Source organism: Carcharhinus amblyrhynchos, chromosome 1 (genome assembly GCF_965287045.1).
Source record: "Carcharhinus amblyrhynchos chromosome 1, sCarAmb.v2.hapA, whole genome shotgun sequence".
Lineage (NCBI taxonomy): Eukaryota > Metazoa > Chordata > Chondrichthyes > Carcharhiniformes > Carcharhinidae > Carcharhinus > Carcharhinus amblyrhynchos.
In genome coordinates this window covers 96,556,721-96,681,197 of record NC_137324.1, presented here as the reverse complement: position 1 = coordinate 96,681,197, position 124,477 = coordinate 96,556,721, and the positions used below count along the sequence as shown (strand labels likewise).

Sequence of the window (124,477 nt, the reverse complement as noted above, 5' to 3'; positions counted from 1 at the left end):
ATTCAGCATTGCAAGTAGCCTCAATCAATATGTGAATTCGGCCCTTGAGGTTGCTTTGTCATTTGATAAGATAAAATCATAGAATCCCTACAGTGCAGAAGCAAGCCATTTGGCCCATCAGGTCTGTACTGCCAACAATCCTACCCAGGCCTTATCCCCTTAAGCCCACATATTTACCCTACTAATCCCCCGACACAGGGACAATTTAGCATGGCCAATCAACCTGACCCACACACTTCTTTCCTACTCTCGTTGCACCCTCTTGGTGCTGCTTACAGCTCTGAACCATATTGTACAGAAGGCCATCTGGCCCATCACGCTTATGTCAGCTGAGTCAATTCCACACTCTGTGCTCTTTCCCCATAGCCCTGCAATTTCCTGTTCTTCAACTCCCTTTTCAGATGGTGCATTCCATATCAAAGTAACTCACTGCACTAAATAAATTTTCATCTTTCCTCTACTTTTTACAATCCATTCTGTCCAGTGGAATCAATTTCTCTTTACTAACTCCATCAAAGTCCTTCATCATTTGAACACATCAACTAAGCTATGGAAAAAAGATCTTTGAACTGTTGTGTTGCTTTTAAATGCGTTTTACACCTCACAAATAAGTCATTACCTTGCTTACATTGTGGGATCTCTGATACTGAGGTTGGCAATGAGGGGCAATGGTAGCCCTAATGGTAATGTCACTGGACTAATAATCCAGCTAACGTGCAGGGGCCATGGGTTCAAATCCTACCATGGTGTCTGGTTATTAATTAATTGTTATTAATTAATTTAATATTAAACATTAATTTATTAATGTTATTAATTGAATTTAAATTCAATTAATAAAACCTAGAATTGAAAACCTGTTTCTGTAATGGTGACAACTGTGATCAACCATCATATAAATCTATCAGGTTCACCAATGCCTTTAGAGAAGGAAGTCTGTTATCCTTTCCTGGTCTGGCTTACGTGTGACTCTGATAAGGGGGTTAAATCTTTAAAAAAAATGTCCTGTACTTTCAGATCTGCTTTCCCGTCTACCTTCTATAGACTTTGTGGCTTCCTTGTCAATCAACAATCTAACTCAACCTTAAAAAGATTCATTAATCCTGCCCCCACCACTGTCTGGGGAAGAGAATTCCACAGACTAATAACCTGAGAAAACAGAAATTCTCCATCTTATATGGGAGACTCCATAGGGACAATTCTCCCAGCCCACTGCACCGCTCGAATAGTGCTGGAAGACATTAGTAGCAGTCGTTTCACAGGTTTTCCGCTAGACATCACAGATTTCATGTGTCTCCATTTCTGGAAATCCATGGAAATCATCCATTTCCATATGATTAATGGGCCCAGGACAGAATTCTCCAGGCCCGCTACCAAGTCCCCCCTACCACCCCTACACACACGTCCCTGAGTGGTTCCCTCTGTTGGGGTTTACTACTACTCCCCCCTAAAGGGAAACAGGTGGCATGACTCCACTGGAGGGAAAAGAGGCCATTAAGGCCCCCTCAGGATGCCCCTTGGGCTGTGCTTGCCTGGCACCGCCCAAGGGGAAAAACTAGTACTGCCCACCGTGCACCTTGGCTTTGCCCACTGGGCAATAGGCAGTGCCAAGGGAGTGGGGCCTACTGGGGGGTGGTTTTTGCCAGGGGGAGGGGGGGGCACCTGCTGCCACTCTGCAATTGGGGTCGGTGGAGAGGGAGTGAGGAAGATCACAACTGGCCATCCAGGTGGATGGGGGTCAGGGCTGCCAGGAGCAGGTGGCAGAGGGGCAAAGGGCTGATCATCAGGATTGGGAGGGGTCAGGACAGTCCAGTGGGGGTGTCATGTAGATCAGGGCTGGCTGGGGCAAGGTGGGGGGGCAGGGGAGACATAGGGGCTCGCCTAGGAGACCAGTGATCAGCAGTTGGAGGTGTCAGAACACCAATGATGGGGGGTTGTGGGGCTGGCCAGTGATTTGGAGGCTGGCAATGTGGGGGGGGTGGGGGGGGCACTGCGCATGCACCGATCTCCACGCCAACAGATCGGCGCATGCACAGTGGCCTGCTCGGCGCTATTCTGCCAACCTGTCCAGCTGAAATAGGCCCCACCCCCAAATTTCCAGGGTGAATTCCACTAGGGCACTCTGTGATGCACAGAGTGTTGAAGATCCATTCTGGAAATCACACTAAAAAAACCGATGGGATTTACTTCCATTTTCTCACATGTTGGGGGCTTAAAGAGTTATTATGGGAGAATCCTGGCTCATATTTTTAAAACTGCATCTGTTAATTCTTGTCTGTCCCACAAGGGGAAACTTTCATTCACCACCACCCTGCCAAAACCTTTCAGGATTTTAAAAGATTCAACAAGATCACCTCTTATTCTTCTAAACGTTAGTGGATGCAGGCATGGCCTATCCAACCTTTCTTCGTAAGATAACTCTTTCATTCCTGGAATCAATCAGGTGAACCTTCTCTCAATTGCGTTGAATATATCTTTTCTTACATAAGAGACCAAAACTGTACACAATACTCCCTCACCAAAGCCCTGTACCTATAGCAAAATGTCCCTATTTTTATATTTCATTGCCCCTGCAAAATTAACAATTTCCATTTGTCTTCTTAATCATTTGCTGTACCTGCATACTAACTTTTTACGATGCCTGCACCAGGATGCTGAGATCCCTCTGTACCTCAAGAGTTCTGCAATCTCTCTCCATTTAAATAAAATGCTGCTTTGGTATTCTTCCTGCCAAAGTGGATAAGTTCGTATTTTTCTGCAATATATTCCCTCTGCCAAATTTTTGCCCACTGATTCAACTTGTTTAGATCCCTTTACAGATTCCCTATGTCCTCTTCACAACTTACTCTCCTACTTATCTGTGTCATCAGTAAATTTAACTTACAGTCAGTCCCTTCACCCAAGTAATTGATGTAAATTGTAAATAGTTAAGGCCCCAGCACTGATCCCTGTAGCACTCTACCAGCTACATCTTACCAACCCATTTATTCCTGTTTTGCTTCCTGTGAGCTATCCAATCCTCAATCCTTGCTAATATTCTTTTGCAGCAATGTGGCATCTTATCAAATGCCTTTTGGAAACCCAAGTAAACTAGATCTACTGATTCTCCTTTAAAGAATTTAGTCAAACACAATTTCTCTTTTTACAAAACCATGTTGACTCTGCCAGAATGCATTAAGATTTTAAGTGCCTTGCCTTAACCTCCTTAATAATGGTTTCTCACATTTTCCGTATAACAAATGTTAGGCTAACTGGCCTGTCATTTGCTGCTTTCTGTTTTCCTCCCTTCTTGAATACATAAATTACTTTTGCTATTTTCCAATCTGATGGAATTTTCCCCAAATCTTAAGAATTTTGAGAAAATTATAACCAATGCTTCTGCTATCTTAGCAGTCACTTCTTTCAAGACCCCAAGATAAAGTTGAAGTCCAGCCTGTCTGCCTTTAGTTCTAATAATTCTCAGTACCCTTTGCCTGGTGACTGTAATTGTTTTAAGCTCCTCTCTCCCCTTTGCCCCTTGATTTACAAGTATTTCTGGGACGTTGTGTCTTCCACAGTGGAGACATAAGACACAAACTGTTCAATGCATCCAGCATTTCCTACTTCACTATTAATTAGAACCACAGAAAAGTTACCATTTGGCCCATGTTGGCCATGCCAATCCCAGATTCAGTCTCCAGAAGCTCAATGCTGACATAAGATATGCTTTTCATTTAAAACATTTGTAGAAGGTTTTATAATGATTTATGTCTCTAACTAGATTTCTTGCATAATTTGTCCCTCCTTTTTATTTAATTTTTTTTGCTGTTTTTTATTCGTATTTTCTGACCTACCACTAATGTGTAGAATTGTTTTTTCTTACAATTTGATGTTATCTTTAACTTCCTTAGTTAGTCACAAATGACGCATCCCTTTCCTTGAGACTTTCTCACAGGAATACTTTGCTGTGTGCTATGAAGTATATGTGGGTGGCGTGGTGGCACAGTGGCTAGCACTGCTGCCTCAGAGCCAGGGATGCAAGGGGAGAATCTGCACGTTCTCCCCTTGTCTGCGTGGATTTCTTTTGGGGTGCTCCTATTTCATCCCACAGTCCAAAATATGTAGTTGGGTGTATTGGCTACGCTAAATTCTCCTGCAGTGTACCCAGACAGGCACTGGAGTATGGCAACTAGGCAATTTTCACAGTAATTTCATTGTAGTGTTAATGTAAGCCTACTTGTAAAAATAAATAAACTTTGATCTCTTTAAATGTCTGGTATTGCATCTCTACAGTTTTACCTTTTAACATAACTTCTCAGTTCACATCAATCAGCTCTGTCTTCAAACCCCTGTAATTGACTTTATAAATGTTTAAAACTAATCTTAGAACCACACTTCTCATTCTCAAACTGAATGTGAAACTCAATCATGTTATGATCACTGCTATCATGAGGTTCCTTTACCTTGAGACCATTAATTAATCCTGTCTCATTACACATTATTAGGCCTAGAATTTAATAAATATTTGTAGGGATATGGGGAAGGAACAGAGTGTGATTAACTGGAGGAATAGGATGGACTGGATTGATACATATTTATTGGGCTGAATTGCCTTTTCCTGTGTTGTACTATTCTGTAATTCCTAGAACATTGGCATTAAATATATGCTAAATGTCTAATAGGTCTAACTGGGACAAGCCCATTGACATCTAAATTTTCATTCCCACGTTTTTTTCAAACTTAAATTTGCACAGAATAGTGGTTATAAGAAACACCAATCCAAACTGGAATGTAATTATGTAAAGTGGAAGAGATCAGATATAACCAATTGCCACCAAAAGTTTCAGTGACTGCTACAAAATAAACCTACCAAGCAAAACCACAGGAAATTCAGGGAGGGCAGGGAATAGCTGTACTTGCCTACTTTAACTGCAGGACCTGATCTGCCCTTTGGGAGAAAACACATCAATTTATCAGCAAGGCAAGCAAGTTACAGCAAGCTTATGGCAATGAAGGGGTTGCATGGCATCTTCTTTTACACCAACATTTATTACTGAGACATCAATATGTGAAGGGTGAAATTAGATGCATTGATGTGCTTTCTGGGGATCACAGCTGTGGTACTGGCAAGCTGCAGCATCCTATTTTGTCAGACAATGAAAGCAGCAGAGATTTTAGCAAGGTCATCTGGAGTTCTTCTTGAAACAAATTGGATACTGGAATGGTTATGGTTAAATTACAAGGCCAAAGCTTGGAAAATGAGGCCAGCTTTTGCTCATCTTTGCAGTTAGGTGCTTCACTGCTGCTGGGGTTATGCAATTAGCATTCTGGCACCTGGGCAGAATCAGGGTATCTGCTCTTTTGACTTGACACAGCAGAGATGCCTGCAGCAACATCATACATCACTCAGCATCCAATTGCCTATTATGCTCAAGAGAAATTCAGCCAGCCAACATCAAAAAGAACAAAGAGGCACAGGAAGCTCAGACTTTACATTTTTCCTCAAAAACACATATTTTATGTTCTAAACAGTCTGTGAAAGTAAGTTATTCCAACTTCTCCTTTTGTTCACTCAATTATAGTTTGTATTACAAGCCCCCTTGTCATCAATCTGTTAAGTAGCAGGAAAAATATTTCATTACTCCTAGTCTTTTAAAATCACTAATTCCTGACACTGTTGAAAGTTTTACTTACGTGCACAGGAAAGAAGGCAGTGAAGTTATCAAAACAAAGACATGAGTTAGAAGCTTCCAAAATGAACTAATTAAAAAAACTCCGTGTCGGGGCTCGTTTGATTTACATCTCTAAAATGTTTTGAATTTGAGCATTGGGGAAGTCAGAGAGATACACTTGTACCTCAACTCTATGTGCAAGCTCATACAATTATTAATATACAATTATTCCCACCCCCCCACCACTCCCAGAAACTCCTTGAAACCCAATAGAATCCTTGTCACTGTTGAAGAGGATAGTCGGTGGTCCAAAAGAGGTGGGGCTGGGTCCTTTATTACTTGGATGAGAAATGAAGGGATGCAAGGGACAATTCAGATCTAGAGATTTCCAGGAACGTATTGATGGAAGAGCAAAGTCACACTTATCTAGCTCTGTTCAAATCAGGTTCAAACAGTAATATCTTTAAACAAATTAATCTGTATTTTGCTTCTTGCTCTCTGTTTCTGGAGCTTCATGAGCATTTTTTTGATTTGCATTCCAAGCTTACCTTGTCCATGGCCCCTTCTAATTCCAATTACATCGTGAATCTCTCTAAACATTATCCACACCGTTCTCCAGATTTTTAAAGAATTAGCAAACCAATTCCCTAATTCAACCAGGCGGAGATTGCTATGGTGTCACTGACTTGTAATGTACCTATACATGTGCAGGAAATGCTACTCCTCATGTTAAGGTGTAAATTGACAGAGCCCTTTTATATATCTAACAGATTCTCCCTTAATCTTTCCCATCAATGAAAAATTCCTCAACTTTTCAGCTTTTTTTTGGAATCTATACTTGCCATGCCTGATGAATTCTAGTGAATTAGGATTGTACATTTCCTGAGGCTCTTGTATTATTTTAATCATGGGATGTCCAGAATTACATGACTCCAACTGTAGCCCAGTGCTGAACAAGTTCAAGATCACACCCCCATTCTTTGGTATATAACCCAGAATTCCATTTACCTTTTCACTTGCACTGTCAAATTCAAAGAAATGCAAAACTTATAAATGTGATATCAATTCTAAATTTTATCAATGAAACACATTGTCAAAATCTCAATGTGAATCAGCTTGCTGTAATAAGGAAATAAAAATAAGATCAGGTAAAGGATCTTGCATGTTGTCACTGAAGACACATTTGCAGTTACATACAAGTGATCACAAGTAAATGAGGTCAAGTCTGGAGAATATTCATGTAGTACAAAATAAAATGCTTCACTTAAAAACCAATGCAATGTAATATTACAAAACATTTCCTGTACTGCACAGTTATATTTAATGATGTACACAAGTCAACACAATTCTGATAGCAGACAGGATTGTTTTTACACTCCATTTTAATTAAAGATCTTTACAATATCGTATAGAAAATAGTATACATTCATTGGCAATGTCAACATTTCAGTAACACAAATGGGTTTTCTGTGTGTTTTTTTCAGAATTAGATTAAGCTCCCTTATATTTTGTGTTCATTAAAATATTACTGAAGTGCAAGCACCCAATGTTAGCACCTTGCACTCCCAATTCACGTACAACACAGGTAACTGCACAATACGTCTCCTTCTATTCTCTCTGATGATGGAGGAAAGTTTCCCCTCTGTGTCAGCTTTTGTGAAATTGTCAGTTCATTTACAAAGAACACTACAATTAGTACAGAGATGAAAACTTACCTTGTGTGCTTTTCTCCAAAACCTGAAAGGTAACCTCTCCTGTACCATTCCGATTACCTCAGCTCCTCATTTTGACCCCTTGAAAATTGATCAATTTACTAACAGCTGCAAACTTGGGGTGGGTTTATGGACTAGGGTTACAGCCTGTAGGAACAAGGTTCAATCAGTGCAAAATTATCAGGTGCAGTGGATTCAAGTAAGGCCTTGAGATGAGGTGATGATTCCACTGTTGCACCAGAGTTCTATTTAAAGTACCAAACCTCAGTACGTTTAATGAGATGTAATGTGTGAAATTGCACCAGCCAGTACTGACTCTGCATATATTCAGTCCAATGTGTACAAAATAAACTGGATCAGTTCTGGGCAGACCCAGGCTGTATTTTTCATGACAACATCTTATATGTAACTAACTCCAGGTTCCAGGTACAGACTCCAGGCTAGAAGCATCATCCTCAAGCAACACAGGGTTCTCAATACCAGCAGCATCATTGACATCAGAATCATCTTGAGTATTCACTAACTCTTCCTTTATCCCACTAACATCTCGAGACTCTGGCTCTTCTTCCTCTTCATCCACTTCTCCATCATCTTCTACATCCATTTCAAAAACGCGCACATGTCGTAGGTTTGAACTGAGCTGTGGAATTATGTTAAGTAAGTTAATGCACATTGTAGTTCCATTTACCTAGTTCAGAAAACCATGGAAATTTGATGAGGTTTTATATATACGCTTAGTTTTTTTGAATAAATGTTAAGGTACATTATACAGTGAGTATCGTTAATGAGTGTTCATCATAAACTGGAGGGGGGGGTAGAAAAAATAGGTCAGTTGAGTTCTTATCAAACAGAATGTGCTATCACAATAATAGTGAGTCTAATGGCATGCAAGTATAACAATTTCAGGCAAGCAGCCGATATCCAAAGTTGCTGCGTGAGCTTTGCAAAAATGGTATTTTGCTGTCTGCCTCACAACTGAAATACACTGAATGTCATAACAGTATTCATGCAGTCTATTTGAAATGCCAATATTTAGGAATAGTAGCATATGTACCCTTTCAATGACACGATAATTCTTAATTATCGCCACCTCTGGCAACATAAATTAACTCTTACTCAAAAGGCAGACTTCAAGGAACATCTTAGGAAGGGAATTACAGAGCAAAGGGCCAAGGCAGCTGAAGGAATGGTTAGTCAACAACATGTAGGCTAGACTAGGCAGATGGCAGATATCCTTTCCTAAAGGACATTAGCTATTCGGATGGGTTTTTATGACATTCCTCATTAGACTTTTAATTTCAAATATATTCAGATTCAAATTTCCCCATCTGTCATGGTGGGATTCAAACCCAGCTTCCCAAATCTTGGCCTGGGTCGGTGGATTGCCAGTCCAGTGACAATATGCTAACACCTCCCAATTGGGGTGTTTGTATCTGCAGCAAAGGCACTGATGAGGGCTTCAGCAGTGGATAAGCTGAGTCAGGGACAGAGTTAAGTGATATTACAGAAGTGAAAATAGGTAGTTTCAGTGACAGTGATCGTGTACTTGCAAGTTTGTCTTGAGGAAAGAGGTTTAGTAATACTTGTATATAACACTGGTTTGGCCTCAGTTGGAGTACTGCATCCAGTTTTGAGTGCTGCACTTTAGGAAAGATTTGAAGGCGTCTTGGACAGAGTGCAGTCAAGATTCATGAGAATGGTTCCAGGGAAGAGGAACTTCAGATGTGAAGATATATTGGAGAAGTTAAAGGAGTGTGAAATAGTAGGCATAATAATAGTGAAGGAAGCAGTACTGGTAGGACTGACAACTTTGAAGATGGATAACTCAGCAGGGCCAGCTGGATTGTATCCCAGGCTGTTGAAGAAAGCCAAGGAGGAACCAGCAGATGCTCTGAGGATCTTTTTCCAATCCTGACTAGATATAGGTGAGGTCCCAGAGGGCTGGAGGTCTATGGACATTGTATCATTATTTTTTAAAAATGCAAGGGTTATAGACCTGTCAGTCTAATTTCGGTGGTGGGTAAGTAACTGGAAATAGTTCTGAGAGACAGGATAAACTGTCACTTAAAAAATCATGCATTACGTCCTCTTGGTTTTAATGAGGAAAGTTCGTGTCTCACCAAACTAATTGCATTTTTTGAGAAGTGACAAGGAGAATTGATGAAAGTTAATGGATGTTGTCTACACAATGATTTCAGTACAGCACTTGACAAGGTCCCACATGGCAGACTGAAACAGAAAAGGTGAGATCTCATGAAGTATAGGGGAATGTAGCAGCGTTGGATTGAAAATTGACTCTGACAGAAAACAAAGGGTAATGGTCAATGGATGTTTTCTGTGAATGGAAAACAGTTTCCAGTGGTGTTCCGTAGGGTTCAATATTGGAGACCTTGCTGTTTCTTAATATATATCAACCTCACCATACCAGACATTTAAAGCTATGGGATAGAGTTAAAGTATACGCATTGGTTTATTTAAAACACTTACCACACAAGATACTTTACGAATACCATTTACAGCAATATACTGTGCTTTCATATTCTCTAATGTCCGGGACTGATTTTCAACAGTTACAGTCTGAACAGGAATTTGATTGGTCTGCTCATCTAGCCTGTAAATAAAACAAAAATTCACTTTGGAACACTGAACTGAAATTCACAAAGAACAACATATAGGGCAAAAGAACTCTTTTTTTAAAGAAATGTTAAAGTAAGATTAAGATCTGAGTGAAAGTGGGAGAGGTGAAAATACTTTACAGTTCACAGAAGCAAAAGCTTGCATGTAAAAATATACGTTTAACAACTGTAAATCTTCTTTTTAACATCTAAATTTTGAAAGGAAATATTATTTCAATTACTAAATAGCTAAAGTGTTTGATAAAGAATAGAAGTGGCAATAGAGAATACAACCCATCGAACATGATCTACCATTCTACAAAATCATGGCTTTATCTTCTGCCTCAATTCCACTTTCCTGCCCACACTGCTTAATAGGAAAAACTTTAAATAGATGGGAATTGAAAGCATTGTTGGTTATATTACATTCACACAGACACGCACGCATCTTTAGACTATGGGAGGAAACCAGACCGTCCGGTGAAAATCCACGTACACATGAGGAGAATGTACAAATGCCACACAGATACTCACGGCCAGAATTACATCTGGGTCCTAGAAGCTGTGAGGCAGCAGTGCTAACCACTTCACCCCCATATAAAATCAGTAATTTTAAAATTAAGGAAACTCACATGGACTGTGGCTCTTTAAAAACTTCCATATTGCATGGACTACACTATAATCAGTTGTGAAAATTTGAAAAATATTGTAATATCCAATACTTGAAATTAGTGAAATACATTAATTACAATGATGCTCCACCTATAAAGTGATTTGCGGGAAATTCTGCTTTAAGACTATTTCCCAGTTATTCTGTCAGGATAAAAATACTTGTTTCAAAATGGCATGAGAAGTATTTGCAAAATGCTTACACACACAATTGCACATTTCAGTGGACAATTTTATGCATAATATTAAAAAGCACAACAGTAACATTTACATGACAGAAACCACCCCCACTCACCCACCCACCCCTTCCTAAATTAGAAGGCAGCTTTCATTCCCTTTCCATGGGAAAGGACATTAAGACTTTTGTTTTTGCATTTCCAATGGCCTCCAAGAATGCACACATCTCAATTTGGCAAAGAGAAAACCTTTTAGTTCAGATAATTTCTGACAGCATTTTGTGGATATAACAATAGTTTTGACAATAGATGGTCTCCTTTATTCTATATTCTTGTATACAGATTAGAACAAACATACAGAACTTGAATGTCATGTCTGCTAATATAGGTCAAGCACTCTGTTACCTTTTACCAGTATCCAAACTGAATTCTTCCTCTGTTTCGTCATTGATGTAAATTGATGATAGTGGTAGCTGTGCCAAGATTCGACCTTTCTCTTCTTTATCAACGTATCCCTTCAATAGGACTGTCAGCATTTCATCATCGTAAAAACCAACGTCCAAAAAGCTGAATTGACTAAAACAAAAGCCAAATAATCCATATTTTCTAAATTGAGAAGTCATTCAAATTATCATCATAAACCTAATCTGTACTGTCCGCCTTTACCTTTCGGCCTCTACAATGGTTAACATGGGATTCCTTTGGAAAATATGCTACTGGATCAATTTTTAAACCTGGTGTTATAAAGTAGAACTACAAAATACTGAGAAGCCATAGAACCTAATTTGCAGCATATTCAGAAGAAATGTTTAAAAGCCATTAGGTAATATATATGAGGGAATAAAAACAAATACTAACTAAGCAACAAACTGAATTCAATCGAAAGACTAATTGAAAAGCAAATATTGTGGTTGCTGGAAATATGAAATAAAAACAGACAAGGCGGTATTTGCGGAGTTCAACAATTTCAGACATTAATTTTTGCCCCATTTTGTTTTTTCTTCTTGTTTTGGTTTTTCTCTTAGTTTGCTTTTAGTTAACACTGCACGTATTCTCGGCACATCTTTAGGTTTCTTGTTTCTTTTTTCCCCTCATCACCATTCCCTTTGGCCCTGGAAGATTAACTTGTCTGTCATTCAACCTCTCCTGCTTTTCACCTTAACAGGCCTTCCTTTTGTCCTTGTGTTTGTCCTGCTGACTCCTTGCTCCAAATTTACAGTACTGATGAAAGGTTAACATTAACTTTATTTCTTTCTCTACAGATACTGCCTTATCTGATGGGAATTTCCAGCATTTTCTGTCATATTAACGCTAATACTCTGTTGGACAAGCCCCCAGTAAGAGGCCACTGTACAAGACTTTAGTCATGCAAATTCTTGAAATTTTAGTTTCATTTACTAGCCATTTTTACTATGCTTATAGATTGTCTAAGTGGATTTTGTATAGGCATTTATGTAGAAGGCAGATCCGTAACAACACTGTGGATAATTAAGTCAGATAATGTCATTGTGATTGTCTTAAAAAAGACCGCATAAGACCTCTGGATGCACCAAGACCCCAAAACCAACCAAATACTTCAGTACACAGGCGTAGCCACCGCTGCAATGTGACAGTCAGCTTTCAGACAGTAAAATCCATCAGGCAGCAATGAGACAGATAACCAGATTGTTTTTTTTAGTGATGTTAGATGATAGATAAATTTTGGCCAGATAACCAGCAGACCCACCTTGGCTTTTTCAATTTGTACCATGAAATCTTTTACATTCACCTGATCAGGTAGGAGTATAGGAATAGCCTTGATTTAATATCTTAATTAAAGATGTAGTATAAGCATGTTCATGCAGAACAAGGGTTAATGTGGGACAGCAAAAACAGTACAGCCCATGGTATGATGTAGAGTGTCACATGATGGTAGATAATGTATAATAGAATCTAGGAGGATCCAGCACCCAAGCAGTGCTGTACCTCGGTGATGTATATGGTTTATGGGTTACCAGTAAACAGTTAATTTTCAACCATACAAGCCTCCAGACCACTTAGTGAGACACCAAACAAGTTAGTAACAAAAGACAGAATTGGGAACAGTGCAGTAGCATTGTACTGTAATGTCAGCCTAGTTTATATGCTCAAGCATCTGGAATGTGGCTTGAACCCACGCTGTTCTGATTCAGAGACAAGAGTTCTACCGCTAAGTTGAGGCGGACACTGCCAAAAAAAGCAACAGTAGCACGTGTTTGTGTTGACATACTGATTAGAAGTTTTTTAAAATTTTCTTAGAAAAAGACAAATGGCAGCCTAAATCAAAAGGATTAGCAAATTTTCATTGCTTTGGACTGTCGTACATAGTAACACATAGCAAAACTGGAGAAAGGTTTACGAGAAATAAATATAGCAATAATAAAAGACAAACACGTAGAAAGCAAAGATGATGAGAAAAACAAACAAAAAACAAAAGGACAATATACAGGAATAAATAGCCTGGACTGAAATCAGACAAGAGAAAATATTTGAAAACAGATTTAAAATTAATAGGAACAGTAAATATGATTTGCACTCACTGGTTTCAGATGGATTAGAAGTAAACTTACTCAAAGACAACATTAATAAAAGATGTGGGCCTGATGGTAGTTATCTTCATGAGTTTATCATTCTGTGTGACTGCATATTATGGATATAGTATCAAACCTATATAGCAACTCAAAATGTTCTAAAAGCAGCAATTATACTTTAGTCAGGCATGTATTTATTCCGATTTGATTTTAATTTAAAAGGATGATCAGAAGCTTATAAAAAAAACACAAGACTTGAGGTTTGAAAATATTTTTTGGATTACAATGTAGACTTTCTTCTTAAAAACTTGCTCCTATGTGTTCAACAACCAGACACTGATAAGATATGTGCACAGGTACAATTCAACAGAAAAGGCATTACTTGTACCAGTTGAGAAGTTTAAATTCCAGTATCATATTGAAACCACATTATGATTTGTAGATGACCGCTTATTTTGATTTGAAATGTCCATCAACAAAGAACTCCCAGCAATTCTTTTGTGTAAAATTACATGGCCTGGGAAATTCAGTTCTATAAAATGCTGTTACTCCTAACTGATTTGTCAAGAAGTGTCACGCTTATCCAGATCTCAAATTTGAAATTAATAGATTAAAACTGGTTCATTTGGTAGAGACAGTAATATCTTATTTTATGCAAAACGGAACTATGCAAAAAAAATACTTTTTTGGAAGGGAAGCTGGCAAACTTTTTTCAGACGGTTATAATAACTCTATATGAATATACAAATCAACTTACATTTGCACTTATATATATGTGCTCAGTTTGCATTTGGGCAAATGATTTTTTTCTTCAGTAAACCAAGTGAAGCTCATAATTCAATGTTTGCCATGAACTTCCCAACATAGATAAATGGTTTTACTTTATTTCAACATCAGAATAAATAAAATTGCATCATTTATTTGTACTTAATATCCCAAGCCACATGCATTTTCTTAAACTGAGTAACTCAAATATATAATTTGCAAATGTCACAAAACAAATTAAAAATATTTCATGGTATTTCCTCAATGCATCCTGCATTGTTACATTCATGCACTGTGAATTCTTTAGTATATTGAATAAGTACAGAATGCAATGCTAAAGTCAACAATGGTGCATCACTGAAGGATTTGTAGGTACTTGGTCAGATAAATAAGCTGTTCATATGGCCACAAATGAATATTTGATCTCCTCTGAACAATGAACTATCTTTTTCAAATACTATTTCTCATCTGGGTTTATTGTACTAGTAATATCACCCTCTTGCGCCCATTTATGTATGCATATTAGGTCAAACCAGAATAAACTCTGTAAAAACGAATTACTGTAGATGCTGAAATCTGAAACCAAAAGAGAAAATGCTGGAAAATCTCAGATGACCCTTTGTCATCTGGACTCGAAATGTCAGGTCTTTTCTCTCCTTACAGTTGCTGCCAGACCTGCTGAGATTTTCCAGCATTTTCTCTTTTGGTTTCAGAATAAACTCTATGTGCATACAGACACTTTTCTAACGTGCAAAGATATCACAGTTGGGCAACAAGGTGGCACCGATTCCCTAGCCAAGTAAATTTGGATTGGAGAAACTTCCAAGAAACCATTAGAGGAATTAGCGGGGTTTGATAGCCCATTCACTGGATCACCCACCCACCATGCATCCAGTCACCCCAGCAGGATCTGTACCGGATGGGCTTTGTTGTTGGTCATCATCGAAGTGGATATGGTGTTGTTTCCCTGTGGGTCCAGCGGACCACCACCAACCAGAGGGGCATTCTCCCCCTTACCACTGAAATCACAGGTCACCCTTCCCACCCGCCTCCACCCCTTCTCTCAGACTCCCACAGGTTCCCCTCACCCCTCAGAACATGCCCACTCAGCCCCCTTCTCCCCTTAGACTCACACAGCACTCAACCCCTCCTCTTCCTTCAGACCCTCACTCAGGCCCACCTTCAGGTCATGCATCCTGGCATTGCCAACTGTGCATTGCCCCCTGGCCTGGCACATTGGGCTCCTTAGGGAGGGTCAAGGAGATGTATGCAGTAGTCATCTGCCTCCCCCCTGCCGCTGCTGGCAGGCTGCAAAAGGAGGATCTGCGTCTGGGGAGTTGCGTGGGCTTGGGCTGGGGGCTAGAGGTTGACCTTACCACTCTCCCCCTGGGATCGGGTCTTGTGGCTGGACAACCCCTGCCAAACCTGCAAATCGCATCTGGCATGGTGATTTCAGACAAACCTGTAATCAATACCTGCATTCCTGTCCGTCAGCTGTGCAAATTTTGAGCTGGCCAAGTCATTTTAATCACCACATCCCCTGGTCACTTGGCAAGAATTTAAATCCTTGCACCTCTCCATCCTACAGAAGAGATTTTTCTTTCTCCCAGAAAGCTGCAGGTGAGAGCAAACCTATTTGAAGTCCTCTGATTGAGAGGAGATATCAACGTAATGCATAGGGTCTGCACAGCTGCGCACTCAGCCCAATGCATTCACAGCTTTGATTTGAAATCTGAGGCTTCCTAGCAAGCTGAAACTTTTGAAACCCTCTCTATTCCATTGGAAAGCTTTGATCTCTATCAATTTCAAGGTGCAGTGGCTTCTATGGACAGGCTCCAGTCAGCTGTGTTTATTTACATTTCCCCCTTCACGTAATGCATCTCAAGTACCTCCATTATTCTTAACCACAACTGACTCTAAGTCTGATTGACAGCTTTGGTTTCTTCAAAGGGAAGGAGTGGTTTAATTTCCTCTTTTGCAGACTGCTTGTCCAGTAATAGTTTAATTCCAGCTGATCATAAGTCACTGATGGTTAGTTTGAATCCAAAGTCTTCAGTACTCACTTTAGCTGCAGCTTGAATGCAGAGATGGGCTTTAATTTTAGCTGCTTATCGGGACAACATTAAGTACAGATGACTGGAAGATCACCATAATGTCGATCATTCTAGGTAAAGCCCAACAGGGAAGAAATATTTTTCTTTTTACATGAAGATGAGATACCAGTCACAACAGGTGACACTGCAGAACAGCGTACAGGGCCTCTGTATTTGCAAAGGTGTTATGACTATATCACAAATGTGCGATACAGATACATATAATAAATGGCCTGATTTCCAAACCAGTAACTATGGGTTGTCCATTGATAAGGTTTCTGCTATATGGGGAACCAGAGTTGTAATTCCTGGAAAGATCAAAACTTAGAGATGAGCTTGACGAAGTGTCTAGCAAAAAGCTACCTCTGGTGGCCAGGGTTAGACAGAAGACACAGTGAAACTATGTAGAGCACATCAAAAGGAAAGCATTATCGGCACCTTTGCAATCATGGAAATGGCCAGCTAGAGTGTGGCAGAATCTGCATATAGGTTTTGCAGAAGGCATCAGGTATTCATCATGATACAAAGTCATTAAAAGCAGGTTGAGGGGTTTCTAATGAACCAAATAGCTAGCAAAATTCCAGATATTTTGCATAGTTTGTTTGCTGCTTATGGGTTCCCAGAGGCAACTGCGTCCAACAACGGACTTCACAGTTTTGTTCAGAAGAATTTGAAAAATTCATGAGAATGGAATATAACACATCACAGTTTGTGGAGAGGAACATCGGAAAAAGGCCATTCAGTTTATTAAGCCTAATCTGTCATTCAATCCAATCGTGGCTGACCATCCACTTCAATGCCTTTTTCGCAAACTATCCCAATATCCCTTTATATCATTAGTTTTAGAAATCTGTCAATCTCTGCTTTAAACCTACAGAGCTTTACAGATTCATAACCCTCTGAATAAAAACAAATTCTCCTTGTATTGGTCCCAAGTGGCTTCTCCCTCATTTTGAAATTGTCTCCCTTGGCTCTGGACTCCCCAACCAGGGAAAACATCTTGCCTGAATCTACCCTGCCTATCCCTTTAAGTATTTTGTAGGTTTCACTGCGATCACTTCTGATTTGTTGAAACTTCAGAAAACACAGACCCAGTCTCCCCAAATGCTCTTCAAAGGGCAGTTCTGCCACCTCAGTAACAAGTCTGGTGAACTTTTGTTGCACTCCGTCTATGGTAATAATATTCTTCCTCAGGTAAAGGATACTAAAACTGTACAAAGCACTCCCGGTATGATCTAAGCCAAGGTTCTATACTACTAAAGCAAGACTTTACTACTCCTATAGTCAAATCCTCATGCGATAAAGGCTAACATACAATTAGCTTCCTAATGGATAAGAGGGGTGTGGAGGGGTATGGTCCAAGTGCAGGCCAGTGGGACTAGGCAAAAAATGGTTCAGCACAGACAAGAAGGGCCAAAAGGCCTGTTTCTGAGCTGTAATTTTCCATGGTTCTATTTTCTAATTGCTTACTGCACAAGAATATTAGTTTTCAGGTTTGCTAATGGAGCAGAGAACACAGTACAAGTTTTTAAACGTACCCTTATTCAGCAAATGCTAGGTATAAATTAGAATAAACATCAATCTTGAGAGTTGTGGGAATTTTTTTTTGTTTATTTACTGTAACAGACCTCACACAACTGCCAGCATTATTCCAGCAGGTTGTTATTTGGAAGACAACTTAGAATAAAGTTTTCATCACTGAAGCCACATCCAGCAGTTAGCAGGAGAAAAACAATCCAGGGAGAAAGAATATTATAACAGGGATAGAATGAGAATATGGTTAAAGCTGAAAAGACATCATAGATGGGTGAAGTATGTACAAGGAAGAGTCATGAAAACATGCAGCATTCACACATATTTGGTCACAATATTGGCTAGTGAAAAGGTTAGGTTTGTACATATAAATGATGCTTTTACCTTCAGAGTTTCACAAAAAAGGTGGTTGGGAGGAATCAAAATGAAATAACTGAGATAGTAGAGTTCCAATAATTACTCCAACATTAATGGTGCCTGAAAAGTTTCAGACCGAGATAGGTCAACAGCAAAATCAATCTTCATTGGAGAAAAGAATCTCCTCAGATTCATGCCCAGGTCCTTCTGAAAATTTGGGTCAAAAGAGTAATCTTCTTAAGTATAGGAAGCCTGTTAGGCTTGTAAAGAAACAAAAAGCAAGAAACATATGCAAGTTGTATGGAATTTGAAGATTGTGTACTTGTTCTTGCAGAACAGAATTCTCTATTAGACAGGATTTTACTAGCCTTGCCCGAATGGCCCATGGGTCTATTTCCCGTCCTGCAATCATATTACAGTACTCCCTACTTGATTTGCTCTGATAAAATGTACACACTGAAAAAAACACAATGCGCCTTTCTAGATGTGTACTGACCTACTCTACATTTCCAAGATTTAAGTATTTATTTCAGATTTCCTGCATTTGATATTCCTCTATCCACCATATTAGCTTACTCAATTCACAACATAAATATTCAGCAAATGACACCACGTAGAACAAGAGGTTCTATAGCTACCTTTCAAAGTATTTGTACACAATCCTTCATTTGCTAAATTATTTGCTAAATAATTTAGTTTGAGACTAAATACTTGCAACCAAAATTCTTGGAGGGCTCATGCTAGAAACAAGGAACAAGCTGAACATATCATTAATAATTAGAATCTCACCTTTCTTTATTATTTTCATTTCTGGTGTTACATAAAAGATCTCCAAACTCTACAGCAAGCAGCCAGTTAGGAATAGACCTGTATAAAACCATTACAAATAGGAATATTTAAAATTGAGCTGTGGTCCTTAAGATTTTACCTGAGACATTTAATTAAAAAGCCAATTTTGTCAGATCTGTATTCAACACAATTTTCACCTTTCTGAAGTTAAAAATCACAACCCGTGCCCGGCCAGACCAATCTCCCAGACATGCACCCTCACCCACACAGATGGCCAGCCCTGATCAACCCCTTCCCTCTCTTTCCCAGCAATCCTCTGGCAGAGTGGCAGGACCCTCCTCCAATGCAACCAATCTCACCTCCCCAAAAGGCCCTGCTTCCCAACGACCAATCTCCTGGAGGCACCTCCATTGCCGCTGGAAGGGCGGGGTTGGGCTGACTGTTCCGTGTTCATGGGGAGCTGTGGAGGGAACCACTTCCAGCCAAGGGAATAGGGAGATGCTAGTAGGTCTGGAGGCCTCAGTCCTGGGCTTGCTAACTGGATGCTAATGCTCATATAAACATTGAAGTCAGCTCCACGCCAATTTCCGGCACCAAAAGTCTTTGCTGTGGAGGCTGTGGCACCCAGTGGGGAACCTGCAAAACTGTCTCCGCAGGTGTCTCCTGGCCCACTGCACTGCTAGAACAGAGCAGCGGGCTGGGAGAGTCGCCCCCAAGATGTTTAGATCTACAAAGGATATTGTCTAATGAAACTAAATGTATTCTCTCTATATATCTGCTTCTGGAAATTAGTGTTAACATTAGGTGGTGCCAAGCCAGATGTACCACATACAAATGTAGTCCTTTCTTAGGGCCCTTAAACCAAAATCTGTTTCATTTCACAGGGTCCAGGAGAACATAAGAACATAAGAAATAGGAGCAGGAGTAGGCCATCTAGCCCTTCGAGCCTGCCCCGCCATTCAATAAGATCATGGCTGATCTGTTGTGGCTCAGTTCCACTTTCCCGCCCTCTCCCCATAACCCTTAATCCCCTCTCTTATCAAAAACCCATCAACCCGCTTCTTAAAAATATTTAGCGAGGCAGCCTCCACCACTTCAACGGGCAGAGAATTCCAGAGATTCACCACCCTTTGAGTGAAGAAGTTCCTCCTCAACTCCGTTCTAAACCGCCTCCCCTTTATCTTGAGGCTGTGCCCCCTAGTCCTACTGTCCTTTTTGAGCGGGAAGAGTCTCTCCACCTCTATCCTATCCATCCCATTCATCATCTTATACGTCTCAATGAGATCTCCCCTCATTCTTCTAAACTCTAGCGAGTACAAGCCTAGTTTATTCAGCCTCTCCTCATAGCTCAACCCCCTCAACTCCGGTATCAGCCTAGTAAACCTCCTCTGCACTCCCTCCAGGGCCAAAATATCCTTGCGCAGGTGCGGCGCCCAAAACTGCACACAGTACTCCAGCTGCGGCCTCACCAATGCCCTATACAGCTGCAGCAAGACCTCGCTACTTTTATATTCAATCCCCCTCGCTATGAAGGCCAGCATCCCATTCGCCTTCCTGACCACCTGCTGCACCTGCAAGCTGGGTTTTTGCGACTCATGCACAAGGACCCCGAGGTCCCTCTGCACCGTCGCCTGCTGCAGTTTTTCGCCCCGTAAGTAATAGTCCTTCCTACCATTCTTCCTACCAAAGTGGACCACCTCACACTTGCCAACATTAAATTCCATTTGCCATTTCCTGGCCCATTCGCCCAGCCTATCTAGATCCTTCTGCAGACTCTCCACACCCTCCGCACAATTTGCCTTTCCCCCAATCTTGGAGTAACCACCGAATCACCAATACCCAACTTAGCTTTCCTTGTCGTTAGTCAACATTTTAGCAACTGAATTTTTATTTCCAAAAATAAGCATATACCACTGCACCAACACCAAGCACCAAGCACACTCCAATTCCATTTGTTCTGCCAGTCCTAGAAACCCTGCAGGAATTGAGCTTGATTGTGCTGTTCCTGCGGTTAAATAATTTGTCAGCACTGAAAACTCACACGAAGAGCGACACTGCACTGGGGGTGGTTTGTGCTAATCAAATTATGTATCTGCTTCAGTAGAGTTTCTAGAACTGCCAGAAAAAAATGAAACAGGAGATGGTTAGGTGGACTGAGCAATTTTTAAAAACAGTATTCTGACAATAGATATTTAGTAAACAGTGATTTAACAAGTGAACAGCTGGTACCTTAATGGAGCAAAATTGTTATACAATAAGTGGCACATTGATTTTTAAAGTTATTTTAAATCACCACACAGAATGACAAACCAACCTTGGGATGCTCAAGAGCTAAAGCCAAGCATTTTCTACTTTTTTTTTAAATACATACATCTACAGAAATCAACCACGTTTCTCCTGATCTGTAGCAATTTAAGCACATGCTATAAGGATCTGCAGAATGTGACTTATAAATAAGTGATCTGCATATTTTGTAAGTGGAAAATTAATTAAATTTGTACATGCAAATTTAATCTTGGACACTGTTTCATGTTTTAGTTTGAAAATATATAACACCTGCAAGTAATTTTCATAATCAGAAAAATAATTTACAAATATCACAAAACCATGAGTTGTAAATTCCAATTTGCATCAGTTCTCACCTTGAAAGATCAGTGGGCCTTCGCATAATGTAGATTCTGGAAGATTCAATGTTGTGCATTTTGAAGACTACATACTGTAGATTTGAAGACTTATCATTCCAGCTGTTAAGAAAACATACAGCAGGTTTCCGTTTTATTACCAGAAAATTGGGGGGGAAAGCAAAGTTATAGAACAAAACTTGTTATATCAATTTCATAAATGACTGATTGTACATGCTAACAATTAAAAGTACCAGTGAACTTACAATGATGGCAATGAAAATCTGGGCATGATACCCTCACTGAAATTAAAAAGAAGCAAGCATATTAACAAATAAGCTTGAACATTAATTTCAGTAAATATCAGAAACTAGTCCAGTAAAGTAGCATCTGGTTATGCTGAGAATCAAAATTAATATACAAAAAATTCTTTCAATTTAATTAATTATAATTAACAAAATCATTTTTAATTAATAGTTAAAAATCTGCTAATTTTCTTGTAGTAAACAAAAAATAAAATTTTACGTTGGCTGCAGCTTGTATAGAGGCATGTAGACAACCTGATGGACAGAATTTCCAATCACTTCCTATGAAAGAAACCAAAAACACCAAGAAAATGGTGAAACTACTTTTATGATGGTTCATTGTAACAAGTGTTTGTGTGATAGAATACTTACTGCCGGTTTTTGTAGGCAACTATCAATTTGTGCTTCCACTAGCCTTTTAACGTAATGTAGTGATTTCTTGGGAAAATATGGAAAAAGCAAGGGGCTTTCTGCAAAGAAATGTGTAGAATCATAATAATTATCCTGGTATTGTAATAAAAATGAGTACATTTTGATGCAAAATCCTTCATTATGAAGATACATAAAAATATCTGTATTGGAAGTTAAACTCAGTACATTAGATTTTGAAAAATTGAATGCAAAGCAACTGAAAGTGAATCAGAGGAAAAGAAAGAGGTTGAAAACCAGTGAATACAAACTTAATGACTCAAATCATCTAATATGGGGGAGGAAGCCTCTGATAAATTTACATAATGATTTCTGTTGGGGCCACGGACCATGAGGAAGTCTCGACCTGCGCATATCTGCTGTACTTACATGGGAAGTGATTTTATCCTACCTGGAATTTTCTATGATTTCAATAACAGTGGCATAAAAGTGGCCAGAACCATGGAAACATAGGCTATTAGTACTAAACTTACCCTGGTTTTTGCACAGATCTATTTGAGACTCCTCCCTTCCACCCCTGCAATGTTCATTTCCCTTAGCCCTTACATACCCAGCAATGTTCACTCCTCCCATTTCATAAGAACATAAGAAATAGGAGCAGAAGTAGGCCATCTAGCCCTTCGAGCCTGCCCCGCCATTCAATAAGATCATGGCTGATCTGTTGTGGCTCAGTTCCACATTTCCGCCCTCTCCCCATAACCCTTAATCCTCTCTCTTATCAAAAACCCATCAACCCGCTTCTTAAAGATATTTAGCGAGGCAGCCTCCACCACTTCAACAGGCAGAGAATTCCAGAGATTCACCACCCTTTGAGTGAAGAAGTTCCTCCTCAACTCCATTCTAAACCGCCCCCCCTTTATCTTGAGGCTGTGCCCCCTAGTCCTACTGTCTTTTTTGAGCGGGAAGAGTCTCTCCACCTCTATCCTATCCATCCCATTCATCATCTTATACGTCTCAATGAGATCTCCCCTCATTCTAAACTCTAACGAGTACAAGCCTAGTTTATTCAGCCTCTCCTCATAGCTCAACCCCCTCAACTCCGGCATCAGCCTAGTAAACCTCTTCTGCACTCCCTCCAAGGCCAAAATATCTTTGTGCAGGTGCAGCGCCCAAAACTGCACACAGTACTCCAGCTGCGGCCTCACCAATGCCCTATACAGCTGCAGCAAGACCTCCCTACTTTTATATTCAATCCCCCTTGCTATGAAGGCCAGCATCCCATTCGCCTTCCTGACCACCTGCTGCACCTGCAAGCTGGGTTTTTGCGACTCATGCACAAGGACCCCGAGGTCCCTCTGCACCGTCGCCTGCTGCAGTTTTTCGCCACGTAAGTAATAGTCCTTCCTACCAAAGTGGACCACCTCACACTTGCCAACATTAAATTCCATTTGCCATTTCCTGGCCCATTCGCCCAGCCTATCTAGATCCTTCTGCAGACTCTCCACACCCTCCTCACAATTTGCCGTTCCCCCAATCTTGGTGTCATCAGCAAATTTTGGCACCCTACACTCGGTTCCCTCCTCCAGATCATCTATATAAATGGTAAAAAGCTGAGGCCCCAGCACCGACCCCTGGGGCACTCCACTAGTCACCATCCGCCAATCCGAATAGCACCCGTTGACCCCCACTCTCTGCCTCCTATTTGACAGCCAATCCTCTATCCACGCTAACACCCTACCCCCAACTCCATGTCCCCCGACCTTCTGCAATAACCTCTTGTGAGGTACTTTGTCAAACGCCTTCTGAAAATCCAGAAAGACCACATCCATCGGCTCTCCTCTATCCACTGCCCTAGACACATCCTCATAGAACTCCAGTAAATTTGTCAGACACGACTTCCCTTTAATGAAACCGTGCTGCGTCTGCTCTATCAAGCAATTCCCTTCAAGATGCCTCGCAATTTCCTCCTTAATGACGGATTCTAACATTTTACCTACCACAGACGTTAAACTAACCGGCCTATAATTCCCCGCCTTTTGCCTGGCACCCTTCTTAAACAACGGCGTAACATTAGCCGTTTTCCAATCTTCCGGCACTTCCCCGGAATCCAGCGACGTCTGGAAAATAACCACCAAGGCATCCACTATCATCTCCGCCATTTCTTTCAGAACCCTGGGATGCATTCCATCCGGTCCTGGGGACTTGTCCACAATCAGCCCCTCCAGTCTGTCGAGCACCGCCTTTCTAGTAACAGTAATGTCATTAAGACCCTCCAGTCCTACCACCTTTCCATCGCTAACACCCGGCAAATTATTCACGTCCTCCTCCGTGAAGACAGAAACAAAAAAGTTATTCAATACCTTAGCCATATCCCCATCCCCTACCACTAGGTCCCCTTTCTCATCCTCTAAAGGACCAACGTTCACCCTAGCCAGCCTCTTCCTTTTTATATATTTATAAAAACTCTTGCTATCCTTTTTTATATTAAGCGCTAGCCCAGCTTCATAGTTTCTCCTACCCTTCTTTATCAACTTCTTTGTCAATCTTTGTTGACATTTAAACCTCTCCCAATCCTCTTCTCGCCTACCCTTAGCTACTCTAAATTCCTCCGCTTTTAATTTAACACTTTCCTTCACCTCCTTCGTTATCCACGGCTGATTACCTCTCCTCCTACTATCCTTTTTGACCATCGGAATAAATTTCTGCTGAGCACCAAGGAAGATCTCCTTAAAGATCCTCCACTGCTCCTCAGTAGACCCTCCCTCCAACGCGCTCCCCCAGTCAACATTCGCCAATTCTTCTCTCATCCTACCGTACTCCCCTCTATTCAAACAAAGTACGCGTGTCCGGGAACCCACTTTCTCCTCCTCCATCTGCACCAGAAACTCCACCATACAATGATCACTCTCCCCAAGAGGATCCTTCACCGCAAGGTCCCTTATTCTACCTGCCTCATTACATAGCACCAGATCCAAGATAGCTCGCTCCCTCGTCGGCTCCAACACACACTGTTCAAGGAAATTATCCCGGCAGCATTCCAAGAACTCCTCCTTGAGCCCACCGCGTCCAACATGGGTCGACCAATCAATATGCAGATTGAAATCCCCCATAACTACGGCCGTCCCATTCCTGCACGCCGCACTTATTTGCGCGTTAACAGCCCGCCCCACCTCCAGATCATTATTCGGGGGCCTATAGACGACACCCACCAGCGTCTTCCTCCCTTTGCTGTTCCTAATCTCCACCCACAACGATTCCACTTTCTGCTCTTTGGCTCCAATATCATCCCTTGCTACCACCTTGATGCTATCCTTAATCAGCAGAGCTACACCACCTCCTCTTTCCTCCTGCCTATCCTTCCTAAACACTTGATAGCCCTGTACATTCTGCTCCCAGTCCCTGCCACCTTGCAGCCACGTCTCTGTAATGGCCACCAGATTGTATCCATTTGTGTTGATCTGCGCCACCAGCTCATCCACTTTATTCCGAATGCTTCCCACAACCCCACCAATTTTCAACACCACAACTGCTAATGTTGATCTCACCCTTCTCTACAACTGCGCGTGGCCATTCCTGCACCCTTTCTTCCAACTCACCTTCTAGATTCTCTGGTTTCTAGCTGGTTGGAAGAGTAAGCATTGGCAGTTTGTGGGTGGAAGGGGGAGGGGTGAAGACATTCGGGGGTTGAAGGCACTGTCAGTGAGGAGAGGTTGTGTAGGTCAGGCAGATTACAGTTCAATTTTGAACAATGTCAGTCAATGAGCTGAAGGCAGACTGTAAGTACCATATCTTTAGTTCATGGCAAGTAAAGGGGCGTAGCTGCATTGGAACGATGCTCAACAATTTGCCTCCAGACTTCTTGTCCCTGCATCCCTGCTGGAGCCAACATGAGTAGGTGCAAAGTCTCCAATTTAAAATGGTAAGTGGGCAGATTAAATCGCAGTAAATGTCAGAGGCACCCTCTCGACACTGATTGGAAGAGCTAGGACAATTAATTTTGTTTTCATTAAGATGAAGGATCCACCTCACTGTTCTCCGGAGCAGTATACTTGGTGGCTGGTGAGTTTTGAATTTGCAATTTAGATTTTTTCTTCTCTCTACTGCCGGTTTGCAGGGTTTTTGTTTGTTTTCGCTTTCCGTAGCGGGAGCAGTCGGGAAGGGAGCGTGGGAGAACAAAAAGAAGGCCGCAGTAGACAGCGGGCAGCGGAGTGAGGTGGGTGCAGAGTGAGTGCTGTAAGGGCTTTGGCTCACAGGGCTTAGGCACAGTGAGTTACTGGTCCATTTTTTCCTGTTTTCCATTTCTGTGTCCATAACTCTAAGGGTGGTCAGGTAAATGGCAGGGTCCTTGGGGAGATGCGTCAGCTGTGTTAGGTGCAATATGTGGGAGTTCCTGGAGACAACACATCTCCCAAAAGTCCACATCTGCACCAAATGTCTGGAGTTGCAGCGTTTGAGGGCCCGAGTTAGGCGAACAGAGCTACGTCTGGAAGATTTATGTTCTTATTTATTTTTAGTCAGGGAGAATGAGGCAATAATGGATAGGAACCACGGTCACGTGGAGATCCCAGAGCCTGGGGGGGGGGGGAGAGAGAGAGAGAGAGAGAGAGAGAGAGAGAGAGAGAGAGAGAGAGAGAGGGGAAAGAAGGAGGAGGATGGGTGGGTTACTGTTAGGAAGGGGAAAAAGAAGAGGAGTCATGGTCCAAAGACTACCCCAGAGGCAGAGGCAGTCTCCCAAAATATCTGGGGTAAGGCGACAACTGGAGTAGAAAGAACAGGAGAGGAAGACCAGAGTGCCTCAGAGGGAAGGAAGGGGGCTGGATGTGAGAGTGGTGGGGGATGGGAGGGTTAAAGGAATTGATAGGCGGTTCTGTGGGCATTAGCAGGACTCCAGGATGGTAGTATGCCTCCCTGGAGCAGGGGTACAGGATGTTTCGGAGAGGGTAGAGGGAATTTTGAAGGGCGAAGGGACCCAGGCGGATGTAATTATACACATAGGAGAGAAGGATGTAGGAAGGAAGAGCAGGGGGCGGGAAGAGAGATATACATAGGCAGTTCAGGCAGGCTGAAGTGCAAGGCCTCCAGGGTGGCATTCTCTGGGCTGCTGCCAGTGCCCAGTAATAGCAGGGCTAAGAATAATGAGATCCTACAGCTGAATGTGTGGCTGAAGGATTGGTGCAGGACAGAGGGTTTTACTTTTGTAGACCATTGGGAAGACTTTGTGAGGGAAGGTCACCTGTACAAGTGGGATGGGGAACGTTTAAATGGGAAGGGCACAAATATTTTAGCTGGGAGGTTAGCTGGAGTGTTTCGGCAGGGTTTAAACTAATATGGGGGGGGTGGTGGGGAGGAGACAAATAGCTCAGTAGGCACTGGGATTGGGAGTGAGTTGGGTGACAGGGTAAGTCTAGATGATAGGAAAATCTCCCAGGAGAAGGACGATCCAAGTGGGCCTGTAGGTCTTCAGTGCATCTGTTTTAATGCGAGGAGTGTGGCAGGTAAAGCGGATGAACTTAAGGCCTTAATGTTCGCAAGGAATTTAGATGTGGTGGCAGTGATGGAGACGTGGTTAAAGGAAGGGCAGGACTGGCAGCTAAATATTCCTGAGTATGTGTTTTAGGCACGACAGAGGAGAGTTGAAAAGAGGAGGGGGTGTGGCGCTGTTAGTTAGGGAGCACATCACAGCGGTGCAGAGGGAGGATAATATAGAGGGGTTAGGAATTGAGTCTCTGTGGGTGGAGTTGAGGAATAGGAAGGGAGCCATTACTATGCTAGGGGTGAACTACAGACCGCCTGACAGCCCGTGGGCAGTGGAAGAGGATATATGTAGAGACATTTTGGATAAGTGTAGGAAGAACAGGGTTGTTGTAGTGGGAGATTTTAATCTCCCTGGGGTGGATTGGAAGGTGCCTAGAGCTGGGGGTTCGGACAGGGAGGAATTCGTAGATGTGTATTGGAAGGGTCCTTGGAGCAGTACGTAGATATCCCGACTAGAGAGAGGGCTATACTGGATTTAGTTCTGGGCAATGAGCCGGGTCAAGTGGTTGAGGTTGCAGTAGGTGAACATGTGGCTAATAGTGACCACAACTCTGTCTACTTTAGGATACTAAAGGAAAAAGATGAGTGCTGTCCTAAGCGGAGGGTGCTAAATTGGGGGAAGGCTAGATACAGCTGGATTAGGCAGGAGCTTAGGGATACAGACAGGGATTGGCTGTTGGAGGGCAAGTCCACATTAGGCATGGGAGTCTTTCAAGGGAAAACTGAAACAGTTGCAGGAAAGACATGTGCCGGTTAAGAGGAAGGATGGGAAAGGTAGGATTAGAACGCTGTGGATTACTAGAGATATTGAGGACTTGGTCAGGAAGAAACAAGAGGCATATGTTAGGTCTAAGCAACTGGGAAAGGAGGGACCGGTAGAGGAATACAGAGAGAGTAGGAGGGATCTCAAAAGGGAGTTAGGAGGGCAAAAAGGGGGCATGAAATGGCTTTGGCAGGTAGGATTAAGGAAAATCCAAAGGCGTTTTACTCCTATGTTAGGAACAAAAGGGTGGCTAGGGGAAAAATCGGTTCTCTCAGGGACAGAGGAGGGGAATTGTGCTTAGAGTCCAAGGGAATGGGGGAGATCCTGAATGATCTGAAAATACTTTGCGTCGGTATTCACGAAGGAGAGGGGCTTGATGTCTGGTACAGTCTTCGAGGGAGCTGCAGACCAATTGAAGGAACTATCCATTACGAGGGGAGAAGCGTTAGGGCTTTTAGGTAGCATTAAAACTGATAAATGCCTGATGGCATTTATCCTAGGCTGCTTAGGGAGGCGAGAGATGAAATTGCTGGGCCTCTGACGCAAACCTTTGTCTCTTCTTTGGACACAGGTGAGGTTTCAGAGGACTGGAGGATAGTGAACGTGGTACCGTTGTTTAAAAAGGGTAGGAGGGATAACCCTGGTAATTATAGGCCGGTGAGTTTGACGTCAGTGGTAGGCAAGTTGATGGAGAGGATTCTGAGGGATAGGATGTATGAGCACTTAGAGCGTTGTGATCTGATTAGGGATACGCAGCATGGCTTTGTAAAGGGGAAGTCTTGCCTTACGAATCAGGTAGAATTTTTTGAGGAGGTGACAAAAATGGCCGACGAAGGACGAGCCGTTGATGTTGTCTATATGGATTTCAGTAAGGCATTTGACAAAGTCCCTCATGGTAGGTTGGTTGAAAAGATTAAGGCTCATGGGATACAAGGCCAGGTATCTAGATGGATTGAGAACTGGCTTGGTAAGAGGAGACAGAGTAGTAGTGGAAGGGTCCTTTTCTAGCTGGAGGTCTGTCACTGGTGGTGTGCCGCAGGGCTCAGTACTGGGACCTCTTCTTTTTGTAGTATATATAGGTGACTTGGAAGAGGGAGTAAGTGGTGTGATCAGCAAATTTGCAGATGACACTAAAATGGCTGGATTGGCGAGCAGTGAGGAGCAGTGTCTGGCAATACAACAGGATATAGATAGGCTGGTATATTGGGCAGATATACGGCAAATGGAGTTTAATCCGGATAAATGTGAGGTGATGCATTTTGGCCAGAATAATGTAGGGGGGAGTTAAATGATAAAGGATAAACCTATAAAGAGTACAGAAACACAGCGGGACCTGGGGGTGCAAGTGCACAAGTCTTTGAAGGCGGCAGTACAAGTGGAGAAGGCTGTGAAGAAAGCTTATGTAAGTTAGCCTTTATAGGAAGGGGTATAGAGTATAAGAGCTGGAGTCTAATGTTGCAGTTGTATAGAACATTGGTTAGGCCGCATTTGGAGTACTGCGTCCAGTTCTGGTCGCCTTACTACCGGAAGGACATGGAGACCCTGGAGAGAGCACAAAGGAGGTTTACTAGGATGTTGCCTGGTATGGAAGGACTGGGTTATGAGGAAAGATTGAGCAAATTGGGGCTGGTTTCCCTTGAAAGACGGCGACTGAAGGGGGATCTAATAGAGGTATAAGATTATGAAGGGTATAGATAGAATAAACAGTGGTAAGCTATTTCCTATGTTAGAAATGCACAGTACGAGGGGCCACGGGCTTAGGGTGAGGGGGGAGAGGTATAACACGGATATTAGAGGGAGGTTTTTCACACAGAGGGTAGTGGAGGTATGGAATGCTCTGCCAAGCAAGGTGGAGGAGGCAGGCACGCTGGAGTTGTTTAAGAGTTACTTAGACAGGCACATGAGTGGGTTGGAGATGGAAGGATATAGGAGATTGTTTTAAATAAAGTTCATTAGCATTGGGATATCCCTGGTAATGTATAAGGATGTGGAATGATACTAATGTTTTTTTCTTTTAATTCACAGGTTTTAAGTTGGTCCGCCTTGTTGTCCAACGAGGGGCATACACGCGATGGGTCATACAAGGGCTGCTCTTGGATGTTCGAGAAAAGCCTAGTACTTCATGTCGATAGCTTACGCTTAAACTGGACCAGATGCTGGGCAACACGACAGCTCAGTGACTATCACTGTTTGCTGTGCAGACACATGGATTTGGGCCAGTGTCTGTGGGAGTTTGCGCATTCTCCCCGTGCTTGCATGGGTTTTCTCCAGGTGCTCCGGTTTCCTCCCAGACCCCAAAGATGTGCTATTAGGCTGATTGGAGGTAATAAATTGTCCCTAAATTAGTTTTCCCTCAATGTGGAATGCCATAAGCATAGATAAGGGTCATGGGTGGAGGGGGGACTGGTAATGTTAAAATGGTGGCGCAGGCTCGTTGGGCCGAAGGGCCTGTTTCCTGGGCTGTTTTCGTTCTTTGTAATGCTGGCTTATGGAACATTTTCCACTTCAACCAAGTAAGAGTGGCAACAAATCCTGCAAGAAGTGCAACACAATTAAATAAGGACAGCTCCCTTTCCTCTGTCCAATGCCCTGTGTCAGAACTAGGCAAAAGTAGATTACCTCCCAGTTAGAATTCATCTTAATAGAATTGTCAACCTGTGCAAATTAGGAAATTATTTGAGGCTTCTGAAAGTACTATCAGAGAACGCAATCAACAAATAGTACAGTCTGGTCTCGATTTGAGTCCTTTTAACCTAGACCCCCTTTTCCCACTAACTTTGAATTCAAAGTTCAAAGTGTTCAGTATTATTTGTACCTTTAAGATGGACACTGTTCTGTAAGAAGGAAAACCAAGGATTTCCTTCAGTCTCTGGAGGAGTTACAAGATCATCATCCTCATCTTTTAAATACTGTAAAACAAGTTGCAATTGTACAGAATTAACCAACTTTGTTACGATTGCAGTTGATGTTTTAAATAAACAAAATTTCCTAAAATTTCTTTGACTTGATTTCATTTATTATTGTCACATGCATTAGCATAGTGAAAAGTATTGTTTCTCGCGGGCTTTACAGACAAAGCGTACCGTTCACAGAGAATGAAATGAGAGAATGCAAAATGTAGTGTTACAATACATTGTAAAATGATTATGGGAAATGCCATCCTCCAATTGCCTTGTAAACTTGAGTTAATCATTCTCAAATTGTAAATGGAAAGATGATGCTTGAGACACACTATTCATGTAAAGTAAAGCACGTCAGTGTTTTAAAGATCAGTATCATCAAGTATTAAGTTGACCAAGCTTAACAATACGAAATGGCATACCTGACCAACTCTTTCCACGTTAAAATATTGACCCTTTTGATCATAAAGCTCTGGTGCCTTTGCAAAACAAGAGACAAGAAAATCAACACATTGGGTGACATTTTCTGAATAAAGTATAAGCATAATTGTGGTACAGATTATATTCCAAATTGTACTGTTATCCAACATAAGAAAGTAACATTCTTTAGGTTTGGTGCACATACAGTCAGAGGTTTACAGCATTGAAACAGGTCCTTCAGCCCAACTTGTCAATGCTATCCAGTTTTTACCGTTAAGCTAGTCCCAATCGTCCACGTTTGGCCCACATCCCTCTATATCCATCTTACGCACGTAACTGTCTAAATTCTTTAAGATGAAACTCTACTACCAACTCCGGCAGCTCATTCCAGACAGTCCCCACCCTCTGTGTGGAAAACAACTGCCCCTCTGCACCCTTTTGTATCTCTCCCCTCTCACCTTAAACTTTGGGAAAGGATGTTGACTATCTATCTTGTCTGTTTCCCTCATTACTTTATAGACCTCTATAAGATCACCCCTAAACCTCTACACCCTCATAAATATGTCCTAGTTAATCCAGTCTCTCCTCATCACTCAATCCATCAAGTCCTGGTAGCATCCTAGTAAATCTTTTCTGCACTCTTTCCAGTTTAATAATATATTTTCTATAATAGGGTGACCAGAACAGTACACAGTATTCCAAGTGTGGCCACAGCAATGTCTTATAGAACTTTAACTAGACGTCCCATCTCCTGTATTCAATATTCTGACCAATGAAACCAAGCATGTCAAATGCCTTCTTCATCATCCTGTCCATCTGTGACTCTACTTTCATGGAGCTATTAAACTGTACCCCTAGAATGCTTTGTTCTGTAACTCTCCCCAACGCTCTACCATTAACTGAGTAAATCCTGTCCTGGCTCCATCTACCAAAATGCATCATCTTAAATTTATCTAAATTAAACTTCATCTGCCATTCATCAGCCTTCTGGCCCAATTGATCAAGACCCCATTGACCTCCTAGATAACCTTCTTCAATGTCCACTATGCCAACAATCTTGCTGTCATGTGCAAACTTACTAACCATGCCTCCTAAAGTCTCATCCAAATCATTAATATAAATGACAAATAACAGTGGACCCAGCACTGATCCCTGAGGCACACCGCTGGTCACAGGCCTCCAGTTTGAAAAACAATTCTCTACAACCATCCTCAGTCTTCTATCATCAAGCTAATTTTGTATCTAATTGGCTACTTCATCCTGGATCCTGTGAAATTTAACCTTATGCAACAACCTACCATGTGGTACCTTGTCAAAGGCCTTGCTAAAACCCATGTGGACAACGTTTACTGCATTGCCCTCATCCACATAATTACATAAGTATATGTATACTGAAAATCACTAGCATTATTTATCAAAAAGTTTAATTCAGGTTATTTAGATAATCACTGATTACTTAACTTCTTCATTCCTTGTTTAATCACGCATAATAATTAAAGTTTACTCACTCAGAGGAAACAATAAATCAATGATATTTCAGAAATTCATGTTGTTTTGTTAATAAAGTTAACTTTCTCTACTCCATTATGTAGTGCCTCATTCTGAACTGAGCATTTCAGTTTCTGGATGCTAGACATTAAGAGACAGTGCAAGTAATGTTATACCAAACGTAACCATTCCAAACTGTCCTGCACTAACAAAAAAACTAAGGTAGTTTTGGGTGATGAGAGTGACCATCTTTCAAATGAAAGGTGACCAAACCTATCCAGAATTAATCCAGAACTTTGTTTCTTCAGTATTTGATGGTAGTCATGATGTAGAGATGCTGGCGTTGGACTGAGGTAAACACAGTAAGAAGTCTCACAACACCAGGTTAGAGTCCAACCAGTTTATTTGATAGTAATCTCACAAATTTTCAGAAACTATGGTCCTTCATCAGGTATGTGGAAGATTCTGATCAGAGAAGGGCATATAAAGTCACACACATGCCCTTCTCTGATCAGAACCTTCCACACACCTGACAAAGGAACACCATTTCTGAAAGCTTCTGAGATTACTATCAAATAAACTGGTTGGACTCTAACCTGGTGTTGTGAGACTTCTTACTGTCTTCAGTATTCGCACAGTTATGACCAGAGAAGGTTAGAATCCAGTAACGAAACTAAACATTACAGGCAGTTTCAAATGACATACTGCTTTGATGTTTCAATACCTTCAATTGTCAAATTAAGTCAGTAATGCTTGTTGAGTCCATGTCTGTCTTACAGATAATACTGAGAAAAAAACTTCAATAAATTGGCCAATGGGATATGACCCAAATAAACTTGGTTTTCCTGCCGGCTTCTGTCTCACCAGGGAGTGACACAACAAGATAAAAGGATAATTTGAATGCTGTTAGTCTGAAAGCATTGATGACTTTCCTAAAGATAATGAGGAGAATGCTGTGCTGAAATGGATATGCTCTATATATTTGAGAAGCCATAGTTTGACTGAAGGATTTAGAAGCCCTCCAAAGTAGTTTTAATCTGCCTATTGAAGTCTCTTATCCCTAGGAGTGACAATAAGGATGTAATGGTGCAGGTACAGCAAGCAATTGAGAAAGCAAATTAGTATTTATTACAAAAAGGTTGTTGTACAAGGGTAAGAACGTCTTGCTGCACTTGTACAATACTTTGATGAGACTACATCTAGAGGTCCTTGTGCAGTTTTGGTCTCTGGACACAAGTAGGCTGTACTTGACTTAGAAGGGGTGCAACAAAAGTTCACTAGATCCATTCTTGAAATGAGAGGTGTTCCTATGACGAGAGACCAAGTAGTATGGACACACACTTTGTAATTTAGAAGAATAAAATGTAATCTCACTGAAATAAACAAGATTCTAAAGACATTGATTGGGATGGGTTCCTTGCTGGTGAGTCTCATCCAGGCGACAAAGTCTCAGGATAAGGGGACTGTGATTGCAAATTGAAAAAAAGAGGAATTTGTTCAGAGCATTGTGAATCTTTGGAATGCTTAGCTCTCAGAATTGCTTGGTCACTGTATATATTAAAGACTGAGATGGTTACATTTTTTGATTCTAAGGGAATTAAGGGACATGGGGATTAGGTAAGAAAGCGTATGATCAATTGTGATCTTACTAAACAATGATTGGACTTGATTTATTATTGGCACATGCATTAGTATACAAAAAAAAGTATTGTTTCTTGCGTGCTACACAGACAAAGCATATCGTTCATAGAGAAGCAAACAAGAGAGTCATATCTAGGGTATAGAGAAAGATCAACTTAATGCAAGGTAGGTCCATTCAAAAGTCGGATGGCAGCAGGTAAGAAGCTGTTCTTGAGTTTGTTGGTATGTGACCTCAGACTTTTGTATCTTTTTCCCAGAGGAAAAAGATGGAAGAGAAAATGTCTGGGGTGCGTGGGGTCCTTAATTATGCTGGCTGCTTTGCCGAAGCAGCTGAAAGTGTTGGCAGGGTCAATGGATGGGAGGCTGGTTTGCGTGATGGATTGGGCTACATTCACAACCTTTTGTAGCTTCTTGCGGTCTTGGGCAGAGCAGCAGCCAAACCAAGCTGTGATACAGCCAGAAAGATTGCTTTCTATGGTACATCTGTAAACGTTGGCGAGTGTCGTGCTGACATGCCAAATTTCTTAGTCTTTTGAGAAAGTAGAGGCATTGGTAGGCTTTCTTAACTATAGTGTCGGCATAAGGGGACCAAGACAGGTTGGTGGTGATCTGGACAATTAAAAACTGGAAGCTCCCGACCTTTTCTATTTCGTCCCCATTAATGTAGACAGGGGCATGTTCTCCTCCATGCTTCTTGAAATTGATGACAATCTCCTTTGTTTTGTTGACATTGAGGGAGAGATTATTGTCGCCGCACTAGTTCACCAGATTCTCCCATTCCTGTATTCTGTCTTGTCATTGTTTGAGATCTGTCCCACTATGGTGGTGTCATTAGCAAACTTGAAAATCAAATTGGTGGGGAATTTGTCACACAGTTATAGGTGTATAAGGAGTATAGTAGGGGACTGAGAACACCGGCATTGAGGATGATTGTGGAGGAAGAGTAGTTGCTTATCCTAACTGATTGTGTTCTGTGAGGTGGGAAGCTCAGGATCCAGTTGCAGACTGAGAACCCGAGGCCCAGGCCATGGAGTTCGGAGATGAATTTCGTGGGAATAATAGTGTTGAAGGCTGATCTGTAGTCAATAAATAGGAGTCTGACATAAGTGTATTTGTTATCTAGGTGTTCCAAGGTTGAGTGCAGGGACAGGGAGATGGTAAAGTGCAAGTTGCCTTATAAGGTTCCAGAATCTGTTGCAAGGTAGAATTACAAGAATTCATTGTACAATAACACAGGTTTGTAGCATGAGTCAGGAAAATCATTTATTTCCGAAAGGAACAGAATTCCTTGGTGCTTCCTTCTTTCCTCCAATTAATAGGTGATTTGATTTATTATTGTCACGTACATTAGTAGAAAGTGAAAAGTACCGTTTCTTGTGAGCTATACGGACAAAGGTAGTATACATAGAAAAGAGAATTAGCGAGAAGAATGTAGTGCCACAGTCATAGCTAGTGTATACAAAAAGATCAACTTAATACAAGGTAAATCCATTCAAAAGTTTGATGGCAGCAGGGAAGATGATGTTTTTAGAGTTGGCCGATGTGTCCTCAGACTTTTGCATCTTTTTCCTGACATACTCGCTTCTACCTTCTTCCGTTGGGAAAAAGATGATTTTCCTGACTCATGCTACAAACTTGTGTTATTGTACAATGAATTCTTGTAATTCCACCTTGCAACAGATTCTGGACCCTTATAAGGCACATTGTTCCTGCACCATCTCCCTGGCCCTGCACTCAATCCTGGAATACCTAGATAACAAAGACACTTACATCTGAATAGCTCACAAGAAACAATACTTTTCAACATATATTAATATACATGACAATAACAAATCAAATCATCTATTATTTGGAGGAAAGAGGGAGGCACCAAGGAACTCAATTCCTTTACGTGCGAGTATAATAAGGGGCTAAGGACACAGTCTTGTGAGGCACTGGTGTTGAGGATGAGCATGGAGGATGTGTTGTCCCCTATCGTTACTAATTGTGATCTGTAGATCCTGGTTATATGTGAAAACTGATTGAATGAAAAATAATTATAATTGAAAGCTTACCTCTTTGAAGTGCTCAGATAGAAAGTCAGCAACAAAGGATACATCTCTATGTGTCATCTGTATTTAAAATAAAATGAAAATAAATGGCTGTGTAATTATGAAGCATGAGTTTCAATTTGATTTAATAAGCCTGAATGGTTCCAACATGGCAACCAACAGATTTACATTGTTGACTTGTTCAAAACGGCATGGTTCCAAAACAGATTAGTTTACAAAAATATTCTTATAAAGGGGAAGACCATAGGAACATTTGATACAGGAGTAGGTTATTTAACCCAATGGACCAACTCTGTCACATAATTAGGTCAGGCTAATCTGCACCTTAATTCCATTTTCTTGCCTTTGCTCCATATTTCTTGCTACTCTTACCCAACCAAATAAAAAGCTATGACGGAGGTGGAATGTTAGTTCTGATCGTATTTGATTTCAATTATAAATTGCAATGTCTACAAATATAGATACTGATTGTTCACAATACCTACTGCTGATCAATGCCCTCAGCTGGTGAACTTTTATGAAATAAAATGCAATTCAACAGTCATTTTCTTCCAAAAGCAAAGCTGATAATAGTTTAATACAGTTGAGTAGATGTTGCAAACAACAGTGCATTTTTTGGTCACATCAAATTGTACTTTAGTTCCTTTCCGATAAAGGGTTACACTCCTGAAATGTTAACCTGACTTTCCCTTTATAGATACACTGGCCTACTGTGCATTGCTAGCATTTTGTTTTTGTTTCATATTTTCAGTTTTATTCTTTTTGTTACATAACAACTTAGCTTGTTATAAGATGTAGTTGGCCAATTACAGGCAGTGTTTTATTTTTGATTATTTTGCCCATTTCTGGAATGATGTGTCCATAACACTGATTGCAAATGACAAAGAATTTTATTTGCAATTGTTTCATGAAAAGGCTAAGTAATAGAAAATGTGATGACTTAACCAATTGAAATATAAATGAACAAGTCCTAAAATTGAAATAACACTGAAAAGTGGAAGTGTGTTTTTTTTTTAAATTCCAGGTAGTCACTTGTTTTATAACACAATAGCATAACATAGAACATAGAACATTACAGCGCAGAACAGGCCCTTTGGCCCACGACGTTGCGCCGACCAATTAAAAAAGCAATGACCCTCTAACCTAAACCAATCCCTTTCCATCCATAAACCTAACCACGGATCTCTTAAACGCCCCCAAACTAGGCGCATCTACAACTGCAGCAGGCAGGGCATTCCAATCCCTCACCACCCTCTGGGTAAAGAACCTACCTCTGACATCCGTCCTATAACTACCACCCCTTAATTTAAAGCTATGCCCCCTCGTGCTACCTTTCTCCATCCGAGGAAAAAGGCTATCACTGTCCACCCTATCTAAACCTCTAATCATCTTATATGTTTCAATAAGGTCCCCTCTTAGCCGCCTTCTTTCTAACGAAAACAACCCCAAATCCCTCAGTCTCTCCTCATAGGACCTTCCCTCCATACCAGGCAACATCCTGGTAAACCTCCTCTGCACCCTCTCCAATGCCTCCACATCCTTCCTATAATGTGGGGACCAGAAATGCACACAATACTCTAAGTGCGGCCGCACCAGAGTTTTGTACAGTTGCAACATGACGTTGCGGCTCCTAAATTCAATCCCCCTACCAATAAACGCCAAGACACCGTATGCCTTCCTAACTACCTTATCTACTTGATTCCCAACTTTCAGGGATCTATGTACATATACACCTAGATCCCTCTGTTCATCAACACTATTCAGAGTCCTACCGTTAGCCCTATACTCTACACATCTGTTATTCCTGCCAAAGTGAATTACCTCACACTTTTCCGCATTAAACTCCATCTGCCACCTCTCGGCCCAGCTCTGCAACTTGTCCAAGTCTCTCTGTAAACTATGACACCCCTCTTCGCTATCTACCACTCCTCCGACTTTGGTGTCATCAGCAAATTTACTGATCCACCCAACTATACCCTCATCCAGATCGTTTATAAAAATTACAAACAGCAGTGGCCCCAAAACAGATCCCTGAGGCACACCACTTGTAACCGAACTCCATGACGAATACTTTCCATCAACCACCACCCTCTGTCTCCTATCTGCTAGCCAATTCCTGATCCAATTAACTAAATCACCCCCAATCCCATACATCTGCATTTTCTGCAGAAGCCTTCCATGGTGAATCTTATCAAATGCCTTACTAAAGTCCATATATACCACGTCAACTGCCTTACCCCCATCCACCTCTTTGGTCGCTTTCTCAAAAAACTCAATAAGGTTAGTAAGGCACGACCTACCCTTCACAAAACCGTGCTGACTATCTCCAATCAATACATTACTCTCTAAATAACTATAAATCCTATCCCTAATAATTTTTTCTAAAACTTTGCCCACAACAGAAGTAAGACTCACCGGTCTATAATTCCCGGGGAAGTCTCTGTTCCCCTTCTTAAACAATGGGACAACATTCGCTATCCTCCAATCCTCTGGCACTATACCTGTGACCAACGACGACCTGAAGATCAGAGCCAGAGACTCTGCAATCGCCTCTCTTGCCTCCCAGAGAATCCTAGGGTAAATCCCGTCCGGCCCAGGGGACTTATCTATTTTCAAACCCTCAAGAATATCTAGCACATCCTCCTTATCAACTGCAATACTATCCAGTTTACAACCCTGTAACCCAGTGTTCTCCACAGCTACATTTATGTCTCCCTGCGTGAATACCGAAGAGAAATATTGGTTCAATGCCTCTCCAATCTCTTCCGGTTCCACACATAACTTCCCACTGCTGTCTCTAACTAGCCCTAATCTTGCCCTAACCAATCTTCTGTTCTTAACATATCTATAGAATGCCTTAGGATTCTCCTTAATCCTATCAGCCAAAGTCTTCTCGTGTCCTCTTTTAGCTCTTCTTAACTCACTCTTTAACTCCCTCCTCACCAATCTAAAGCTTTCCAGTGCACTACCTGAGCCCTCAAGTCTCATCCTGACATAAGCCTCCTTTTCCCTTTTAACCAGCAAAACAACTTTTTTAGTGCACCACGGTTCCCTTGCTCGACCATTTCCTCCTTGACTGACATATATATCAATGACTCGCAGTAGCTGCTCCTTGAAAAAACTCCACATTTCGGACGTTCCCAGCCCCTGAAGTCTCCTAGTCCAACCTATGCTTCCTAATTCCTAATAGCCTCATAATTACCCTTCCCCCAGCTAAAACTACTGTCCCAAGGTTCCAGTCTATCCCTTTCCATCACTAAGGTGAACGTAACCGAATTGTGGTCACTATCACCAAAATGCACACCAACTTCCAAGTCTAACACCTGGTCTGGCTCATTTCCCAGCACCAAATCCAATATAGCCTCACCTCTAGTTGGTCTATCTACATACTGAGTCAAAAAACCTTCCTGCACGCTTTACGCAAAAACTGACCCCTCTAATGAGCTAGAGCTATAGCTATTCCAATCAATATTAGTAAAGTTAAAGTCCCCCATAACAATTACCCTATTACTTTCACTCCTATCCAGGATTGTCTCCGCAATCCTTTCCTCAAACCTCTCTAGAACTTTTAAGAGGTCTATAAAAGACTCCCATCAGGGTGACCTCTCCTCTCCTATATCTAATCTCAGCCCATACTACCTCAACAGACAAGTCCTCATCAAACTTCTTCTCTGACACTGTGATACAATCCTTGACTAATAATGCTACCCCTCCCCCCCTTCTCTACTCCGACTGAAGCATTTGAACCCCAGAACCTGCAACAATCATTCCTGCCCCTGCTCTATCCATGTCTCTGAAATGGCCACAACATCAAAGTTCCAGGTACTGATCCACGCTGCAAGTTCATCCACCTTATTGCGAATACTCCTCGCATTAAAGTATACGCATTTCAAACCATGCTCTGCTCCACCCCCACAATGCCATGCACTGCAGTCCCCATCTATGCCCCCCTCACTTTCATCCCTGCTACTCAGGATCCCACCCGCCCCCCCGAATCAGTTTAAACCCCCCTGCATAGCCTTTGCAAATTTTCCCCCCAGGATATTGGTTCCCCTCTGATTCAGGTGTAGACCATCACTCTTGTAGAGGTCCCACCTTCCCCAGAATGAGCCCCAATTGCTCAAGAACCTGAACCTCTCCCTCCTGCACCATCCCCTCAGCCACGAGTTCAAACTTTCCCTCTCTCTGTTCCGCTCTAAACTATCCCGTGACACAGGCAAGAGTCCCGAGTTAACCACTCTGTCTGACTTGGCCTTAAGTTTCCACCCCAACTCCATAAATTTCTGCTTAATATCCCCTTCCCTTATCCTCCTTATGTCATGCGTCCCCACATGAACTATGACTTGGGGTTGACTCCCCTCTCCCCTAAGAGTCCTGAACACCCTCTCTGAAACATCCCGGACCCCAGCCCCTGGGAGGCAACACACCAGCCCTGAGTCCCTACCATTACTGCTGACTCTCCTATCTGTCCCCCTAACTATGGAGTCCCCAATCACCAGGCCCAATCTTTTACTTCCCCTATCCACCTGAGCCTTCACAACAGGCTCACCTCCAGAGACCTGCTCCCTTTGGCTATCTCCAGTTGATTCCTCCTCAACTGTAGCCTCCAGGACAGAAAACTTATTTTGGAGGGGAACAGCCCTAGGGGATTGTTTCCCCAATTGTTTCTTACCCCTCTTCCTAGCAGTTACCCAAGGCTCATTTTTAGGAGTGACTATCTCCTTGTAACTCCTATCAATGTCTGCCTCAACCTCCTGAATTATCCGGAGTTCCTCCAATTCCAGCTCCAGCTCTTTAACACGCTCCTCCAGAAGCTGCAAGCATACACACTTCCTGCAGGTAAAATCAGCAGAAACACTACTGGTGTCCCTCACCACGTACATACCGCAGGAGGTGCAGCTTACTGCCTGAACTGCCATCTCTGAAACAATTTCCAGGAGAAAAAAAAACTTCCCACACACTTATTATTAGGTTAGAGGAGGGGAGAGGGTGGGATTCTCTACCCGTGTAGAGGATCTGGTATCCTCTCTGTACCAATTTATAGGGTCAGAGAGACGCAAAAAAAGAAAACTACAAATACCGGTAAACCTCCTAGTGACGACTTCCGGTTTCTAACTAATTTAAAAAAAAGAAAAAAAAACCCACCGCGGCTCGCAACTTTAACTAGAAACGAAAAGTTAAAATTTAAAAAAGAAAATTTACCTCAATCGCGACCTCCACACACGCCCAAAAATCGCTGCCTCTCCGTGCTGCTCCACAGGAACATAAAAATAACCTTCTTACCTGTACTGAGACCTGTCATGTTAGGGTTTCCTTATTTCTGAGCCGCAATGCAGCATCATGTTTATATTCATGCCCTTGCTTCTTTCTATCTTTGTAACCTGCACCAGCCCAATAATTTTCATCTCTGCACTCTATTCCTGGCTCTGGCACTTGTACATCTCTGCCACCCCTTCAACCCACAACTGGCAATTGTGCCTTCAGCTCCCAAAGCCCTATGTTTTCAATTTCCTTCATGAAAGGCCTCTGTCTCTTCACTTGTTGGTCCTCCTTAAAAATCCATTTGTTTGGTTACTCTTCCAAGTAGTATCCCATTCAATTTAGGCACCCATTTTGTTTCTCCACCTACCCCAATGTGCAGCACTCAAAAAGATTCTTCTATTTTAAATATGCTATATAAATGCAGCTGTTTTCGTTTTTGGTCATGTTAAAAATAACGTTCTAACTCTAATTTTGAGTGAAGTTTGACATTTACCTTGTTTAACTCTGGCAAAACATGATCATCAGACATCCTCAACATTGCTGAAAAAACAAAATGAGCCTGATTACACCATGAACATTTTTTTATAACAACATTGCATACATTCAATGAAATATTTAGCTCACACAACTATAAACGGCAATATTGTAAATACTGCCATTTGAAAGAAACACCATCTTAGCAAGCTGCCAGTTAACACTAGCTAGATGAAAGGTCAAGACAGATAGAAGTTAAATGTCAGTTATCGTAAAAACCTGAAGCTACTCACTGAAGTATGGAAAATGCCTTAGTTTAAAATAATTGTTTCCTTAACTAAAATAATTTAATAAATGTATTTTTTTTAAATTAAAAGGTGGCATTATAAAAATATTTATTATGTTTGTTTGCAGTACACTTTACATTCTCATGCAAAGTTTGATGAAAGTGGCCTTGAAGTGCTCAATATCTAGTATTTCTAAGAGCGGAATTCCACTTGTGAGGTGAGGGTGACATGAAGACAGCACTTGACCAAGTATGACACCAAGGAGCTGAGTTCATATGTGGGTCAAACAGAAAACCCTTCGGTGTTTCAACTGATGTATGACAACAAAGGAAGATGGTTGAGGTCGTGCAAGGATTGCAGATGTGCAAGACACCCAAGACAACTTAGTGCAACCAACAATGGCTAATTAATATGGTCGTTAGTGTCCCCAATTCAAATGTTAAATTTAGAAAGTATATCAGGAACACATAACAGAATACAGATATGAAGTATAATTTCTTCATTCCTTTAGAAATAGCTAAAGATCAGTTTTTTCCTGGAATACAATTGATCTAAAGTTTGCTTACTATATATGTTCATTTTTAGGAACATGAGCCAGTGTGTTCTCTCACGAAAATTAGATCATGATTGATTCACATCTTAAATACATTTACCTGTCTTAGCTCCATTTTCATTGAAGCCCATGTTACCAGTATCATCTTTTAAATCTTCAATTAATCAAGCCATTTTAAAGGACAGAGTTTTAGACTTCCACTTCTGTGTGAAGAAAACCTGATGTCTCCCCCTTAAAAGATTGCTAAATTTCTCTACCCTTCCATGAATCCTTGCTCCCACTGTTTAGAAATGTTCTGGTTTATTTTTCTGAGATATAAAATGGATCACCATGCACTTTCCACACTGAATTCCACCTGCCACAGTTTTGTTCACTTACCTCATCTATCAACGTCCCTTTGCAACTGTCTGCTTCCATCGACACTACTTATTGTGTCACCTAACTTAGCAAATTAGCCAGTGTCAGCAAATGACTATTTCATAATCTAATTATTTTTAAATGGACAGAAAAGGTAAAGCCCCAGTTCAGACCCTTAGGGGAGACGTCACACCCTTTCAATTGGGGTGCATACTCATTGTCCCTACTCAATGTTTCCTACCTCCTAAACCATTCACTATCCATCTCAAAAGATTGCTTCCGCTACCATCGGCTTCCACTTTTCTTAACTGTCTCTTACATGGAACGTCACTGAATGTCTTCTGGAAGCCCAAATAAATAACATCCATAATGTTTTAGCCAGTGATGACCCATAATCAAGTTTTTCATGAGATAACTGATGGCTTAGTAGATATTTAACGAGACAGAGCAGAATTCCACAAAATCAGTTTTAAAAATAAATCTTATCAACTTCTGACAATGTTCTACTTCTGTTGACAATTTCTATCAGCGTAAAGGGTAATACAGTGAACTTATTTTCAACTCTGCATTAAGCAACATTAGATATATCTATGGTTGGTACCCCTCTTAAATCGCCCTGACAACGTGCATGATCTGCTTAATTTTGTTCAATAATGCCGAATTAGACTCTTCTGCTCAACAGCTCATTGTTCATTCCATATTTTGTCTGGATTTACATCATGGACCCATAGATGAAGCAACATTTGAAATTACAATAACATAAAAAAGGTTTTAAATAAATAGGAAGTGAAGTAAATGAGATTCTGTTCACCTGCATATAGCCATCGGAAAAATGCCTTGAAGCTTTTCATACTACTGTCTATAACTCTGAAAAAGAACAAGCCATTCTAATATCAACATCAAATTTGTTTGCAATGATTGTATTCAAAATGTCATTAATAGTTTCATTGTTTTTGACATAGTATAGCACTGCTTTATGGGAATAGCAATAACGACAGTTTAAATTCGGAGGACAGTGACAAGTGGTCCACACTTTTATATCATAAAAGGTGGACCATTATAGCGAGGGGCGCCAAAGTGAGGAATAGCATAAAATAAGATTCAATGAAAATGCTAGATGCACACTTGGAATTAATTCGTAAATTATTTAATCTTGATGATGAGTCTATTTGGTGGAATATTATTGTTAGAGCTGGGACAGGGAGGTGAGAGATTTTGGTCTACTTTAGAGTAAGAATTCACATTAGACTTAATGTTGTGGAGCTTTCAAGCTTCCTCCTATATACATTTTCTTTCATTAAATACGCAGGGAGGGAAATGGACTAAAATTCAAGCCTCCTCTTTCAGAAGAAAAAGTAGTGTAGATCCTTCAGCTACTGAAGGACAATATTAGGCAAGAACTGCAGAATGTAGATTGGGAGCAGGTGTTTGAGGGCCAATCAACATCTGGCATGTGGGAGGCTTTCAAGTGCAAGTTGATAGGGAATCAGGACCGGTACATTCCTGTAAGGATGAAGAATAATTATGGCAAGCTTTGGGAACCTTGGATAATGAGAAATATTGTGAGCTAGTCAAAGAGAAAAAGGAAGCATTTGTCAAAGCTAGGAGGCTAGGGACACATGAAGCAAGTATGGAATACAAGGAAAGTAGAAAGAAACTTAAGCAAGTTTGCCCCTTCGTCAGGCAAATACAAAGGGGCAAACCCCGAAAGCTTGCGAGTTTACTATCAAATAAATTGGTTGGATTTAAACCTGGTGTTGTCAGACTTTTTACAGGGAAGAAACCAGAGGATTGGAGAATAGCCAATGTTGTTCCTTTGTTTAAGAAGGGTAGCAAGAATAATCCAGGTAATCACAGGCCGACGAGCCTTACATCAGTGGTAGGGAAATTATTGGACAGGATCCTTCAAGAAGGATTTATTCCCACTTGGAAATAAATGGACGTATTAGTGAGAGGCAACATGGTTTTGTGAAGGGGTGGTCATGTCTCACGAACTTGATCAAGTTTTTCGAGGAAATGATGAAGATGATTGATGAGGGTAGGGCAGTGGATGTTGTCTACATGGACTTCAGTAAGGCCTTTGACAAGGTCCCTCATGGCAGACTGATGCAGAAGCTGAAGTTGGATGGGATCAGAGGTGAGCTGGCAAGGTGGATACAAAACTGGCTTGGTCAAAGAAGACAGAGGGTTGCAGTGGAAGGTGCATTTCTGAATGCAGGGATGTGACAAGTGGTGTTCCTCAGGGATCAGTGCTGGGACCTTTGCTGTTTGTAATATATATATAAATGATCTTGGGAAAATGTAACTGGATTGATTAGTAAGTTTGCAGACGACACAAAGGTTGGTTGATTTGTGAATAGTGATGAGGACCATCAGAGAATACAGCAGGATATAGATCAGTTGCAGACTTGGGCAGAGAGATGGCAGATGGAGTTTAATGCGGACAAATGTGACAATGCATTTTGGAAGGTCTAGTATAGATAGGAAATATATAGTAAATGGCAGAATCCTTAGGAGTATTGATAGGCAAAGGGATCTGGGTGAACAGGTATACAGGTCACTGAAATGCAGGTGGAGCAGGTAGTCAAGAAGGCATACGGCATGCTTGCCTTCATCGGCCAGGGTACTGAGTTTAAAAATTGGCAAGTCATGTTGACGCTTTACAGAACCTTACTTAGGCCGCACTTGGAATATAATGTTCAATTCTGGTCGCCACACTGCCAGAAGATGTGGAGGCTTTGGAGAGGGTACAGAAAAGATTTACCAGGATGTTGTCTGGTATGGAGGGCATTAGCTATGAGGAGAGGTTGGAGAAACTTGGTTGTTCTCACTGGAGCGACGGAGGTTGAGGGGAGACCTGATAGAAATCTACAAGATTATGAGAGGTATGGACAGAGTGGATTGCCAAAAGCTTTTTCCCAGGGTGGAAGAGTCAATTATTCGGGGGCATAGGTTTAAGGTGCGAGGTGCAAGTTTTAAAACAGATGTATGAAGCAGATTTTTTACACAGAGTGGTGACTGCCTAGAGCTCGTTGCCGGGGGAGGTAGCGGAAGTGGATACGGTAGTGACTTTTAAGGGGCGCCTTCACAAGTACATGAACAAGATGTGAATAGAGGGATATGATCCCCGGAAGCATAGGGGGTTTTAGTTAAGTCAAGCAGCGTGGTCAGTGCAGGCTTGGAGGGCCAAAGAGCCTGTTCCTGTGCTGTAATTTTCTTTGTTCTTTGAATTCACAAATGATTCCTAAAACATGTGTACACATTAGACTTTTGCAAATTTTGCTTTCAACATTTCTAAGCACTTCTTAAACTGTCTTTAAGATGTACCCCAGGTATTGAAGCACACACAAAAATTCCCTCATTTCTTACTATGCTAATAATATCTTTTCTCCTCTGCTGCACTTCATTATTTATCTACAAGATATGGATTTTTTTTATTTGTTCATGGAATGCAGACATTTCTAGGATACGGCCATCTCTGGCTGGGCATTTATTGCCCATCCCTAATTGCCCTTGAACTGAGTGAACAAGTTCAAGGTGAGGGGGCAAGGTTCAACACAGATATCAGGGGAATGTATATTACACAGAGGGTGGTGGGAGCCTGGAATGCACAGCCAAGCAAGGTGGTTGTGGCAGACACGCTGGGATCATTTAAGACTTATCTCGATAGCCATTAGACTGGGAATAGAGGGATACAAACGAATGATCTAGTTGAGCTCATGAACGGCGCAGGCTTGGAGGGCCAAAGGGCCTGTTCCTGTGCTGTATTGTTCTTTGGCTTGCTAGGCCATTTCAGATGGCATTTAAGAGTCAACCACATTGCTGTGGACCTGGAGTTGCATATAGGCAAATAAGGATGGGATAAGTAAGGATAAGGACAAGGATGGCAAATTGCCTTCCCTACAGGAGAACCAGATGGGTTTTTATGTCAATTAGCAATGGTTTCACCATCTTCCATAGTCTGATTTGAAGCCGGATCCCCAGCGCATTACCTGAAATCTCTGGATTCCTAGTCCAGTGACAATATTATTTCATTACCTCTCCCTCATCAATGAATCTGCCTCATCACTTCCCTTGAATGCCTATTTTCACTCTGCCACTGCTCAATGGAAAAGAATTCAGAGCAACTGTTGCAAAATTTTCAAATGTTTCTTTTAAAATTCATTAAGTTTTAAACCTAACCTCATTTGGATTTTCAAGAAAACGTCCTTAAATACTAACTTCTAAGAGAACTTAGTACCTAGATTTTGAAGGGAAGACAAGTGAGACTACAAGCATTAAACTGGACAACAAATTCCAGAAACCACGTATGTGCAGTCAACTGCAGAATCAGGAAAGTTTTGCCCTACTTTGACACAAGTTTTGCTATAGCAATTTCTTGGCACGAGAACCTGCATTAAATCACTGAAGGACACAAAGTCACGTTACTTACGTAATACTTAAGAATTCTTTTCTTTAACTTTCTCTTTGTCTTTCAATTCTCTCAATATCACCTTCCTTTCCCTCTCTTGAATTTGTTTTCATTGTATGATTTGGATTGAATTAACTATTGTAATTTATAATTTCTGGTTCAGAATTTGCATGCTTGATGTAAGGGCTTTTCAATCTGATTAATTCTGGGTTTACGGAGCGGCTTGTTCTGTTCACATGGGTCCCAGATCCTTTGTAGAGAATGCTACACCAAAATGGATTTCTATTCACTGCAAGTTTCAGTCAAAAATAACAAGTGTATGGACAAGTGCAAGTTTAATGAATGGCTGGTGTCATTTGTTCCCTGCTAACTGCAAAATCATGGCCCAGTGGCTAATGTTGAAACGTTACTCATAAAAGGTAGAAGTATTACAAAAAAAAAATCTACATTATTTCAAACTGTTTATTTATTGACTGGAAGGAATCAATGTCTTCACTCAATTTGAGATCTCAAAATTTCTTGGGGGTACTACGAATCATGGAATCACTACAGTGCAGAAGGAGGCCTTTCAGCCCATTGAGTCTACACTGACCGCAATCCCACCCAGGCCCTATCCCCATTAACCCACATATTTACCCTGTTAATCCCCTGACACTAGGGTGAATTTTAGCAAGGGCAATCAACCTAACCTGCACATCTTTGGTCTTAGGGGGGAAAAACCAGAGCACCCAGAGGAAACCCAGGCAGTCACAGGGAGAATGTGCAAATGCCACAGAGTGACCCGAGGCTGGAACTGAACCTGGGTCCCAGACACTGAGGCAGCAGTGCCACCCTATGCAGGTACTTTTAAAGAGCAGAAGTTCTTTTAAAATATAAACCACATATGTGGAGAAAAGGAGAGTATTTAATTATACTTCTACCTAACAGTAATGTACTCATTTATTATGTCATCCATAATAATTTGCTGCATCCTGAACTGTGGCTTTCAGCTACAGGTAGCCACCTTTTCAGGACATCCAGTTTTCATATGTTTCAGCATTCACTTGCAATTGTTGCTCAATTGTACTTTTCACTTGTTTTTGGTGAAACAAATTCTGTACACAAAAAAATTGTACTTACTGTAACAATTCATTTGCTTTCAATATAAATGTTCCCACAGCATTTATAGCATCTGTGAAAGAAAACAAATTATTTATTTAAACCAAGTACTGACAAAAGCATATTTAATCATGAGCTGATTTGGTGGTGTGCTAATATGCCAGCAGCAAGACACTGAGTTACAGGCTTGATTCCTAAACTGAAAGATTCCTTTTCTTAGCACTAATTGCTCGGGTGTGTAAAGGAGATTGTAAGGGACAGCAAATGACCCCAGGTTTAGCACCACTGATTGCAACATGTGATGATACCAAGGATAGGGAGAAGCACTGGCAAAGTTCTGTGAGCAGGCTGCTGAAGCTAATTTGCTCTGTGTTTTGTTGGTATATAATAAATACCTCAAAGCCAAGAATGAATCAACAATATCTGCAATAAAGTTAGCCAGTTGTGGAAATAATAAATTAAATAACAGCCCGTTATTGTAATTCATAAAATTCATGAATATACGGCACTTTAAGTACATATATTTAAAAAAACTACTGAATTAGTCAATCCTCACAAACATTGTTCAAAATATTAAAAATATCTATTTTAGACAACAGAATTCTGCATAAAATGTTATGAAAACATTGCTATGAATAAAGACTTAAGAAAATTTGCTAAAAAGTGAGACATTCTGTCAAAGCTTTCCATCTTGCACTCATCAGACTAACACAAGAATGCAAAACTTCAAACAATCACAACAATTTAAACTAGAGGAGAAAATGGCGCTGACAGGATGGCAAGATGATCCTGACTGGCTGAAGCATTGTCACGGTGAAAACAATGAAATCTGTAGGCTCCTCAAGCTCCTGGGCAATTCAAAAAAGGGACAGGCTTGAACATATTGCTTTTGCTGGCAGATAACGTGTTACATTCGTACAGAGTCAAGTTGCTTACCAATCAGCAAGACGTTTTCCTGTAGCATAATGTCGATTGTTTGAAATTTGGTGCTGCGTTTGTCCAGATAAATGCAAGATAAATAGCTTAGGCAACATGTCTCACTTTTTAAGCAATGCTCAAGTTAAACAATTCTGCAATTTTTAATTCTCACCAATACTTTTTAAATATTGCTTTAGCATAATGGTCAGATACTTTGTAAAACTTAAATGATATTCAGCATTTAAAAGCTTAAAGACATTTAGAAAATACCTTCTACGGCTGGCACATCTAACCCTAAAGGTTGGTATTTCTGTTTCCACATAGCCATCCCCTTTAGCTCATTTAAATGGTACAGGAGTGCTTCCGAGCCACTGTTTGATAGCAAGACAGAAAGACAACATAAGCAAATCAGCTTACAAGATAAAAGGAAAACTTGATCACTTGCACAATCATGAGATTGATTAAGAATCAGATCACTTCATAATGCAATGGGTATGCAAATCAACTTGTTCCATTTTAATTAAAATGTCAATGTACCTAGATTTCAGAGGTTATATTTGTAATATAATCCTCACAGCCAGCTAACTCCACTCTGTTCGTTTTGGTTTACACAACTGCACTGCTGTCTGCCCAATGGCCTACTAAAGCTGAATTTAGGTCAGAAAGTTGAGGTTAAATTTTACCTCTAGAAGTTTGGCTTCTGTAATATCAGAGCACTGATACATTATGGAGCTGTGGGGTTGGGGGAAATTTCAGTTGCTAATCATAATCTATACTCCTTGATCACTGTTTGACTGCCCTTTCAGGAAGGAAACATAGAAGAGAGGAGGAGGAGGAGGCCATTTGGCCCTTCGAGCCTGTTCTGCCATTTATTAAGATCATGGATGATCATAGAACTCAGTAGCCTAATCCTGCTTTCCCCCCATAACCTTTGATTCCATTTGCCACAAGTGCCCCAACCTCTTGAGTGTATTCAATGTTTTGGCATCAACTACTTCCTTTGGTAATGAATTCCACAGGCTCATCACTCTTTGAATGAAGAAGTGTCTCTTCACCACCGTCCTGAATGGCCTACCCTGAATCTTCAGACTGTGACCCCAGGTCCTGGACTCTCCCCACCATCGGGAACATCCTGACTAGAATTGTTAGAATTTCATAAGTCTCTACGAAATCCCCCCCCTCATTCATTTGAACTCCTGCGAAAACAATCCTAACTAGTCAATCTCTCCTCATACATTAGTCCTGCCATCCCAGGAATCAGCCTGGTAAACCTTCGCTGCACTCCCTTGAGAGCAAAAACATCCTTCTTCAGAAAAGGAGACCAAAACTGCAGACAATACTCTAGGTGTGGCCTCATTAAAGTCCTGTATAGCTGCAACAACACATCCCTGCTCCTGTACTCGAAACCTCTTACAATGAAGGCCAACATGCGATTTGCCCTCTTTGCTGTCTGCTGCACCTGCATGCTTACCTTCAGTGACCGGTGCACAAGGATACCCAGGTCCCACTGCACACTCCTTTCTCCTAATTTACAGCCATTCAGGTACAAAAACTTCTGTTTTTGCTTCCAAAATGAATAAGCTGTCACTTATCCAAATTATACTGCATCTGCCATTGATTAGCCCACTCACCCAATCTGTCTAGATCATTCTGAAGAATCTCTGCATCCTCGTCACCCTCTCACCCAACTTGGTATCATTTGCAAACTTTGAGATGTTACATTTTGTTCCCTCATCCAAATCACTAATATATATTGTGAATAGTTGGGGTTCCAGCACCAATCCTGGTGGCACCCCACTAGTTACTGCCTGCCAATTTGAAAAGCACCCATTAATTCCTACTCTTTGTTTCCTCTCTGCCAACCAGTTTTTTATCTGTCTCAATTCACTTCGTCCAATCCCATGCGCTTTAATCTTGCACGATAATCTCGTGCGGGACTTTGTCAAATGCCTTCTAAAAGTCCAAATATACCACATCTACTGGTTCCCTTTGTCAACTTTACTAGTTCCAACAGATTTTTCAAGCATGATTTCCTCTTCATAAATCCATGCTGACTCTGTCTGATCCTGCCACTACTTTCTAAATGCTCTGCTATAAAGTCCTTGATAATGGATTTGAGATTTTCCCCACTACCGATCTTTAATTCCCTACTTTCTCTCTATCTCCCTATCTCCCTTTTTGAATATTGGGGTGACATCCGCTACCCTCCAATCTGCAGGGACTGTTCCAGGGTCCCTGGAATCTTGGAAGATGACCACCCATGCATCCACTATTTCAAGAACTACTTCCTTAAGTACTCTGGGATGCAGATCATCAGACCCCGGGGACTTATCCACCTTCTATCCCAGTACCATTTCTCTACGAATATTGATCTCCCTCAGTTCTTTCCTCTCACTAAGTCTTTCATTCTCCAACATATCTGTCATCTGATTTGCATCCTCTTCTGGGAAGAAAGAGCCAAAGTGTGTATTCAGCTGCTTGGCCATTTCTTTGTCTTCTATTATACATTCTCCCGTTTCTGTATGCAGTGGATGTACAGTTGTCTTCACCAACCTCTTTCTCTTCACATATCTTTAGAAACTCTTAGTGTCAGTCTTTACGTTCCCTGCAAGCTTGCTTTCATACTGTATTTTCCCTTCTTAATCAATCCCTTGGTCCTTCTTTGCTGAATTCTAAACTGCTCCCAATCCTCAAACCTATCATTTTTCTTGGCCAATCAATTTTTGTAAGCCACGGATTGGCCTTCTCATCCATTTTACTTTTGTGCCAGACAGGAATAAATAGTTGCTGCAATTCGCCAATGCATTCCTTGAATGTTTACCATTGTCTATCCACTGTCATCCCTTTAAGTAACTCTCCCCAAATGTACCAACCAACTCAAGAACAGTTTCTCATGTACCAACCAACTCAAGAACAACTTCTCCCCTGCCGCTCTCAGATTTTTGAATGGACTTACCTTATATTAAGTTGATTTTTCTCTACAGCTTAGCTATGACTGTAACACTACATTCTGCACTCTCTCATTTCCTTCTCTATGAATGGTATGTTTTGTTTGTATAGCCCGCAAGAAAAAATACTTTTCACTGTATGTTAATACATGTGACAATAATAAATCAAATCAAAATCTATCAAGGCCAACTTATGCCTCATATCCTCATAGTTTCCTTTATTAAGATTCAGCACCCTAGTCTCCAAATCAACTACTTCACTCTCCACCTTAATAAGAAAATCTATCACGCTTTGGTCGCTCATCCCTAAGGGGTCTTGTACAGCTAGATTGGCAATGATTCCTTTCTCATTACACAGTACCCAGTCTAAGATGGCCTGCTCTCTAGCTGGTTCTTCCACACACTGGTCAAGAAAACTATCCTGTATATACTCCAAGAATTCCTCCTCTACAGCATTGTGGCCAATTTGATTTGTCCAATTTATGTGCAGATTAAAATCACCGATGATCACTAATTTCATGTTTAATTCCATTCCCAACATCACTACTGCAGTTTAGGGGTCTATATATGACACCCACTAATGTTTTTTGCCCCTTGGTATATCTCAACTCTACCCATATAGACTACACGTTGTCAGAGCCAATATCCTTCCTCACTATCGTGTTAATTTCCTCTTTAACCAGCAGTGCCACTCCACCACCTTTTCTTTAAGCCTGTCCTTCCTAAATATTGAATACCCTGGGACATTCAATTCCAACCCCTGGTCACCCTGCAGTCATGTCTCCGTAATCCCAATTATATCATACATGTTTATATCTACCTGCGCAATCAGTTCATTCCCTTTATTGCAAATGCTCCGCACATTAAGGTACCGAGCCTTTAAGCTTGTCTTTTTAAGTGTTTGTCTTGATCCCAGTATTTTTCTCTGTAGCCCTGTTTGAAATATGTCCTTGGTTTCTTTGCCTATCAAAGAACAAAGAACAATACAGCACAGGAAACAGGCCCTTCGGCCCTCAAAGCCTGCGCCGCTCACACTTCCAACTAGACTATTCATTTGTATCCCTCCATTCCCAGCCTGTTCATGTGGCTATCCAGATAAGTCTTAAACGATCCCAGCGTGTCCGCCTCTACCACCTTGCCTGGCAGTGCATTCCAGGCCCACACCACCCTCTGTGTAAAATACATCCCTCTGACATCTGTGTTAAACCTTGCCTCCCTCACCTTGAACCTGTGACCCCTTGTGTTCGTCACCTCTGACCAGGGAAAAAGTTTCCCACTGTTCACCCTTTCTATGCCCTTCACAATTTTATACACCTCCATTAGGTCGCCCCTCACCCTCCGTCTTTCCAGGGAGAACATAGTTTAAACCTTCCCCAAGCGGTCTGGCAAACATTCCCCAGGACATTAGTCCCAGTCGTGCCCAGGTGTAATCTGTCCAATTTGTATAGGTTCCACCTCCCCAAGCCCTAGGAATCTGAAACCCTACCCCAACACCATCCCTTCAGCCACATATTTATCCGATATATTCTGCATTTCTACTCTGACTAGCACGGAGCATCGGTAGTAATCCTGAGATCATTACCTTTGAGGTCTGATTTCTTAACTTTCTTCTTAGCTCCCTGTATTCTGCTTTTAGGACCTCATCCCTTTTTTTTAAACCTGTCATTTGTATAACATGTACTACAACCACTGGCTGTTTGCCCTCCCCTTCAGAATGTCCTGCAGCCGCTCAGATGCATCCTTGACCCTAGCACCAGGAAGGCAACATACCGTCCTGGAGTCTTGTCTGCGGCCTCAGAAATGCCCATCTATTCCCCTTACAATTGAATCCCTATAACTATTGGACTGGCACATTTTTTATCCCTCCCTTCTGCAGCAGAACCAATCATGGTGCAATGAGTTTGGCTGCTATTGCTTTCCCCAGAGAGGTCATTCTTCTCAACAGTATCCAAAGCAGTATATCTGTTTTGCAGGGGAATGGCCATAGGAGATTTCTGTACTACCTCTTGCTCTGTCTGGGAGTCACCCATTTCCTTCTTGCCTGCAGAGTGCCCACCTCTCTATATGTGCTATCCACGATACTCTCCTACTCGTGGATGCTCTTGTGTCTTCAGCTGCCGTTCCAGCTCTGCTCTGAAACTCAAGCTTCCAGGGGCTGTAGATGGAGATGCTTCCTGCACACATGCTGGAACTGTCCCCAATCAGCCACATGGAGCAAGAGAAGCAAATCGCTGTCATGTCTTACCCCTTTAAATTAAATGTTTAAAAGGAGCACTCTAATGACACTTTGCAATGAGGAAATGAGATGACAGAAATATTTTCAAATACTGAAAACATGTAGAATAGAATCATAGAATGGTTCCAATGCAGAAGGAAATAATTTGGTTTGTTCTGTTTAAGCTGACTCCCTGCAGCAGCAATTCAGCCAGTTCTACTCCTTGCCCTTTACCTATAGCCCTGCAATTGTTTCCTTCTTCCGTGCTCATCCCATTCCTTTTAAAAAGGCACAATTGAATCTGCCTCCATCATTTCTCAGGCAGGTCATTCCAAATCCTAATTCCTACTGTGCAAAAAGTCTTTTCCTTATATCCAATGCTTCTGTTGCCAATCACCTTATGTTGCTGTCCTTTGGTTCTCCAGTCTTCCATCAATTGAAACAGCTTTTATTTACTCTGCTTAGACCTGGCAAATCTCCTTATAACCTTCTTTTCTGTAAAGGAGAAGAGTTCCAGCTTCTCTACTCTATTGACATGACCGTAGCCCCACTAGTCCCTCATTCTCATACATTTTTCAACACCCTCTCTAAAGTCTTCACATCCTTCCTAAAATGTGGTGCTCAGAATTGCAAATAATACTCCAGCTGAGGCCAAACCAATGTTTTATAAAAGTTTGTCATAATTTCCTTGCTTTTGTAATCCATTTATAAAGCCCACAGTACTGAATGCCTTTTTAACTATGTCCTTAACTTGCTCTGTATTTATAAGTTGTGCACATCTACTCCCTGGTTTCTGTTCTTGCAGCCCATTTTGAATTGTACCTTTATTTTACATTGCCGTTTCACATTCTTCTAAAATACTTCAATTCACATTTCTCTACATTAAACTGCATCTGCTATGTCTCTGTCCATTCCACTGGCCCATGTCCTCTTGATATTCACCATAAGAGAAAGAAAAAGTAGACCACATTGCCCCTTGAGGCTGGCTCACCATTCAATGTGATCATGGTTGATCTTTTGCCTCAGCTCTACTTTCCTGCCATCTCCCTTCATCCCTGGGGTAGAGAATTCCAAAGATCCACAACCCCAACCCCTTGAGTAAAGACAGTTCTTTGTCTCAGTTATAAACGATTGACCTCTTTTCCTGAGGGGGTGCCTGTGTCCTAGATTCCCCAGGCAAGGGAAAACAACTGTGTCAGGTGCCTTCACATTTTGCATATTTCAATGAATTTATCTCTTCTGAATGCCAGGGAGTATAGGACAAATTACTCAGCCTCGCATCACAGTCTCATCCCAGGAACCACTCTAATGAATCTTTGGCGTACCACCTCAAATGAAACTACATCTTTCTTTAAGTATGAAAATCAAAACTACTCAGTGCTCCAGTCCTGCCAAAGACCTGTACAATTGTTGTGAGACTTCCTTATTCTTGCAGTCCTGCAAAAATTGCTAACATGCAAGTTTCTTTGAATCATAGAATCCTACAGTGCAGGAGGAGGCCATTTGGCCCAGAGTCTACACCGATTAAACCACACCTTGGCCCTATCCCCATGCATTTACCCTAGCTAGTCCCCCGACACTAAAGGGCAATTTAGCATGATCAACCACCCAAGCCACACATCTTTGGACTGTCAAAGGAAACCGGAGCACCTGGAGGAATCCCATGCAGACTTGGGGAGAATGTGCAAACTCAACACAGACAGTGACCGAAGCTTGGAATCAAACCCATGTCCCAGGTATTTTGAGGCAGCAGTGCTAACCACTGCGCCGCTTAACATCAACACTTAGAAACTTGACATTTCAAAAAAAAGATGCTGGCTTTCTGTTCTCATTACCAAAGTGAAGTACTATTCAACGGGCCAAGAAGAGATACGAAATAAAACAAGCCAGCAAACCTGGTACCTTCTCAGCCCATTATCTTCCTCTGCAATAAATGTGACAGAGATTGCCATGCCAGATTGGGTTCCTGATTAACACCAGGCAATGATTAACAAAGTTAACCACGACTGTGAGACTATTATCTTTTAAGCCAGGAGACTGCCATCAAAGTGAATATCCTGACAGTCTGCCCACCCTATACTCCATCTGCCACCTCACTGTCCATTCACTTAACATGTCTATATCCCACTGCAGCCTCTTTGTGTCCTCCTCATATTCTCACCTAATTCTGTGTCATGGGCAAATGTATATGGACTACTATTGTTTTATGTGTCCAATTTATTTATGTAGTTTGTAAATAGCTGAGATGAAAATATCCCATTGATCCCTGCATCCTGTCTATTAAACAATCCACTATGAACTCTTTACACAATTCACAATACTTTAAAATTTTATGTCAGCTGCAAATTTTAAAATTGTGTCCTGTACATCCAACTTTAGGTCCTTAATGTGGTCGAAAAGTAGCGGTCCAAGCACCGAAAACTAGCGAATCCCAATGTATACATTCCTCCAGTCCAAAACTCTCTTTCTACAACTCAGACAACTTCGTATCCATATTGCCATCTTTTCTTTTATTCCATAGGCCAGGATTTTTTTGGCAGTGAAGATGGGATAGCATTATGATTTAATAGGGAGACACGGTTTCTTGAAAGGGAAAGAGTACATGACAAATTTATTAGCGTTCTTTGAGGATGTAACAAGCAGGGAGATAAAAGAGGAGCCAACAGATATTGTACTAGGATTTCCAAAAGGCATTTGTTAAAAGTGCCACATAAAAGGTTCCTACAAAAAGATAAGAGCTCAGTATATTAGCACAGATAGAGAAGTGGCTAACAAACAGGAAACTAAGTTGGGATAAATGGATCATTGTGGCCAAATTTGCTGATGATATGAAGACAAGTTGGGATGCAAGTTGTGAGGAGGATAGAAAGTATCTGCCAAGGGTTATAGCTAGGTTGAGTGTGAGCAAAAAATTGGCAGATGGAATACAGTATGGGAAAATGTGAGGCTCTCCATATTGGCAAGAATGCTGCAGCACAGAGAGACCTGGGTGGCCTTGTCCATGAAATGCAAAAGGTCGGCATGCAGATACAGCAGGTAATTGAGAAGGCAAACTCAATGCTGGCCTTTATCTCAAGGGGATACGGTATAAAAGTGGGGGAGTCTGACTATAACTGCACAGAGCATTGATAAGGCCACACTGTGTACAGTTTGGTCACCTTACTTAGGAGGCGCATATATGCATTGGAAACAGTTTAGAGAAGGCTTACTGAACTGAACCTTGGGATTAGTGGTCATCTTATGAGGAAAGGTGGAGCAGGTTGGGCCTTTAGGTAATCTTATTGAAACATAAGATTCTGAGGGAGTCTGACAGGGTAGATACTGAGGGGCTGTTTTTCTCATGGAGGATGGAAATATCACTATCTTAAGCACCCACCTCTCAATGCCACACAACACCCTCCATGTAACTTTATTGCAATCACTGGGTCAAAATCATTGAACTTTATTCCTAACAGTATTGTGGATGTACCTACACCACAAAGACTGCAATGGTTCAAATCACTGACTTGTTAGAAATTATATAAGCATAATGAGATTAGTAAATCAGCCATCAAACTCTACTGGTCTAGGTTTGAAAAGAAAATAGAAATTCATGATTGTCTCGTAATTTATGAGTTAGTAGGTTTGGCATTGTATACTGTATAGGTGACTCTAGTTCCATAGTTAACCAGGGATGGGCAATAAATACTGCTTTCTAGTGTTCCTCATGTCAATTAAAAAATCCGTTACAGTAATTTTTTCTCACATTGTTACTGAAAAGAAAAGTCAACATAATTACTTGCTTTCCTTTTTTTCATAGGCCCAAATATTCCTGGAGACATATACATTTGATGTAAAAATTGAAGCTTCAAGTCGTTTCAATTTTCACCTGAAAACTCAGTAATTCCTCCTTCTGTAAAATTGTGGTATATAACAAAGTAAGACACAGTGACCTTGTGCAGAATCTCAAGGAATTGTTTTACAGGTGCAGCAGGTAATTAAGAAGGCAAATGGAATTTTGTCCTTTATTACTTTGTTAAAAACAGCGAGGTTATGTAGCAGCTGTATAAGATGCTGGTGAGACCACACCTGGAGTATTGTGTACAGTTTTGGTCTCCTTAGTTGAGAAAGGATATACTGGCACTGGAGGGGGTGCAGAATAGATTCACTAGGTTGATTCTGGAGTTGAATGGTTTGGCTTATAAGGAGAGACTGAGTAGACTGGGGCAATATTCATTGGAATTCAGAAGAATGAGGGGAGATCTTATAGAAACATACAAGATTATGAAGGGAATAGATAAGGTAGAAGTTGTTTCTACTGATGGGGAAACTAGAACTAGGGGGCATAGCCTCAAAATAAGGGGGAGCAGATTTAGGATTGAGTTGAGGAGGAATTTCTTCACACAAAGGGTTGTGAATCTGTGGAACTCTCTGCCCAGTGAAGCAGTTGAGGCTACCTTTTTAAGGCAAGGATAGATAAATTTTTGAACAGTAAAGGAACTAAGGGTTATGGTGAGTAGGTGGGTATGTGGAGCTGAGTCCATGAAAATATTAGCCATAATCTTATTGAATGGCAGAGCAGACTCGAGGGACCAGATGGCCTACTCCTGCTCCTAGTTCTTATGTTCTTATTAATCAATTCAACTAAGCAGTTCGTGGGTAGAGGCTGGAAAACCCATCTTCACTGTATCCCAGAGCTGGAAATACTGTTGGAATCAGGGGTGTATCTCCTTGTACCTGAAATTTCACCCCAAAGAGAAATGCTCTCTAAACAAGAACTGGAAAAACCTGATCCACGAGTATAGTGTTACAACAATCTGAGGTCCTTATCTGCTTTAAGAAGATGACCATCATCCTGGTACCCAAGAAAAACAAAGCAGTGTCCCTTAATGACTATCAGCCAGTGGCTCTGACATCCATTATTATGAAGTGCTTCAAAAGGCTAATCATGGCATGAGTCAATTCCAGTCTCCCGGACTACCTGGATCCAGTACAGTTTGCCTACTGCTGCAACAGGTCCACAACAGATGCCATTTCCTTGGCCCTGCACTCAACCCTGGAACATCTAGATAACAAGGACACCTATGTCAGACTCCTGCTTATTGACTACAGCTCAGTCTTCAACACTATTATTCCCATGAAACTCATCTCCAAACTCTATGGCCTGGGCCTCGTCACCCTCCTCTGCGACTGGATCCTGAACTTCCTAATTCACAGACCACAGTCAGTAAGGATAGGCAACAATGCTTCCTCCATGATCATCCTCAACACCAGTGTCCCACAAGGCTAAGTTCTCAGCCCATTACTTGACTGTGTGGCCAAATTCCCCTCCAAGTTGATTTTCAACTTGCTGATGACACCACCGTAGTAGGTCGGATCTCAAAAAGTGATGAGATAGAATACAGGAATGAGATAGAGAATCTAGTGAACTGGTGCAGCAACAATAATCTCTCCCTCAATGTCAACAAAACAAAGGAGATTATCATCGATTTCAGGAAGCGTAAAGGAGAGCATGCCTTTGTCTACATCAATGGAGATAAAGTAGAAAGGATCAAGAGCTTCAAGTTTTTAGATGTCCAGATCATCAACAATCTGTCCTGGTCCCCCCATTCCGACACTATAGTTAAGAAAGCCTACTAACACAACTACCTTCTTAGAAGAGTAAGGAAATTTAGCATGTCAGCTACTACTCTCACCAATTTTTACAGACGCATGATAGAAAGCATTCTGATTGTATCATAACTTGATATGATCCCTGCTCTGCCCAAGACCACAAGGAAATAAAAAAGGTTGACAATGTAGCCCAATCCATCACGCAAACCAGCCTCCCATCCATTGACTGTGTCTATACTTCCCGCTGCCTCGGCAAAGCAGCCAGCATAATTAAGAACCCTACGCATTCTCTCCCACCCTCTTCACTTGAAAGATACAAAAATCTGAGAACACGTACCAAACGACTCAAGAACACTTCTTCCCTGCCGCTGTCAGACTTTTGAATGGACTTACTTACTTTGATCTTTCTCTACACCCTAGCTCTGACTGTAACACTGCATTCTGTACTCTCTTGTTTCCTTCTCTACGAATGATATTTTTGTCTGTATATCATATAGTGAAAAATATTGTTTCTTGCATGTTAATACATGTGACAAGAATAAATCAAACCAAAATTAATTAAAATGCCACTTCAGTGAAAGATTGCGACAGGTAAAATTTAACTGGGACAAATTGAGCTATATCCAGTAGTTCCAAAGCAGCTTTGTTTTCGGGTTCAGATTCATTTAATTGATCATAGTTTATCCAACTAGTTATGCCACTGTGTGTGTGTGTGTGTGTGTGTGTGTGTGTGTGTGTGTGTGTGTGTGTGTGTGTGTGTGTGTGTGTGTGTGTGTGTGAGAGAGAGAGAGAGAGAGCAACTGGAAAATTTATCTTCTGGGTACAGAAATAATAAAAAAAAAAGCTGCAGACTAAGTTGACCATATAAAACAATGCTACTTTCACTTAGGTTTTAATTTGTTTCAGTTGGCAATATTGTACAAACTTGATAAATAGTTCCCTTCAGTTTAATGATTAGCTTTTAACATAATGAAGTAGCTTCTTTGGTACTGCTGCTGATACCTCTGAATTTGATTCCCTCCCTCCTGGAGGCCCGATTTTTATGTGTGTCAAGTTCCTGGGATTCATTTTGTTGCTGTATTCCACTGCAACAGTACAATTGAGGTTGGCCATTTTATGCGCAGTCGGCATCCAATTAGGCACCAAGTGGATAGCAAACACAGAGAGGAATTGGAGGGAAACAAGTTGCAGCAGGTAGCTTATACCAGTTTGCTTCAGTCCATTTGGGAACCTTGTCACTTGATTTTCATGATATAACTTAGGTTTTAAATGCACCCATTATTGGATTTTATTTAGCAATTTGAAAACTGTTCCTGAGTACAGGCTGGAAAACCCATCTTCACTGTAAAAGGATCTTGGGGCTGGAAGTACTGTTGGAATCAGGAGTGCATCTTCTCGTACATGAAGTTACAGCCCAAAAAGAAATGCTCCCTAAGCAAGAATTGGAAAATCCTGATCCACAAGTATAGTGTTGGAGTAAAGCTGAAGTAACTTCACAAGGCTAATGGCCTATATTGCGACTGCAACAGCAAACCACTCAGTTACATTCTACTCCATTTTTAAAAAACTTTTCCTCAAAGTATCATTCAGTTCACAAACTTAGAACTGAATTTGCATACTTTGTTATACTATCAACATAAAACCAGGAATATTAAAGGTATTTGCTCAAAATATCTCCGAATTGCGATGTCATAAAAACAAAACATAGACCAGAGTTAACCCACTGTTCACACCGGCTGCCACTGCAAGCGAGGACAGAGGATTTGATGCTTAGCCAAATCTCCATTCACAGCAGCTGGACCAAGGAATTCTGCTGGCGTGAATGGCTGGAGAATCCCACCCAATACATTGCAGCAATTACCTGCTATAAAGGCTTGGAAATGCAATTTAGCAGAATAAACAATCTCAAAGTACATAAACAGTCCCAACCCTTTCAGTTCAAAAAGGATAATACTCTACCTTTGTAAGTGACTGATAACTAGCTTCTGAATACTAGAATAAGATGACTCTATTGACTGGCCAAGCTTCTTTAAACCCTGTCAGTTTCAAACAAAGCAAAAGATTAGTTTATACAAAAATTTAATCAATTGTACTTCTTACAAATGAACAGCATCAAGTTAGGGAGAAGAGAAATCCTTACCACACATATTTACATTAGCATATTCAAAATCTCTAGTGGAATCTATAAAGAAAATGTATTTCTATATTTGTATCTTTTAATACACTCACCTTAACTGTCAGCTGGTTCATTAACAAAGACTGCAACTCTGGACTACAAAACAAAACAAGTTAAGTCTAGGTCACATCTAGAAAATATAAATTTGTTGATGACTTGTCCATTTTTCCCCAACATGTTATGACATATACAATCTGCCTACGTAAACCACTATCCAGTCCAGCTCTGGTCTGCTAAAATCGCTCCCATTCCAGTACCATCTCAGAATGACTTTTAAACATGTATGTTAACAACAACCAGTTTTACCTCCTCACTCAATGCCTGCACCCTGTTACTAAATTATCCAATATCTAATACTATTTAATTCCCTCAATTAAATATTGGGAAGACTGAAGTCATTGTTTTCAGTCCCCCTCCCTTTCCCCACCCCACAATTCCATTCCCTAGCTACCCATTCCATGCCTCTCGCGGACAAAGCACAAGACAAAACACCCTGTTTGCAATCTGCTTTTATTTCATACTAAATACTAGTGTGGTTGGAGACCAAGTTATGATGAACATACAAATGCAATCATACGCAGATGTGGCAAACTGCCTCAACAAACCTACCTAGCTTTACCCCACATTAGTAGTTCCATGAACTCCTCCTGTACTGAAGTTTTTGTACTTTTCTCCTAAAAGCAAAAATATAATACTTAAGATTCTATGACATATAATCTCTTACCATAGGCTAAATCAGCAGCATAAATTATTACAAAACAATGGAAACACTTAGCAAAGTTTAAAAATCTCCAAATTGCACACCAGAGTCATTAACAATGAATGGGGAAAAGAGAGCTGGAGAATCTAGCCAGTGGATCAATTTTGAAAGAATGCACATATTTAATTTATAAAAAGCTTTACGTGAGAACAATTATTGCACCAGCCATTATATTATTACAAAATACACGAAAAATATTTGTCATTTGTCCAAAACAAGCAGGGTTGAGGAAGAAGGACAAATGTCAGGCTGAAAAAAAATTCAATATGGAAGTATGAAATAAGATCTGTGAACAAGAAATGAAGAGGTACAGCACTAAGTGAAAGTTTGGCATATGGCAGAACGAATATACAGCTGATCAAACTACATGTAATGAGGATTTTCAAATGTGATGCTTTAGGGAGCTTTTCCCATAAAACAGCAGTACACCATTTCTGGCAATATATGGTGACCAGACTCAGTGTTGTACACAGGACCTGTAGAAGCTGGGAGTAGATAGAAGGGTACAAGGTCAAGACAAGATTCTTCCACAAAAACAAACAATACTGGAAAATCTCAGCAGGTCTGAAAGCATCTGTAGAGAGAGAACAGACCTGATATTTGAGTTTGGATAAATCTTGATCAGAGCAAGATTCTTGCACCTTTTATCAGGTACATGCCCCAAGTCTAACTGCCACAAACTAAAGTGGACCAGTTCCCCATTTACCTATGTCAAACCTTCACACAACCTTTTAAAGCTCTTTTATTTCAGTTTGTGTTTATTAGGACCTGCCCTCAAGATGACATGGAGAATTGTCTCATCTTCACACATATCCAAAAGCATAACACCGCAAGCCATCATAAAGTAACCTGACTGCACAGTGTGCAACCATTTGCTGACACATAGCATACAAGTCATATTTGTAATACTTCATCTTTCAGGATGACAAAACTACTCTTCTGCTTGGGCAATAGCTACAGAACACATAACCTGAGTTAAAGAAAGGGCTTATTGGTAAACTGACATGTTTTGCAAAATGACAAACTAAATCTGCTCTGGTATATTGCAGTTCTGTGCAGTTTCCCTCAAGTGTAGACAGATCCCCTTTAAACATTTCTCCACAATTTCTCAATTTCTTTGAGGATTGCCCTGCTACGTACCTTGAGAATCTAGTGCAGCACGGACAGAAAATATGATGTAACTTGCACTTTTGGATAACCGCTCTCAAATTTTCTAATTACCTCAACCTATTCTACATGTGCCATCAGTGCATAGGAATAGAAGATGTTTCATCCAACATGATTTAGCTACAGCATGAGGACTACTGCATATAGTCAACATTTTTAACAATACACTTGAGGGATCAACATTTTTAACAATACACTTGAGGGATCAACATTTTTAACAATACACTTGAGGGATCAACATTTTTAACAATACACTTGCAGTCCATATCAGGTGATCTCAACTTTACCACTATTGTGCAATTGTTAATTTCCCAATTTAGAATATCTTAAGCATTTAAGCTACATCTTGCAGCATTATGCTTGATGATGGAATTATCTAAAATTTTACTGCCAAATGAAATAAATCACGGCTCTTCATTTTAATAATCTCAGTTGAATCCCCATGTTGTAAAGGGATGTTTTATATCATATTTTATTAGGTCAGGACTTAGTTCCATGAATTAAAACATAACGTTTATGTAAAGTTTTGTTTATCTGATTCCTACGTTCTAAACATGAGACTAGAATTAATGAATGAGGCTGCTGAGAAGATGCCCTACTGAGTAACTTAAGCACCAAGTTAATCAGAGAAGAGGTTTTGTTACTTACTACCCCCATAGCACCAGGTTAAAAGAAGTTATGTTGCACCAATCCCTTTCAAGGTTCCTCAGTTGCTTTCAGTATGTAGGTTTTCAGCCCACAAGACTGCATTTATACAGATGTTAAAATTTTAAGGATCCATCATATCTTTCAGAGAGCTTTGATTAGTTCAAATTTCCCTTTGGATTTGCAATAGACTGACATCCAGAGCAGGCAGTAATCACCATTTTTTAGGATTACAATATGTAGGGATTAAGATTTTGAGTTTATCTGCTAAAATGTTATCTGATTTCAAATTTTGAGTAGCAGAACAAATAGTTAAATTATTCTTTAAAAACGTTTTAAGAAGTAACCTTTCCCCAAGGTCCAAACAAAACAAAATATTTATTTGTTTTGGAAACTGTAGTGTGCAATAGAATAGATGGCCTTGCCAAAATGAAATAAGAAGAATGGCAAAGTTCAGATTTTAGAAACATGAAGTAGGTGTCTGCGCGTGTATCTACTTAATCAGCACAAATGGCAGAAGATTCCTCAGCTGAACAGAAATATCAGACTGGGAACAAAGATGATCCTTTGTTGATGGTTTCCAAAGCTGAGTCAAGAGAGAAAAATGTACTTCCTGTTGATCAGAAGTCGTGTAGTAAATTCCACTATGGTTCTTACTGGGGTGGATTCTTGGAAGTACAGTGAAATAGCAAGTGGCTGTAACTAGGGACCCTTTGAATTAACTGCAGTATTGGTTGCATGCTGAGGTGAGGCTCTGGAAGCTTAACTGCAAACACAAAATAAAGTACTAATGTAAATATTTTGAATGTGTTGTAATCGGATGGAAAGACTGGTCCTTCTCAGTCATAGTGATTGATTTTAGCTGCTGTTGGCGTGAAATCATAGAAACCCTACAATACAAAAAGAGACCATTCGGCTCATCGAGTCTGCATCGACCACAATCCCATCCAGGCCCTACCCCCATATCCCTACATATTTTACCCACTAATCCCTCTAACCTACACATCTCAGGACACTAAGGGGCAATTTAGCATGGCCAACCAACCTAACCTGCACATCTTTGCCCTGTGGGAGGAAACCGGAGCACCCGGAGGAAACCCACGCAGACACGAGGAGAATGTGCAAACTCCACGCAGACAGTGACCCAAGCCGGGAATCGAACCCAGGTCTGGAGCTGTGAAGCAGCAGTGCTAACCACTTTGCTACCGTGCCGCTCACTAAAGTTTATTTATTAGTCACAAGTAGGTTTACATTCATGCTGAATGAAGTTACTGTGAAAATGCCTTAGTTGCCTCACTCCGGCACCTGTTCAGGTACACTGAGGGAGAATTCAACATGAACGATCCACTTAACCAGCACGTCTTTCGGATTGTGGGAGGAAACCAGAGCACCTGGAGGAAACCCACATAGATACAGGGTGAATGTGCAGTCTGCATACAGACAGTGACCCAAGCTGGGAATTCAATCTGGGTCCCTGGCATTGAGAGGCAGCAGTGCTAACCGCTGTGCCAGCGTGCACCCAAAGCTGAGTGCTTCAAAGATTTACAGCAGTTCTTTGATTTACAGTGCGAAAGCACTCTCCCTAGGCAAATAAAACTGGAAAAGCGGCAGCTTCCAAAAGGTTGCAATAAACTAGCTAGCAAAACGGAGAATGCCTTGGGCATAGGCCCACATGCAATACACTGAGTTCCTACATCAAAGATAAACAGTCTGCTACTGCAGCAAGATAATCTGCAATCAGTCTACAATCAAAAGAACGACAATGAGTACTTAAAGAGCGTCTTTAACATAAGAAAATATTCCAAGATATTTAACAGAAGTACAGATAGAAATTAACACTGAGCCTGGAGATATTAGAAGGTGATGGTTGGGTGAAAACAGAGTGTAAAAGCTTAACAAGAAAAGCAGGTTTAAGCATCTCATCTATTAAGCTTCACAACTGATGTCAACTGAAATTCTCTTTGACTACATTTTTGTTCTTGGAAATATTCTGATAAATAGCGCATTAAGGTGTCCTCAACATGAAAGCAAGGACTTCTGTGCACAGTGAAAAACTGAATACGATGCAGAAAATGCAAGATGAGTCCTCAATTTCTTGTAATCAATAATGGAATGCATTATGAGGATAAGACTGGAGAGTGGAGTTGAGGATTATCATATTAGATCATTCATGATCTCATTGAATGATGGGGCAGACCTGATGGGCTGAATGGACTACTTCTGCTCCACATCTAAAGGAATTAACTAATATATTTTAAATCTAAAAGCTCTTGAAGAACATGATTTACGCTGTAGGTATGAGTGAAAATGCAAAAAACAAAATTTAATGCATTGCACAGATAAAATAGAATGACCTGTAATTTTTTTTTACATGGACACCCACCTGTACAAACTTTGTCAGTCTCAAGTCCATTTGCATTAAAATGTCCTCCCATGCTTCACACATGCAGGCCAAAGACAGCTTTTGGTACTGTTAAATTTAAAAATAAGGAAGTTCATGATTAAAAAAAAAACAAGTCAATCAAGATTGACTTTTTGTTAACAGTTTATCAATTAATAAATTATCCAATCTTGTAATTTATAAACTCTTTGTCACGATATTGCTGTCCAGGGGTCAATGCAAGTAACCCAATGGCCAACATAATCTATTTTTTAAATAGCGCTCTTTGATTTCCTTACCAGAAACTCCCATATGCACATGACCGAGGAGATATTGGCAAACTCTGAGCAAAGACAAGTGAAGACTTGTATTCTTAACCACACTGCCTTATTATGAGTTCAGTGTTGAAATTACAATTAATGCTGTGACCCATGTTTCACCAAGACAAATACTTTGGATCTAGTTTAAACCTTCCTCCTCCATTAAAAAGTCTGTTAATGTCAGCTTTTTAAAAAATGACAAATACCCAAAACAATGCACTCTTAAAGAAAGTATACAGCACTTAACATGGACATCATCAAAAGACTTGCTAAGAAATTCTCATTGTCGAATTCATATGAAAACTGGAGTAAATCACACTGATTTTTTCAGTGGGGGTTCAGAGAAGAATCTCCTACGCGTTGTGCACTGCAGAGTGCATTAGCGTGAAACACGTGAAAAATCAGTGGACAGGTTGGCAAAATGCGTATGCACTAATCTGTCAGCATCGAGATTGGCATATGCACATTGGCTCCTGTCTGCCAGTCTTGTGATTGCTGGCCAGCCTCACTGCCCCTGCAGTGCTGCCCCCCTACCCCTCTCACCGGCTAGCATTCCCAGAGATTCAGTCTCAGGCTCAGGTTAGCATAGGTTATGCACTAATCCCCCCCTTAAATCTCCTGCCCTATTGCACTAAAAAATTAGTGCAGCAGAATGGGAGAATCACCCCCTTGTAGATTTCTGAATGCATTTCTTTTACTCAGCAAGTGACTTTTCTTTATGCAATCATCATAATATTTTATCTAAAGAGGCTATTTAAAAGGGGAAACTACCATCGCAGAACACAATCATATTGCAGGCAATCATCCATATATTCAGCTTTTCAGAAAGATTCATTGCTATTGATCTTCAGCAATAACCTTCCCCTCCTTCTTGGGCTAGCAGCAGAGGTCAAGTGCAGTGAATGTGCAGCAGACTAGGAACTGAATTCAGAACTTATTGGCCTGTTAGCTGATCGTACTTAGTTAAGTCACAAGTATGGCTGTACGTGAAAACAGAACTTTCTCTTTGCTCCCAGTGTATCCAACTGGCCCAATGAACCGTCAGAAAGCAAAGCTAAAATGAAATCCTTTATTTATGTGACAGATTGTTGGCCATCAAAAAAAACCCCCAGTTATGGGTTTCACAGAATCATAGAATCCTACAGTGCAGGAGGCCATTTGGCCCATCGAGTCTGCACCAACCACAATCCCACCTAGACTCTATCCCCATAACTTCTTGCTAGTCCCCCTGACACTATGGGGCAATTCAGCATGGCAAATCCACCTAACCTGCACATCTTTGGCTTAAGACATAACAAAACTTATGTAGAGGGACAAAAGACAGTAGAGGGACAGATGAGTTAAATAGTCTGAATAATGTATCTCCAAGATGGTGATTTCAACCAGTTAACATTAGCAACTGTGTGCGTACCTGGAGCAGTGTTGAAATATGAGTGAACTTTCGGGCCATGCGAGTTACCTCAAGCAAACAATCTGACAGCAAGGTGGTATCCAACTGTGAAAACAAATGATAAGATCATAAAATACAAGTCAACATTCAGTTCAAAATTACAAGTTTTGTTTAAGTACCTTCTTGATTCACAATGCTTCTAACTGATGTTGAACCAAATAATCATAGTTTAACAGCAATTCCAGCAGCTCACTGAATTTGACATCCTAATCAGCAGTAATCATTTTCTGTTGCAAGCTCAGAGAGAGCTTTCACATAGCTACAAGGTCAAGTTATTACGAAACATTAGTTTTATTAATCATTCAAGTCTAAATCAAATTGATTAGAAATTAAATACATTTCTGAGCAAACATCAGGAAAATCTACCTGAAAGTAACTGATAATTGGTTCTGGTTCCTTGGATAGTTGAACTTCTGTGATAACAGACAATGCTTTCAGGTCACTGGACAAACAAAGATCCAGGCAGCGGCCTGCAATCTACAGAAGGAAATCACTTTTAGTGCAACATTGATATAGGTTTTACTATTCATCTTCTAAATAAAAGAAGAACTGTACTCTCAAGCAACATGTCAAAACAAAAGGCCATTTTTGACTAATCCAAATCCCACATCCCACAGAGTCATTAGAGGCCTCAGATCCTTTCTTTCCCAATGAACTACTGTTACATCACAAATACCATTATATTATTTGCTTCAATATGCTCTTCTGATATCCAAAGTGCTCTTGATATATGCTGGTACTGTTAATAACGTTTCAGTATTCAGACAGAATAGGATCCATTGCAGTTGAAATATAGCGACCGACAACATAGGCAAGGGTGATTTTGGCCATAAAGATGGTGATGCTTCGGGTGAATTGGATATTTAGGACAAGGTAGCATCCAAGAATTGATTAGCATGCAGGCAGACTCATGGCACCATTTCCTGGTTCTGGTTGATTGTCTTTGTCCTCCCACTGGTCTGTGTAGCTTATGCCTCACTACATCTACTTGATGCTAGATAGTTTTTCCAAACTGTATTGGAACAAGTATGTCAAGTGTTGCTTTAAGATACTTAGATATTAAGCCTTATTTATGGATGTGTATACTTGATTGCACTAGAACTCTGCCAATTGTCATCGCTATTTGATAATTGTCTGAAGTCATGTTTTTAGGGGTACTTTTGCCCATCTAAGAGCCAATCCTATTTTGGTCAGTCTGTCTGGAGATACTGGATTACCTCACGAGAAATAGATCATTCTTGCTGCCCTAGTATTGACTTGCACTAAATTCAACTTTGATGACCATGCTGGCTGTCCTAACAATTTACAAGTATTCTAGAATTATGACAGCTCAAAATGCCACATGGGTGGTGCCAATATTATAGATCAACTCTGGAGAATTCTGTAATTTGGGCAAAATGAAGAGCACTTTCATGCAGTTACTGGTTATTCAGACATCAGAGGATTTGTAAACAGTGCATCAGTCACTTTCTTAACTGATACGCTGCTAAAAGAGCCTAAGATTGGAAATTAATGAATGGTGATAGAGCCTGTCTATATATAGGTCAGACTGTGACATTCAGCATATCCTGATCACAGCTTTGTATATGAACTGTAGCCTTTGAAGGCATGTACTTCTGTGGATATATGTGGGTTGGTGGGTCAATAACTGGTTTGGTAAGTACATCGCTAGCGCCACCTCATCTTCCTGGCATCACCTATTCCCCAAATTCTACTGTCTCCTTTTGAAATATTTGAAATAAAAGATAGCCTCACTGGAAGTCCAACATATTTACAATTTAAATGGCAGAAGTAAATATGGTGTCAAAACATTTAACAGAAATTTAAAGAAAATGAAATGAGGCTTAAAATAAAACACAGGAATAAAATGCCAATGTCTTAATAGTGCAAGCCCAAGATTCTAAATCTACAAATTATAGTTTGTTCTTAAATCCAAATTTATTTCAGAAGAGAGAGTGAGCCAAGTGAGTCTGAATGGCTAATTTGCATGGTTGTGATCACAGTGCTAGCAGGAAAATTCAGGGCAATTGATTATTCAATGATATTTTGACATTAAAGTGAAGCTGTTGACTAATTTTAGCGGACACTCCGTGATGAGAGGTACGTGTAAAACACTCCTAATGTTCAGTTTGCACCAATGCTCGATTTAGCAGGCACATCTCCATCCCAAGTTTGTGCCCTACTAGTCTATCTAAACTTTTAACAACTTTTTGACTGACAAATGGTTAACTACAATCTTTAAAAAATTATTTCTGTCACAGAGAGGGTACAGGTAAGGGAAGAGGCCGAGGATGTCCCAATAATAGAGGGAGTAGGGGGCGTGAGTATGGTTGGTGGCGTTACGGCAAATAGGGTCCAGGTGAAGGCTGGGATGAAAGCGCTTTATCTGAATGCACGAAGCATTCGGAATAAAGTGGATGAGCTGGTGGCGCAGATCGACACAAATGGATACGATCTGGTGGCCATTACAGAGACGTGGCTGCAGGGTGACAGGGACTGGGAGCTGAATGTACAAGGCTATCAAGTGTTTAGGAAGGATAGGCAGGAGGAAAGAGGGGGGGCGTAGCTCTGCTGATTAAGGATAGCATCACGGTGGTAGCAAGGGATGATATTGGAGCCAAGGAGCAGAGGGTGGAATCGTTGTGGGTGGAGATTAGGAACAGCAAAGGGAGGAAGACGCTGGTGGGTGTCGTCTATAGGCCCCCGAATAATGATCTGGAGGTGGGGCGGGCTGTTAATGTGCAAATAAGTGCGGCGTGCAGGAATGGGACGGCCGTAGTTATGGGGGATTTCAATCTGCATATTGATTGGTCGACCCATGTTGGACGCGGGGGCTCAAGGAAGAGTTCTTGGAATGCTGCCAGGATAGTTTCTTGGAACAGTATGTGTTGGAGCCGACGAGGGAGCGAGCTATCTTGGATCTGGTGCTATGTAATGAGGCGGGTAGAATTAGGGACCTTGTGGTGAAGGATCCTCTTGGGGAGAGTGATCATTGTATGGTGGAGTTTCTGGTGCAGATGGAGGAGGAGAAAGTGGGTTCCCAGACACGCGTCCTTTGTTTGAATAGAGGGGAGTACGGTAGGATGAGAGAAGAATTGGCGAATGTGGACTGGAGGAGCGCGTTGGAGGGAGGGTCTGTTGAGGAGCAGTGGAGGATCTTTAAGGAGATCTTTCTTGGTGCTCAGCAGAAATTTATTCCGATGGTCAAAAAGGATAGTAGGAGGAGAGGTAATAAGCCATGGATAACGAAGGAGGTGAAGGAAAGTGTTAAATTAAAAGCGGAGGAATTTAGAGTAGCTAAGAGTAGTGGGCGAGAAGAGGATTGGGAGAGGTTTAAATGTCAACAAAGATTGACAAAGAAGTTGATAAAGAAGGGTAGGAGAAACTATGAAGCTGGGCTAGCGCTTAATATAAAAAAGGATAGCAAGAGTTTTTATAAATATATAAAAAGGAAGAGGCTGGCTAGGGTGAACGTTGGTCCTTTAGAGGATGAGAAAGGGGACCTAGTGGTAGGGGATGGGGATATGGCTAAGGTATTGAATAACTTTTTTGTTTCTGTCTTCACGGAGGAGGACGTGAATAATTTGCCGGGTGTTAGCGATGGAAAGGTGGTACGACTGGAGGGTCTTAATGACATTACTGTTACTAGAGAGGCGGTGCTCGACAGACTGGAGGGGCTGATTGTGGACAAGTCCCCAGGACCGGATGGAATGCATCCCAGGGTTCTGAAAGAAATGGCGGAGGTGATAGTGGATGCCTTGGTGGTTATTTTCCAGACGTCGCTGGATTCCGGGGAAGTGCCGGATGATTGGAAAATGGCTAATGTTATGCCGTTGTTTAAGAAGGGTGCCAGGCAAAAGGCGGGGAATTATAGGCTGGTTAGTTTAACGTCTGTGGTAGGTAAAATGTTAGAATCTGTCATTAAGGAGGAAATTACGAGGCATCTTGAAGGGAATTGCTTGATAGAGCAGACGCAGCACGGTTTCATTAAAGGGAAGTCGTGTCTGACAAATTTACTGGAATTCTATGAGGATGTGTCTAGGGCGGTGGATAGAGGAGAGCCGGTGGATGTGGTCTTTCTAGATTTTCAGAAGGCGTTTGACAAAGTACCTCACAAGAGGTTATTGCAGAAGGTCGAGGGACATGGAGTTGGGGGTAGGGTGTTAGCATGGATAGAGGATTGGTTGTCAAATAGGAGGCAGAGAGTGGGGGTCAACGGGTGCTATTCGGATTGGCGGATGGTGACTAGTGGAGTGCCCCAGGGGTCGGTGCTGGGGCCTCAGCTTTTTACCATTTATATAGATGATCTGGAGGAGGGAACCGAGTGTAGGGTGTCGAAATTTGCTGATGACACCAAGATTGGGGGAATGGCAAATTGTGCGGAGGGTGTGGAGAGTCTGCAGAAGGATCTAGATAGGCTGGGCGAATGGGCCAGGAAATGGCAAATGGAATTTAATGTTGGCAAGTGTGAGGTGGTCCACTTTGGTAGGAAGAATGGTAGGAAGGACTATTACTTACGGGGCGAAAAACTGCAGCAGGCGACGGTGCAGAGGGACCTCGGGGTCCTTGTGCATGAGTCGCAAAAACCCAGCTTGCAGGTGCAGCAGGTGGTCAGGAAGGCGAATGGGATGCTGGCCTTCATAGCGAGGGGGATTGAATATAAAAGTAGGGAGGTCTTGCTGCAGCTGTATAGGGCATTGGTGAGGCCGCAGCTGGAGTACTGTGTGCAGTTTTGGGCGCCGCACCTGCGCAAAGATATTTTGGCCTTGGAGGGAGTGCAGAGGAGGTTTACTAGGCTGATACCAGAGTTGAGGGGGTTGAGCTATGCGGAGAGGCTGAATAAACTAGGCTTGTACTCGTTAGAGTTTAGAAGAATGAGGGGAGATCTCATTGAGACGTATAAGATGATGAATGGGATGGATAGGATAGAGGTGGAGAGACTCTTCCCGCTCAAAAAAGACAGTAGGACTAGGGGGCACAGCCTCAAGATAAAAGGGGGGCGGTTTAGAACGGAGTTGAGGAGGAACTTCTTCACTCAAAGGGTGGTGAATCTCTGGAATTCTCTGCCCGTTGAAGTGGTGGAGGCTGCCTCGCTAAATATTTTTAAGACGCGGGTTGATGGGTTTTTGATAAGAGAGGGGATTAAGGGTGATGGGGAGAGGGCGGGAAAGTGGAACTGAGCAGCGACAGATCAGCCATGATCTTATTGAATGGCGGGGCAGGCTCGAAGGGCTAGATGGCCTACTCCTGCTCCTATTTCTTATGTTCTTATTGCAACACTCCCTGCTCTCCCACTCTCCAATGGTGCTATTCCTTTGGTCATTTAAGCTCTTTAGTTCAATGTTCTGTTTCCAAACTCTTTCACTTCTCTAATACCCTTTAATGCCTAAAACGCACCTCTTTGACTATGGTCACCCCTCCTAATATCTCTTTCTTTTTCACATCAATCACTGTCTCAGTTCACCTCTGAAAATGCTTGAGAATGATTTTCTATTCTATACCATTTAAAATTCGAGTACTTGATCTGTCCAAACAACTGGACCTTTGCTTCAACACCCATGATTTGCATAACCACAATTCAGATAGTACCCAATCCTTGACTGTATTGACCTTTCGCTCATGACAGAGTCAAGGAAGTCACGAGCCTAAGTTGGATATCCTTGCTGTCCAAGGAGCGAGGAACTTCAGTTATGTAGATAAATTGGAGACATTTAGGCTGTTTTCCTTGGAGGACAGAAAGTTGAGAGAGCATTTGATAGACAGAAATTAATCCTTTAGATGTAAATATTGAGAACTAGTGGGCACAGATTTAAGGTAATTGGCAAAAGAAGCAATGGTGACATGAAGAAAACTTCCTTCATGCAGCAAGTGGTTAGGATCTGGAATGCTCTCCCTGAAAACGTAGTGGTGGCTAGTTTAATTGAGAATTTTGAATGGGTGTAATAAGTCTTCAGAGGTAGAAGTCCCTCCACCAAAATTCCTTTATTTATAATTCCATCAGCAATACACAGAGAGCTATCAGTCAGCAGTCTACCTTCAGGAGTCCCAGAAGAACTGACACTCCTGGTTAAATACAAGGAAAAGATGTCTTATTGGCCCATCAATTGACTCCTTAATCAGGGAGTTCATATTCCAGGAGGCCAACCTTCTGGCATGATTGAAGTCATTGCAATGGAACTTGGATCATTATTCAAAAATAAATTGAAATACTACAGGACAAAGGCAGGGAATGGGTACGGGTCACTGTTCTTTTGGAGGACCAGCACTGACATGACTGGCCTAATGCTCACCTGTGATTCTAAGTGAATTTTGAACAATATAATAAGTTAGGTATTGCCATACAATCTTTTTACCTTACTTCTACAAGTGTGGAGTCTCATTCTTAAAGAATTTAATTATTGTTGGAAGTTTTTATTAAATTTAAACTTTAAAATATTTTTCTCTCTCTCTTTCTAAATTCTATATTTTTTCTCCTTATTTTGTTTTCTATACATGATATTACATTTAATTAAATATTCTAATTTATACTTCCTATTTTGGACTCCGCATTCTCTGTGCAGCTTATTCAGTCTAAGTAATTCAAGAGACACTTTTGTTTGTTTTACAAAGTAACCATGAATTGCCATGAAAAGCTCCTATAATGTCACAGGACAGTTGTAAGCATAATGAACAGTAAGTGCTGTGCCTTTGCTGTTGAATATAAAATCTTGCCAGCTTATCTTTCTGATTGTTTCTCTGGTGAATCACAAGCTGCACAGGCAGATCTCCTCAGGCACATTCAGGTAGATGTAATTTGCTCTGCATACAAGGGTAGTTGGCTAAGGATGGGTATGGTGCAATTACCTCAGAATATAAACACATCTCTCTCTCTCTGATGCCTCTTTAAATCCTCCCATAAACTCTGTAAACAGGGAGTTGTACTCATTAAGACTCATGTCCAGAATTGGGTTGCACCAACTTAAAAATACAGCTTGTAAAAAGTCACAAGTAAAAGTGGCAAATATATCTCAAATGAAAACAATGGCAAATAGTGACGATGTCAAGAAAATTAATCAAGTGTTAAAGAAAGTGAACTGCAAAATTTACAGTAAACCTCATCTATAATTAACGCAAGTGTTATTTTATAAAAGTATTTCAGATGCACATGGCTGTTTCCCTGTCACTTGTACTTGGGGAATGCTTAATCCCTGGATGAAGAACACAGAATAAGCAGAGAGAAAGGTATGCCATGTAAATAATACATGAGGGGGAATGAGGAGGCCTGGTCATCCTACATCATTCTCCTCCTATGTTGTCAGTAGAAGGGATATTTTGAGGGATACCTAAAAGTAAAATTGTTGTAATCCGGGATAACTATATACTGCTCTCCCCTTTGGGGAGGAAGGTGGCAACTGGTATTAATTTAACCCAAGGATTACCACAGCTGCAAGGTTGAGAAGGTGGGCCTTCATGAATAACCTTAGTCAGTACAGGAATTGAACCAGCACTGTTGGCGTTGCTCTTCATCACTAACTAGCTGTCCAGCCAACTGAGCCTGGAAATAGTCTGAACATACAAATATTGTCCAGTAATATGCAGTATAAAGAAACATGACTTGACAATTTTCATAACAAATCTATGCAAAAAGCATTATACCTGTGCAACCGTTGCAATTTTGTACATTCCATATGCATATAATTCAATAAATCCAGAATCTCCTCCAACAACAAGGGTATTCAGCCTGGTGGGACAAGAACAGAAAATTTTAAAGTTACCATTCATCGTCTTCAATAATGTACATACTTGGCTAAAAGTTAAGCTTTTTTTTAGAACAAATTGTTAGGCATGAGTAATATTTGAGGGATTGAAATCCATGCACATTGAGCAACTGTTATCTTAAAACATGAAAACGTTTATCAATTAATGGTAGGCAGCAAAACCAGAGCCTACATTCTTTTCTTGGATGCAATGAGGGCAAAACCATACTTAATCACCAAATTGCACTTTTAAATCTACAAATAAATATGTATCTCACACTTTAATTATTCAATGTCATTTGGCAGAGAACATGGGCCTCCCAGAAGCATCTCTTCATTGCAACCCGTGAAAGAGAAAAATACCAGCAAAAGAAAATGTGACAAAAATGTACAGCATCCAAACGAATTGGTAGATATGACATAATATCAGGAAATTAAAAAGACTGGCTGTACCAGGTATTAAAGCATAGGCTGGCTTAAAAGATGGGATTGGCAAAACGCAGCTTCCGATGACTCAATAACGTTGGTAGCGTCTGTTGTTTTTGCAGACATTCCACCTCTGGATGGATTCATTACTGACAGTATTTCTTATCTCAAACAGTTTTGTAGGACACCATATGGAGCATGGTACCAGACGATATTGCGAATAAAGTGTAAATAATCTAATAGCATTGGTGGTATAAATACAATATCTGGAAATTATTACCATAGTAACTTTTGTTTACACTTTTTGCTGGAGTGTTTGATCTAAAAAACATGACAAGTACATTGTTTCACTATTCCTCAAAAACCAGGATCGACTTTCACATGAGATATGTGTAAATGTGTAAAACATCTTTTGGCCAAAGATTGGAGGTCAATTTTTACATGATATTGACTAGTATTCGAGCACAAATAATTTTTAAAAGAATTGACATCACAGCAGTTCACTTGAATGACACTCCTGTCACTGGACCCCTCTTCTCTCTTCTACCCTCCCATCATCAGCAGCCATTTCCAGAAGTTTGTTGGATACAGTAGTCAAGTGGTTATGATACAGGACTAGCAACCCAGATGTACTACGTTCAAAAATTCTGAAAATTGAGTTCACTAAAATTTGGCAAATATTGGGTTTGCACCAGAAAATGCCCATGAACTTGACATAAAAAATAATTTACTAATGTTCTTCAAGATAGGACATTTGACACTCCAACAAGTCTAGCCTGCATGTGATGTAGTCCCACATAATATGGTTGACTCTTCATGTCTTTAGAACTTGCAAGTATCATCTGTATTCCAAGAACAAATACAATTTACAAATACAAATACAAATACAATTTACAATAAGATGCACTTCCGCAACTTAATTCAACCTCCTCCCTGCAATAGCTTTATAATTCTTTCATGGTTCATGAGAGTCCCTGGTAAGCCCAGCATCTGCTGCCCATTCCTATCTGCCCTCAAGATGGTGGTAGTGAACAGCCTTCTTGGATGACATGTTCATGGTCATTTTCTGGTACAAGTGCATTTTTTGCCAAATTTTAATGAATCAAATTTTAAGTTTGCCATTGTGAAATATTTTGAACTCAGGTCATTTGGATTGAAGTTCACGTGGTGCAGATATAAGCAATGCCAATTTAAGACATTAAGGAAATGCACTGCAATTGAATAATTTCTGAGATTGAAATTTTGTTATTGCTATTAAATGATGCATCAAATAAAATGCAATAGCAGTTTGGTAATGTTCTTTTCAGCAGCCAAACTACACATCTTTCTATGAATGGAGAGATAAAAAAATACCTTTTGTCGCCTAATAGCTTTGTGACTTCATCTGATTTTTCTTCACTAGAAAAAGAGAAGGTGCACATTAGTGGCTTGGGAAACAGCTGAAGTTATTTCTAAAAACTATGGATTTCAACAACATACTACATACGGACATACCTGAAAATCTTTGCAGAGGTATTGTAACTGAAAAAGAAAAAACAAATATATGTGCATTAGAAATATATATTGAAGATCATGAGTGCAATATTGCCAATTAAAATAATTTTACAATTATAAAAAGCTATTTAAGTAACATAAGAATACAAGGGAGGGATGAAATTAAAGGTTAGTCTGAAAATAAAAAAAAACAGGAAGCCTCTTCCCCACTCTGTTATTTTAATACCACAGGTTAACATTAAAAATAACTTTTATGGTTATGTTTTAAGCAGTCAGCGTGCTTGTCTGTAACTAATATATCTCAAAATCGAATAGACAGATTTCAACAAATCGAGTACACAGATAGGGTATGGCCAAAGGTAAAACTGATTAGTGTTTCAATCCCAGTAGAGGAACCAAAATTTAAATAACAAAGATTACTGAATGACTCCAAATTAATAAAATTTCAATTGTTGTACGTGCTGCACATGAATTAAAGGTAATTAGCAATCACAAGATCCCCTCCATAAAAAGTAAATTTCAGTTTAGATTGTCAATATGCATCTTTTGCGGGCACAAGCTTACGTTTTATCCCAAAGAAATGTGGCACTAGTTACAAAATTCTAAAATATGATGTTCTTTATTCATGCAGATCAGTTATGAGTCCTATCCAATGACAGCTTTCACTGCTGAGTTTCATAGGTATAACAATTGTCAGCAATTATGTTCCACGAATCCTCTCTCCCTTGGTCATGACAATGGGTGCAGATCCTGATCCTGGAATTTTTTGAAAAATCCCTTAACGTAGGAAGATGGGATGAAGTATTTGTTTAAGTGAATGTTGAGGGTTATTTTGACAATTGTGAATTGTTTTAAATATTGTGCATTCATTGTCTCAGCTACTGTGGTTGAATTTGTAACTGCTGCGAGCAGTGCTTTCAGAAAAAGTTGTTGGATGTGGTTGGCCTGAGGCCTCTTCAGTGAGATGCAAGCTCTAAACAAAAAGATTTTTTCCCAGCTTTTTAGTTACATCAGGCATGGAAAAACCTCAAGAATGAGCTGAGGAATTATAATAACATTGAGTTAGCAAAGCGCGGCAGAGGTATGCAGTGCATTGACATCCTCTTTACTTTAGCAATGACTTTGGCAAGGCCTTTGACAAGATACCGCATGGATGGTAGGTTGTTGCTTTAAGTTAAATCTCACACGATCCAGGGTTAGGTATCTAAACGGATGGGTGTGAAGAGTTATTTTTCAAACTGGAGGCCTGTGACCAGTGGTGTGCCTCAGGGATCAGTGCTGGGCCCATTGTTATTTGTCATTTATATTAATGATTTGGGTGAGAATATAGGGGGCATGGTTAGTGAGTTTGCAGATGACACCAAGATTGATAGCATGGTGGACAGTGAGGAAGGTTATCTCCAATTGCAGCGGGATCTTGATCAACTGGGCCAGTGGGCTGACGAACGGCAGATGGAGTTTAATTTAAACAAATGCGAGGTGATGCATTTTGGTAGATTGAACCAGGGTAGAACTTACTCAGTTAATGGTAGGGCGTTGGGGAGAATTACAGAACAAAGAGATCTAAGGGTACATGTTCGTAGCTCCTTGAAAGTGGAGTCACAGGTGGACAGAGTGGTGAAGAAGGCATTCAGCATGCTTGGTTTCGTCAGTCAGAGCACTGAATATAAGAGTTGGGACGTCTTGTTGAAGTTGTACAAGACATTGGTAAGGCCACACTTGGAATAGAGTGCGCAATTCTGGTCACCTTATTATAGTAAGGATATTATTAAACTTGAAAAGTGCAAAAAAGATTTACTAGGATGTTACCAGGACTTGATGGATTGAGTTATAAGGAGAGGCTGAATAGACTGGACTTTTTTCTCTGGAGCATAGGAGGCTGAGGGGTGACCTCAGAGGTCTATAAAATAATGAGAGGCATAGACAAGGCAGATAGTCAATATCTTTTCCCAAAGATAGGGGTGTCTAAAACTAGAGGGCATAGGTTTAAGCTGACAGGGGAGAGATACAAAAGTTTCCAGAGGGGCAATTTTTTCACACAGAGGGTGGAGAGTGTCTAGAACAAGCTGCCAGAGATAATAGTAGAGGCGGGTACAATTTTATCTTTTAAAAAGCATTTAGATAGTTACATGGGTAAAATGGGTATAGAGGAATATGGGCCAAATGCGGGCAATTGGGATTAGCTTAGGGGTTTTTAAAAAAAATAAGGGCGGCATGAACAAGTTGGGCCAAAGAGCTTATTTCCATGCTGTAAACTTCTATGACTCTATGATATGTTTAAAATTGGAATTATAAAGACATTTTGATTCCTATGAAAATGGAGCAGCCTTTCAACAATAAAGTTAGAACTTAATTGTTAAAAGCAAATTGGATTTTACTAAATAAACTGAGTCTCTGATGAAGGAAAAAAAGAGTATTGATGAAGGTAATGCCACTGATGTTGTGTATATGAACTTTCAAAAGGCACCAAAAAAACACCAAATAATAGATATTAGCAAAATTGAAACCTAGGAAGTGAAGAGGCATTAGCAATATGGATACAAATTGAATAAAGAAAGGAAAATAGAGAATAGTGGTCGACAGTTTCTTTCAGAGGGCAGAGAAGTGTGCAATGATGTCTCCTGGGAATCAGTGTTGGACCACTATGCTTTTTGATAATGTCAACTATGTCTTTAACGTAACAAAACATCTCAACACACTCACTAAGATCTTATAAAACAAATGATAGCAAGTCACATAAGGACATTTTTGGGGCAAAAAGATCAAAGCTTCATCAAAGAGATCAATTTTAAGGGCTGTATAAAGGAAGCAAGAGAAGCAGAAAGCTGAAAAAGTTTAGGAATGGAATTTAAGAGCTTAGGGCTTCGGCAGCTAAAGGCAGTGCCAGTAAAGGTGCAGCCTTGAAAATTGGAAATGCTCAAGAAGCCAGAATTGGATGAGTATAGATAATGCAAAGAATGATAGATTTGAGGAAATTATGGAAAAGGACAATCCCGGTCATTAAGGGATTTGAAAACAAAGATGAACATTTAAAAATTGAGGCATTGCTTAACCTGCAGCCAGCATGGATTAGAAAGCACTGGGGTGATGCAAGAACAGAATTTGGTGGGAGTTAAGACAGGGTTGCAGCAATGTTAATGACCTCAAGTTTACGAACAGTAGAATATGGGGAGCTGGCCAAAAATGAAGTGGAGTAGTCAAGTCTAGCAGTGACAAAGACATCGGCAATGATAATATGCATATACAGATCTTTGAAGGTGGCAGAACAAGTTGAGAAAGCTGTTAAGAAGCATACAGAACTCAAGGCCTTATAAACACAGAAACAGAGCTCAAAAACAAGCAATTTATGCTAATCCTTTATGAACTGTTGGCCAATCTCCAGTTGGAGAACTGTGTCTGATTCTGGACACTACACTTTAGGAAGGATGTCAAGGTCTACGAGAGGATGAGCAAGGGATTTAACGTGGAGAGAGTAGGGAAGCTGGTATTGTTCTTAGAATGTAGAAGGTTAAGGATTGATTTAGTCAAGGTACTTCAAATCATGACATGTTTTGATTGTGTAACTGAGTAAATAAGGAGAAACTGCTTCCAATGGCAGAAGGTTTGGCTACTGAAGAATATAAATTTAAGTCAACTGGCAAGAAACAGAGTGGAAACAACAATCCAAGGAGGACAGCTGGCAGCCAGGAATCTGCTGAGTCCAATTCAGATGGTGAGCCTCTGGACTTGGTTCTATCTAAACTTGGAGCTACGACGACAAGCTCAGGATCATCAAGGAGGGCTGTCAGTTGCACTCCTCAGACCGCAAGGCATCATGGAGGGGTCCGTCCGCTTTCAAACAGAGGCAACAGCACCAGCATATCAATACATCAAGGCCAGCACTGGCAGGGTGGCAGCTACCATAGAGAACTTGGACCAGGATACCGGTCCTGCACTGCTGTTGGAGCAGCACTCCCTCACTGAGGCACTTACTGGCATACTTCAGTGTCAATATGAAAGAGATCAGTGAATCTCAAACTCACCTGAGGTGTTCCTTCCGCTCAAGGAGTCAGCCAGAGGTTCTTGGGCATCATTTGGAGGAGGGTTAACAGAGCCTAGGTGACTGCGGGAATGCCGCACCCATCTGAATCTCCTCTTCCTGTGAGTCTTCTCCACAGTCTGAGGAGGGTGCTACTGACTCACTGCAGTACCTGAAAGTGGGTTGGGGCTCTCCAGGTCTTCCAGAGGACACCCTAATCACTGGCAGCACAGAGTCAAGAGGTTTCCTCCACCTCCTCTGTGGATGTCGGAACAGCACCAAGGTGTACTGGTAGCGTCAGGATAGTTAAGAAGATAAATTTATAAAGCATGGGTATGGGAGTTAATCAGTTGCATATGATATTCACAATTGTTATGTTGTAATTCCTCAGCTCATTCTTGAGGTCTTTCCATGCCTGATGTAACTAAAAAGCTGACAAAAAAAAAATCTTTTTGTTCAGAGCTTGCATCTCACTGAAGAGGCTTCAGGCCAAGCCACATCCAACAACCTTCTCTGAAAGCACTGCTCACATTTAGACAGCAGTTACAAATTCAATTACAGTAGCTGAGACAATGAATGCACAATATTTAAAACAGCTCACAATATTCAAAATAACCCACAACATTCACTTAAACAATCACTTTATCCCATCTCCCTATGTTAATGGATTTTTCAAAAAATTCCAGGATCGGGATCTGCACCCATTGTCATGACCCAAGGGAGAGAGGATTCCTGGAACATGATTGCTGATAATTGTTATATCTATGAAACTCAGTAATGAAAGCTGACGTTGGATAGGACTCACGACTGATCCGCATGAATAAAGAACAGCATATTTTAGAATTTTGTAACCAGTGCCACATTTGTGTGGGATAAGCATTAGAACATAGAACATAGAACACTACAGCACAAACAGGCCCTTCAGCCCACGAGTTGCGCCGATCACATCAACACCTACCAACCTACAGACCTATCTATAACCCTCAATCTCATTAAACCCCATATACTCATCCAGAAGTCTTTTAAAAGACCCCAGCGAGTTCGCCTCCACCACCACTGACGGCAGCCGATTCCATTCACTCACCACCCTCTGAGTGAAAAACTTACCCCTAACATCACTTCTGAACTTCCCTCCCTGCACCTTAAATCTGTGTCCTCTCGTAGCAACCATTTCAACCCGGGGAAATAGCCTCTGAGAGTCCACCCTATCTATTCCTCTCAACATTTTGTAAACTTCTATCAGGTCGCCTCTCAACCTTCATCTCTCCAGAAGGTCAGGGGACATGGAGTTGGGGGTAGGGTGTTAGCATGGATAGAGGATTGGTTGTCAAATAGGAGGCAGAGAGTGGGGGTCAATGGGTGCTATTCGGATTGGCGGTTGGTGACTAGTGGGGTGCCCCAGGGGTCGGTGCTGGGGCCTCAGCTATTTACCATTTATATAGATGATCTGGAGGAGGGAACCGAGTGCAGGGTGTCGAAATTTGCTGATGACACCAAGATTGGGGGAAAGGCAAATTGTGCGGAGGGTGTGGAGAGTCTGCAGAAGGATCTAGATAGGCTGGGCGAATGGGCCAGGAAATGGCAAATGGAATTTAATGTTGGCAAGTGTGAGGTGGTCCACTTTGGTAGGAAGAATGGTAGGAAGGACTATTACTTACGGGGCGAAAAACTGCAGCAGGCGACGGTGCAGTGGGACCTCGGGGTCCTTGTGCATGAGTCGCAAAAACCCAGCTTGCAGGTGCAGCAGGTGGTCAGGAAGGCGAATGGGATGCTGGCCTTCATAGCGAGGGGGATTGAATATAAAAGTAGGGAGGTCTTGCTGCAGCTGTATAGGGCATTGGTGAGGCCGCAGCTGGAGTACTGTGTGCAGTTTTGGGCGCCGCACCTGCGCAAGGATATTTTGGCCCTGGAGGGAGTGCAGAGGAGGTTTACTAGGCTGATACCGGAGTTGAGGGGATTGAGCTATGAGGAGAGGCTGAATAAACTAGGCTTGTACTCGTTAGAGTTTAGAAGAATGAGGGGAGATCTCATTGAGACGTATAAGATGATGAATGGGATGGATAGGATAGAGGTGGAGAGACTCTTCCCGCTCAAAAAAGACAGTAGGACTAGGGGGCACAGCCTCAAGATAAAGGGGAGGCGGTTTAGAACGGAGTTGAGGAGGAACTTCTTCACTCAAAGGGTGGTGAATCTCTGGAATTCTCTGCCCGTTGAAGTGGTGGAGGCTGCCTCGCTAAATATTTTTAAGAAGCGGGTTGATGGGTTTTTGATAAGAGAGGGGATTAAGGGTTATGGGGAGAGGGCGGGAAAGTGGAACTGAGCCACGACAGATCAGCCATGATCTTATTGAATGGCGGGGCAGGCTCGAAGGGCTAGATGGCCTACTCCTGCTCCTATTTCTTATGTTCTTATGAAAAGAGTCCCAGCTCCCTCAACCTAACTTCATAAGGCATGCCTCCCAGTCCAGGCAACATCCTTGTAAATCTCCTCTGTACCCTCTCAATAGCTTCTACATCTTTCCTATAGTGAGGCGACCAGAACTGCGCACAATACTCTAAATGAGGCCTGACAAGGGTCTTATAAAGTTGCAGCATTACCTCCCGACTCCTAAACTCAATCCCTCGATTAACGAAGGCCAGTACACCATACGCCTTCTTGACCACCTCCTCCACCTGCGAGGCCGATTTAAGAGTCCTGTGGACCCGGACCCCAAGATCCTTCTGCTCTTCAACACTACTCAGACTTCTGCCCTTGATAGTGTACTCGTTCATCCCGTTGGTTCTGCCAAAATGGACGACTACACATTTATACGCGTTGAAGTCCATCTGCCACTTCTCCGCCCAGTCCTGCATCCTATCTATGTCCTGCTGCAACTTTTGCCATCCTTCCAGACCATCCACAACACCACCGACCTTAGTGTCATCAGCGAACTTACTTACCCATCCCTCCACTTCCTCATCCAGGTCATTTATGAAAATGACAAACAACAAGGGTCCCAGAACAGATCCTTGAGACACTCCGCTGGTGACTGACCTCCATTCAGAAAAAGCCCCATCCACAACCACTCTCTGTCTTCTGCAGGCAAGCCAGTTCTGAATCCACAAGGCCAAAGGCCCTTGGATCCCATGCCCTCTCACCTTTTCAAGAAGTCTTGCATGGGGGACCTTATCAAACGCCTTGCTGAAGTCCATGTACACTACGTCCACGGCACTTCCTTCGTCAATGTGTTCAGTCACATTATCGAAGAACTCAACTAGGCTTGGAAGGCACGACGTGCCCTTGACAAATCCATGCTGACTATTCCTGATCATGTCAAACCTCTCCAAATGTTCGTAAATCTTGTCCCTCAGAAGCCTCTCCATCAGCTTACCAACCACTGAGGTCAGACTCACCAGTTGGTAATTTCCCGGGCTATCTCTGTTCCCTTTCTTGAAAATAGGAACTACATCCACAATCCTCCAAAACCTCTCCCGTCTCCATTGACGACGCAAAGATCATCGCCAGGGGCTCTGCAATCTCTTCCCTCGCCTCCCACAGTATCCTGGGGTACATCCCATCTGGTCCAGGCGACTTATCTACCTTGATAGAATTCAAAAGTTCCAACACATCCTCCTCCTTAATATTCACGTACTCAATCTTTTCCATCTGCTGCAAATCCATAACAAAATCTCCCAGATCAGCTTCCACTGTGAATACTGAGGCGAAGTACTCGTTAAGCACCTCTGCCATTTCTTCTGGTTCCACACAAACCTTTCCCCCCTCACCTTTTATAGGTCCTATCCCTTCTCTTCTTATCCTCTTACCTTTCACATATTTATAGAAGGCCTTGGGATTCTCCTTAATCTTACCCGCCAAGGTCTTCTCATGACCCCTTCTGGCTCTCCTAATTTCCCTTTTAAGTTCCTTCCTACAGTCCTTATACTCCTCAAGATCTTTAACCTCTCCTAATTCCCTGAACCTCTTGTACACCTTCCTTTTCCTCCTGACTAGGTTCAACACAACCTTTGTGCACCACGGTTCCCGCGACCTACCAAAACCCCCTTGTCTCATTGGAACGTTGTCATTCAGAGCTCCAGACACACATTCCTTGAATATCCTTCCTTCGGTACTTTTCCCTAAGAACGCCTCCTTCCAGTTTATTTGTCCAAGTAACTTCCTGACTTCTTCGTATCTCTCCTTACCCCAGACAAACACCTTCCTAGCCTGCCTGATCCTATCTCGTTCCAATGCAATTGTGAAGGAGATAGAATTATGGTCACCATTTCCAAGATGCTCTCCTACCGAAAGATCCATCACCTGCCCTGGTTCATTCACCAGTACCAGGTCAAGTACAGCCTCTCCCCTCGTAGGCTTATCCACATACTGTGTCAGGAAACCTTCCTGAACACACCTAACAAACTCCTCCCCATCCAAACCCCTTACCCTAGGGATATTCCAGTCAAATTAGCTTGTGAGTGCATAAGATTCATCTTTCGTGTACTATCTAAACTGAAATTTACATTTTATGGAGGGGATCTTGTGATTGCTAGTTACCTGTAATTTATGTACAGCACATACAACAATTAGAATCTTATTAATCTGGAGTCATTCAGTAATCTTTGTTATGTAAGTTTGGGTTCCTCCAGTGGGATTGTAACACTAATCAGTTCTTCCTTGGGCCATACGCTGTGTACTAAGATTTGTCGAAATCCATCTGTTTGTTTTTAAGATACATTAGTTACAGACAAGCATGCTAACTGCTGAAAACACAACCATAAAAATAATTTTTTAAAGTTAAATAAACTCCCAAGAATGTTGCCTTCTCTATGTTCCTTGTTATGATGATCAGTTTGTGTCATTCAGATGTGAAATCTTGGCTCCTGCACAAGAAGAAGACAAGTGTTTCAATTCACAGCCTCTTCCCTCTGCAGTGAGTAACCTTCAGAGCAAAGTGACTGTCCAGCTTCACAGTCATTCAACACATCAGTGATGCCTGCACTTTGATGTGGCTTGTCATTGCTGCCAGAAAGTCATGGGGAGGCACCACAAGTTTCATGATTTTCTCTGGCATGCTCTCAACAACTTTGAGGTGGGGATGATGTCCCATCTCTTCAGTACGTGTCTGGTGATGGCATAGTCCTGAAGGGGACAGATGATGAAGGCCATCAAAGCATCAGATGCTATTAAAGTCCCTGTTCAGAGTACAAATTAGTAACCCTCAGTTAGACATTCACAGATGCAATATGAAGGTCTATGGATATGACTATTAGGGCTTCCACTGTCTCCATGACATGAACTGGATCACAGAAGGATGTCAGGAGTATCATGGTACTAGTCATTGACAAAACCTGCAGACAAAATTTGAGCAACCTCTGTTGCGCGGGTTCCACCCTTCTCAATGTTAGTCTTATTCTACTGTCAACATGATCTCAAGGCAGCCAGCAATTCAGCCAAAAACAGGCTGAACAGTCCGCAACATTGAAGAATTCTCACATGCAACAAACCAGGAAGTAAAAAATATTTCTTTCATTCGCTTACATTTTTACAGGCAGTGAAATAACGTTTGCAGCATGGGGATAAGTTAGAAGCTAAGCTTCTAAGCAAATTTTATTGTTTCTTTTTTAAACTAAAAGCCAGTGGAATTATCAATGTAGAAATCTGACATCCACAAATATAAAATTAGTTTTTCAGAGCCAGAGAGCTTATATAGCAGTAGTTATCACTTAGTACATCATTAAACTCTTAATTACAACTCACTTAGTACATAATTTTAGCTGATTTTTTTTACTCAGAGTAAAGTGAGAAGTTCACGCAGTTCAAGTGATTTCTAAAGAGTTGCTGTCTGCACTGCAACAGTGAAATATAGAAAATAAGTGTAGGGGCAAGCCATTCAGCCCTTCAAGTCTGTACCACCATTCAATCTGGTCATGCACTTGCAGTATCCCACTCCCACTTTCTTTCCATACTCGTCGATCCCTTTAGCCACTTTAACAGTGCGTCCTGTGAACGAGCAGTGAGTCACTGGCCGCAACTTCTGAATGACTGTGTTGAACTGCAATGTGTAGATGGCAAAAGTTGCTGTCAGTTTCATAGTTGTAATGATGGCAAATACCAATGGTTTTGCCAGGACTACAACTGCAAGATCTGGGTCAATGGCATTTCACTGGTCTCGTTTTAATCACATCTCATTAAATTTACCTTTTTGGTAGTGCAGGCAACTTGGGCAAGAAAAGGCTTCCTTCTTCATCGAGTAAGCTGCTTGAGGTAGTAGCACTGGAAAGAGTTAAGAACAGTAGATGTGAAACAATAACCTGAAATAGCTGCACATCTTCAGCCATATTTGTTTTCCCCTCATCTTTAAAGTCTTTGGAAGCATACAGTTAATTCCATATATATCTTATTAGCATCTCCGTATCAGTTCTGCCCAACAGAACATGTGATTTGTTCATTTGTGTTAATGTCTTGGGGTTATATTTTACTGGGGTAAAAACTAATTACACTCATCATGGAGAAAAGTTTCCTCTGTGCATTACATATAAAGCCATTTATAAATCAATCACAGGAAGGTGAGTGAGTGAAGAGATACGATAGCGAAGATTTTTGCTGCAATTATGATAACAAGTCATATGACTCCGGAATGCAAAGCTGCAATGGATGTCATCTCTGACATAAAACTTCACTGACCCTTTTCCAATAAGAGTTGAAAGTATGCTGAATGTATAAAATAAGCATAGAAACAAGGTGCAGGAGTAGGCCATTCAACCTTTCGAGCCTGCATCACCATTCAATATGATCATGGCTGATCATGCATTTTCAGCATCCCACTCCTGCTTTCTCTCCTTTCCCCTCGATCCCTTTAGCCACAAGGGCCACGTCCAGCTCCCTCTTGACCATTTTTAACAAAGTGGCCTCAACAGCTTTCTGTGGTAGAGAATTCCACAGGTTTACAACTCTTGAGGGAAGAAGTCCTTCCTCATCTCAGTCCTGAATGGCTTACCCCTTATTCTTAGATTGTGACCCCTAGTTCCGGACTTCCCCAACATTGGGAACATTCTTCCCGTATCTAGCCTGTCCAGTCTCATCAGGATTTTATATGTTTCTATGAGATCCCCTCTCATTCTTCTAAATTCCCACATATGTCAGTCCTGTCATTCCAGGAATCAGTCTGGTGAATGTTTGCTGGATTCCCTCAATAGCAAGAATATACTTCCTCAGACTAGGAGACCAAAACTGTACACAATACTCAAGGTGTGGCCTCACCAAGGCCCTGTATAAACATAGCAAAACATCTTTATTCCTTTACTCAAATCCTCTTGCTATGAAGGCCAGCATGCCATTCACTTTCCTCACTGCCTGCTGTATCTGCTTGACAACCATCAGAGACTGTTCCACCATGACACCCAGGTCATGCTGCACTTCCCCTTTTCCTAAATTGCCACCATTCAGATAATAACCTTCCTTCCTGTTTTTGCCACCAAAGTGGATAACCTCACATTTATCCACATTATATTGAATTTGCCAAGTATTTGCCCATTCAGCCAGTCTGTCCAAGTCATCCTGCAGCCTCTTAGCATCCTCCTCACAGTACGTACTGCCACCCAGTTCAGTGTCATCTGCAAATTTGGAGACATTGCATTCAATTCCTTTGTCCAAAACATTAATGTATATTGTGAATAGCTGCAGTCCCAGCACTGAACCCTGCGGTGTCCTACTAATTACTGTCACTCTGAAAAAGACAATTTATTCCCACTCTGCTTCCTGTCTGCCAACCAGTTCTCTATCCACATCAATACATTACCCCTAATACCATGAGCTTTAATTTTGCTCACTAATCTCGTGTAGGATCTTGTCAAAAGCCTTTTGAAAATACAGATACATAAGATGTACTGGTTCATCCTTGTCCACTCTATCGGTCACATCCTCAAAAAATTCCAGAAGATTTGTCACGCATGATTTTCCTTTAGTGAATCCATGCTGACTTGGGCTGATCCTGTCACTGCTTTCCAGATGCTCAGTTATTGCATCTTTAATAATTAACTCCAACATTTTCCCCATCACCGATGTCAGGCTAACTGATACATAATTCCCAGTTTTCTCTTTCCCTCCTTTTTTAAAAAGGAAGCTACCCTCCAATCCATTGGAATTCTTCCAGAGTCTGTAAAATGCTAGAAAATGATCACCAATGCATCCACTATTTTTAGGGCCACTTCTTGAGCACTGTGGGATGCAGAACATCAGGCAGAGGACTTTTCGGATTTTTGTCCCAGCAAATCTCCCCAATACAATTCCTGACTTATAAGGATTTCTTTTAGCTCCTTCTTCATGCTAGACTCTCTGTCCCCTAGTATTTCTGGAAGGTAATTTGTGTCCTCATTAATGAAGACAATCCAAAGTACTTTTTCAGCTGGCCTGCCATCTCTTTATTGTTTGTAAAGTCACCTGATTCTAACTGTAAAGGACCTACATTTGTCTTCACTAGTCTTTTTTTTCACGTATCTGTGAAAACTTTTCCAGTCAGTTTTTATGTTTTCTGCAAGCCTACCCTCATATTCTATATTCCCCTTACAAGTTAAACCCCATAGTCCTTTTCTGCTGGGTTTTAAATTTCTCCCAATCCTCACGTCTGCTGCTTTTTCTGGCCAATTTATAGGTCTTCTCTTTGGCTTTAACATTATCCCTGGTTTCCCTTGTAAGCCATGGATAAGCCACCTTTCCCATTTTTCTCTTACGCCAGACAAAATAATACAATTGTTGAAGTTCATCCACGTGTTCTTTAAATGTCTGCCATTGCCTATCTGCTGTCAATCCTCAAGTATCCTTTGCCAGTTTAACCTAGCCAATGCACAAATCATACCAAAGACCAATGTCAAGCTGAGAACAAGAAAACTTTAATATAAATGAACTAAATGGCCTGCTCCTCACTTACAGTTTTTACTCCCATCAAAAGTTAAAATGTGAAGTGATTTTATTTAAACACGGGGTCCTGAGGGGATTTAATAGGGTAGATACCCACAGGATGTTTCCTTTTGTGGGCGAGACTAAAACTAGGAGATATAGTCTAAAAATAAGAGGACGCCTTTCAAACATTCTTTTCTCCTAAAGGGTCATTGGTGTGTGAAATTCCCTTCCGCAGAAAACATTGGAGGCTGGTCACTAAATTTATTCAAGGTAGAGTTAAACAGATACTTGTTAGGTAAGAGAGTTGAAGATTTTTGGGGGGGTGGTGCAGACAAAAGAGAGAAGCTGAAACCACAACGAGACAAATCATGATCTTATTGCATGGTTAAGCTGGCTCAAAGGGCCAAATGACCTACTTCTGCTCCCATGTTCCTATTTAAAGTATAAATTACATTTTCTGAGTACAATCTGTGAATTCATGCTAATATATTAAATTTATATTAATTTTGGTTTGATTGTTACAGAAGACATTGTAAAAGACACTATTTTGTCCATCAGATTTTCCCACTGGGATCGCTTGGGAAGTTTGTTACTTGTTACTTAGTCTTCACAAGGATCGCAACAGTTTAGTATTGTAGGACCATTCTGGAATGGGCTGCCTGGGAGCATGGTAAAGGTGGGTTAGGTTCCCTCACATCCTTTAAAAAGTATCTGGATGAGCACTTGGCACACTATAACATTAAGGGCTATGGGCCAAGTGCTGGCAGATGGGATTAGGTGGGAGTTCAGGTATTTCTAATGTGTTGGTGCAGACTCGATGGGCCTAAGGGCCTCTTCTGTGCCGTATGATTCTAAATAGTTTAACTGCTTCCATTCCTGGGAAGTGTTGTTGATTGCAGTTATATTAATCATTATAAAATCATTAAAAGGAAACATTACATTCTTTATTACTAGCCCTAACTTTCTCCAGTAAGATTAGTGAACAATAATGTGCCAAACTTCGTTGAAAAAATAATGGTGTGTAAATAATGCATATAATTATTAATGAGCAAATCAATTAGCAATTTCAAGGGATAAGACACACACAAATTGAGAATTTCCAGGACTTGGTTGCTTTACTCAGCCATTTGATTTGCAGTCAGCATCTCGACCTTAGCCTTCTCATAATTTTAAAGAAATTGCACATAATTGTTCACTAATCTTGCTGCAGAAAGTTAGGGCTAGTAATAAAGAATGTAATGTTTCCTTTTAATGATGTTATAATGATTAATATAATCAACAATACTTCCTGGGAAGGGAACCATTTAAACTATTTAGAATCATAGAAATATTTTGCACAGAAGAGACCCTTCGGCCAATGAGTCTGCACTGACACATTAGAAATACCTGAACTCCCACCCGATCTCTTCTGCCAGCACTTGGCCCATAGCCCTTAATGTTATGATGTGCCAAGTGCTCATCCAGATACTTTTTAAAAGGTGTGAGGCAACTACCTTTACCACCCTTCCAGCTAGCCCATTCCAGACTGTCACCACCCTCTGGGTAAAAAAAAATTTCCTCACATCTCCCTTAAACCTCCTGCCCCTCACCTTGAACCTACGGCCCCTTGTGACTGACTCTTCAACTAAGGGGAACAGCTGCTCCTTACCCACTCTATGTCTCTCATAATATTGTACACCTCGATCAGGTTGCCCCTCGGTCTTCTCTGCTCCAACGAAAACAACCCAAATGTTCCATCCCAGGCAGCACCCTGATGAATCTCCTATGCATCCCCTCCAGTGCAATTACATTCTTCCGATAATGTGGCAATCAGAACGCTACATAGTATTTTAACTGCAGTCTCACCAAAGTCCTATACAACTCCAAAATGACTTCCCTGCTTTTGTAATCTATGCCTCAATTGATAAAGGTAAGTGTCCCATATGCCTTTTTCACCACGCTACTAACTTGCCCTTCCGTTTTCACAGATCTGTAGATAAACACGCCAAGGTCCCTTTGTTCCATAGAACTTCCTAACGTCTTCATTGAGTGCTTTCTTGTCAAATTACTCCTTCCAAAGTGTATCACCTCACACTTTTCAGGGTTAAATTCCACTTGCCACTTATCTGCCCATTTAATCTATATCTTCTTGTAGCCCAAGATACTGCACCTCACCGTTAAACACCCATCCAATCTTTGTGTCAGCCACAAACGTATTAATCCTAACCCCCACATTGTCATTTATATAAATGGCGAATAGGGGGGCCAACGCACATCAGTGTGGCACGCCACTGGACAGTGGCTTCCAGTCACTAGTTTAGAAGACTCACAACACCAGGTTAAAGTCCAACAGGTTTATTTGGTAGCATAAGCCATTAGCTTTCAGAGCACCACTCCTTCATCAGGCGAGTGTTGTCACTCACCTCAGCGACATTCTGAAAGCTAGTGGCTTGTGTTACCAAATAAACCTGTTGGACTTTAACCTGGTGTTGAGAGACTTCTTACTGTGTTTACCCCAGTCCAACACCAGCACCTCCACATCATGTCCAGTCCCTAAAGCAGCCTGTCTCCTACAACTATTTTAATTCAAATATTTAATTTGTTTAGCTCTTTTTAATACCTTTTCTTTTTTTACTCTTGTAATCCAAACTCTCTATTTCTTTCCGTATCTACTCACTTTCACACACCCACTATATTCCAACAGTTTCTCTGTTGTTTGTTTCTCTCTCAATCGTTAAGTCACAATAATTAAGGAGATAAACTGTTGGCTCCATCATTTACTGAGGTCTTGGATGTCCTGTTGCTCCCTCTACATCATTACAGTGGCACAGTGGTTAGCACTGCTGCCTCTCAGCACCAAGGACCTGGGTTCAATTCCAGCCTAGGATGACAGTCTGGTGTTTGCACATTCTCCCCATGCCTGCGTGGGTTTCCTCTGGGTGCTCCAGTTTCCTCTCAGTCCAAACATGTGCATGTTAGATGGATTGGGCGTGAAGAATTGCTCCTTAGTGTCAGCGGATTAGCAGGGTAAATATGCGTTGTTAGGGGGATAGAGTGAGATAGTTGTTGTAGCAGGTTCAATGGGTGGAATGGCCTCCTTTGCCACTGTAGAGATTCTATGATTAGCAGCTCAGTGCAAAAAAAAGTCAAACTTAAGGCAACAAAAATGATCCATAGCAGACGGCACAACAAGATTTAGTCCAAAATAAAGCAGCATTTTGGTCTTCAGTGCCTCAAAATATTGATATTGGATTTTACTTTTACAAAATGAGTTTTGAAAAAATGTTTGCTACAATTCCAGTAAGACTAAACTTATGTTTTTGATACAAAGGCAAAATACTGAATGCTGGAAATCTGAAATAAAAATGAAAAAAAAAATGTCTGGCAACATCTGTGCAGAGAGAAAGAGTTAATGTTGCAGGTTTATGATGTTGGTTCTGATGTGACAACACAGTTCTGAAACATTAATTGTTTTCCTCTCCACAGATGTCCCCAAACCTGATGCTTTTGATTACCTTTTCGGATCCATCACCTCGGTCCAGTGCATACAGGTGACTACGTTTTCCGTGGAGAAAAAATGTAGGATCTCTGCCTTTTCCACATCACATAAAACAATTCGCCGTGTGTCCGCAAGACTAAAGGCTAGGACTAGTAGAAAAACAAAAAAAGATTATTAGCAAATCCAATTAACAACTACACGAGATCATGAACTCTGCTGCATTTGGTGCTTTACCTTTTCCATCAGGCCTCCATGCTAATGATGTTACTTCTTTCCCTGTACTTTCATTAGGTGCCAAGCTCCACACACGCTGAAAGTGAGCAAGACGATGAAGCAAAACCTAAAATTAAACAAAAGACTTCTATGGTATTCCTTTGAGTGTCTCGCCCAGTTTTACATTCTGTTCAGCAATAACTCTTTTGCATATTATCGAAACAACTGACTCTGGCAGTATAATCTAGATAAAAATGTAGAAAGTTTACAGTGTAGAAGTAGTTCATTCAACCCATCATGTCCATAATGGTTGAAAAGGTGCTGTCTAACCTAATCCCAGGTTTCAAATCTTGGTGGGTTTCAAGAATATATCCAATGATGTCTTTAAAATGTAAAAAAGAATGATGCATTTCAAAAGTGGTAGGTCACCAAATCCTGATTGCATTCATCCTGGAGTAACAAGAGAAAAATTCCTTCTCTAATTTCAGAGGCTGTGACCATTATCTTTGATTACACGAGCTGTAGTGAAGACTCTCCTGCTATTTTTTAAAGAATCCCATGGGATCTTCCACATCCACCTGAGGGTAGATGGGCCTCGATTTAACAGTTTACCCAAAAAGCAATACCTCCAACAATGCAACAATCATTCAGGACAGAAATTCCCTTTTAGCCTTTATAATCTCACCGTCCCATAGCATTTTCAATATTTATGTTTTCTTTAGCCACAATGTTATCAGATGTTTTACCAGATACTTTTTTTTACAAGCTTCAGTTCCATTTCAATCTATTTCTCTACAAAATTCTATAATTTGATGTACTCTCTTTTTGCCTTGTATGAATAGATTTACTTTGTGTATTATCAATCTCATACTTGAAAATTCCCTACAACTGACTGTCAGTTAATTTCTTTCTTCACTGAAAATTGCCAGTTCCAAATTAGTACCACATCACTTTGTATAATTTTCTGTTTTTACATTAAACTACATTGTGGATACTCTCTAAAAATTATTTTACTTCTACATTAACTTTTTACCCACTTCATTGCTCTATTTATGACTTTATTGGGCAAGTAACACTTGTTCTAGGAATCAATTAGAGCTTAATTTAGGATAGAAAACAGGTATACTTTGGCTGAATTGAAATCTACGAATCCCTTGCAATTCTAAAGTGTTATGATGAAATGGATATATCCATTTTACTGACATTGTACTTCCCAGATTATAAAATACCTTTTTAAGTTTCTGTAATTCTAGTGTCAAAAAAAAAATGTACCTCTGTACATTTCGGATATCATTGTCACTAGTTGCTGTAAAGCAGGTTAGTTTAAAGGTTCCAGCCACTTTGACAAGCAAGAAGGTAAATATGTAGGATGGGTTGGAGTGGATAGAATGGGTTGAATTGACGGGAAGTTTGAATGGGTTAGAAGAAATTTGGTGGGCAGTCATGGGAGATGGAGTCATGGGCAGGGGTAGCCAGAGAAGTGGCGTTAATCAGAGGCTGGATGGGGGTGGGGTCAGTATTATAGCTACCCATCTAACTGATTAACTACAAGTTCTAACTTCTGCAGGGTGAGAGTCAGAAGCATCCAGAATCTCCAAATTAAATCAGAGTATTGGATAGTTCCCCTGCAGAGTATGGACCATTAGAAGTTTGAATTTTCTAGCCAATTTCTGTGCAATCTTTGCATTGGATATTCGGAGGCAGGGAGATTCAGAGAGTGGTGGAAATATGGAACACACTGCACGAGAGGGTAGTTAGGCAGATAGTCTCGCAACATTTAAGAAGTGATGAGTATTTAAATTGGCAAGGCATAGTAGATATGGACCAAGTGCCAGTAAATGGGATTAGTATAATTGGTATTTAATGGTCTGCATATACATGGTGGGCCAAAGGGCCTATTTCTCTGCTGTATGACTCTTAAAAGTTTACATTCATATCAAATTACAAATCAATTTCCAGAAGTCAGTTAGTTACCTCTCCAGTTTTGTTAGCGAGTGCAATGAGGTCCCGCTTAGGGGACCACACCATGTAAAGTATCTCATTGGGAAGTTGCTTCTCTCCAACCTGTCGAAATGCTGGCATGATGATTCTGTCAATAAATAAAGAGTCGTTGCCAGTTACTGAGATTAAACACAGCACACAACTGTAAACGGAAGAAATGTGAAGAACAATACATTTAGAAAGAGTGACAAAGATTTCAGACATGATACTCTTTTTGTCTTTCATAATAACATTAGCCAGGATTGTCTGTGTGGTATCCACGAGGGTGGGCAATCCCTTGTTTAGGCAAGACAAGGATACCAATGTACAACCTACAGTAAATATAATTAGAGGGTTAGTTAAATAAGAACAAAAATGGTGTTTGCTGACATTTATCCTTCACTGTGCACCTCAGGCTAATCCAAATAATTACCCAATGTCTTGTCAAACTTCATCTTTCTCCAAAAGACACAGATAATGGATACTCAGCTAAGACATTCGAAGTGGAATATAAAACCTCCAGTCTAAGATAGCAGCTCCTCAGGCAACTTTGATGTCCCCCAGCATGGTTCCCACTAAAAACTTTCCAAAAGGCCAAACAGATGTCATCTTCTCAAGACACTTGAGATAAGAGCAATTACAGTTTTATGCTAAAAATCCACAGACCCCACCCTCTTATGGACTTGTTACTTTATGACTCTGTATGCATACTCAAAAGTGATCGCAGCCACCAGACTGGCCAATGGCATCAGCAGCTTAGTTCACACTGACTATACAGCGATCATAAGGGGACTATGACTACACAGGCAAATCCAGATGTCGCATCATTGCTGGGGACCACAGCAAAAGCAATTACTTCCCTTTCTACTTTGTATCTTCCCTGAAAGCAAAGGCAGCATTTAACCAGGTGAAGTGGAAATTCTCTCGTGTAAGTAGGTAAACGCCCTTGAGACACTCGCTGAAGAAATGGATTAGATTTCCCCAACATCACTTTCAGCATAATGAAGACCCAGACAAAGACGCTGCCACACACCCTCTCCAACTCCTCACCAGAGTGCTTTTAGCTGTCAAAGTGTGAAACCTAATATCAACGGAAAGACCAAATACAAAATATAGCTAAATGCCAATGACATTCTAATCTAAATAGCTAATTGCTCTGCCTCATTGTCCAACTTTTAAAAAAATCCGCGAATGCTAATATTTCATGATGGAAGATTACTTATTTCAAAACTGAGGATGTAGGCTTTGCCCACACATTGCCAAACAATGCCCTTAGGCATGATCAATGTCGGGGTCTGAAAGCATAAATAAATCAGAAGTAAAACTGACCAGTAAAATGAGGACAAACATTTATGCCTAATTTCTCGTCAACATTTCCACCTACAATCAGTGAAACAGTTCAGGAATAATTTCAGATAATTAGATATAGCTCTTGGGATTGGAGGGATCAAAGGATATGGGGGTGAGGCAGGATCAGCTATTGAATTTGATGTCAACCATGATAATAACGAATGGCAGAGCAGGCCAGAAAGCTGAGTGGCTTACTCCTGCTTCTACTTTCTATGGACCCGATTCTCCCTTCCCGAAGTGCACGTTTTTTGGCGAATCAAGATGGGAAAATCATGTTGGCCAATTTGCGGGATTTGCGCATGTGCTCCTGATGCAAGTGCGTCTTTGCGTGGGGACTGCACTAGAAACCAGAGGGAAGGGGGGGCAAGTAATTTATATCTTTTTATAATGTATTTTAAATCTCATTATCTGGCCTGGCAAGGAACGCTCCGGGTCCATATCATCTCCCACCGCGCCAGGAATATTTCATTCATTCCAGCGAGTTTAGGGCAGCTCCCCACTTGTGGGGAACTAATGGGCGAACTTGCTGGAGTGAAGGCCAGGCAATCAGGTGGCAGGGGTGTGGTGCCCCCAAGGCACTGCCCAAGGGGCAAAGTGCCCATGCTTAAGGTACCAAGGGAGTGGGGTCGAGCAGGGAGAGCTTATTGTGAGTGGGGCCCAGGGGCAATCAATGGGGATGGGGGTGCAGGACAGGGCTAGGGTGAACGTTGGACCCTTAGAGGATGAGGGGGGGACTTAGTGGTAGGGGATGGGGAAATGGCTGAGGTCTTGAATAACTTTTTTGTTTCGGTCTTCACGGAGGAAGACGTGAATAATTTGCCGGGTGTTAGCGATGGAAAGGTGGTAGGACTGGAGGGTCTCAATGACATTATTGTTACTAGAGAGGCGGTGCTCGAAAGACTGGAGGGACTGATTGTGGACAAGTCCCCAGGACCGGATGGAATGCATCCGAGGGTTCTGAAAGAAATGGCAGAGGTGATAGTGGATGCCTTGGTGGTTATTTTCCAAACGTCGCTGGATTCCGGGGAAGTGCCGGAAGATTGGAAAGCGGCTAATGTTACGCCGTTGTTAAAGAAGGGTGGCAGGCAAAAGGCAGGGAATTATAGGCCGGTTAGTTTAACGTCTGTTGTAGGTAAAATGTTAGAATCCGTCATCAAGGAGGAAATAGCGAGGCATCTTGAGGGGAATTGCTTGATAGAGCAGACGCAGCACGGTTTCGTTAAGGGGAAGTCGTGTCTGACAAATTTACTGGAGTTCTATGAGGATGTGTCTAGGGCGGTGGAGAGAGGAGAGCCGGTGGATGTGGTCTTTCTTGATTTTCAGAAGGCGTTTGACAAGGTACCTCACAAGAGGTTATTACAGAAGGTAAGGGGGCATGGAGTTGGGGGTAGGGTGTTAGCGTGGATAGAGGATTGGTTGTCAAATAGGAGGCAGAGAGTGGGGGTTAATGGGTGCTATCCGGATTGGCGGTTGGTGACTAGTGGAGTGCCCCAGGGGTCGGTGCTGGGGCCTCAGCTATTTACCATTTATACAGATGATCTGGAGGAGGGAACCGAGTGTATGGTGTCAAAATTTGCTGATGACACCAAGATTGGTGGAACGGCAAATTGCGCGGAGGGTGTGGAGAGTCTGCAGAAGGATCTAGATAGGCTGGGCGAATGGGCCAGGAACTGGCAAATGGAATTTAATGTTGGCAAGTGCGAGGTGGTCCACTTTGGTAGGAATAATGGTAGGAAGGACTATTACTTTCGTGGCGAAAAACTGCAGCACGCGACGGTGCAGAGGGACCTCGGGGTCCTTGTGCATGAGTCGCAAAAACCCAGCATGCAGGTGCAGCAGGTGGTCAGGAAGGCTAATGGGATGCTGGCCTTCATAGCGAGGGGGATTGAATATAAAAGTAGGGAGGTCTTGCTGCGGCTGTATAGGGCATTGGTGAGGCCGCAGCTGGAGTACTGTGTGCAGTTTTGGTCGCCGCACTTACGCAAGGATATTTTGGCCTTGAAGGGAGTGCACAGGAGGTTTACTAGGCTGATACCGGAGTTGAGGGGGTTGAGCTATGAGGAGAGGCTGAATAAACTAGGCTTGTACTCGTTAGAGTTTAGAAGAATGAGGGGAGATCTCATTGAGACATATAAGATGATGAATGGGATGGATAGGATAGAGGTGGAGAGACTCTTCCCGCTCAGAAAGGACAGTAGGACTAGGGGGCACAGCCTCATGATAAAGGGGGGGCGGTTTAGAACGGAGTTGAGGAGGAACTTCTTCACTCAAAGGGTGGTGAATCTCTGGAATTCTCTGCCCGTTGAGGTGGTGGAGGCTGCCTCGCTAAATATTTTTAAGACATGGGTTGATGGGTTTTTGATAAGCGAGGGGATTAAGGGTTATGGGGAGAGGGCGGGAATGTGGAACTGAGCCACGACAGATCAGCCATGATCTTACTGAATGGCGGGGCAGGCTCAAAGGGCTAGATGGCCTACTCCTGCTCCCATTTCTTATGTTCTTATGTACATTGGAATCAGTCAGGGGCTAGAGGGAAGCCAGTGATTGGGGCGGGCAGATGAAAGAATGGGGACAAAGTCACAGCTGGAAATTGGAAAGCAAAGGACACATATGACATAAAGTTTAATTAATATTAGTGGTTAAATAGAGTTCAGCATTAGCGTTGCTCGTATTTAATGAATGCATTATAATTTGGTCTTAAGAATTCAAGCAATAATACTAAAATATGCTCATAGCATCTTGCAGAGGTGTATTAAAAAAATCTTTTTAGAATTCACCTTGCATGATGGGCTGATAGGTGACAGGTACAGTTCAATATAGCATTGTGAAGTAATTGATTTAGGAAATAAGAATGAGCAAATACATATTAAGATTTTAAATGGAGTACAGGGCAGAGGGATCTCTGTTTGCAGGTACAAATCATTAAAAGTGACAATGCATGCAGGTAAAGCCAATACAAGGCAAATGGAATACATGGCTTCATATCTTGAGAAAGAGGAGGACCATTATGTTTGTTAGACTGCAGCTGCACTGGATATAAAAGCAGTGGAAAAGGCGCAGCATAGAATAATCAAAAGATGAGAGGAATTAAGAGAGCATGAGGCGATTAAACCTATTTCCAATTGTTAGTTCATGGCAGAACCTATTAGTGTCTGCTAAACTTTTCTATAAAATAACACAGTTGACGAGGCAATATTTGTAATAAGGTGGCAAGTGGCTATGTTACTCTACCTGTAATCCAGAGACATGAACAAATGATCTAGAGACACAAGTTTAAATCCCACCACAGCAGCTCAGGAATTTAAATTTAATGAAATAAAATTTTGAAAAAAAGTGTCAATAATAGTGATCATAAAACTAACAGGTTAAAAAACATCTGGTACATTGTCATTCAGAGAAGGAAATCTGCTGCCCTTATCTAGTTTGCCCTCTGTGACTTCAGACCCACATTAACGTGATTGGGTTTTAACTGTCCTCTGAAATGACCTAGCAAGTCACTCAGTTTGTTTACAAAGGCAACTCACCACCACCAACAGCAATTAGGGATGGGTAACAAATACTAACCATACCAGTGACATCCACCATCTTGTGAATGGATAAAAAAATTCACAAAGCAATCTAAAAGAGTCCTTTACAGAGAGCAGTTTGAACATGAAATTATCTGTCACAACATCGAACATATGAAAAAGGAGTAGGCCATTCAGCCCCTTGAACCTGCTTCGCCATTTACTAAGATCATGGCTGATCTGGTTGTAACCTCAAATTTGAATCCTGCCTACACCAATAACCTATCACCCCCTTGTTTACCAAGAAGCTATCCACCTTTGCCTTAAAAATATTCAAAAACTCTGCTTCAACCACCTCTACAGGTAGAGAATTCCAAAGACTCACAACCATCTCAGAGAAAAAAATTTCACCTTGGTGAGCATTCGGGCCTTTTCTCTACAGGAGGTGAATATTTGGCTCATTCAGTCTGCACTGACTCTCCGACAGAAAACAACCATTCGTCATTGATGTTTCCTATTATTCAGCCAATTTTCCATCCATGTTGCCACTATCCATCATAAATTATTCCATGGGCTTCAACATTGTTCATATGTGCCATCTTATCCAACACCTTTTGGAAATTCATATACACATCGACCATATTATCCCCACTAACTATCTGTTACTTCACTATAAACTCTGCCCTCACCAAGGATATGTTAGCTTTGAAAGGTGTGAAGCATATATTCACCAAAATTGCAAAAATGGTTCCAAGGGTTAGCAATAGATTACTCAAACTTGGTTTGCCTTCTGACATGTAAGAGGACAATTTGATTTTTAGAAGTTTCAATGGAAATAGCAAGCTAGAGAGAAACCTTTTCCACTGGTCAAGAGAACATAACTTCCAAATCAGATGTCAGCCCATTTTGGTGAGAAATTAAGAAACACTACTTCACACAGTGTGAAAATTTCTCCCATTAAAAAAGTAAATTAGTTTTAAATCAGAGAGCAATAGAATCTTACTAATCTGAGATATTAAGGAATAGAGTCAAGGCAGCTGGATGCAGTGTTAGCTCCCTGGTTTCTGCCGTTTCTATGTTACATAGAAACATAGAACATTACAGCACAGTACAAGCCCTTCAGCCCTCAATGTTGTGTTGAGTTATGTCCAATCCCAAAATCAAACTATCCCCTCCTTATAATTCTGGAGTGCTCCATGTACCTATCCAATAACCGCTGGAAAGTTCCTAAAGTGTCCGACTCCATTATCACAACAGGCAGTCTATTCCACACCCCAACCACTCTTTGAGTAAAGAATCTACCTCGGACATCCCTCCCATATCTCTCACCATGAACCTCACACTTATGCCCCCTAGTAACAGCTACATCCATCCGAGGAAATAGTCTCTGCACGTCCACTCTATCAATCCCTCTCATCATCTTATAAACCTCTTAAGTCGCCTCTCATCCTCCTCCGCTCCAAAGACAAAAGCCCCAGTTCCCTCAACCTCGCCTCATAAAACCTACCCTCCAAATCAGGCAGCATCCTGGTAAATCTCCTTTGCACTCTCTCCAATGTTTCTACATCCTTCTTATAATGAGGCGACCAGAACTGAACACAATATCCCAAATGTGGTCTCACCAACGTCCGGTATAGTTGCAGCATAACCCCACTGCTTTTAAACTCAAACCCCCTGTTAATAAACGCTAACACACTATAAGCCTTCTTCACAGCTCTATCCACTAGAGTGGCAACTTTCAGAGATCTGTGGATATGAACCCCAAGATCTCTCTGTTACTCCACATTCCTTAGAATCCTGCCGTTGACCCTGTAATCTGCAATCAAGTTTGTCCTAGCAAAATGAATCACCTCACACTTATCAGGGTTAAATCGGCCACTTTTCAGCCCAGCTCTGCATCCTATCAAGGTCTCTTTGCAGCCTACAAGAGCCCTCCACCTCATCCACAACTCCACCAATCTTGGTATCATCAGCAAATTTACTAACCCACCCGTCAGCCCCTTCTTCAAAGTCATTAATAAAAAAATCACAAAAAGCAGAGGACCAGCACTGATCCCTGTGGTACACCGCTGGTAACTGGTTCCAGTTTGAAAATGTTGCTAATAAAATCTTTCTGTACAACATGCACAGATCTTACATGTCTGACAAGATTGTAACTGACCCGCTACAGCAGCACTGTAACAGATTCAGACATTTATTTGACTGAACGGACAGGTCACAACTTTCAGGAAAAAGCGCCTGAGACCCTACCCTCGGGAGTGAGGGCGGTCTGGAGTCTGCTCGGGGTGGGGAGAGGTCGCCGCATCCGATCACTGCTTTACTGAGGACAAGAGGTACCCCACCGGCCGGGCCGGGCCGGGCCGGGGTTTCCCGGGAAACAGCCTCCACTCTTTACCTGCGTCCCACTTCCGCCAGCGGTACTCACCGTCAAACAGGCAGCACACATGCGCGCTCTCTTCCCCCCGCACAGGTATCGCGAGAAAAAAAACACATCGCGCGACTGCAGAGCTGCGCGTGCGTCAGGACAGAGGGGCCGATGGGAGTGAGGAAGGTGAGACTTGTGCACGAGCTGCGGAGGACAGGACAATGCTTTCAGGGACAGCAAGGCTCAAATTAGGCACTGTGGCAAATGCACTACAGGCTCTCACACTAATAGGTGGTTTAAAGTTTTAGAATTAATACAACTGTCTTTCTGTACCAATACAAGTGCAATGATACGACAATAAAAAAGTCATTTATGTGCACAGGATGTTGATTATGAGATCTCAGGATTCAGTAAACGGAAGCACCAAGACTGGTTTGACAAGTGCCTTGAGTCATATAATAGCTTCTAGACAAAAGTGCACAGATGACAAGAAATGATCAGCAAAGAAAGCCAGACATCATCTTACAAAACAAACACTGCACCCCAAACTGAGAGAAATGGAGAACTAATAATGGTAAGACAAGGCTGATGAGCTTTAAGCAGCTTGATTGATACAAACAATCTGAAAGTGCCACATGAAGATCTATGATCAGCCTATGACCCCAAAACCAATGGTGTGGCACCCATCCTCAGCAGATGACAAACAGCTCCTAACAAATTGGCATGACGTTCTCAATGGGCACAGCATTTCTATAATCTCCGAAACCAGCAATCCCCAGATTGTGCAATACCATTGAGGCACTTTCACAGCAACACATTCTGGAAGAGCTTGCTCGTGATTCCCCTCAAGAAATCACAAAGCCATGAAACAGTTTTGGGCAAGTCACAAGAAGCTGATGTCATCCCACCTGAAGTATTTAAACACAGAGACACTGACATGGTTAGAAATCTCATTCTTAACCTGGAATCAGGGTGCTGTGCCCAAGATTACAAGGATGTCTCCATAAGTCATCTCCATAGTAACTTTTCACAGATTTTCACAGTAACTTCATTGCAGTATTAATGCCTACTTGTGCCACTAATAAATAGACTTTAAAAAATTTTACAGCCAGAAAGGGAGCAAGTCCATTTGTGATAATCATCACAGAATATCACTTTTAATTGCAGGAAAAGTTTTCACAAGGGTTATTCCTAATAAGATTGTATAAGATTGTCACTCATTTCGTTTACTCTGTGCACCCAGAATTACAGCCCCTTCCAGCACCCATCCCCCCATCCTTGGCCCTTTCCCATCTCGATTATTGCCCACCCCCCTCTTGATCATCAGCCTCTTTCCACCCTCACATGACGCCCTCCCCCCCACCCCACACTCTGACCGCTACCTGAGTGAGGCTGTAAAATCCCAACCTGTATGGTATTTGTTACATCGGTAAGATATTGCTAGGATAAAAAGGAGAAAGTGAGTTTGAACTTTTTTTGGTGTGTGTTAAAATCTCTTCAACTTCTTTGTTGTCTAGCATAATATAGTTAATTTCTGTTTGATTAGTGTTTTATTTTTTGTTTAAATATCAATAGTAGACTTCTGTTAATCTGTTAAGTAAGCATTCTCCATAGTTTAAAAAAAGAATGATGATCTGTCAAGCCACGTTCCATTCTGGGATCTGACTTGTCTAATAATATCAGTTGGGATTATAACAATATTCAAGGCTGAGAGCAATAGTTATTTAAATGTTAAGGAAATTCAAGGAATATGTAATATCTTATGTTAGTTTTTTCTCTTAAAAGTCAATTTACAACAAAACACCCCCATAGATACAATGAACCAATGCACAACCAACACCTCCAAAGAGAGAATGGACAAGTCTGCTCAGAAGCAGGAGCTACTGTGCTCTGAAGTGGCCATCTTGTCACTCCATCAAACTACTACTACTTCAAACTATACACGTCTCATGTTCTTTCTTTGTCTTAAGCAAATACAACATATCACCCTCTTCCATCTTCCTTCTAGATGGGTACAACAATCTAATAAACTCAACGGGATACAAGCCTTGTCTAAATAAACTATCCCTATAATTTAATCCCTTTAACTCCAGTTTCATCAGTGTGGCACCTGTTCCAAAGGTGTCCTTCCTGAAGCAAAATGCCCAGAAATGAACTTAAATTGTATCAAACTACACCTGCATGTAACTATAACATACCTTCCACTCCTTTGTTTTTCACTCATGAAGATGAAAAACATTTTGCTAGCCTTTTTTTATACATGGGTATGAAGATAAGTAATGAAATAAAGCACCAGACCATCTATTAAAGATGTGATTGAGAGATAAATGTTGGTTAGGACATCCTGAATATTGTGGAAATAGGGAATATCCTGCTGAACTTGGAATAATGAAGTGGAGATGATGATGTTGGACTGGGGTGGACAAGATGAGAAGTCATACCACACCAGGTTATAGTCCAACAGGCTTATTTGAAATCACAAGCTTTTGGAGTGCTGCTCCTTCATCATGTGAAGTACAATCATTAATGTTCCCCTGAAGCCAGGTTTGAGATCTCACCAAAAGACAGTACCTCAAACACTGCAATATTCCCTCAATGCAGAAGTGCCAATCTGGATTATGTGCTTGGGTTTCTGAAGTCAAGCTTGAACCCACAATCTATGTGCTACCATTGCACCAAAGCTTATAACTAGAATGGTTTGGATTAAGAACTGGTATTATGATGTTATTGATGATCAGATAACCATAAGCTGCTCTTCCTTTTCGGGGGAGAGCTGATTTGTAGCGATTTTACCTGAGGATTACCACACCTCAGGCAAGGGGAAAGGTTGAAAAGGTGGAGCCTTCATGAATAACTTCAACCGTTACAGGAGTTGGACCTGCACTGTTGGTGTCCTTTGCATCATAAACCAGTTGTACAGCTATCTGAGCTAAACTGGCCCCCTAATGGTGTTGTAGTTTGCAGATGATAGAAAAGTGGGATAGCAAAGTTAATATCACAAAGGATCATTCTCATGGGTGCACAGTGTGGCCTACTGCATCCAAATTTCCTCTCCTGCCCATTGGCTGAGGAGTGAGCATGGCTGAGGGGTGGTCAGAGGAGATTCTGTTTATATGAGGCCTTGCCATTATGATCAGTAGGGTTGCACGTGTACCCAACCTGTACCCAACCCTTCTACACATCTTCCCGTACCACCACCTTCTCCCGTAATTAATCCAGGTCTCCTACTGTTATTTAAATTTAAAGACTATAAAAGTGAAGTTTTATGCTACCAATAAGTGCAAAATGAAAGTGAAACAATTCAGCACGCAACGTCCGCTAGATGGAGCTTTTACTAAACAAAACTATTCCAAGATTATGATTTTGGTAAGTTCATTTAGGATGGAAGTTGCTGATCAATGCTGGGAGAAGCAGGAATTAATTGGGCAGGAAAGGAATGAAGAGGTGGGATGTGTATGGAGGCCTAGAAGGGAAGGGGGTGGCGAGGGAGGCTGGGGGTGGCAAGGGATATGGCACAGGGGTCATGGAACGGGTGGGCTTGTACGGAATGGGAATGTGGAAGGGGGCCGTGATGGAGTGTGGGTGAGGGAGTGGAGTGTGTATGTACATAAGAACATGTGGAGGTGTGCATATGTGAATGGGCAAGGGGTGGTGCAGATGTGAACAGGCAGCGGGGTGTACAGGTGTGAACATGCATGTGTGATTGGTTATGCGAAGATGTGAATGAGCAGGGAGGGGATGTGTAGGTTGAATAAGCATTGGGAGGAAAGGGGTTCAGAAGGAGGTATCTGTGGTATAAACTGGCGTGTCTTGGAGTGGGGGAAATGCATATCGTGACACTAGTTGATAGCAAGCAATGTTGAGGGTTGAAGGGGGCAGTGGGAGCCAATATGGTGGAAGAGTGAGCAGCCTGCATGAATGAGTGAAGGTACACTGAGGGTTGTTGGAGGAGATAAGGAAGTAAAAATGAATTCTGGGTATGGCAGGATGAGGGAGGCAGATCTACAGTCATGGGACTGGGTTCCTTGGACATTCTTCTGCACAGGATGAAGGGTCACGGGGGAGAGTGTGGAAGGTCAAATATACTACTTGGGTGTGCCAGTGGATATAGTGGGAAGGATGTGTATGCCAGGAAGGTGTAACAGTATTGAACTGCGCAACAAACGTAACACAAACCATGGCCACTCATCATTATTGCTTGCATTTGCATTTTTGTGCTGTTTGGTTTTATGCTTTTGCAATTATACAAGGCAGAGTTCCAGGCCATCAGCAGTTGCATGAGATGGATCCAAAATGAACCAGCTACTAATCCATCCTCCCTTCTTGTGAGACAATTCTACAATAGTGCTCAACACTGACTGCATGCGGCACAACAGAGATTGCAAATGCACCTCGAAAAGAACCACAGGTATAGTACTCATATGTACCTTCATGTCATCTTGCCTCAAAACAATTTATTCCTTTTCTATGTAGCTCCCTATATTCATCTGGAAACATTTCCACACCTCAGATTGACACTGCCACAGCAAAGAAAATACTTGTTAGGATGGGACAGATGTGGATGGTACTATTATAATAAATAAACGCAAATTGCTGTGGATGCTGGAATCTGGAACCAAAACAGAAAATGCTGGAACATCTCAGCAGGTCTGGCAGCATCTGTAGAGAGAGAACAGAGCTGACATTTCAAGTTGGGATGAAGAAGAATCATCCAGACTCTGAACGAGGTGTCTGACAAAGAGTCAACCCAGATGCTGTCAGACCTGCAGAGCTTTCCCAGCATTTTCTGTAGATGACACTTTCCTGTCTCTCCACTGGAATATACCATCACTGCAAAGTCTTCTAACTTATAACAAAAAATTGGGAGCGAAGGTAACACAATGGTGGAAGAACAAACATTTGGTGCAGGAGGGGCAACTGAGGCCACACATTACTTGGACAAAAAACAGGTGGAAATGAACAATTCCCAGGGGGCTGTGTATCTCCTCCTTTTCATTTTTGGCACATGCAGTTGATTTGCAATTGGGTATAGTTTTAAAGTTTATTTATTAGTGTCACAAGTAAGCTTACATTAACACCGCAATGAAGTTACTGTGAAAATCCCCTGGTCGCCACACTCCAGCATCTGTTTATATACACTGAGGTAGAACTTAATATGGCCAATGCATGCACATTTTTCAGACTGTGGGAGGAAACTGCAACACCCGGAGGAAACTCTCGCAGACAAGGGGAGAATGTGTAGATTCTGCACAGACAGTGACCCAAGCCAGGAACCGAACCCAGGTCCCTGGCATTGTGAGCCAGCAGTGCTAACCATGATCGAACCATGCCATCCATGTAAGGAGCACAATCACGAAGTTTGCTGATAGCAGAAAGTACAGGATTTGGCAAACAATCAAGGAAGACTGCATAAGGCTTCAGAGAATTTGCTCAGGTTAGCTGAATGGAAAGACAGCTGAAAGATTATCAGCCACCGCCTCTCTTTTGTCATCTCTAATGTATATCACTCCTTTAACTTCATGTTTGTATCACTCCAGTCCATTCAACTGTGGCTTTTGTCACAGCCCTAAGAGAAATAACAAATGACATCCTATATTACCCTTTTTCACCCTCCTTGATGTCTTCATAACATTTGATATGATTAAGGAAGGCACCTTCCTTCTAATATTATGAGATTATGGTTTCAGTCCTATCTCATCAAAATTATCCAGTACAGCTCCAGCAATGGCTTTTCTTCCAATCTACACCATCTTCTCAAAGGGCCTGATTTTCCTACCTCCCTCTGTACCCCCGTACTGACTTCCTCACCTCTTCCCCAGTGCTGGAGTGGTGTGAGGTATCTAATATGTACTGAACCCATTCAGATTCAGCTACAACCAAATTTACCCTAAAGGCTGTGAAACCCCAGAGCATGCCTATCCGCTGGAAGGGTCTTGCACTTGAAAATAGTGCAGGAAAGAAATGCACTCGATAGGGTAACAACAGCCAAAGGGTAACAGCAGCCAGAAGGCTGCAATATCTGGTGGATGAATTAAAAAAAAATTCCTGTTCATTTTGATGCCAAGCTCCCTCTGATACTCTGATCTGAAAGGAGTCCCGTTGCAAGGACCACTGCCAGCATCATGTGTCAGGGACTCAATAAGAGGAAATTGAGGTAAAAGGCCAAGAAAACCTATTCCTGCCTCATTATCATTCTGTATACTGGAAAAGTGCAGATCAAGTGCTGCTTTCAAGGAAATCCCAAAACTCAATGCATTGTAAAGAGGGCAGGGTCACAGTATAATGGGTCCACCTCATCGTTCTGATCCTTGTGTCTGAGCAATAAGTTTTCAAGAAAGATTTTTTCATGAAACCTGTGCTTCTTTAAAGCGAGTAACACGGGTCTCCATGCTTTCAGGCATCTGTTTCTGTAGCTAATGAGGCTGATTGATGCATTGATTAATTTTTAATTTGTCATAGTTAGAAATTAAATGTAAACAGTAATATCTTTCAAACTGCTGATTGAAATGGAAAAAAAATCATAAATTAATTATAAATTGCCCAATTTGCAGTTCCATTGGCAGCAGTTCTGAGGGAAGGGAAAAGGGAATCAGTTATAAATGCAGATCAAAAGAACCTTCAGTGGTAAAGATTATCACAGAGTATGTGAACCAGAGTAAAGACGTCACGAGGATAAACTAAAGTAAAATTATGTTTTATTTTACTCAAACATCACAGCAGTGTTATCACTAATATTCAATATACATTATCAATTAGTTGTTGATCGGAGACCAGCCAAAAGCTTTGTTGGAAGTTCAAAACTGTGTTACACTATGGGAAAGATCAAATAAAGTAGTGTTTAGCGTACAAAGATCTAATAATTAAGTCTTTATTCATTGTGGTGGCTATGTCCTGAAATTACTTTTCCTGAAGTCATTTGTTTTGTTTGTTCTGAACTACTTAGTTTCTAAAATTTAGAATTTTTCATGTAAGTTATCTAAAATTAGATTTTAGTACCTTAAATGAAATGTCTTGGCATTCTTTATTTTAATATTGTTTATAAATTAGGCTACATGAAAAAGCCTTGCAACACCTTTAAACATCTTTAACTTAGTAAGGTCAGAAAAAAATTGTAGATTTATTTTGCTGAAGTAAAATCCCTTGAAAACATTTTACAACATTTAAAATGTGGACGTGTGAGTTCTGAATTCAATTTGCTGATTCAAAAAAATACAAGTCAGAGAATTTATTTTAGTAATTTTTTTGATCTAGCTTTTCTTCCCTCTCCTGAAAGTGGTGACAGCCATTTACCCCCTGTACCCCATCCAGATGATCATTTATGGTGGGAGTGTCTAATCAGGGAACCTGAGGCTATATCGTTCAGGGAGCATGAGAATCCAAACCCAGCTCTGTCTTCAAAAATCCAATTGCATTCACTTTATGCAATGGTTCACAGGAGAAAAACAACATTTTTAAAAATCCAAGTTAAATTTCGGGTTACAAGTATGTTACTTTAAATAGTAGGGATTAAACAAGTACTGTATTGTATGTGATACTCTAGTTTGACTGAGTCAGCTAATTTAGCAAGGACGTTTTTGGACATTGTGTCTGAGAGTGCAACTACTGACAGAGCTATAAAGCAGGCCGCAATCTGCATTTTTAATTCCAATACAGTAATAATGTGAAATCATCAGTTTTCCGCCTGAAATGTCCCTTAATAAAGTGACAAATTATATCCTCTGTGACTGGGCTGATATTGTGCTCCTGTGTGTTCATTGTCCCGGAACTCTCCCACCTCGCTCGCCCCGGAATCGGCGAGGGCGGGGGTCCGACAACGGACATCCGCGCTGATCTCGGGCGGAAATTTCCGGTTTCGCCCGAGCGAGACCTGTGGGCGGAAGATCTGGCAAGAATCAGAAAACAAGATTCTCATTGACAAGATCTGGTCGTGTGTGTTCAGGGTGAGTGGGGTGGTTCCCTGTATCGGGGGGGGGGGGGTATTTTTCTTTAGTGTTGCCGGCTCAGTCAGGGCCTGTCCTGCCACCGTTACGGCCTGTGGTATTTTTCACTCTTAAATGTTGCATAATCTGGTGAGAAAAGCCGGCTGTTAGGTCAGTTTTCTTGCCAAAGCACTTAGGGTAAATACCCAAAAATCTGCCCACTGTGACAAAAGTAGTCTTTCCCTTCTCGTCATTGTTAACTCTGTGTACAGCCTTTGACTGCACCCCCTCAACGCTTCTCCTACACTGGTTGGGACTGCTGTCACCTGGTTTCATTCTTATCCGTCTGCTGGTAGCCAGGGAACCACTTCTAATGGCTTCTCTTCCTGCTGCTTTACCTTTTCCTTTGCTGTTTTTGGCCACCTCCTATTTTCCATTTACATGCTGCCCTTCAGCAACCTCATTCAAAAGCACAGAACTGGTTTTCATGTGTACACTGGTGAACCCAGCTCTTCACTGCCACCTCTCTGCACTCTTCCATTATTACTAAATCATAAGATACAGTGAATTGAATGAGCAGAAGTTTCCTCCCATTAAGGATTGGGAAGACTGAGCCATTTCTTTTGCATCCTGTTCCAAACTGTGTTCCGTGGCTACTGACTTCATCCCCCTCCTTGGCATCTGCCTGGTACTAAACTAGACTGTTCACAATATTTGTGCTATATCTGAGCTACAGATGAGCTTTGAGCTACATATTTCACCATCACCAAGAATATCAATTTTCATTCACATAACATCACCAGAATTTAACCCTATTTCCCCTCATCTGCTACTGAAAGCCTCATCCATATCTTTGATAGTTCTGGACTTGACTATTCCACACCCTAATGAAGATCTCATATATTCTATTCTCTGTAAACCTAAGGTCATCCATCCAAAACTCTGCTGACTGAGTCTTAACTTGCATCAAGTCCCATTCATCTAACATCCCTAAGCATGCTGTCCTACACTGACTCCAGGTCAAGCAATGTCTTGATTTTAAAATACTCATCCTTGTTGTCAAGTGCTTCCATGCCTTGACCGCTCCCATCTCTGTTTACTCCTCCAGGTGCTACAACCTTCAGTGATATCTACATTCATCTGATTCAGGCCTTTGGCGTATTTCCAATTTTAATTGCCTCTTTGATGACTGTGCCTTTAGTTCCCTCGGCCCTAAGTTGATATTCCCTTTTTAGCTCTCTGCAATTCTCAATCTCACTTTCATCCATTAAGCAACTTTTTAAAACCTACCTCTTTAACCAAGTTTCTCTACATTTTGCTTAATATCTCCCTATGTAGCTTGATGTTATGTTTAATTTTATAATGTTCCTGTGAAGTACTTTGGGATATTTTATTACATCAAAGGTATTATTTAAATATAAGTTGTTGTATCTGCTGTTGAAGTAGTCTGACAATCAGAATAATTCTACAAAGTAGAGGCAGAACTTGATATCACAAAACTGGGGAGACTTTGTTAATATGTCAAATAAACTTTTATGGTCATGTTTTCAAAAAACAAATTAATAAAAAAAGCTGAACCTTTGGAGAAAATACCAAGAATACTTCTGAGCTCAGAATGTAAAAACAAGAACATAAAAATTGGAAGCAGGAATAGGCTATTTTGTGCAATTCTTCCCCTTCTAGTCAAAAATATCATGAATGACCACCCACCTCCAATTGTGCTATCCCCCCACACGATTGATTCCCCTTGCATCTAAAATGTCCTTGTAGTGGAGAAATTTAGAGTGAATGAAACTGGAGATATCAACACTAAGCGATTTAAAAAGTAAAGGGAGAACAAGTGTGAAAATGAGAGATTAGAGAAAAATGAAGGATACCTTTAATGGAAAAATACAAGAAGGACATATTTAAAACATAGGCTGTGTAAAAACAGAAAAAAGAGACAAGAAAACAGATAGAAACATTATCGTGGAAAAACAAAAATTGGATTGCACAGGTTGTTTCTCAGATACAAAATGAGCACATAAAAGACCCAAGATTTTCCTCTCTGGTCTACTACTTGGACCCAGAACCTCTAAAGCATCATTAGGAACCTGGGGGCTTAATCAGCATACCACTTCTCACTTCTGGCTATTTCTTTTCTTTCAGAGATAATGATTGCCTTTAAATCATATTAGCCATGTCTGAATTCCCACATGATTGAGTAGCACATGGAGACTGGCTGCATTCCTCATTCATAATATAGAGCTGCCAGCACCAATTGCATGTAGTCTTTGTACAAATGGGAAGACACGCACCTCATCCCATACAAGCCGTTTTATGGCGCAATCAGGTTTCTAGCCCAGAATCTCTCTCCCTCCCCTTCTGTTGACTGCCTCCATAGGGGCTCCAAAGCAACAGTGGAGGATCTGACAGTCTGTTTTGCAGTTCCTGAAACAAAGCCTGAAAGTTTTCAGCATTTTCTGTTGCCCAGCCACAGTGCTCCTCTGCTTTCAAAGGTGCTGGCTGATATGTGTCATCCGTGACAGCTGATATTCCGTCCACCCCTAAATCAGCACACTGCCGATGAGTAGCATGAATACTGCTGGCTGCATACATACTTCAGTATGATGAAGCTGCAGCAACAATTTCACGTAGTCTTACGTATACAAATACGCAGGCGTCCTGCACACAGTACCCTGCACAACAGTTTTCGGGGTGGTCTACTTCCTAGACATGTTTCTTCGTGTTTCAATAACATTGCTTCTTTGTTTGCTTTCCAGAATTGGTGAATTATAATTTTGAACAAGTGCCTAGTCTGTTTACTCAGACTTTGAACACAGCAACATGAGCCAAATAATTTGGACCCCTGTACCCTGTCTGTATTGGTTTCCAGAAATTGGTTAATGTGTAGCTGTCATTTAACCAAACCCATTTTAATTGATCTCAGTTCCACCTAATCTAAGTCATGATAGTGATAATAGAGCAACTCATCTAACAGTTGGTGTAATTGGGTGTGGTGAGAAACCAGCACTGTATCTGAGCCTGTCAGTTTACCAGTTTCAGATAATCTGAAATTTCAGCTCAGTTAAAATTGCTTCTAGCAGCTGAAGACTCTTTCAGTAATGGAGATGTCACCTCCAGGCACTTTCATCTAACAATATTCAACTGTGTTGTTGAACAGGCTGCAAATCATCCAGAATCCCAGATCTACCGACCATATTCTTTATTTTTTTATAGGCATATTATATTGCACTGTGATGAGTCTATTGTAGAGAAGCAAATGGCATAAATACGTCTTCAGTTATCCACAACAGTACGGCAATCCAGGTTACAAATCTATTGTTAACTCCTTGCCAAACTTGACATCGCAGTTAAAATTGATAAAAATAATAGAATTATTAAGTGAGTATTAATTCTTTGGCAATATCATTATTCAACCAACATTTTCCTCTGTACAATAAATGCAAAATACTGTGGATGTTGCAATCTGAAACAAAAACAGAAAATGCTGGAAAATCTCAGTAGGCCTGACAGCGTCTGTGGAGAGAGAATAAAGCCAATGTTTCGTCAGACGAAGGATCATCTAGACTTGAAGCATTGGCTCTATTCTCTTCCCACAGATGCTGTCAGACCTGCTGAAATTTTCCAGCATTTTCTGTTGTCATTTCTCTCTGTACCTCTGGGTCGCTCATCATGGTGTGATGCATAGTGAAACCCACCATAAAAAGTGTGAATGTGCGCCATCATCAACTTCTGCACCACAGCATGGAGACACACTGCACTACACTGAATGTCTGTTCAGCAGTTGGAGATAAAACAGTTTCCATGCTTTCTCATCTGCTCAAGCCTTTGCCCCATTGTTGGGATACAGTTCCTTGGTTCTCTTAATCCCAGCCACTCACTCCTTGATGCCTTGATAGGATTATCCATTGAGTAGCTGATCTATTCAGGACACAAAACTTCTTGGTTGGATTGTACTGAGCTAGAAATAAGATGGCACAATTTGCTTAGCTAACTTGGAAATGGGTGAAAAAAATGGCTGACATTCCCACTCTTAGGTCTGAATTTTAACATTTGTACCGGCTGGCAGTGGGAGAGGCCAGCAGTGGGTTGGAAACCCAAATGCTCAAGGCATGGGATTTACTGTGTCATTAACTGAGCCTCAGTACTTGTTTCCTGGACGATGAATCTGAGCAGGCTGGCATGATCAAGGTCTGTCCCTGACTGGCGAAGCCTTAGTACTCAAAGGCACTCCACTGAGGGACAAAATGTGACCATCCTACAACTGGCAATTGAGAGACATAAACTGGAATGATGGAGTGCCAAAGAGGGCAGGCTGCCTCATGGTTGTCTGAGGCATCCCTTGAGACCATGCAGGCCGAGAAATTTTGTTTTAGTAGATGGGAGTATAAAACCTCTATCTGAAAGCAGGCGGGCATGGAGGGAAGTGATAACAGTAGGAGTGTTTCTCTTGCTCATAGATATAGTGCTTCAAGAGGTTCAATTATCTCCTCAGGGTAGGAAAAATGATGGCAAACCACATTCAAGTGTCAACGTCCTCATTCTTACTTGCTCAAACATTTATCAGAGCAACACACCTTGTAGGTGTATCCATCAAAACTCCGTGGTTGGATTGTGCTGATCTAGAACATAGAACATAGAAAAACTACAGCACAAACAGGCCCTTTGGCCCACAAGTTGTGCGGATGATATCCATACCTACTAGGCTTACCTATAACCCTCAATTCTATTAAGTCCCATGTACTCATCCAGAAGTCTCTTAAAAGACCCTATCGAATTTGCCTCCACCACCATTGACGGCAGCCAATTCCACCCACCCACCACCCTCTGAGTGAAAAACTTACCCCTGATATCTCCTCTGTACCTACTCCCCAGCACCTTAAACCTGTGTCCTCTCGTAGTGACCATTCCAGCCCTTGGAAAAAGCCTCTGAGAATCCACCTGATCTATACCTCTCAAAATTTTATACACTTCTATCAGGTCACCTCTCATCTTTCGTCTTTCTAAGGAGAAAAGACCGAGAAATAAGATGGCACAATTTGCTCAACTAACATTTAGAAGGGAGAAAAAAATGACTGACATTCCTACTCTTAGGCCTAAATTTTAACGATTGGATCTGTTTGCAGTGGGAGAGGTCTGCAGTGGGTTGGAAATGCAAATACTCAAGGGATGAGATTTACTGTGCCTCTCTAGCAAGGCACCTCTTCATATCCCCTTGTTGGCACTCACTGTCATCTCGCACCGTCCTTTACAATCATTCTCCACAAATGCCATTCTATCCTTTCAAAACATTCAATTTCTCACACTCAAACCTCTCTGTTTTCTATGTTTGGAGAAAAAGAGAGCACAGAACTCCAGGGAGAGTTAGGGATCAGAGGTGACTCTCCATTGATAGTCACCCTGACTGTGGAAGAGGACGAAGTACTAAAGGTAAGCAGAATCTCGGCATGTGTAGTCATTGATGGCAGGGAGGGGGTTTGCGAGATATCTGGTGACAAAATTAGATATCACACAGCCATATGGCAGATAACATTTACTCCAGTTGAATTAATGTCAGCAATCAGGGAAATATGATAATCTGCACAAGATTGATTTCCATACTTTAATTTTGTCAATTCTATCTCTTGTAAGCCCTGCCAGCATCCACCAGGAGCTTCATTGCGGTGTTCATGTAAGCCTTACTTGTGACTAATAAATAAAATTTTAACTTTTCATTATGGCGACATCTGGCCACTTTGAATCAGTGTTGCCCGTTACTATGAACATATGTCTTTCAAAAGGTCCTGTGAAGTTGATGTGCCAAGCCTCTTCTAGCCATTCCCAAAGATGTAGTGGCATTAACAATGGCAGGTTTGATACCTTCACACATGAAGAACATATGCCAGCTTTCTGTTCAATCTCCAATCCAGGCCACCAGAAATAACTTCTCGCTATTTCTTTCATGCGCACGATTTTGCAATGGCTCATGTGTATTTTGTTTAACACTCATTTTCTCAATGGTGTCAGAGTGATCACTCTGAGCCCTCAAAGCAGACTCTTTAACTGTACAGACAGCTCCAGTCTTCTAGTGAGTATGGTTTTAGTTCTGAGATCTTGCCTCACAATGCCACATCCATTACCTCGAAGAGTATTGAACCTCAGTGTACTTCTTCACTTGCCCTAAAGTGACAGTTCTCCTGTTTACCTGTTCAAAGTAGAAGGTACAACCATTCAGGTAGTTTATTGAGTGACTTGTGACAAACCACATGGTTTCAGTGACCATCATTCTTGATAAGCAAGGGCATGAAAGGTTAACAGGGATAAGGGTGAATGTGAAATTGACGTTGCAATCAGAGCAGCCAAGACCTTATAGATAGCAAAACAGGCTTGAGGAAATGAGTGGCCTGTTCCTATTCGTAATTCATATGATTGTATACCTGTAACATCTCTTCTCTTTTGGTGGAGCAATTCTGTTCGTCTCCATTCAGTTCCCTGAAGTTATCTAAGGCCAGACCAATCTACCACATGAGTCTCCCACAGCACCCCTGGTGGAAGTGATGCAACAGCTGGAACAACCTTCCTAGAAACCTCCATTCCACCAGTGATGGTGGACAAGCTAACTGCTGCAAAAACCTGACAACATCCAGCCAGCATGCCAAAACCACAGCATCTGCTACAATCAAATGGTAGCCTCACACAACTTATGCAACTAAACAAAGGTGAGCTACCTAGTCTCCATTTATCCACAGAAAGGCTCTCCCCCACCCACAATGAGCTTCCAGGTGCCCAAAATTCAAAAGAAGAAAAAATACCAACAACCTGGCGACTACCAGTTTCATCCACCCAAGAAATGATCACGACTAACTACAGCCAATCATAACTGAACCACCCAGACCCAACCAAGCATGGGGCACCATCCATAAATGGAAGAAGTGAATGACACCATGCCTACATCTCAGTGCAACCCTCCAAACCACTGCCAAAGACAAGAACCCTTAGAGCCTACCAGTCTCCCAACTGACTGCCAAACAAGGCATGGCAGGGGCTCAAAACCTCCAGATCACCTGAATCTCTGATGTGAAAGAATTGAAAGGGGAAGATGAAGTAGTAAAAGTTAATGCATGCAATTGCTGTCAATGTTGTTAATGTTTATAATGAAATAGCAAAGCATTAGAATAGTTTATAGCTGCAACATTAAAGTTGGGACATCAGGCTTACAGTAACTTAAGACTTGAAGTAAACTGGAAGCAAACTAATTTCAGTCTCTATCCAGATACTAACAACTTGGGGGAGGTATAGTAGAAGGATCTGGTACTTAGGAGGTTAACATGAGACTTGAGTCCACATGGTGATGGAAGAAGACCTAGAGCTAAAGCCAGTGTAGAGATGAGTAGCAACGTGTAAGGACCTAGTACAGAATCCTCTTTATATCGACTGTAAATATGTACATACTTCAGTAATGCTAATAAATACTTCCTTGTAGATTATACAAGTCTGCTTCATGGTGTTCAAGTGGTATCCTTCAAGTGTGCTGACAGTGGAACATATGGTAACAGCAGTAAAATCCATCAATATTGTTTGATGGGTTTTGTACATTATAGCAGTGACTTCACTCCAAAAAATACTCTGTGGGCTGGAAAGTGATTTTAAAGTGTTGAGTGATTGTGAAAAATGTCAAATAAATGCATGTCTTTCTTCCTTATGAATTAGATGTCTGTGCTTGTTGAAGGTCAATCATCTCAGCCTCAGGATATCATGGCAGGAGTTACTCAAGGTAGTGTCCTAGGCACTAGTGTCTTCAACTGCTTCATCAGTGATCTTCCCTCATCATAAGGTCAGAAGTGGGGATGTTTGAAGATGAGTGCACAATGTTCAGTTCCATTGATGATTCCTCAGATATTGAAGCAGTCCATGCCCATATGCAATAAGCCCTGTGTAACATTCAAGCTTGGGCTGAGAAGTGGTAAGTATATATTTGTGTGACACAAGTGCCAGGTCAATGACCACCTTCAACTAGAGAGAGTCCAACAATCTGCACTTAATATTCAATGGAATTACCATCACTGAATTCCCCCATTATCCTTGACCAAAAATTTTACTGGGCCATTCATTTAAACACTGTAGCTGTAAGAATATGTCAAAAACTGGAAATTCTGCATCCAATAATCATCTCCTGACATCCTAGAAACTATCCATCATCCATAATACATAAGTCAGGAATGTGATGAAATACTCTTACCTGCTAGAATAAGTGCAGCAGCAACCACACTCATGAAACTTGATAATATCCAAGACAAGAACCTGATTGATCACAACCTATCCAACACATTAAACATTCAGTTCCTCCACCACTGCTGCACAGTGGTAGACTGCAGCTACGACGCCTCCTCCAAGAACATTTTTCAAACCCCTGATCCCTGAAAAGAGCAGCAGGAGCATGGGAACACCACTATCTGCAAGTTCCTCTTCAAGCCACGCATCATTCTCTCATGGATATCTCTGTTCCTTCACTAGGTCAAATTCCTGGAACGGCAATCCCTAACAGCACTGTGGGTGCAATTACATCAGATGAGCTTCATCAATCCAGGAAATCAGCTCGCCACCATCTTCCCAAGGGCAATTGGGGATTGGCAATAAATGTTGATCTCACCAGCAGCGTTCACATCCCAGGAACAAATGGAACCTCTAACTAATCAACAACCTTTGCTTTGGGTGACAGATGAATACATTATTTGATTCCACTGGGATATATTGGTTGAATATCCTGCCAAATTCCCTGTGCAATCTGACATAATAAATGGCCACATAGGTAAGGTATTAGAGGATGACCCTAATGACCCTAACGTTACCTTCCAGTTAATGGAGAAAGTTGACCATAAGAACAAGGAGCAGGAGTGGGCCATTTGGCCCCTTGAGCCAACTCTGCCTTTCAGTAAGATCATGGCTGATCATTTCGTGGACTCAGATCCACTTACCTGTCCACTCAACATAATTCCTTTACTGTTCAAAAATCTATCTTTGCCTTATAAAAGTTCAACAAGGTAGCCCCAACTGCTTTACTGGGCAGAGAATTCCACAGATTCACAACCCTTTAAGTGAAGAAGTTCCTCCTCAATTTGGTACTAAATCTGTTCCCCTTTATTTTGAGGCTATGCCCTTAATTCTATTTTCACTCGCCAGTGGAAACAACCTCCCTGTGTCTATGTTATCTTCTGTTGTGAAGTTGAATTTATAAAGATGTACAGAATGTCTGTAAAGAATGTAAAATGCTCAAGGTGATAAAACAGACAGGATCCCTTTAAATGCTAATTGTGTCAATGCCTGCAAAGGCTGCTTTATTCAAGGCTGAGATGTTTAAAATGCCGAGTAACCAAACGACAAAATTTGTGTCAGACCAAAAGCATTGTGGTGGCCTTGATAACAGACTTTACAGACAGTTGCATTTTGATAGCATATCAGATTAAAGACACTCAATGATCAAGACCCTACCAAATTTGAATTTACTATTGTCAATCACAAGCCAATCTGAGTTCAGGAATGTGAATAGGTCATAAGGACTATAAAAGAGGAACTCAATTGCCTTGAGGGGAGTTGAACTGAAAGTTCACCAATGGTTGAGCCAGACCATCTGAAGCCATTAAGGACAGTTAAATTAGCTGGAGCAGTTAATTCTTAACTCTGCCAGTTTCAGTTAGCTCTTAAAAATAATCCACTCTTTAACCAGGGAAAGGTAAAATCACAGCAGCACTTACAGACAGTGGATAACTCTAGAAGAACTCCAGAAAGCTTCAGAATTCCATCAAGTCTGGTTGTATCATTTCTTTGAGAGTGACTAACCTTCCATTATTATTGTTTTTGGCAATGAATGTTTCTGATATTATCTGAACAGCATTTCAATCGAAACTTACCTTAGTTAATATGTTAATTGTTTAGTTAAAGTTTCTGGTTATTTAAATAAAAGTACCTTGTTAATTCTTCACTTCAAGTGAGTGTCAGGGCTTTATGTTAACAAATCTCTAAATGTTAATTGTGAACAGGTAATACCTTCCCAAGTAATTAAACGGATTATAACACAAAGTAAAGGGGATTAACCTCCATGTCATAACAATTCCCTTCGTAATTTTCTATGTTTCTATAAAATTCCCGCCTCATTCTTCTAAATTCCAGTGAGTATAGCCTCAGTCTACACAGTCTCTCCTCATAAGCTAATCCTCTCAATTCCAGAATCAACCTAGTGAATCTCCTCTGCACCCCCTCCAGTGCCGGTATATCCTTTCTCAAGTACGAAGACCAAAACTGCACACAGTACTCACCAGTGGCCTCACCAGTATCAACTCCATCCTTCTAGCAATGAAGAACCAAATTCCATTTACCTTTTAATTACCTGCTGCACCTGCAAAACAACATTTTGCAATTCATGCACAAGGACACCCTCTGCACAGCAGCATGCTGCAATTTTTTACCATTGAAATAATAGTCCATTTTGCTGTTATTCCTACCAAAATGGATGACCTCACGTTTGCTAGACCCTTGCCCACTCATTTTAACTACCTGTATCCTTGTGCAGACATTCAATGTCCTCTGCCGATTTTGCTCTACCAGTCATCTTAGTGTCATCTACAAACTTTGACACACTACACTTGGTCCCCAACTCCATCTATGTAAATTGTAAACAGTTGTGGTCCCGGAGGCACACCATTAGTCACTGATCACTGATCAGAAAAACACTCATTTATCCCCACTCTTTCCTTTCTGTTAGTTAACCAATCCTCTATCCATGTTTACCCATGACACCGTGCACCTTTATCTTATGTAGCAGCCTTTTGTACGGCATCTTGTCGAATTCCTTTTGGAAATCCAGATACACATATCCACAGTTCCCCGTTGTCCACTGCGCTTGTAATGGCCTCAAAGAGTTCCAGTGAATTAGTTAAACATAACCTGCCTTTCATGAACTCATGCTGCGTCTGCCCAGTGGGACAATTTCTATGCAGATGTCTCGCTATTTCTTCCTTGATGATAGATTCAAGCATTTTCTCTACTACTGAAGTTAAAGCTAACCAGCCCATAGTTACCCATGTTTAGTCTACCTCCTTTTAAAACAGTGGCTTCACATTTGTT

The 124,477-nt window shown here is 41.3% G+C and overlaps 1 protein-coding gene across 3 annotated transcripts; it reads right to left on the bottom strand.

Moving 5' to 3' along the window:
* Positions 1–6,750: 6,750 nt before the first annotated feature.
* anapc4 (anaphase promoting complex subunit 4) lies at positions 6,751–105,577 on the bottom strand. Of its 3 annotated transcripts, none has more exons than XM_080189285.1 (29): positions 105,516–105,577; positions 98,229–98,343; positions 96,276–96,381; positions 96,058–96,190; positions 89,864–89,938; positions 79,669–79,695; positions 79,528–79,572; positions 77,648–77,732; positions 70,379–70,489; positions 69,974–70,057; positions 68,246–68,332; positions 63,900–63,964; positions 63,344–63,386; positions 63,074–63,150; positions 50,630–50,730; positions 49,463–49,514; positions 44,744–44,799; positions 42,755–42,801; positions 37,003–37,059; positions 31,822–31,878; positions 31,315–31,408; positions 22,205–22,302; positions 22,053–22,114; positions 21,794–21,829; positions 21,549–21,650; positions 18,907–18,984; positions 11,226–11,396; positions 9,848–9,971; positions 6,751–8,000 (listed from the first exon to the last, which is right to left on the bottom strand). In XM_080189285.1, the coding sequence occupies exons 2-29, from the start codon at positions 98,334–98,336 to the stop codon at positions 7,770–7,772; spliced, it is 2,412 nt and encodes an 803-aa protein (XP_080045411.1). In that variant the 5' UTR covers positions 98,337–98,343; positions 105,516–105,577; the 3' UTR covers positions 6,751–7,769. The 3 variants fall into 3 exon arrangements, with proteins under 3 accessions (XP_080045411.1, XP_080045421.1, XP_080045402.1); XM_080189295.1 differs by lacking the exon at positions 105,516–105,577 and adding an exon at positions 105,486–105,509; XM_080189276.1 differs by lacking the exon at positions 105,516–105,577 and adding an exon at positions 105,341–105,469.
* Between the last annotated feature and the right edge of the window lie 18,900 nt (positions 105,578–124,477).

Excerpts from the sequence above, each read along its gene's own strand:
- anapc4 (XM_080189285.1), bottom strand. The coding sequence starts at position 98,336 with ATGCCAGCATTTCGACAGGTTGGAGAGAAGCAACTTCCCAATGAGATA. Across the intron at positions 68,333-69,973 it reads ATATTTCAACACTGCTCCAG|TACCAAAAGCTGTCTTTGGC; the intron begins GTACGCACACAG and ends TAAATTTAACAG. Across the intron at positions 21,651-21,793 it reads AGATTTTCATTGCCATCATT|CTGGAATGATAAGTCTTCAA; the intron begins GTAAGTTCACTG and ends TTTTCTTAACAG.